This window comes from Agelaius tricolor, unplaced genomic scaffold (genome assembly GCF_023055355.1).
Source record: "Agelaius tricolor isolate 1412-34295 unplaced genomic scaffold, bAgeTri1.0.p SCAF_4, whole genome shotgun sequence".
Classification (NCBI taxonomy): Eukaryota; Metazoa; Chordata; class Aves; order Passeriformes; family Icteridae; genus Agelaius; species Agelaius tricolor.
In genome coordinates this window covers 11,542,507-11,650,913 of record NW_027269264.1, presented here as the reverse complement: position 1 = coordinate 11,650,913, position 108,407 = coordinate 11,542,507, and the positions used below count along the sequence as shown (strand labels likewise).

The following is a 108,407-nucleotide window of genomic DNA, read 5'->3' as shown; positions in this document are numbered from 1 at the left end:
GGACCTTTAGACAATCACTCTGAGAGATGGAACTAGCTAGCTGGAGCTAACAGCAGCAAACAGAGTAATGTGGCTTCTGAGATCTGAGCTAGAGCCTAATCTCAAGAAGTTGTTATACTATTGACCTAAGTGGTTATCTTGTTTCCTCTGACAGATTGAAATGTAATCTCATACATAGCCTCAAACTAGCTGAGTGCTCCTGAAAATGCTGCTTTTATAACTTTTTGAAGGCAGCTACTCCTTCCATAATGTTAACACGTGTCAGGCAGAATTTAAATCCTAATGCAACCTACCAGATTTAAATTTTACAGTGAAACTTACTGAAAATTCTACCACTTTCTCATGATCTTCAATGTGACTCTAAAAGACAGAAAATAGTATTTTGCAATCTCTTTTGACAGGAATCTGCTGGTCTCATAATGCCCACACCATCATGGGAGCAAGTAATTCAGTTTTTCATTATCAATGTGGCTTCCACAATTGAATGCCAAAACAAACATTTATGGAGTTGTATCACTAAATGGAGAGATTACATCTGTAAGATTGTAACCACTCCCAAGTTTGATGGTAGAAATCATTACTAGTGTCTCACATATGCATATCCTATTCTTTGAGGGGTTTTGGGGGTGGGTTTTAAAGCATTGTAGGGGCCTCAGGAGAGCAGAAATACTCACCATAGGAGACTTGTCCTGGCATCGCTGACATTTAGGTAAAGTGTATCCTCTTTCTTAACCTGTAGTCTTAACAAAATCTGAGATCTCCATTCACTGATTGAGGTGTTGCTTTATTCTGAAAAGTTCTTTTGGGACAACATGTTGTTATACAATGTTATATTGGATTCTCCACCGCAGTATGGAAGAAATGTAAGAATACATTCACTGTGGAGTCCATTCCAACAGTACATGTTTGATGAAGGTCTGGTGCATAAAGATCAGCCAGCTTGCTTTTGGGACCTGTTTCAAACAGTGGCCCAGGACTGAAACAAAAGCATGTGTCATTTTAAGACTTTAATAAATAAATTGTTTCAATAGCAGTCAACATCAATCTCAAATATTAGTATGTTGGACATAATTAGGTAAGCATTTTATAAGCCAGAAATTTTTTTTTTTTTTACTCTTGTTTTATAGTACCTGTGAGAATTTATTAGCTAGACTTCACAGATCATTGGAATATGATAGATATAAATGCAGGATGATTGTGGGGAACATAGCTTTTCCTTTTGGAATCATTTTTATTTGTAAATATTGGAAAAATGGGGGTATCTGGTGGCTAGTTCCTTACACAATGTGTCATACCTTTAGAAGCCCAAAGTATCTTTGATTAAGATGCTCATGATTTGTCCTGGTTGCAGTAAATCTGTGAGACCCTTTAGAAAACACTGCAGTCTGACTGCATTCAATGTATTTGTCACCACTGGCCACCAATAATTTAAATATAGATTAAAGGAACCCTTGTCAAGTCTCATATTTCTCATAAATAAGCAGAATTAAAGTATTGAGAATTTTCTTTGGAGAAGAACTTTATTTTCCATTCTTGGAAATAAAAAAATCTTTATTTTCCACTCTTGCTGTAGTAAGTGTTCAGGAACAATTAGAGAAACAAATTCATCATGAGCATTGTTTAACATGTGTAAACTACTTCTGCACATATATGCATGCACATGTGTGTAACAAAGAAACCCCTGGGTTTCTTTCAAATAAATTGTAGAGAAAAGTAGTTTCTTTCATCAATTTGTTTCATAAGAAAGCTGATACAGTATATATCAAATTATCTCAAAAAAAAAAGAGCCAGAAGTATTACATGAAAGCACAAAGACAGCATTAATAGATATTACATGTGCACTTCACATTATCTCAGTAATTACTCATGGTTCCTGGGACACGTTCACTGTTGGCAATAACCTGATTTTTCTGTCTTACCTGATTTTCTTATATTTTTAACCAACCACTAACTCTGATGCTAATCATATATAATGTTTCCTTCATTCATGATAGAGATCCTCTTTTGTCACCCTGGTTTTTAAAGATTTTCTAAGCCTTCTGATGTTGACATTCTTGTAGTGAATTTTCTCACACACTTTCTGTAAATAACTTATTGTTTTGCATTCCTTTATGGAGGAGGAGAGAGTTGATGGACTGTTGGTTTAACCAGTGGCATTGGAGAGGTGCCACTGTCACCCTCCAATCCACTGTCACTTTTGGAAAACTATAAATGTTGGAGTCAGAAAATAAACGGCCCTTTTTTCTCTTTCACCTTGAGAACGGTGTGAGCATGTGTTCTTTTGTGTCCTATAGCGACACTCTTTTAGTTGAAATGAGATTAAATATTCAGGAATGCCTCCTTCTCAGTGTCTTGTCCTTATCTTAAAATCCCACTGTAAACTTTCAATCACTTATATATTTGCTCCATTTTGTCTTGAAAATGTCTCATGATCTCCTTTAATTTGAGATTCAAATGAAAAGTAAACAAAATTTTTTACTATCAGTAGCACTTAAGGTGTGATGGGTTACCAATTAGAGAAAATAAATTAAAATAATTAATTCACAATTTATTGTAATGTATTAACAGCATGCTGTGATAAGCAGATGCTGGGTGTGAGCAAGATCAGGAGCTGAAATAAATAGCTGATGCCTGATACTGAATTTTGAATATTTATTTCTTCATGTATTTCAGGACTTGCAATTTTCTGTATAAAGCAGAAGGTAAGAAAAAGTTGATTTTGTAGTTTTGAAGACCTAGGGACTTGAGTAATGCTACTTTGGTTGCTCTTAGTGTGTTTTCTAGGCATTCCTGCAATTTGGAGAGTCAATGATGCAAGTGGAGATAAAGCCGTGAAAGGCATTTATTGACTGCAATTAATCTCATTAAGAGTGATTCTAAAAGACGTAGGGGGGATCCCTATGGTTCTTCTCACTCTGGCTTTTTTCTACTTTTTCTAAGCAGATGGACAAAGGTCAGACACTATTTCTTTCGAAACTGGGGGTAAAAATCTCTTAACGCTTTTCTCCTTATGCAATCGTAAAGATCCATAAAGAGGTTTGAATAAGCTTTGGGGTGCAGAGTCAAGAAGCAAGGGAAAGGAGTAAAGCAGAGCAGCCTGGAGTTGAAGAGGAGTTTTTCATTCAGCAGCAGATAGAGTGTGTGTCAGAAAGGCAGCTGGCTTCTTCAGTCCTCTCCTTGGAGACCACAAATTAGACTAAATCAGGTCAGGAGTCTAGTTGTGACCTTCTGTGGAATATTTTTTTCTCACTAGCTGCTCATGGGGGTACCAATCAGTTTCCTGTTGTAAACCCACTGTAATGGTGGGTTGAACTAAACTTCACTGGGACTTAGTATGGAATAAATTGGTAGGAGAAGGATTTAACACATGCAGAGTGCAGACTACTTCATTTTGTAATAGGTTCCCACATAGACAAGCTATTACTTGCAGCTCAAAACAGCACATGCAACCAAGTCCTCTAGGTGACTTGATCTGGTGACAGCCTCCATGGTTTATGCTCTCAACAGTGTGGTTCTGCTCTTGCAATCCTCTGCGTGGAGGAATGGAGTTGCCTCATTTTACTATTTTTTCTGCTCTTTGTAGTCAGACCTTTCTGACAGCTAATAAAAAAAGTTCACTGTCTTTCTCCTGGTAATGCTGGACTATTGGACATAATTAGAGGTAATAAGCCAAGTCTTCTATGCTTCTGGGGAATAAGTTTTCCTGTGAATACTTTAAATACATACTCAGTGGTTATTCAAGTATCAGTTGTCTCCACTCTCATTTAGACTCTTCTACAAAATGTGATAATTAGTAGGAAGACCAGATTCTCTATTGCACCTTATTTAAGTCTTCACTTTTGCATTCTGTAGACTGAGTGATACAAAGACTTTGCATTCTGTAGACTGAGTGATACAAAGACACAGATATGCTTTCTTATTATTGAAAGCATGGCATAGTTCTTGCCGTTCCCTGTGTTGCTGCTATTTTTCTTTTATGATGCAGATTTTATTTCTCTTATGGATAACAAATATGATTCAAAGTCTTTTAAATTCTGTTGAAGAACATAATCATTCTTTCATTTATGGGACTGATGAGAAAAGTCTTGTTTAGCCATGATTATTTTAATTAATTAAATTTATGCTTAGAATCTTCTGGAAAAATATTTATTTGCCCATCTGTTGATGTGTTTGCCTTATATAATAATTAACATTTTGCACTTGATAACTGGCTATCAGATTGGGCATTTCCTGCTCTCTAGAGGCAAGCTTATCTGAGATTTAAGGTTACCATTAATATCATATTCCATGGAAGTGTTCTTAAGGATATTATCAAGAATGTCTTAAAGATTTCTGCGTCAGAAAAGCAGAACAAGTCTTGCATTTTTACCCTGTAATTACTTATTCATAGAGTCTTTTGAGCTGGCAATGCATGATAAGAAATATTCTCATTAAAATTATTAAATTATTGTCAGTATATTTTAAGCGTTGTAGCTACCCTTTTAAAGTTATTTTAAACTACTTGAAGGAGGTGGATGATTTTTTACAACCCATGCAACAGTAATGCACTTTCTTACAAATACAAATGATGCAAAAAATGAGCTACTATTGATGCTAGCTCAATCCTTCCTTATCTTTTTTTCCCTGAAAGACCTGTTTCAGTTTGGGTGGCTTGTTATGTCATTCAACTCATCTGTGTGAACGCTTCCAGCTGAAGGCTTCATCTTGAGGAACTTCAATACAGCAGCTTTTATTTGCAGCTCATTTGCTGCCATGTTCAATGAAATTCAACAGATTTCTAAATTAGGATCAGGCCCACAGTTTACTCCAAATATTTTTCTTATAATCTGGCATTTGTGGGTCTTGGTGGAAATGCATACATTTTAACCACTAGCTGAAAAGAAAAATATACTCCACAGAGCTGCAGTCTTGGTTGTTAACAGCTTATTATGTATACCTGCAGAAAGCTTTCATCGCACAGTCCATGAAATAGTTTCCAGAGCTGAAAGATAGTAACTGATTTTTGGATGGATATTGAACACCTTCAATCCTTAGCAATTTTCACAGGACAAAAGAAGGCATAGGACATACAGGATATGCTTAATGTTTTACAAGGCCAAACTGAAAGAAATTAAAATAAAAGAAGTAATCTTACATAAATCATCTTGACATGCGGTAGCTCTTAGACACATTTTTGTCTATTTAATGATTTCCAAGGATGTCAAACAAGTCAACGTTATCCCAGTCAGAATTGAGATCATTGATTCCTCTGTTACTCGTTTCTTTTACTTGTGGCTAGAATTTACCCTCCATGTCAATGATTATTTTGAGTTTTGCAGCGTCAATGCCATATCATATGTATGTCCTGTAGAAATGGCACAAGCCCTACACTGTGAGCAGACATTAATGGATCAATAGTAAGGCTGTCTTTGCTGTTTACTGTAGCTTTTAGTCTCAATAATAATTCTCAGCAGTAAATTCCTTTATGCAGCATCTAACAAAAGGGTAGTGATTTTCTGAATCACTGTAGACAGACATTTTCAAAGCTGGCAAGATACACTTGGGCTGAAAGAAAAAGAGACCATCCAGTGTGGTCTTTTTCATTAAGGGTAGTTTGTCTAAATCATCGAGATTGCCCTGAAAATCATACTAAGTTTGATTCATTTTTGGCTTTTCATAAGTTTAGTCCTTATTTTAGTTGGATGCAGGTTGCTTCTATCTACAACAAAATTCTTTAGCACCTCTCTGAACACAGAAAAGGACCTTATGGTACCTGCAAATTAATATTGTGAAAACTCCCTTTAACTGCGTACTGTGCTTTAACTCCCCTTAATGTGAAAAGCAGAAATGGATTTATAGAGGTCTTGGTGATTACATCTGACAGGTCTTTTATAACAAGTGCCTTTACCAAGTCTTTTAGGCCTTTAAGCTTCAGAGGAAACACAATAGGGAGCAACAGGTTCTCAGTGCTTTTACATTTCTTCTAAAAACAATACTTACTTACTACCTAATAATTAATCTGTACTTCAGGAGTTTTTTTACCACTAGCATGGAGTTGCAACATGTTTTTTCCTCAGAAGGCCTACACCAGATTAGAGGCTGTCTAATCTTCTGAAGAAAGGGCTTCATCTGAGAAATGCTTTTTGAGGAAAAATCCAGTGGGTTTTTTTCCGAAACAGTCTATTAAACCAGTGCTGTCCACTTGGAAAAAAAAAACAATGGAAAGACACTTATCATGTGTGAACCGTGTCTGAGTTTGCAAGGATTTTTGTGCCATCAGAAGTGCCCTTTTTGTGTACAGAAGTGGCATTCTGTAAAAAAGCCAGACTTGCTTTTATGAACATCTTACTGAAAGTATGTTTAAGACACAAAGTCATACAATTTCATGTACTAGATTACCAACACTTATTCCTCTGCTGTCCCAAAACATGGTGTTGTTTTGCTCTAAATGGCTTAGAAGACAAATGTAATATTTTACCATGTATTTTTCAGAAAGTTACTTGAGTGGCCAAATATTTTAAAACCATTTCTTCTTGTGTCAGCAATCTGATTAAAAGCAGTTGTACTGGTGTGAAGCTGCTGAGATTGATCACTGAGTGATAAAATTCTATCAAAATACATCAGTGAAGACACTGCTAACCAGGAGAATCTTCCTCCTAAAGAGGTACACTTCTTTTCTGGTTCCTTCTAATGCTGATCACAGGCTACACCTGAATTATCTTTGTGGAGCCAAGTTAAAATCTAGGATTAAACTGCAGTTTGCATTGTCTGTTGCACAAATGTCATGCTATCTTGAATATTTTTGAAAATTTTCACTGTTTGTACTACTATATAAGGCTCTGGTTTGTTTTTTCATACTCTTATCAGCAGGCCCTGGATTAAGCTATCTGTTGCCTGCAAGTAATCAAACATTTTCTAGTTTTAGCTGTGGAGGAAGCAAGACATCAAGCTGGCTCTCTTGTTTTCCAGCACACTTTGTTAAGATGTCTTTCTGATGAAAGTCCCATCCGGTTTTAACTGTATGGCTGCAAGGCAAAAGTCAACTCCACCTGCTTTTCTTTCTTTTTTGTTTTATTAATTTCCCTCTCATATGCCTTTTTGTGCTAACTAGATAATAATCCTGGTATGGATAATTCTCCTTTCACCCTACAGCAGGAGAAGTACACTTTAGAGGCAGTGATGTACTCAAGGCAGATTTTTCTTCATATTAATACTTTAAGATCCTGACTTTGGCAGAAATTTGGAAAGTACCACATTCTTGGTGGGGCTAGAGGAGACCAGGTGGAGTTTCTTCAGTGGCAAAGTGATTGACACACAGGCTGTGTGAGCAATTACCACAGTGAGTTACCCTAGGGTTGAGCACCTGACCTACTAAACAAAAAAGTGTTCTATAAAGGTCTTCTGCTTGAAGATACGGGTTAGATTGGTCTATTTATCTATTTTAAAAATCTGTATGCTGTAGTGAACATATATTGCTCAGTTCCAGTTTTAAGCTTGCTTTGAGCTGCTAATCATTGTGGCTTTCCATTGCAGATATCTGTTTTGATTTCTACATCTTTCATAAAATTATTGTTATTAATTCACTCAGCTGCCATCTGCTTCTAATATCTGCCTATTCAGTAAGATTAATTTTATTGAGGTGCAAGTGAGGCATCTGCAGGGTGTTTCTAAAAGTGAAGAGTAACAAGGTGTCCCTGTTTCAACTGACTTAACATTTATTGCACTGATGTGCTGTTGTTACATATGTGACTGTCATAAGAAGAATCCCCTTAAGACTAGAGGTGACTGCAGACCATGTGGAGTCACTAAATATATCTTTTATTTAATCTCTACTGGTTTCCTGATTACTGCTATCTGGAGCATAAGAAGTGACCCAACCTGTCTGACATTTCGCTGGTTAAGCCTGACAGATGAGATCAGGTGGCACATTTGTGCATCCACCACAAAAGGCCAAGAAAAGCTTGGATTACATATTCCTAGATCTATTGTGCAGACACTGTACAACCAATTGTACAACCTTGGGCTTAATAAAGGAATGGGATCATCTCCTGAATTTCAAAGCTGAGGTCTACAGCAGTACACTTACTACACTTACCGTAGAATACTTACTAACGTCTAAGATGTTGAATAAAAGTGTTTTTTAAATTACCTGAAGTATTTTGAAAAATACCATTTGCTTAACTGATAAATCAGGGTGCAACTTTTCTCACGTAAAAGTACTGCATTAGCACAGAAAAAACTTTTGCTATTTTACTTACTGAAGATAAAAACAGCTGAGCAACTTCTTTAAATGTTTGCATTCTCTTGTGTTATTTTTGTATAAAAAAATTCATATATTTAGAGTATTTTTTGCTTTTCTATACAAAGGTGTGAAGTTATGCTTTTCAGAGTATGTAGCATACTACAGCATTGTTTTCCTTTGTGAGTACTAAAATGTTTGTTCCAAACTTGGAAGTAAATAATTAATAAAAATACAGCACATTAGCAGTTGTGCAGGTTTTCTTTTCATATTTCTTCTCCTCCAGAAAAGGAATCAACTGCCCGATTGAAAATTTTTGTACTGCATGTGTTGCTTAATGTAGAAAAAATGATTGGCTTCTTTCTGGGTAAATTTTTCATTCTTTAGGTGTTGCAGTTAGTTCCTCCTGGACTGTTGATGTTTGTTTATTTGTAGTTTCATTTAAAACCAAGGGTTTTTTTCCTCTTTTATTAAGCAGACATTGTCCAGACTTCTGCAGGAATTAGCTTTATACATGTGATTACTACAGTTGATAAGGAGCAATGTTCATGCTTAATGTAGAGATTTAATTCTTAGAAAAAGGATTCCAGGAATCCGTAGTGAGTTTAAATGTACAAATTCATGTTATTTGAAACGTAAGTGTCAGAGTAATTTCCAAAGCCAGCAGCAAAATGGTAAAAGACCCTGCTGGTACATATACAAAGTCACATCCATGACACGAGGGCAAATAGAGCTCAAGCTGAATAAGCTTGAAGCACACATCACAACACATACAGTTATCTATTTGCACAAGTGAGATGTTTATATTCAATATGTAAATATGTATTCATATATATTCAGTATTTATTATATTGAATTTAGTAGGATTTGTCAGAGGTGGACAACAGCAGTAAAAAACACCTATTGTCATTTTTAACCAGAATCACATTTTCTCCAAACCATGGAATATCTCTGAAGAAAATGATCTAACTCTGGGGAGTCTTGTGTTAGAAGTAAGATTACAAAGTAACTACAATTAGAATATATCACAAAAGATAATATCCTACCTAAAAAGGGACTATTTTCTATTGTGCATTTTAAACTAAAGTGAGGGTGTGAAATGTGTGAATATTTAATCATTCTGACTTACAAATGTGATGTTTTCTGAATAGCATCCTGGCCTCTGAATGTAAGTGTGATTTAAGCTGTAAAGGGGATAGATCTTATGTCTTACAGTTAGCAAGGATGAGGAAGGCCAGGAAGTTGTTATCGTCCTTTAAAAAAATATTCACAACCAAGGGTATTTGCTATCTGCTCAAACAATATCTGTTTTCACATGAACCTTTTTATTTTTGCAAGTCTCTGGTGTTTAGTTGATGTGTTCAAAGTTTATAAGGACCCACTGGCAAGTAACCTTGGATGTTAAATGAGGATAAAGTGAGAGTGGACTGGTCTTAGTACTGTGTTTTAGAAAAGAACTACCACAAAAGGGATGGAAGGGTAGATAAATGAATGGATATTTAAAAATTAATTCAAAGGTGTGTTTCTCCACATAATAGATAATTTGAAAGAGATACTAGGCTATGTATAAAATTTTCTTATGTAAAAACTAATTTGTCCTAAAATGGCAATAATCTTGGAATGTTTACTAGCACTGCCCTGAATATTTCCATTACCAGACATGTTCACATAAATATAACAGGAATGCCTGCATGCAAATACATATTATATCAATATTAATATTTCAGAATTGCACAGAATGGCCTTCCGTGCTTCACCAAAAAAAAAAAAAAAAAAAGTTGCCCTTACCTTTTAGTGACTGTTGTTGGACTGTCTTTCAATCTGGTGGCATTATAGGTGCTGGCTGTTCCCAAAATTTGCAATATACTTATTCTTCAGCTTTGTTTGTCTTTCATGCTTTCATTTTGGCTGATCAGACAAATATGAACCACACATAGAATTGTTCAGGTGGGTTTGAGATTGAGCAGAATGAGTCCATCCATCCACAAGTGAGAACTTTTGAGCCATGGCCTTTGGAGACACGTAATTATTAGTCAACAAATAGTCTTCTCACTGGTGATTGATGTACTGTGATCCCTCTCACTAATCCTTTCTGTGATTCTTCTAATTAATTGATGAGGGAGATTAGTAGGAGTGTTTATGGACCAAGGGAAAACCCAGCCTTAAGGGAATATATTTCTGCTGTTTTCTGTTACCCTTTCTTTTTTTCCTCTCTTTCATATAATTACTACGTAGGAAGAAAATATTGACTCATTTCCTGGGTTTGCCAGGTACACCTCACTGCTGTGTTTTTTTACACCTACACCTAAATGCAGTCCTAAGAATGACAAATTCTGAGCCTATTGTCCCAGGAAGCAGAGACGTTTTCATGTCAGTGTGCTGCTGGGTCCAGTTGAGGCACAGTCAAACAAGCACAAGGCCAATGACTTTGGAATTACTCGTGAGCCTTTCTTCCTGATCCAAGGTCTTTGGCTGTAATCCTGTTGTCATTCAAATAATCTTGGGCACATAACTTTCTTTTTGTAAAACTGCTACTCAATATAGTGAGCACATCAGCTTTATGTATCATTACTGATATAACATAAAATTAGATATAATAATAGATATAATAATTAGATATAAATTGATATAACATAAAATTAGAATTGTGTGGATTAACCATACTTGATCTTGACTGCAGCCTTTTAAACAAAATTAAAGCTACAAAGTTTTCTGAGCTAATTTGAACAAGCAGAAGTGCTTTATACTACATCAGCACTTTGCCATGTGTGACTACATTATTTTTCAGGTGATAGGAGAAACCCCAAAGACAAACTTATCTCTTTACAAAACCACTGTTTCTTACATGAAATGGTTTTTCTCAGAGAGAATCTTCAGCTTACAAGACACATAATTTATCACAGTACATCTAATGAGCCCATTTCCATGGTCTTTGAACAGTATACACATTTGCTAGAAAAAATTGTGGTTACAGCACCTCTTTTACATCCTGTGAAGGTTCCATGTAATTTCCTATGTTTGTATCTTCTTTCTAATGTTTCTCAATTTGCAAACTATAAATGGAATATTTTTGGAAAAAAATAGCAGAAGATGTAATTTTTAAACTTAATGCCTGGGGAAACAACAACTGGGTAGGGAGAACAAGTAATTTTTTTAATATTAGGTTTCTCTTAAGAAGTAATTTTTTGTGTGTTATAATATCTCAGTGAAGTAGGCCTATTCTACTTAAAGCCAAAGAGGATTTTCTGCATAAGAAAAGCCTTTTCTCCTTTGAAGCACTCTGAGATTTTCTCTTTAGCTTCACATGATTGCATACTAGTTTTCATATTCCAAATTCAGAGTAATATGAACTAGGTGTCCCCAGCAGCTGGTCTGTATTCCCCAAACCAACACAACAGGAACAAATTTTCTTAGAGTAGAATTTACTACTATTTTGGCCTTTGCCTGTGAGAAGAGTGCAGGCAATGGCTGCAACAGTGTGATATTCAACTTGTTTGTGCCACCAAGAATCCCTTCAAAGAGAGTTAGATTTAAGCTTCTGTCTCAAAATAACTGGTTATTGAGCGTGGCCTTGAACCCATTGTTCCCTGCAGAGAATGGGGGCTATATATGGGGTAACCATTGCCACAGCAGAGATGAAGGAAGGAAGTGGCGGAAGGAAGTGGCGGAAGGAAGGAAGTGGCGGAAGGAAGGAAGTGGCGGAAGGAAGTGGCGGAAGTGGCGGAAGGAAGGAAGTGGCGGAAGGAAGTGGCGGAAGTGGCGGAAGTGGCGGAAGTGGCGGAAGTGGCGGAAGTGGCGGAAGTGGCGGAAGGAAGGAAGGAAGGAAGGAAGGAAGGAAGGAAGGAAGGAAGGAAGGAAGGAAGGAAGGAAGGAAGGAAGGAAGGAAGGAAGGAAGGAAGGAAGGAAGTGGCGGAAGGAAGTGGCGGAAGGAAGTGGCGGAAGGAAGTGGCGGAAGGAAGGAAGGAAGGAAGGAAGGAAGGAAGGAAGGAAGGAAGGAAGGAAGGAAGGAAGGAAGGAAGGAAGGAAGGAAGGAAGGAAGGAAGTGGCGGAAGGAAGTGGCGGAAGGAAGGAAGTGGCGGAAGGAAGGAAGTGGCGGAAGGAAGGAAGGAAGTGGCGGAAGGAAGGAAGGAAGTGGCGGAAGGAAGTGGCGGAAGGAAGTGGCGGAAGGAAGTGGCGGAAGGAAGGAAGGAAGTGGCGGAAGGAAGGAAGTGGCGGAAGGAAGGAAGGAAGGAAGGAAGGAAGGAAGGAAGGAAGGAAGGAAGGAAGGAAGGAAGGAAGGAAGGAAGGAAGGAAGGAAGGAAGGAAGGAAGGAAGGAAGGAAGGAAGGAAGGAAGGAAGTGGCGGAAGGAAGGAAGGAAGGAAGGAAGTGGCGGAAGGAAGGAAGTGGCGGAAGGAAGGAAGGAAGGAAGGAAGGAAGGAAGGAAGGAAGGAAGGAAGGAAGGAAGGAAGGAAGGAAGGAAGGAAGGAAGGAAGGAAGGAAGGAAGGAAGGAAGGAAGGAAGGTAGTTTAATGATATGGCTGAGATGAGGCTGTTGAACTTCAGTCTAGGAGGAAGAAGGAGGGAAATATGGTACAAGGACAGAACAAGGCTTCACTTCAAACCCCTTCATTTTGAATGTTGTGGGCCTTTTTTGCTCAAAGCCTTACATTTTAAGCTGTACCAACAGCCCTCTGTACAACTTTTTCCATCTAAGAGGATGCTGAATCATTCATTCTTCTGAATTGATTTTACAAGTTCATATAAGTGTATTATTAAATATAGCCAATATAAATATAAAACTGTCATCTTATGCAAGAGACACAACAAGACTTCTGATTGGAAATATTTCTGCTGCCTTATTATCTATACATTTATTATTTACACTTTTACAAAGACAGCTGTACATATGACCTTGCAAGCAGAAAGATAGATTTGTTCTTGTTGCCATATGGAAAATCCATGTTACCTCAAAATACTTTCAAGCCTAGCAATGCATGGTGAAATTATGGCATTCTAACTCTTTCAGAGTAGATAGGAAAGCAATCAAGCAAAATCTGAGATACCAGGTATTTTTCTGAAAAAAATCAGAGTTCTAAGTGGTATATCCAATAATGGGGAACTGACTGAGAAATTAGAATTTGCATTGTCAATAGGTCTGGTGTTTCTGGCGCATTGGTGTCCTTAGAGCCAGAATCAAAACAGTGACCCTATAATGAGTCTGTCACCCAAATTTCTTGCTCTTTTTGCTGTGAGATAATCTGTATGGCTCTCTTTCTGACAATCTTGATGCTTTTTCTTAGTTGGGATTCAAACTGTATCTGGAAAGAGAGTCCTGGCAATCAACTGAGATACATACAACAAATAGAAACACTGAATTTTCTGGGAAAGCTGAGTTGGAATCAATCTAAATCAGTGGTACTTCATATCAAAGGATACAAAAGGAACAAGAATGCTGCCAAAGGAAGTGATGCAAGGCCAAAAACGCTTGGATTCACTTTGCATACTGAACATTTGTCTTCTCCAGTCAAAGTAATGAATCAACATTATTTTCCCACACCTTTAGATCTCATGGAGTTCCTGGGCAAAGTCTTATCTCCCGTGATTTAGGGTTGTGCAATAAGCTGGCTAACGTGCACTGATACAGGTGATTACCCTCCTATTGTAACTGCCCTTCAGTGTTTGCCTTAAGCCCCTGTTACGTTCAAGCGGAAGCCTATCTCTTTTTACAGGTATTAATCATCCCTTAGTCAGAAGTCCTGGTGTGGGTGCAGGTGAGCTGTGTTAGGAGGCATTGCCGTCAGCAAAGGTGTTGCCTCACAAATGTGCGCAGTTGTGCCACTGCTAGGCCTTAAAGGAGCAATTAAAGATAAGGCTTAAAATATGGCCCTGCCTGGATTAAAGACACTTAGGTTTAACGTAGGGTTGAAATTAGGAAACAAAATATTTAATGGGGGATGATGTCTCTCAGCAGCTAGAGTGGAAATAAAAGTTGTGCTACCTGTACAACATGCAGCTGGGGTCTGTCTCCTGTGGAAGAACCGCTTGTCTTTTAGTTTTGATGTCTTTGTGAACATCTTTGTTTCTGCTCTCAAGATAGAACGTTACACAACTGTAACTTGCAGACTAGTTTTCATTCAAGGATGGCTCTGTGAACAATATTTGTATGTAGCTGTGGCTCCTTGTAAGATACTCTTCATCAGGTATCTGAACTGCGCTCTGGAAGAGACTCTCTGTCCCCATTCACTGTGTGTTAGTAAGCCCTGAAAGACATAAGCAGGTTTTTATTCTTTTTCTGTCCTTGAATGTCTATCATGAAAAATGTGTGAATGTGGTATTTCTGTCCCATTTAGGTTTCTTGGAATATTGATTCAAAGGTAGTTTTTCAGGGAAGTCAGACATGCTTAGCCCTTTGCCCTGATTCCAGTGTACAATTTCCTTATGATTTTCTCAGTGCTCTGCACTAAAAAAATGTTGGTATGCTTTTAGTCTCCCTTTACATCCATCCTTCCTGCTTAGAAAATTAGAGGGGTGGGGGGTTTTTGCATAATGAAGGATCAAGGGAACTTCATCCACATTCATAAGCCCTATTTAAGATATTTTAGATGAAAATAAAAGGGAATGTTTGTATATTTTTGTCCTGTAACATTCTTAAGAGGCTGCATTAACACTGCACATTAGAGTGAGAATTCGCAGTATGGTTTCAGGGTGAAAAGTCTAGTTAAAAGCTTTTCATCAAACCACTACCCTCAGTAACCTGTGGGGAGTGTGCCTTGTGCCAGGGAAATGAACTGGGTTGTGAACAGCCTTCTAAAATATAGAACAGCAACTTCAGCAGCTCAGTCTTAATGTGTTCTTGGTGACTGACTCTCTCTGCATCACAGGAATATTTCTTGGGGGTGAAGTGTGTTTTCTAAGACATTAAAGATCACTGTTACTATTTTTCTTTGTTTGTTTTCTTCTTCTCTTATAATCTTTGTTGTGTATGGATTTTTTGGTCACTTTAATTTCTAAATTAAAGAAACTCAATTTTCTTAAATTAAAAACGGAGTGTTACAGTGTCTGACCTTCTCCAGAAAAATACTTTAATTATTTTTACATTATTTTGATGATTGCTTAGTCTTCATATATACTTAGTTAATATATAAACTAACAAAATGAAAAATCACATCTGTAGATACTTTGTAGGTTGCTCTCCAGACCATCAAAAATAATAAGCAATCTTATAAATCTTACAATCATACAATCATAGCATAAAATCTCACAAACATGGGATCTCATTAATTCATTTACTGTGCTCCCTTCCTTGTGGTCATTTATCAGGGCTAGACAAAATGCCACACAGTAATTATGTAAGTTACAGTCTTTGAAGCACATAATAGTAACTGCAGGACAGGAATAAAGTAATGGAATATGTAAAGGTATGTAAGCTCCTTATCTTGGATTGAAGAAAATCGTTGTAAGTAATAAATGATTTCTAGTTACTTTCAGGATTCCTCCTCCATGTCTTCAAACTCTTTTCCATTAAATTTTTTCACTGCAAATGGCATGAAATCAGGAAAAAAAAAGAATGGTAGCAGAACATGATTGTCACAAAGAGAAAGCAGACAAATTTATCAATGTATGCCATATCTTCTCTATCAGGAGTGGTAGGGAGTGTCTGACAAGCAATACCTGTGTGATAGCTCTTCTGGGAGACCCACAGCAGATACAGCCCGGGCAAAATGAAATCAGGAACTCTCTCTTCTGTAAAACTGCAGACCTATTTCTGTCTAAAAAGAGTTCAACCATCACAGGATAGATGGGTATTCTGTAGGTGATGTTGTTCCTTGGCTTCTTTATGGGAGGGAGGGAATTTGGGGGGTTGCCACCAGATACAGTGACAGCACAATTTTTCCTCTCTGCTCTTGATTTGTTGACTCAATTCACTGCACAATATTCAGAATATCTTCCTTCTATTATGGGACCAAGCCTGAAGCAGAGTTTTCAAAATTGTATTCAGGGAGGGCCAAATAGAGAATGGGACATCATGCTAGGGAGTAGGCAGCAAAATGTGTCTGCTCTGTCATGGTAAAGATTTATAACGTAATTTTCTAAGCTCTTGTTCAAGTTCTGCAGGATATGTTTGAGATTCCCTGCTCTGTGTCACCCTGAAGAAAGCCCACACATTGCAACACTTTTAACTCAAGGACATCTGTGTCAAAGTCATTAAGCAGAAAAAATACTCTTATGAATAGAGACCACAGGATCGAGTAGCATATGTAATATAACTGTCTCTTCTGGGAATTGGAAAAAAATGCTCAAGTTTTAACATTGGATGGGTGTTGTCATTTCTGACAGCAGCAGAGCTCTGGAATTTGTATTAATTGTCAAAAGTGAAATGACTGTACTGTTTTAACAGTTGGGACAAGAAAATCCTCATTGAGAGTGAATGAGTCATAAAAAGAACTAGGTCTTTCACAGTAATTAACTTCTTGTTGTCCTCATGTATGATCTGTTAGCTACTGGCACTAGGCCATCAGATTAGAGGACTCCAAAGTACCTGTTATGACTACTTCTCCTTTTTAGGTGAAAAGAGCAAACATCCTACATATCTTTATGCAAATTTGGAGTGGTTTGTTTTTTAATTAGTTACAAAACCTTTTTTGTATTAGTTACAAAAAACTTAGAAAAATAGTGAAGAGAAGAAATAATTCATTAAGTAGTGAAAAGAGCAGCAGAAGTTCAATGCTGTATGTGTTCAGGAAGTGCGTATGTACAGTGTATGTAGTGTATTTTGTAAATCTTAACCTGTAAGCAAGTCCTGGAGTGTGTGATTATACTGTCTCCCTCCTCACAGAAATTTCATTGGCCTCTGTGAAATATCTCTGTGTGCAAGGAGGTAAAAAATCCTTGCTGGACTGCATGGATAAATTAATGTTTGTGGGATAGACAGTAAAGAATTAGACTTCATTATATTTACAGTTTGTGCTACAGTGTGTGTCTTAGGGCTTGTTTAATTTATATGTAGTACAAATAATTGACTGAATCTCAAGCCTATGAAAGATAATCCACCAAAGAGACATACAATGCCAAAGTTTTAGAAAGTGATCACTTCTTCTGATTGGCTTTCTTTATTTGAATTGTACTTTGGCTTTGAACCTATTTATTTAATGGATATCTTTGGAATTGGTGTAAGCAAAATTTCTCTTCTGACTACATTTTGCAGAACTGAGGTGCTCTATTCGGAAAGACATAGAAAAGGAAAGTATGTGAAATAGGCATGTAGGTTTTAATTTAAGACAACAATATAAATATAAATTTTCTTATGAGTGAAATATTTTATAACTCCTGTTGATTGTTAGCAAATAAAGACAAAATACATAATAACATTAAAATGATGAGAACTTTGTAACTGATATGACTTTGCTGTCAAAAGATGACCTACAAAAGAAAAAATAGGATAAATTAATCTCACATTTAAATTGTAAATATTTGTCTTAAGTTTATGCATAATGCTGCTGTCAAGAGTAGTAATATGTGTGTATGCTAAAACAACTTCTTATTCACACAGTGAATATTTATAGTTTCCTTATACTTTGATAATAAGTTAAATAATGTGCTTCACTTCGTGATTTTTTTTGAAAGCAAAGTCTCATCACTGTACTTTGATCCGTGGCCTGTCAAAACATGCTGGGAAGAGGCAAGTGAGAAAGGCCTGGAAGCATCCACTGGACTTGTAGGGTGTCCTTGCAGCATCACGGGCTTACATGTGACCCAAAGGGGCAGGAATTATGCAAATGTCCATTATCTAATCCTGTGACATCAAATTAGCTCTTCTCAGACCCTTCTGGACAAACTGAGAGTTATATTATGCACTGACTGGGATTGCAGGAGCAATCTGTGACTTTAGGGCTTCTGAGCCTCTCTCTCTGAAGTGGGTGCTGCTGCCAGCAGGCAGTGCAGCAGCAGGAACTCACTTGGGACTGCACACCCCAAAACTGAGCAGTGTTTTCAGAGCAGTGAGTACATTTACTGCTTGGTTGGAAGAAGGCAGAAAGTAGTGTTTTGTACTGCCCTACAATGTTTTGGGGTTTAAAAAGATTCCCTACCAACTTCATAAAAAAATGTTGATTTAGTTTCTATTTGGTCTTTGGGTTTTTTTCTTGACAAAGCACCCTTGTGTCGGAAGATTCTAAAAGGAAGTAAATGCCAGAGTAATTTTCTTTGTCAGTGAGAATCTTCCAGTGTGTGTCTGAAATGTGTTCAGCAAAGTCCTCTGGCATGTTGCTGCATATTGCTGCTGTGATGAGTTGGACTGCTGTTGCCTCTAGGGTTATGCACACATTTAAGTGCTTTGTTCAATCAGGGCCCAATTTTACATAATTTTTGGTTCTTTCAGCTCTTGGTCTATGATATTGATAATGCCATGTCTGAAAATAGCTTTGCTATGATTATGTTCAATGAGCCACACTACAGGCATGAAATTTTTGGAGTAGATGTTATTGTTTTCTAGATGATGGTTTCTATTTTGCCTTGCTCCTTACATGTGTTCTCATTTCCAATCAACATAGGAATAAAATATTGATACTTGGAATGAGTATAGAATTCTCTTCTTCATAAGTTTTCTCTGTATTGATATTTCCCAGAGGAAATATTTTCAAAAGTGTCATAATAACTTTCTGTGTATCTTGTTTCAACCCAGAGGCTAAAATGCCTGACTCCATTTTTTTTCTTTTTATTTTTTCATTTTGCCAAAATATTAATTTTTTAGGAGACTAGTCAATTTTCCCATAAATGTTCAATTTTCTCATAAAGTACCTATTTTTGTTGTTACTCAGACTTGGCCTTTCACCATATTCTGGCATCTAAAAATGCCAAGTTAAAAAAGTATTTGTCTGTTGCAGAAAGCTCTGCTTTTGGAAGGGGTCAAGGTCAGTCTGGATGGGGCTTTGAGCACACTGGTTTAGTGGAAGATGCCTTTGACCACAGCAAGGGAGTTCAACCTGAATGATCTTGAAGGGCCTTTCCAACCAAACGATTGTGTGACCTCTGAATATAGAAGTATGCTGTAGCAACCTCAAACCTCTCTTTCTTTTTTTATTGATCCTCTGTTATGGGGTTTGGAACCCTCCATTTTGTTAGAAACATTTCTTTCTAATTATTAAAAATAATGATGCTGTGCTTAGTTAATTCTCTATGTTTCTTTCAGCTTGAATTTTTATGCACCAGACATCCAATCTAAATTTTTATCTACAGCTTCTGGATCATTGATTTTTATGCATTTGTGGCAGTATTTGCATTGTAAATGCTCTGAGACATTATTTACTTTTAAACTGGATTTTGCTTTAAATCAAGAAAGAGATTTTCACTTGTCCTTGGCACTGTAAAATCTGTATTTATTAGCTGTCAGTTTTATATAAAGTCTCAACCACTTATCCTAGCTAATCGATCACAGATAAAGAAAATTATGATCTATTCTTTTTTATTTTCTGCCTCAAAGGAAAAAAAAAGAATGTAAAGAAAAACAATTTTTAACAAATCAAAAGAGAGAAATCACCACTGAAATGTATGTGAAATACACATAAAAAGCAGAAGTTGATGGAAATTGTAAATAGAATTCTTGTAAGGTACAAATACAATTATAAGGTGAAAGCCAGTATAGACTTTTATATTTGTACTCTAAGTTTAGAGCACATGTAAGAAATTATAATGTCACCAAATGCCAAGTCCATCACCAGCACGGGGAACCCTTATATGTGAATTACTTTCTGGAGTGAAAAACGACTGAGTCATCACAGAGAAAACACAGATTGATTTCTATTCTTCATTTCAAGGATGTGATGAATCTCACTGAAACTAATGTTGTAAAACGACATTAATAATATTTCCTTAGTGTTTAAACTTACACACGCTTTAATCTGTGTGTTATGCAGTACTCTTCTCAAAAAGAAATGCATGTAGGTTTTGGATTTATTTGTGACTTTGTGTAATGCTATTTTATCCATGCCTAATAGCATTAATAACTTGATGACAATAAAGTTATCTTGTGACTGTTCTCTTTGATTAAAAGCAGGTATCCATCATTTGAGAAAAGTTGGTGTCCATCCCAGGATATGCTAAGACTTAAGAAATAGAAATTAGTCATTGCAGCACCTAGAGCAAACTTCTTGTGTTATGCAGACTATAATCTCCTACTGGAAAATTGCTTATTCGGTTTGCAGAATATTCATGTACTTTACTAAATTATAGGCAACAACTTTTTTTTGTTTTTTAATACAAGCAGCCTGCAAGCAGAATAGGTGCTGTCTTGTTGTAATATTATTTCTTCTTGCTGAGTTAAATGGTAGACTGTTATTGTGTAAAATACAAAAGAAAGGAGAGGGTTATACCTTGAGGTAACAATATTAACATGGACTACAGAATTCAACATTTCCTTTGAAGTTTATCCTTGTGTAGAAAAGAAGTTCTTATGTCACCCCACTTTTTGGAGGAGTATATGCAAGTGTAAATATTGCATAAATGAAATTGTGTACCCTGCTCAGGCTTGTATTTTACTCAGAGTTAGTATTTCAGCTCTGGAATTCAATATTAGCTTTTCTCAATTTTTTCCCCCAAGAAAAGATAGCTCAATGCAAAATTAAAAGAGTGCTTAAATTAAATTGTTTTGAAATGCCCCTTTCCACTGAACCCTATCAGAATTTGTTGTTGTACAAAACTAGGTTTTGTACAACAACAGAGAGAAAGATTTTCAATACTGCTCTGGAACATGTTCTTGCCGAACAAATTTATTAGTACTAGCTATTAGTAGTAGCTATTACTACTAGCTATTACCTATTAGTACAAATGTACTGGTTACATGCCTTAGCATAATAGAGATTCCTATTTCCAAATGCTACCTAATCTGCTAAAGGAAAGCTATGGATCTGTGCATTTGACTTCAATTTCCTAGTCCTCTTCAGCCATTTTGTTTTAGTCATAACAGGATTAATACATGTCTGTGAGCTAAATGACAGTATGAAGGAACTTCAAGAGCTGTTAACGTGCTATTTCTTTTTTTTTTTTCCTGTGCTTCTCTACAAGAAGCAAAGTAGAGAGTCCTTCTTTTTTTCAGGTCTGTGTTTAACAGAAAGTGGTTATGTCTAAATACATTGTATTCATAAGATAATCCAGACTCTTGCACAACTATACTATTTTCTGCTCCTTGGAATGTAACTCTTTGAAAGACTCAATTTCATCCTAACTCGTCCCAACCAACAGTAGTTAATTTTAGAACCCTCAGGAATCAACAGAGGGGTGGGTGCCAATTAAAAGCAGGGACATGATGGTTGTCCAGTGTTTTTCATGGGAAAGCCCCATGGATGTTTTCACCTTCACATGGAACAACACCAAGCCTCCTTTGTTAAGGAACTAACAGGAGTGGGTTCTTGGTTATACTAAAAAAGATGCATCACAGCAATGATGGTTTATTTATCTCACTCTGAATCCCAAATTTCCTGGAGATAGAAAGATGAGAAGGTTTTCTGATATTGACAGAAAATGACAAGAACTTTGAAAGTTAGGAAGAACTAAACATCAAGTGACCTATTTGATGCTCTTTTCATTAAATGGTCAACTAATAGGGCTTGAATACAATTGTCAATTAAATTGAAAGCCACCATATACCTCATTTTAGCAGATGAGGAATAGTCAAACTTAAGTGCTCAATAAAATTCAGCTTTGAATTAGGTTCCACAAAGTGAGATGGAGTTATCTCACATTGTCATTCCAAAGCGTGAGAAGGGAATTTGTCTGCTGTTTCTGGTTCACATCCATCTGCCATAGTATTCATACATTTAGCAGGAGAAGCAGGAGGTGATACCTAACAAGAACTCCCACAGATTCTGGCTAAAAGCAGCTTTTCTAACAGCAGAGGAGACAAAGGGGATCTGATTCTTTTCTCTGTTCTGCCTCTCTTTGAGTTCAACTTCCCCAGCTCACACAGCAGGGCCATGCTCAGACAAAGAGTTTTCTTCGTAGCCTCTTGTCTTTTGGCATACAGCCAGTTGCAGTCTGTCCTTCAATAAGGTCCAGGTTTGTTCTGTTCTTTAACTAAGCTATAGATGGATGTGAACAGCGACTTTTCCTCTTGATTGAGGTCATCTCATACCTCTTCGGTTTGTTCATGTCTGTTTATTGGGAACTGGGCAAGTGGTTGTACCATTATAGAGACTGTAAGGTTATAAAACATCAGGACTTTGTGTAATGACTTATAATAGCATTTTTCTCTTCCTTTCTTTTAAGGCAGTAGTGGTCAGACTTGGGCATACATTGTACCAATGAATACCAGGAAAAATTCTACATTTTTTCTGAGTATGTTTTATAAGTTGATTTTCTGGAAACTAATTTTTTTTCAAGTTGTCCTTGGGCTCCTACCTGAAACCTTGAAGTAGGTGTTATCTAATACACTACCTACAGCCAACAGTGAGGGATACAAATCTCTAGGGGATGACTTAGACTTGGAGATCAAAAAATCTGAATTTTCAGATTTCATTTTGACAGTGTCATTGCTTCCCTGCTCTGCCATTCACACATCTCCTAAAACTTTCTTCTTCTCTGTATCAGATAAACTCTTACTTTCAGATTGCTCCCTGCATCAGTCCTTGATGTTCCCCTCCCTTTCCCCTAGGAGGAAATCTGCCTTGTCTCTGACTCACTGCCATGTTTAGCCCCCTGATGCTTGTTTTGTGACTGTACCCAATCTATTCCTCATACTCAACCTCTTGCTCTCTCTCAGACTTTTCTATACCTCTTTGAAGATTACCCATCATGAAAAGTCATAATTAACAAAAATGATAAAATATGCATTAGTGAGAGACAAAACTCTCAAGTGCTGTTTCATACCGGCTGTATCTCAGTTTTCAGGTTTCTCCTGCAAGTCCAAACAAGCAACTCAGTAAGTCAAAGTATTTAATATTGTGTATGTTGTTCTTTGCTTTGGTTTGCATTATTTGACAACCATTTTTCAGGTTCATTTGTAAGAAACTTTCAATAGTACCAAGTTCTCTTGAAAACTCAGTACACTCCACTGAACTATTTTTGGGTATGTGTCTGTGCACATGTGAATATACACATAAAAATATTATATATATACTCGTATAAACGTATTTACCCCTCCATTTATGTTAAGGCTTTTTGTATTTCCTTCTGTAAGGTAACCAGTGCAGATATTCAGGATAAATTGAGCAGTTAATAAAACATGTTGTTTCAGAGTGATTGCTGATATATGTCAAACAGTTTATGTGGTTACTAATGTTTTTAAATTAGTAATTATTACTTAATGAGGATATCTGGTGAGAAATGGCCAGAACTGATCAATATCCATCATGATTTTTAAGACACAGGCTCTTATGTGTTATACTGCTAGAAAAAGCTGCAAACTGGAATACAGCATTCATTACAGAAATTCTTTTCTTTTTTGTTTCCCTCAAGATAACCTTTCCCACTCATTATTTGGGTAAAATTTTCAATACCAGGAGCAAGCAGCTTTGTTTCTTTCTAAAAGGCACAATTGGGTACCTGCTGACAGTGGATCATAGAGCTTTGGGAACTTTTGCACTGTGGGTAGGGTCAGGAAGGACAAAGGAATATGCAAAGTTTGGGCTTCAGTGAGATGTCTGTCCTGCTAGGAATCTCTAAGATGTCCTATGATCTTAAGATTTTTGTGGTACCATGACAATACTATATGCTGTTGTACAGCTTCTGCTACATCACTCAAGGTTCTTGATAGGATGCAAATATGGGTTTGCTAGAAGGTGCTCAAGGTGGCAAAGCAAAACTGCTCTCCTTGTTTCCTTCCCTGTTATAACTCATTCATGCTGCCACAAACTTTTTTACAGAAGCAAGGCCTTTTGCATAGCATCACTTATCTTCAAGAAAACATTTTGTTGAATCATCATCATCATTTTTGTTTTCTGTCTCCTCCTTTCACATTCCTTGGTCAAGTGTTGGCTTACTTAAGCCAGCATGAGTTAAGTGGATTCAGTCGAAACTCAGCTCCTTTTGTATATCGCCTTGCAATTTAAAGAGACTTGTTTTAAAAGAATCAGTCTATTAGTCTTGCATTCAAGAACAGTCTTACCTGCAGGCACAAGGTGAAGTTTGTTTTCTTCCTGTGGTTATTCTCTGGTTCATAATATTTATGTGCTATATTTTGATACAACCTGATAAAAATTGCCAGTGTAAATTAAAGTAGCCGTGAGATAGTGAAATTAACATCCAGAGCCTTTGTCCCTAAGGGACCACCCCAGAAGTGAGACTAGTTGGATGCTGTGAGTGTCTCAAAGCACGTTCACTTTCACTGGCCCTGCCCCTTACACAAAAGCTCAGGGGGGAATGTTTAAAAATTTCCTAATGCCAAAGGCAGAATGTGATGGGTACTGAGGTAGGTTTTGAAATGTGTAACACCACTGGAGCTGGTGGAAAGCATGTGGAACAGACCCAGAATTAGCCCACAGATTTTAATTGCATGATGACTCAGCTAATACTCCTTGCAGATGACGTTTTTCTCCTTCTCCTCCCTCTATCTGCTTAAAAAAATATTGTACTCCATATTTTTATTTATATACCAAAGCTAAATTGGTTGCATTGAGCCATTTCAGGCTCCACTTTATCTGATTTAGATTTTTATTTAATTTTCATTTCTGTTTTTCTAGGCAGGTGTCTAAACAGCATGTTGGTGCTGAGTTAGGGTGGACATGTAATAGTGAAATTAAAAGACTTATGTCTGGCTTCTGTTTTAGAAGATTTCTAGCCTTCACCTTGCAATGACAAAGAAGTTGTATTTGTCTTTGTCCTTTAACAGACGAACCTACCTCACCTCATAATAATTTCTAATCAGAGGATGAGGAGTACACCTTGCAGATGAACTAAGTAGCACTTAACTTTCAAAAAGAAACATATGGGTTGTTTTTACAAATAAACATTGAAAAGCAACAATTATTTATATCATTAGAGGTGTTTTCATAGGACTAGAACTCTCCATCAGGTTTGACAACTTGCACACAAAATATTTTTAAGTTTAAAGAAATTCAGTTTAGTTTTACTTACAATATAGACTTTTCTCCAAATTAAATAATCTTAGGTTCAAACTTTTAAACCAAATGTTCTGGAAAGCTGGGTGAAAACTACATGAAGAGACATATTTTCCTGGCAAATATTTGTCTTTAATGGTCATTTCCTGATGAAACAGAAGTATTTTGAAAAGTTCCCATCTTGATGCTTTCTTGATCAACCTGCCTCACTATTACATGTTACCTGTGTGGTTTTGAAACCATCCCTTAATAACCAGGAACTCCAAATTCCCCTTTATGTAGTCAATAGGCATCAAGCTATTGTATCCATATTATAATACCTCTGCCCTGGAGATATCATCTCATACCTTAACACCTTGTAAGTCTGATACTTTTTATAATTGGGACATTTCTATGGGCCTCCCCTTCTTTTTTAAAAATGCTAGTTTTGCTATCTTAACTTCAACAGTTTTATGGTTTCTTGCAAAACTGTTTTTCCTCACACAGCTGGTCTATCTAACAAAATCAAAAAAACCCATAGATTTTTCAATGTCCCATGGAAGGATTTTAGTAAAATAGAATGTATTTTCCCATGTCAACATTCTGCAGTGCATGTAAAATTCTTGTCTCTTAAACATCCTTTTGCAGGACTCTCAGCCTCCCTTGGTGACACAGTGACTAAGATAATTTGAGGATTTACTTGTTAGATGTTGCATGCCAGGGATTTTCAGGATATGAGTCACCAGGAAATCTCGTAGTTACTGGGTCTGTGATTTGTCAATAAACAGTAGATGGCCTAGGACAAAAGAAGTCTTGAAGATCACCCAGCTCTTTAGAATTAGATTTCAAACTGTGTTCATGGTTACTTTCCCATCTTGGACAAACTTATTTACCTATTTCAAATAACACAGCTGAGAAGCTGTTGTTTCTTCTTTTTATGTAATTTCTGTCTTCAAAGAACACCGACAATTGCACATTGTTCATATGTTATGTGTTGGCAGCCAATATCAGTCCTACCTGTTGAACACCGGTGGTGGAAAGGGGATGAGGTTGTTAACTCTCTGCCATTGAAAAGCAAATCACATCAAGAACATTTGTGACTTTTGGCAGTATTTAACTACCAAGATATACTGGGATGCCATAAGAAGAAAATAGTTCCATTTGGCAATTGTTACCAGATGATAAATTGTCTACACCTGGTGAGCTAATACAATCCCTCTTCTCTAAAACTACTGACCTATGAACTGCACAATACCCATTGTGTAAGAAGGAGAGCTGGAAGTTCTCCAGCCCCAGTGCCCTGCCAACTCAGCCAGGTCAACTGGAACATGGGGGTCTCCAACCACCAGGAACCACCAGAGTGACCCTGAGGACAGAAGAATGCATGTGTAAAGGGGAGGGAGAATATATTAATGATTTTAGGGAAATTATTATCACATATATGTTTGGTCTGGAACAATCAATGAATATGTATGTAGAACACATATAAACAGCAACTTTCGGGTACACAATATGCATGGATTTGGGAGGAGCTATTCCCCCATGCCTCTGGCCAAAAAAATTGAATGACTGCTTCTTAGTGCTACATTGGTGTTAAGGATTTTTTTTTAATTTAACCAAATTTTTGGTAACACAATAAACAAGTTATGTGAGAGCCTAAAGCATGAAACAAAAAGCCTACGATAATAGATGCAATCTTATAGAAAGCCTCACTATCTGCTAAATGTTGTTTGCTAATGAATGTTGATGGAGTGTTTTAAGGGACACTGGAGGCCCATTTCTGGCTTGCTAGGCTTTTTACAAATAGAATTGTATGACTGTCCTGTCTGAGTATCCAAAATATTTACTTCAAAAGAGACTCAGCTGCAAGTAGGAAAGCTAATTTTTTTGCTGTTACAGTACTCTCAGGTGTAGGAGAAATGCCTGGAAATAAGCAAGTTTTTCAGATCTTACACTCCACAGAGTGAATTTGAAGTCAGCCTGTGGGCAGCAAGTCTAAGTGCACCTAATGACTTCCAGACAGCCTAAGTCCATCTGTCACATACCAGACAGACTCAAGGAAAGCAGTCCTTGCCTGGGTTTGGGACTGGCCCTGTGAGTGGCCTTGCAGTACTCTTGAGGAGACAGCCCACAGATATTCACCAAGTCCAAATCAGGATTTGTGGAGCTCCTTCACATCTGGGGAGTTACACAGGGCTGCTTTTGCTACTTCCAACTCAGAAAGAATAGCTTACATGCTCTTAGTGACAGAAGGAACCTCTGATGCTATCACACTGTGAAACACCTACCAACCACCTTTGTGCACTGGTTTGTCTCTTCACATGAGATGTGGGTTCAGGTATGTGGAAGCATCTCCAGAATGGTAGATATGTGCCATGGTGTTCTTTGAGTTGAGCCATGCCCCTTTTGGAGTGGAATCTATCCCAGCTGAGATTTGTGTCCATATATAACACTACATATCCCACATGTATTTCTTTTTAAACAACAGATTATCAGAGAGGCAATTTGCTCTTCAGCTAAGTTAGAAACCTCCAAAAGTAATTTCATACAAAAAATATGCCTCTGAAAATTCCAGCATGTGCAAAATGTCCTCCTAATCTTCTTCCCTGAATGGCTGCTAATCAGATGAGGGGAATAAAAATTAAAATAAAACATAACTGGACTCACCTCCCTGTCATCATTTAGCCATGGCTAGCCCTTATGAAAAAAGCAAAAAAAAAAACCCCAACCAACCAACAATAACAAAAAAATGGGTGCCAGTAACACAATTGCAAAGATTGGACAATTTTGAGGAAAATTAAAAGAAGAGGACAAATGAAACAGATGTTGAGTTTTCTCTTCCACTGGAATGACAAAATTTTTGTCATCTCATCAATAAAAACTTTTTAAGGGAGAAAAGGAAATCATCATGGTACTAAGGACTGAAGGCCATAAGATTCATAAATATGTGAAATAATTATCTATGTGTGGACTTCCTGTCACCAATGATATTTTGCATCTCTATAGGAAAGTAGATATGATGGTATATAGATTAGGAGACAGTACAAGTTGGTAAGTTAGCTCTAGAAAAAGCAGCAGAAAAAATGTGGTTTACTATCTTCTGTAGAATTATGTGGAAGGCTCTGTTGATTCTCCCATGGAAACCTCAGTTGATTCTCACATTGCAGACATTGTAGAATGGAGTCTTAGCCCATGGAGTATATTAAAAATGGAGGGGGGAGAAGATGTGCAAGGATTTATTGATAGAGCATAAATAAAATCCAGCCTTTCTGCCAAGGGCATCTGTTAGGTGTCCTTTCACTATGTACTGGCTTCGCCATCAGTTCCAGGAGCACTTCCAAGCCCCAGTGTACAGCGGTGAAATTTGTTCAAAACAGAGAGGAGCCCAGGGCCTTTCATAATCCACCTACACACAACCATGATAACGAATAAAAACACAATCTAGCTGTAATTGAAACTGGCTTTCAAAGTTCTTGCACAGAACTTGCAAAGTTCTGTGACAAGCTCTTCTTCTTCCAGTTGGGTGTGGTTAGAGCAAACCTCATTACTGAAGAGGGACCAGTGACAGCAAAACTCCATGCTGGGATGCATGAGGATACCTGAGGAATGGATTGGCTGCTCAAAGTAGGCAGCAGGGACCATGGGAGGCTCTTCTCAAGTTACATGCTGCTGTAGGACTGAAGATATCCCCCCATAACCAGTACTTCTGCTCTGTGTGTTTGAATGGAAAGGTCTGTGTTTGGCAGCCCTGCTCTGATGGACTGCCTTGGGGGGACCAAGGAATTGTTATTCCCCACTCACATCCCTTAGGGATGTCCTCCTGATTGATGTCTCTACCTGGGGCCTCTGTGTGTGAAGGTGGATATATTATATAATAAATTATACTATTTCTGTGCAGTTGAGTCTGGGTTCTGCATGTTCAGACTGAAGACCTGCAGCTGGAGATGATGAATGGAAGGTTTTAATTCATGTCTTAACAGATGATTCTACTGGACCTATAATTAAGCTAAAAGGTTACTGATGAGAATGTCAGAGACATTAATAGACCTTGAGCTTAGCTGTAGGTTGAAGTAGGGGAGAGCAAGCATCTGCTTCATCTAAGCAAGATCTAAATTAGAACTGAAAGAAAATAATTTTTTCATGAATGAAAAGTGAACTGGACTATGCCTTAGGGTGGGATCATATTCAGGAGGTGGTACTGTCCATAAGGAGGCTAGGAAAGGAGTCACGACTGTCCAGTGTCCTCAAAAGCAAAAATCCACAGTGGTCTTACCATCCTGCACTTCCACTTGGTACCACAGATTCTCAGAATATCCAGAGTTGAGAAGGACCTACAATGACCATCAAACCCAACTTTTAAGCAAAGGGCTTAACAAGGATTAAACCCACAACTTCGTTTTACTGACACCCTGCTCTAACCAGCTGAGCCATTCTCAGCTGCTCTTCAACATGGTCCAGTCTCCAGCTGTGCTACTCAAGGGAATAGTGCTCCAAAAACTGATTTGAGCTTGTTTCCAAAAAGTCTGCTTTCTTGCCTTAAGTGTGTACATTCTCTTGGAGCAATAAAACATTTGCACTATCTTTTGGCCTGTCCTGTTGAACTTATTTTTCCTTCTGCAAAGTTCTGCGACAAGCTCTTCTTCTTCCATGTTGTCAAGAAGGTTCATGACCTCCTTTTGAAAGTCTGATTTTCCTTATGTGTCATTTTATTCTCTGCACAGTCAGTACTTTTTGTATTCTTCCTTCTTAGAGTCATCTATTGCAAGGTTTTTTGGAAACTGTGACAGTTTGTGTTATGTTTCTCTGTGACTGCTGACTGTTCTAATAATACATTTCTGTGATAAGGACATGTAGCTGCTCAGCATTTTGGCACTACCTTTCCCTTAAAATCTATTACCGGAAGAGCAAACCCAGAATGTATCATTCACATTCTCAGCAGGTCAGAATAGATTAAAATTTTCTTTTTAAACAATTGTTGGTGTACTGGTTACAATTCAGTACCTTGTAATATTTCTTTGTGGTTTTTTAATGCTTCTTAGAGGGACTTGCTGACTGAAAGAAAAGTAATAATATGGTGATTGCAACTATCAGTTGCTTTTAGGACCTTAAGACTTTATTGGATGTTACAAAGTCACAAAATTGCCACTTCACAGCTGAAAGTCTGATATTTGTAAAGGACACAAACATCCTCCCAGTCTGAGTAATATTTGAACATACACAGGCTGAAGTGGGCCAATAAAACAGCCCAGTTCTATACACTTTTAATTTTAGAGGAAAATACACCATGGTGTATTGCTGTAGCACTGGTTCTTCTATTTACTTTGAATTAATTAAATACTTACAATAAAAAGACTATTTCCTTCTGCGATTTTTTTAACATCTGCCTGTAATATGTATCCAAAAGATGTTAAAATCCCTAAAGATCTCTAAGTAATTTTCATATTTAAAGTCAGTTAAAGCAATTTGAGATACACTACAGAAGATAAAGCTATAATACATAAATACATATACAAAATGGGGCAAGTATATGTCGATTTCCTACTTCATTTGCATAGAAGTGTCAAAGTCATCGTCAATTAGACTTTATTTATTTACAGAGAACTTGGAAAGCAAGAAAACTGGATTTACCTGGACTCACCTTTCTGTTGAATTTGTGAAAATCGGAAGTGCCTCAGCTCTGATGTGTAGTTTGTATTACTTGTCAGTTTGTGAAGAAACATCTGTGTTATCTGTGTATTGCAGAAAGCCTGCAGAAACCCTGCACTTCAGCTGCTCATTCTGTCTATCGTAAAAATGCACATAAATATTTTCAATTGGAGCAGTATTGTTTTAAAAAATATAACACTACCATTTCAGTAATTCTGCATTTTTCCCTTTACTTATGGAGATCAAAAAGTACTGTCTGCTGCTAAAATTAAAACTTTCTTTCTTTTGTGTTCAATAGTCTTTAATTTTTAGCAAGGAATTATTAAATAATTTACAGAAGGCATCTACCAAAAGCTCCTGAGCTTTGCTGTTTTAGGTGGCTTCTATTTTATCCCTACCTCCTATTCCACAAAAAGATTCCAGATGAATTTATTTTCCAGCACTTAATTACCACCAGAGATCAGATGTTTGGCTGATTCATAGACAAACTTAGAGCCTTCCTCACGGCTGTGGTTTTTCAAGTAGGAACTAGCTTCCTGATTTCGCCTTCTTCCCTCTTGTGATCTGATTCTCTTTATGAGTAAGGGCTTCACTCTTCATTCTGATATGACTGCAAGATTTTTCACTGTAGGTAAGGCTGAGGTTTACTATTTTATATAAATACATTTATATATCTGTGTGTATATACATATATTTTTATATACACACAGAGAAATTTTTATAAGAATATATTATTAACTTGAGTTCTCCATAGATTTTTTTAATTAGTTTGTGTTTGCTTTTAAGGTGGTGTGGTAAAAAAAATTATAACAATCTTTATAAGTAACTGTGGCAGTATTTTTTTCAGTGAATTCATTTTAGCAAAGAGCACTGCTATCCTTTGCATAGTAACTCTTGAAAGAGCTGACAAGATAAAATTTTATGTAAAAAACCTGCAATTTTTCAACTGTTTCCACTTTTGTCCAGTTTTTAATATTCTTTTCAAATACTGTTCAAAGCTGACATTTTGTTGTTGTGAGAAAAGTAAGTAAGCACCATGTTGTCCCCAAAGGAAATTGGAGATAAAATGGCTTTTGAAAAGATCGGTGCCTGCATTGAAGGGTTGTATAATGTGTCCTTTGATCAGACACCCTGATTATTTATTCTTCAATAATGAGCTTTCAAAATGATAATCTGCAAAGGGTAATTTGATTGGTTGAAAAATATAGTGCTTATAGTAAACTTGTATACACAGTTATGCAGAAAAACAACATATAAACTCTGGAGAATACAGTGAAATTCACAGCAACATACATTTATTCCATTCCACAAGACAAAAAGGGATTGCATCCCTAAACCTCACAGGGTAATCTCTAAACTTTGTTGCTTTAATGGCTATCTTTATACCTTACTTGTTTTCACCTTATTGCTGTCACTCAGAGGTTTCTCTCCTACCTATCAGACATTCAAGATTATTCCTAACAAGCTTCTACAGGATTCCCAACAGTACAGTGCAGATATCAATTTTTTTTAATATAGCTTTGCAGGAGGTTTGTTGGTTGGGGCTTGGATTTTTGGTGTTGGTTTGTTTTTTTTAAAACTGCAACAGACTTCTCAGGCTTCAGCAGAACCACGAGTTAATTACAGTTATTATTGTTGATAAGTGAAATAGAGCATAGTTGGAACGTCTCAGTCTTCTGTAGGCGGTATAAATGTCTTTTGGTCTGGTGAGTTTCATATCCAGAAACTCTCACTTTAAATAAGGGGTGGAGTGCTTTATGGCAGCTTTGCATTTGTTGTAACAAGAAAAAGAAACAAAGCTGTCTCTTCAACACACAGGATAAGCCATTTAAACACTAACGCTTTTCTTCCTTTATTTAAAGCATTTTTTCCTTGTATTTTTCAAATACAAAGTAAAAGAAGAACAATTGTTTGTCCAATTCCCAAGGAGTATCAGAGCTTCTTCCTTGAAGAGGTAGCTTAAACTAGACAAATTTTAAAAAAAATTCACAGTCTTATTCTGGATATAAAAATGTCTGGTATTGTCAGAGATTTATGTTTTTCACTTTATTCAAACCAGCAACTGGCAAACCTCTGTGTGTTTTCTGTTGGCTGTAAAGTTTGGTCCTGCTCTGAATTTGGTGAATGATTAGCTGACACGTCTCCAAATTACACAGATATCCCTGACTCCTGCAGCCTTCCTCTTGTGCTCAACAGTCAAACTCATCATCTCTCCCCTTTTTCTGTCCCTTCACCTTTGTTCCCTCCCACCCAACCCTTTACAGACCTTCTGTGTTGCACTGTCCCTTCCTGCAAGCGTCATCACTTCACACTGTCATTACCTGACTTCCTTGCTTCTTTCAAAATTAAGGCCAGAATTATCTTCCCTCTGCTGTCCATGGAGATTTGTTATAAGAATACCAACGTTTTAGCTAGGAGAATTGTGAGAATTGTGCTTTTTATGGGCTTCATCTGAAACAATGTTTTTCAAGGGTTTCAGAATTTCAGCACAAATATTCAGAAAGAAATCAGAAAGTAGGATGGCAGGGACACATCTTATGGTAGCAGTAACATTTTGCCCTTCCTACATTTTATTTAAACAATTTTCCTCCAGTAAGGTGTTTTTCATAACCAGATAAATTAAATCTTTATGACACAACGGAAGGTTTTATTTTATCTTTGTTGCTTACTGTGTAACTCAGATGAGCTTCCCTCAGTAATATTTCTGATATCTTTCCTCCTCTGTCACTGCTGAAAAAAAACGTCTGTTGATAGGCATCAGTCAAAAAAATTACTTTCTCCAACCTAAAATGGTAACACTTGGACATCTGTGAATTTGTACACCTAGATGTGAAATCCAAATGTTAAATTAATGTATTAACAATGTTTGTAGTTTTATTACCCTGTAATTATATCATACCTTCTGATTGTTTTTCTTTTCATCCCTGTCTATAAAAGGTAGTTGCCTGAACCTGTTGTGAATGTCTGCACTTCTAGTGTTAGTCCCAGTGATGTTTTGCCAGGTTCAGTGGAAGGAAAACCAGTTCTAGAGATGGAATTGTTATACTAGAGGATCTATCAGATGGTGAACTAGAGACAGCTGGAGACTTGATTTGGCCCTGTAGCTATGTTTGGCATTCTTTCTGGCAAAAGTCAACATGGAAGGGGTCATTAAATGCAGTCTTGAACAGTGGTGGCTGGGAAGTTACAGCAAGGCTAAGCTGTGTGGTGTCAGGGAATTAACTGATTGTAATAACACGAGGAGAAGGGAATCATTAGGTTCTCTGAGCACACTGTTTACTGACTTAATGCTGTTATTCCCACTGTTAGATTAATGGAAAAAAAACTCCTTTGTATGCTTCTGTATTTTTTCATCTTCCAATCAAAATAACTCTGCAGAAGTCAGCATATTGGCTAATATTGGCTAACCACTGAAGCCTAAGATGAAACATTTTCACTGTTTGATTGTAGCAAGGGAGTCCTTCTGTTATCTTGGTGACAGCTGAGACTGGGTTTGGCTTTGTTCACACCTGTGGTGCAATTGTTATTTCATTATAAAACTACTTTCATGACATGAAAGATACTTTGTATTAATTATTCCTTATTTGTTAATTTAAAATGACAACATGTATTTTACTTTTATTTTATTAATGGAATTAAATATTTTTAAATATTAAAATATAGGTTTTTCACTAATTACACTGGATAAGAGTCTGAGTTTTGTCTGTTGATTTTGGACAGCAGTTTCTGCAATGAATGTTGCGAAGAGTTTCATGGAAAACAATCCCATTATCCACATAATTTCACAGAGGCAAGGAAGTATTTTGCCATTGCTACATCTATCTGCTTCACCTGTCTGGGGGATTGAAAATTGGAGGGATTTGGCACCCAAACAAACCCATGGTAATTTTTAGGAGTACAAAGCAGTGTTTTCTGCTGAAAATAAATGCAGGATAGTTGGGCCAATGAAATAACAAGGGCGTTCCAAGCTGCAAGATTTCAACGATTATTTGTAAGCAGCACTTTGCTTTTGTATTACGTCAGATGGTCTCTGAAATGTTTATGGGTAAGTTTTCTAACTAGTGCTATATAGTTTATATAAGATTTTCAAAGCATTGTCCCACAAGATACACTCGCCTTCAGGACAACTGCCTCCAAGTGGGTCATTTAACAGAGCTAGAAGGTAAATCTCTGAGTTCTGGTTGAAGAAGTATGACAATCCTGAAGCTGGAAGAAACTTGGCTCTCTAGATTGAATATGATACTATAAATTCAGTAGTGGGAACTATAGAAAAACATGTAAACAGATAAAATTCCTCCTCTTCAGCTTCAGTTCCCTTAAGGTGTTTTCAACACCTTAGTTATTGGTTGTCTTTCTACTAGTGCTCCTGAAACCGCCTGATTATCAGCTGATTTCCATTTTAAGGGAGCCAGTGGCTGAATTTAGTGGAAGATCCTGACTTATTGGAGAACAGGAGAGAGTTTTAGCTAACAACTGGTCAACTGATATATTCCTATAAGCTGGAATTGGTGTTGCTTAACTGAAGGTGCTCCAGCTCATGCTGTCTCTTTTGGCTTATTGTAGGTGAGAGGTCATCTGCACTCTGCTGGTGACAGAACTGTCACCTCCAATTCTTACAGCCAATCAGTGCTTTTTTCCTGCTGCCTTTCAGGAATTACCCACTTGAAATTTAGGAATGGCAGAAATAAAATGTTGAGCATTGGGCAAAACTTCTGTTGAGTAACTTGACTATGGGTGTAGAGGAAGGATTGGTAAGTTGGTGCATAAACTCCATCAAGGGAGGAAGGCCACATTTTTTCATTTTCTTTTACCCTTTGTTCCTCAGACAGTCCATTAGAGTCTCTCTAGTCTCTCCAGGCCAAATGCAGAGAAATATCAAGACACATGTGTAGCTATTTATTGTCTACAGAAGACCCAGCTCTTCACACAAATGGAAGAGCTGCACAGATCTTAAGGGTGGAATTTCCATTGCTACCTGTGGGAATTTTTCCCCAGGAAGGAGAACAGGTCTGGGCCCAACAAGTGAGTCTGGTCTGTGCGTTGGTTCTGTTGACACTGAAGCTCCTAAAGAGAGATAACCATTATGATGGCCAACTGATACTTAACAGTGTACTGTCTGGGCTTGCCTGGATGAGTAATTCGCTTGAAATGCTTTTTACTTTGAGTCAATTGTATGGCTTTTGGCACTGAAATTTTTAGCAGATTAGCTGATTTTGAGATCTTTTGAACATGCAAATAATGCATCAGGTTTTGGGGTCACAAACTTAATCTTGGCTTGCTGTGATGGGGAAAATTTTGCACTGTCCTCTTAGAGATGTTCTTCTTCATCCTTTGACCCTGTGTGTAATGAATTTGAAACCAAACATGATAACTTTAAATGGTGCAGCTCAGGGCTGACCTTCTGGAAGATGCTGCTGCCTTGGCACCTCTACTCCTCCTCTGACAATGCTCCAGTCATCATTCCATTGTGGAACTTCCTCTCTTTCCTTTCCTCCATCTTACAGATTTGATTCTTGGCTTCAGATCCATCCGCACATTTTGCAAGGGAGTTATTGTGTTTGTTCCCATTGGACTACTCATGTATACTTAGGGAAATGTGTGTAATAAGGGTTCTGAGTCCCCAAAATTCTCTTACAAGGATGGCTACATAACCTTAGCGATCAGAACAACTTGAGACTGCCAAACAGGTTGGCTGATGTACCACTATTCAGATTTTCAAAACATTGGATTTAGAGAGGTTTCTTCCTGGAAAATTAAATAGATAAAAAGAATAAACAGATTAAAGAGAATAATGTGGGCAGACTTCACTACACAACTGGGGTATTATGCATTTTGGTTGATCCTTTGATCCACCTTCCAATTGCCATGTTAAATACAATTTATGCTGAACACTAATATGAGAGATTTCCTATTTATTCCTTTGTTATTTCAAAGTTTGGAATGACTGTTCAATTAGTACCTTGGTTTTCAGGACTGTAGTCATAAAATAACTATTGTCAGACAATATATTAAGGACAAGAAATGGATGTGTTCATTAAATAAGAAGTTTATATGTAAAAGGGGGCACAATTCTGGTCTTCTCTATTTTTCAAAACCCAACCCCCAAATTTCATACACATTTATGTATAACAATGAATGGATGAATTAACATGAATGAAATACATATTTATAAGCTAATTTAACACAACTTTATTGCAATCCAATTTTTTAAATGCTGTCAACTGCATCCCAGTTTCTCCATTTAAAAAAATCCTATATAGCATCTTGTAGTACAACCCTCTTTGCAATGTAACAAGCAAGAAATAATCTGCTTTTCTACTCTTATAATCAGAATGTGATTCTAGGTCCTGAACTTTGAATTTATTTGCTCATGAATTTTACTCATGCAAAAGTCTCACTTGAAACTAGTAAATGTTTAGGTGACTAAAGATTGTCCCCATGTGATCAGATTTTCAGGAGTGAAATTTTACTATGTTCCAGGCAAAAACCAAACCAAACCAAAATAAAATAACTGTTAAAAAAAGTGTTTGAGACCAATTTGCTCTGTAGAGAATGACTGGTTAAAATCACTTCTCCATAAATGAAGAGATGCCTCCCTCGTCACTATTTTTTTAAAAAAATATTTGGGGAGAGGTTGAAGAGGGGAATAACCGCTAAACAAAATTCAGTATTAATATCTATTGGGAAATTATTACATACATAGAGCTTAATTTTTGGTGTTTTAATCTTTAGGTGGGAGTACTCAGAATGGAAAAGAATTAGAAATATTTATTTTTTACTTTCTTTGAATTGAATTTGTTTCACTGGCTTGATAAAACTGAGACCATGAATAAGAAGCATTTTTCCCTGTTAGGTGTTGAAATACACAAGCACAGTCTTTTCGTGCATTCAGATCTTGAGTCTAAATTAACTGAAGCCTACATCAAGATTCACATTTTCTTGACTGGATTTTTCTCAGATTTATCGGTAGAGGACATTTTTAGAAGTCTAACAAATTATGCAAATGGAGCCCAAGCTGTGCTGCTGTAGTGATCCTTACTGTGTCCCCAGAATCTCCCCAGACAAGAAGGTTTAAGATGCAGTGACAGAAACATAAAGCTGAAAGTCTTTACAGGAGACTATGTTTCTGTAAATTTCTGCTAAAAGCCTTCTGCTTTCCAAACAGGTCACACATTGCTTTGGAAATCTTGACTGATTTCACACAGATGTTTTTGCTGCTAATGAAGTCAATTTCTTCTTTCCTGGCACAGAGAGCAATTGATCACTTCATTAAGCACTTCTTTACATAATCTCCCATCTCTGTAAGTTTATATCCAAGTTAAACATATCCACTCATCTCACTTTTTATTCTACAGGGCTTATTTTCCCAGTCTGTTACCATTCGTATTTTTGGAGTGCAGTGCAATTAATCTCTCTTTCAAAGTCAGATCCAAGAAAGGATACAGAAAGGATACTGTAGTGAATATTAATTAGCTTCCAAATCTGCTATATACCACTCCTCTGAACAACATCCCAGGACAGGTTCCTTTTTCTTGTTCTTTCTAAGGATTCTATGCTGCGCTCCATCTCATTGTATATGTGCCATTTTTTTCCGAGCAAATTCTTTTTATATAAATTTGTCTATTTCAACCAAATTTGATGGAAGAATACATGAGGATCCATAGTTCTATGAATTTTGTGAAAATCTGTGTCTGAACAGGTAACAGAGTGCTCAGCTACCTTCCTAGATACAGACACTAGACAGGCTGGGTGATTGGCATGTATGCCCTGTCCATTCTGTCACTGAAATCCACATCAAACTTCCTCTTCCTCTGGCACATGAGGCAAAAAAGGGGATTTGAGAGAGAGAGGAATTTGACAAGCATAAGAGTATATTGCAAATATTTTTGAGGGCTGACGTTTAGGAAGAAATAGCTGCAGGTGTTGATCTGGAAGAGGCTAAATGTAAGTTAATATTTCATTAGTTCCACCACTGACAGCAATTTAGAGCAAATTTTTTTGCTTGTTTTATTTTGAATTTGAGTTTGGTCATTTGTTTGCTTGCTGTCCAAAACTTATTCCTTCTGACTAATTTTCAGATTGCCATACACTGTAATCCTTATTTTCTTCAATTATGCTCCTGGATTCCTGGTGTTTTATGCCTTTTTCCCAGGTGCAGTTTGCACTTTGAAGTATATACTCTCAAAAAAAAAAAAATTAGGGGGATTACACAGGTAAGTGAAATAAGCATTTAGATGAACTTGATGGGAAGTTGCTGTACATAATAGGACAGAAAAGAAAAATGTTGCAGAAATCGTCTTTGTATACCCTCACTTTTTCCCAGAGGAAGTCTGGACATCGTTTCAGCAGCCTGAGTTTACTTTCCCCATGCTTTTATAAAGTTTGTACTGAAATATTTAATGCCCAGCATTCCTTGCTTACCCCAAAAGTTAAGGTTACTGCATGAAAACTGTTCTGCAATATGAATATGTTAGATCTTTCTGCTGAAACTTCTCTTGCCCTGAGGAGTGGAACCAGCTGGGCAGAGAGAGAGAGACTGACCATATTCTCACTTCTTTATAATGATCCCCTTTTTGTGCACTTGGCGCTGGTGAAGAGTTTCACTTTGTTGTCTGCAAAGGACAGGTAGTTTGGATAGAGAATTCCAGCCTACAGAGCTCAATATTTCCAAAAGTGATGAGATAATTCAAGTGTTAGCAGCAAAATAGACTATAAATTCAACACTTGCAGTAATATTGCTGTTTAGTTGATTAGCCTTAACATAAATTAACTGCTGCTTCGTGTTACTTATATTCTGCTTCATTTCTCAGTCTTACCAATCTGATGCTGTACTCATAATTCAGACAAACTAGAATACAGTAAATGACAAAAATCTACTAGTTCCAGCTGCAAATATTAACATGTGGCAAAGCTGTGTACAGCTGCAATATTTGCATTTACAGTGCTTATGCGATGTGCCAGAGTAGACAAAAGGTGCACAGGCATTCTATTCATGACTTAATTTTGGAATGATAACAGAACATTTATTTGAGTTTTGGTAATTTTTATTGTAGAAAATGAAATAATTTCCTTAAATATTGGTAGGCAAGACATCAGTTGAAGAGCAAAAGAATTTTTTTTTTTTGGTATGACTTGAAAAATCCACTTTATTATATTAGGTGCTCAGTTTGGTGCAAAAAATAGCTGTACTTTTCACGTTCTTTTTAATGTCAAAGATAAATTCAAAGCATGTTACATTGTTAAAGGTGAAGCTCCTGCTGTTTTTAAAAGAGCAGGCATTAGTCCAAAAATATAACTTTGAAACCGGGCATCATTGCGTGACCTGTCTACCTTGAGAACAAAATTGGGAGGATGTGAATGGCCAACGATATCCATCGCTGAAAACTAGGTCTTCTACATGTGCAGTGTCACAATAATTTACAGGATTTTCTCTTTACTTGTTAATTTTGATGGATAGAAGAACAGCAAAAATATGTGATCATCTAAGACTTATGTAAGTAATCAAAAATCAAAAGACATATTAATGTTTGGTAAGCAGAGTGGGCATGCTGACCCTTGCACCTGGGTCAAATTTCCCCTTAAAAGGGAGTTACATGGATGAGAATGTTACCTCTCCTTTATCTAAGCACATGTACATGTGCATGCACATATATGTATATATGTGTATGGGTATTTCTTTCTAGATACCAATTTAAATGAAAGAACTAAAACTAGACTTATGGTAAGTGGCTTCTTTATAAGCTGTTATATCAGTATTTTTGTGAATGAGGAAAGGAGAGGAAGCCAATATGTTTCTGTGCTGATCTATATGTACCAAATATAGAAATATGCACATGAAAGCATATGTATTTACATATAAGTGTACGTAAAATAGGAAAAAGTAAAGGCTTGACTGTAAAGCTAAACATCTGAAAGCAGATGTGTCTTTTTCTTGAAGTGAGACTTTGTGGGCTGCAAAACTACTTTTTGTCATTTTTGAGCCATCCCATGTCATAATGTTGGAAAGATTAGATTCACTTGTTGTCTTTCCCCTTGGTCCTCAAGTATTACACAGTGCTGAGAGGCAGTTGGCAAAGAAAAGGGCAGCATATAAATTTTCAAAGGCATGGCTAGAATCTGGAGTGGCAAAGTGAACCGTAGCTTGAACAGAGTTATCTTCAGGGGCAGATGGTGGCTGTGTGGGACCCTCCTCAGTAGTGTCTGGTACAGATGTCAGGTACAGCTGTCTGTGTAAAGTTACTGCTCTGCATGTCTCAGAGCCACCAGGGGCTGTTAGGTTTGGACAAGTGGTATTCGAGATAAAATTTCTCTTGCAGGTCTTTGGAAGCCTAGTTCTGCTCCCAGACACTTTCCTGATTCTGGCCCACGTTTTGTGTCCTGAAGAGCTGTAGGATGGAGTCTATGTTTTTTACCCAATAATAGGTTGTGGTGTTTTCTCTGAAGCATCACAGCTTTCCTCTTCTGTTTCCTTCATTTATGCCAATGCTCTTCCAAACTTAATGTATTTGAAGCAGATTATTTTTCTTATCCCAAGTTCAGGACACTGGGTTCTGGAAGAAGTTAGTTTAGATAGTATTTTTGTTGGGTTTCTAGTTACTTAGTTAATTATTGTTTGATTCCTTTTTCTGTATAGACCATTCAGAATCACACACAGCAATGCAGACTTGTGAATGCTCTTATGGGGGAAGTCAAAGGCTTGGCAAAATATAAGTGTATGTTCTTCTTTTCTGACAGACTTGGCATATTTTTTCATTTGCCCTTTAGGTCTTCCTTATTTCTCCATTTTCCAATATAACAAGTGGAATTATTTTACATGCTCTGTTGTAGTGAAAGAGAGTGTTTCTGTGTAGGTCTGATGAAAAATCCCTGGTTATTTTTCAGTTTGATAGATCTCCATAATTGTTTGTAAGGCTATGCAATGCTGCAGTTGAACTTCATATTCCTGCTTTTTATAACATAATGGGACATATTCCTTCAGCTAACAGGTAGAAACACAGTAAACAAGGTAGCAATTTTATTTTAAAAAAATCAAAAGAGATTTTTGCAAAACAATTGCACTGCATCTGTCTACCATCCCTTTGCACTAAAAACAGGTTGCTTGGATGAGTAAGAATGACTCATGAGAGCACAGTGATGCTTAAAAAACCTGACATTACATTTAACCTAATTTATAACAGACATTAACAGACATTTCAGAAATAATTCAAGTTGCTATGGGATCCTTTATAAAAGCAGTCATGGTATGTAATGTCTGGGACTGTATGAGACTGGGTTACACAACTTGCTTAAGCCTTTTTCTTCCCTCCTGTTCATAAATTATTGGTGGGGTGAGATACAAATGTCTCCACAAAATCTCTGGCCTTTCTTGGGGAGCTTGTTCATATTTTTCAGTACCTTGTGTGTGTGAATATACTGTGACCTATCCACATAATCATGTTTACATTGCCCACTCTGGCATTACCAGCTGCTTTCACTTTTTCAGTGAAATTCTGTGGAAGATTGAAAGAAGTGTTCTTTAATATAAATAACTTTTATCATGCATGGTTGTTATCTCACACAGCTTTTGAAAATTTCTTTACAAATGGATAAGTTTCTCTTTCCCAATTATTACATTTTTTATTAGGCATTGAAATAATGTTTATATAGGGAACATGGGTATATTGACTATTGTATTAATGATCTATTTTGGGACAGAACAAAACTAACATGAAGCAAATTTAAAAAAATGAGATGGAAAAATTGTGAACTACATATTTGTATGTCTACTTGGAGAAAAAAATAAAAGGTGGTTTTTATTTAGTCATTCTTTAAACCATAAATCAGGAGGAACATTACAGGAAAGCTGAGTTTTGACATGCTAAGTCTGAGCACCAGAAATTGCACTTTTGTTTTAGGCAATGTAAAAAAAGAACTCTAATTTCTGAAGAAAAACACTTAGAGAATGTATTTTATCTCTGAGTTTCCAAATAACATCCTGCCAGCCAAATCAACTAAGAGATTTTGCAAAACAATGAATAACCTGACATGAAAGCAGGTTTTGTAAGTAGGAGTGCATAACTTTTAAACAATGTTTATTAGTAAGCAGTAAGAGAAGCACAGGCAAATATCAATTCTGTTTGTATTCAGAGAGGTTTATTTCTGATGTTAGTCAATACATAATAAGCTCAGGCCCTTTGTAGCCAGATGCTTTGATGCTGCACAGATCTGGTTTTGAGGCTTTCTACAAACTATAATTAAAATCAGAAAAGCAAACTTCCTCACAATCAGGTAAAATGTACTGTATATACTTGTTCTAAAACAGCAACAAGTGCATTAGAATTCCATAACTATCATGCTATTATGAAAATAAATATATTTGCTATATTCTTACAGATTTTTCCACTGATTTCTGGAAAGAGCAATTTATAGTGTTCATTTGCCCAGACATGCATCCAGAAAGGTGATTTTCAACAAGCCAGAGAATTCTGTCCTCTCCCTTATGAGTGAATATGCTTTGCCCTCACTAGGAAAAGAAAAAATTTCACATACTCTGAAATTTACGACATAAGGCTTTTTCAGGACCGATGACCATCTTTGCAGATTTTCTGCAAACCTCAAAACCTGAAGAAAACAAATCCTTTGCAGAGTTATTAATGTTAAGCATGACTTAAAAGAAAATAAAGATGTGGAGGACTGATTTAATAAAAAAAAAGCAAATATAATCAGCTAAAAAGAGCTTTTTGGTATTATCAAACATGGTTTTACCTAACCGTGCATTCTGGACAATTAAAAAATAGATAGTTCTGCTCTAGGGTGGTGGTGATTGAGAATAAGGGTATTTTTGTTTGTATATTACCCATTTTATTAAATTGATCAAAGACATAAATATATTTACATTATCTATATTTTATATTTAATTTTGATACTTAATAAATCACAATAGCATTGGGGTTAAGATATCAAACACATGTGAGCTGATTTAGGAATCTTGATTTTGGTTCTAGGGATATAATTTGTACATCATACTTCAGTCCACTAAAACATTTAAGCACACCTTTGCTCTAAGCAGAGCTGCCTGCAGCACTTGCCCATTTGTTTGGGTCTGTAGCTTTTACTGCTCTTTCCTTAAAACAATTTGCAGCTGCTCATCACAAAGCATTGCTCTCTAACATGAACAAGAGGCTCTTCCAAGCTTTCTTAAACTCCTCTTGGGTGCACGCTGCCAACAAAAATAAAATTGTTACTGAACATGATTGGAGAAAAACCTAATAATCACTGTAGGTTTTAAAATACTCAATAGTCACTTGGTTCTCATGTAACAACACAGCTACTGGTAAAAATCCTATGAAAAGCTACTCAATAGAAATCCAGAAAATGAAATCCAAAGACAACAATTTATTGTCTAGTTCCCAAGACACTTGCAACAAGTTTTTTAAAACTGCTAGTTAAAAACATAAAATGATGGATTTTTGTCTTTTCTCCCTTTTTCTCTCTCCCTGGTCACAGCCAACTGATGGGCACACAAGATATCCTGTGAGCTTGTCCCTATGGCCTCAGCTGAAGGCGGGGTGAAGCTGTGGAGAGTCTCCAGCACACTTGGCAGCCCAGCTCGGAGATTGCTGTTTGCGAGAGAAGGGAATGTGCCAGCTTTCACAGATCTGTACTTGCAGGAGGAGACCTAGACCTGTGAGGCAGCACCCTGCCATCCGGCTCCTGGCTGGCGCCCAGATGCTGTGAGTAATCCTCCAGTGGGGGAGGCATTCCAGCTGAAGGGAGCCATCTCTCATTCCTCAAGCCCCCAGCAAAAGCCCCAAATGAGCCTCTGCTTCCATAAGATGAATTAGGGGCTCGCCAGGCACGTGGGGCTCCCAAGATCTGTTCTTCAGAGATTTTGAGGAGCACTGGTATCACATATGCTTAGGTAGAATGGGAGGATTTCCTGTTATGTGAAGGAGCCAGGATTGCAGATCTCCTGGCCACTCTTGGTTTTTTGGACCCTCAGCTGATTTCCATCCCCAGCTGGATGTAAAAGGCAGGTACCCACACCTCCTTGGCACTAGGCTGACAGTACAGAAGTGTAGACAGCTATGCTAAGTCCAAGAAGCTGGGAAACCCAGGTTTCTGGTGCTCACCAGCAATGTCACCTTGGTGTTCCATGGGTAAGGATCAGGGCAGGCTCAGCAGTGGTCATGGTGTCTCCACATCACACACAGCCAAGCCCAACACCCCTAAGGCACATGGGGCAAACCTCAGGGCTCTGGGCTCCAAAGGTGAGCAAGCAGTTCAGCTATGCCAGCACTCATCCTTACGCCTGCAAGCAAAACTCTTTTATTCTTTATTCCACTGCCAGTCTTCAGAATCACCATGTCCTTTCCCTGCTTCCCCCTCACTTGTACTCACATCTAGCTTGCTTATGTACTTTAAAAGGTGAAAAAACTGCCAAGTTTTCTGCCTACGGATGTTTTGGGACACTCCTGCCTTTGCCATCTTCATTGGGCAAGGCACACAGTGCAGCAGGAATAAAAACGTGATTTTTTTTTTCTTGATCTTTATGCTAATAATTTCATATTAAACAGAGAAATAATTTCAAAATACCAGGAAAGCAATTAAAAGAAAAAAACAAACTTGACATGTAATAAATAATTTAACACCTCACCCTAACGCAACCTGCAGAGTCTTTCAGTCACGTTATGGATGTACAGTCATCAGTTTTTGTGGTGCTTTGCATAAATTTCATTAGTATGAACACAGTAATATTAAAACACACACATAGACACAATTTTCTGGCTTTTCAGTTCATTATGAAATACTTTACCTCTGGGCAGATGACTAATATGCCTAGAGGTAAAGTATGCTATTAAATTTCTCTATCCTTGAGTTGTGTCATAGCCAAAAAAAGGGTGCAGTCACTCATAATCTTTATTAAATGAGCTGAATACACCCACTCAGGGAAAATGCTGTTGTATGACTTTAATGTGTCCTGCAGCAGCATTAACATGCTTTTAGGTCATTCAGCTCCATATGGTAGAGCTACAATAATAAATCCATGGTGAAAACTGGGGGAAATTCCCTGCCTGTTCTGAGTAATTTGGGTGGCATTACCCAGAAGGTTTAAATTCCTGCTTAGCAGAAGGAAAACTTCACCCCATGTTGTATTGTGAAACTATGGAGTTTATGTATCTGAGCATATAGTGAACTCTAGCAAACTATTTGAGTGGGGCAATAAAATTCTGAAGAAAGTTTTAGTTTCACCTGTTTTGTGAAACACATTCGTATAAAATTGCAATCTTCTTATGGATTCATCTTTAGCAGAATCGACATTAAACTTTAATTGTTTCTTGATTTTATTACTGATTCTGTCTAGAACTAGACATGAAATCCTATGTTTTTTTGCTTTTAAACTGAGGAAAGAAAACACACAACCACTATAAATCATAAATAGGAAATCCCATTTATATAACATAAAAATATATCATGAAATCTTTTGTGAATATAATTTCAGCCAGAACCAGAACTATTTTCAAGGTGGAATAGAAAACACTTTACCAGCCATTAAAAAGTCTCTATAGATTCTAGCTGGATTAAGCTAGTAACTTCAACTGGAAAGGATTTTTCTCTGTAACTTGCAATGAAGAAATTTCCTTGTCACTGTAACTTCTTTTTCTACCCTTAGAACTAGTCCTATTGAATGTTGCATGAATGATTCAAAGGCATTTAGAAAAACGGCACAAATCTATTTGCTCATGCAGGAATTTTGGGATATATTCTGGTAGTAGCTGACAGTGACCATACTGGAAATTAATTCAGCTTATAAACAAACCTGATTCAGTGTCTTGTTATAAATGAAGAATCATCTGGTTTGCTTGTATTTAGGGACATATTTTTGCTTGGGTAAGAAAAGTATTTTTAAGTTTAAAAAGTGGTATTCAGAAAGCTATTTCTAATATTTGTCATTTTTTTCTTTCCAAGCTTGCACTTTTTGAAATTAACTTGGAATATTTTAGACATTTTATTTTGTAATTAAGAGTTTAATTGTTCTCTCATTGGTTCATCTTCTAGAGATAATGTTGTAAATTCTAGGAATTCTAGTAAATCCTAGTTATTCTAGTAACTCCAGTAATATAATATGTAAACTCTAGTGATTCTAAGAAATATTTATTGCAACAAAAGAACAATATGAAAACTAAATTTTAACTCTTTTCAAGAAAGAAAAAGCAAAATTCTTTTAATAACTTCATCAGTAAAAATGCCTTCCTTTACCCCTACTTATTGGTACATTGGATTACACTAGAAGTACCTGAATTGATGAAATAAAGAAACATGAACATGAACAGCATCAACAAAGAAACAACTATCAGCATGGTAATGAATCAAGAGCCTTGTTAAAAATTGCTCTTTAAGATGCACATTTATGGTGAATGTCTTGGCTTTATGACTTTTATCCTAAGCCTTACAGTGATGTGTAATAAATTCTTAATTTTCTATGCAGCAACATTTCTTGTCTCATTTCTTGGACATAAATTGCCTAAGGTTGATCTTTAAAGAACTTTTAAAGTGTCTAAATGCTTAATGGGGAAGAGAAAGAAATATGACTGTGACTAGAATTCTACTGAGATAAAGATAAAATTGACAAAACTACCCTACTAATGAAAGGCAAAACCACCATTTTTATCTTATTATGCTTATCACAACAGTAAAAGTTTATACCACATAACTATTTTAGTTTATTCTTCTGTTTTTCTATAACTTGCAACCTCATTCAAAACAGATGCAATCAAAAACAAAACAAAACAAAAATGCACAAAAACAACAACAACAAAAAAAATCACCCCGAACACTATGAATTAAAGCAAAGTAAATATTTCAAGCCCTTCTTCGTGAAAATCACTTGGTCTTAAGGGTTGTTAATAAACCTAAGTGATTAAAAATTAGGGATGTATGAATAACTGTTATTTCATAATGCAAGGCTAAAGACAAAGACAAGACAGCAATTGTACAATTGTACAGTCCTTATTAAGGTAGCAAACCAGGAACTCATAAGCACATTAGAAAAAATATGAATAATTTAGATGTCAACCTGACACATACTGGACTGGCTTCCTTACCTCTTAAAATTCATAAGTTTATACAGGTCTTATAGTATGATTCAGATCTCATAATTTAATGAAACAAACTTAATCAGAGGCATTCATTAAATAACAATTCTGATAAAGAGATAATTGAGAATGACGAATTGAAGACCTACGTTTTTTCCTCTCTCATTCTGTGAAAAGTTTTACAAAGGTGTAATTTGCTAATTAAATTGTGTGATCTAAATCAATGTTTCAGGCATGTAATTGCATGGAGTTTTGCTCTTCTTGAAGAAATCATGGAAATTTTTTAACTATCTTCTCATTTAAGATATTGATAACATCTTTTTCTGTACTGTCTTAAAAAGGAATGGACTAAAAGCAGGAAAGACTTAGAATTTGGAGTATATAGAGATTGGATGTGCTTAAAGTTGTGTATTTGAGAGCATCTTTCAGGAGTAAGCTGGTCTTTAGTTTAAGAGCAGCAGTGCACTTAACTGCACTCTCATTTTTGTCCCTGTTTGTGGAAGGACAAAAACACATATTCTATGTGACGGGTGTATTTCTGCAATTTTGCACAACTACTTAAATTTTGTTTTCCTCCCCTTTCCTCCTTGCTTTTATGTGCAAAATAATGTCTTAAAAATTAGTGAAGACTCAGTTTAGATGTTTTCGCTGCTTCTTCCTGAAGCAGATAATTTCTGCAACCATGTAAAGAATTAAATATTATTTTGTATTGCATACTGCTGTGAATGGAAGTGATTATTGTCTATCTTTGAGAAGCTCCATTATCAAAAGGTTAGATGATAACTTGATTTGTTAAAAAATACAGCATGTTTAACATCTTTTCATAGATGAATAGAATTCATCCTTCAAAACTGCAAATAAGGCTGAGTGCAGTGCATAATTCTTTATGATAAGGGAAATTACAAACTAGAAATCATCTGTTCTGGAAAAAAAATCCCACAATCCTATTTTTATAATTTTTTAAGGGGATACCTAAAATTTCTGGTTTATTCCAGAAGGTTTTCTAGTTTACTCAATAATAGACCTAGATTTCTTTCTTAAGGAGTACACATTTTCTGTGGTCCATTCATTACTCTTTTCTTTGTCTGGTTAGCTTTGGGGTTTTTTTGTGTTTCTAGCACTATTGTCATTACAGAAATCTGACAGGTCTGATGTGAAATGTCTTTATGACACCACTGGGATACTAAGAATAAGAGGGCGGAAAAATCAATTGGAGTCTCATTTAACTAAAGTTGAATCTTTATTACAGATTTTTTTTAAAAATTACCCAACTGCAAGCCATTTTTCCAGCTGCTGGTTCCTACTATTTGCAGTTGGCAAATGGAAAAGCTAAGAACAAGTGGCACAGAGACTGCAGTTTTTGTACTTTCCCAAAAATGTTCTCTTTGTTTTAGTGCCCTGTATTAATACTTACTTTTTCTGATTTGTGATTGACTACTTGTACACTCTATTATTTTCAGAAATTGCTCAGGTAGCCACAGCTTGAGATTAGCACATCCTTAGAAATGTGACTAGTAATTCAGTGGTAGTTATTTAGCTTCCAATTGGTAACATTGAGTCAACCATTTCCTAGTAGTGGGACTTCTATTCCATGTGGGGAAGGTTCTGTGGATTTTCCAGTTTTCAGAAGTTTTCCAGAGACAATACTGCCATAGGCTGCAGATATTCAGATATTCATGACTGATATTCAGCCTTGCAGCAGTTTGGGTGGCATGCTGATTTTCACATGCTAGCCCGTAACTCAGAGACGTTTAGCACCTACTCATCACAACTTTGACATTCTGACTGTTTTACAGCTTTGCATTCTCTTTGTGTTTCTTAGCTAGATGTAAAGACACAGACAAAAACTCCCTGACTTCATATCTTAATGTCTCCATTATTTTTACAAGAGAGGTGACATGAAGACACAAAAACATATTACCATCATGGATAATCCCAAGAACTTTGAGTCATGACAGAATGATAAGTATACATGGCCTCTGCATAGGATAAACCACTTAAGTATCCATTTGTAAAATTTTCTAATCTGAAACTGCTTAAGCATGGTCCTTTGCCCTGAAAAAAATCTATCCCATCTATGTCTGAAATTTCTGGGGTTAATATGAAGGTGGCAAGATTTACAATATCAAATCATCTCCTGTTTTGTATGAGCAGTGATAAACTCCTAAGTACTACTGGAGCACAACCTTTATTAGACATGACCTGAACAGACTTGTTCTTCTATTGTAGCTCAAGATTAAAGCATTTGTTGCAACATTTTTTAAAGTAATCCTCTCTCTGGCTGACTCATAACAGCTGTAAAGTAATTAGATATTTAGCTCAAGATGAACTGAACCTATAAATTTAAAAGTGATATAATAACCAACACCATTATGCATAGCAAAATGCTTCTGTCATCATTTGAATGCTTCATGCTGATGTCACTATCTGCATTTGATTGAACTGATCTAATACCATAGTTGACAAAAGATGATACCAATGGTGATTATGTATTTTTGATGCATTATGAAGGAGGAAAGACACCAAATAGGAGTCAGAGGCACCATGTGGTGGGAGACAGAAAAGTTGACATAAGGTTCTTGAAATGTCCAAAAGACTGTTCAGAGTTTGTTGCTAAGTGTTTCAATGTCAACACATGCAAAAAGTACACATGCATTGGTTTTCCTTATTTTCTTTACCCACTTTGCCAGTTACCTGGTAGTCTCTCTTTCCTTCCACAGGGCTGGCCATGAAATCATAGTTTTGTTGGTGGTATATTCACCTTTTTTTTTCTGCCCTCTTAGAGGTTCTGATTTGTCAGAAACTTCTTAACAGTAATATTACCTGGTGCTCCTGCAGCTCATTCTTTCTTGACCGTAGTGCCTCAAAATTGTTGACTTTTTCTGATGGGAGAGGTTGACACCTAGAGAAGTAAAATGATTATTTTAGAGCAGATTCAGTCTTTATATTCATAGCCCCCTCCTAACTTACATCACAAGGAGTCTTCAGGCTTTTTTTTCCCTGATGAAGAGAAGACATAATAATAAATAATAAAGGCTTTTATTAAAACAAAACTATGTAAAAACTCAGCCGGGTGAAAAAAAAAGCTTTTCTTTTCTCTTGTTGACAAAAGTAACTTGCTTCCTTTTCACATATACTCTTGTTTCAGTTTGCACTGGTCCTAAGGTCTCCTTTAACCTTCTCAGTAATATTTGAAAATACATCATCTACTGTTGGAATTAACTCTAGGAAGTGAGCGGAGTTTTTTTCTGGTAGCACAGGTTTCAGAAGACTGAAGTAAAATGACAATTATAAAGATGACAGGCACATTCCTGAAACCTTTTAAAAAGACAGTCAGCTTAAGCCTGTGTAAAATGCCTTAGGACTTGAAGGTTAATTATTTGAGTAATGTGTTGTCTCAGTGCAGACCTGAATTCATGAGATAATAATTCATACCCAGAAGTGAAAACGCTCAGTTATGTTCTTCCCACAGTAAACATAGAGCACCAGTGTTTGTGGGCATCAGTGGCTTCAGGACATGTAATTTCCTTCTGTTTTGAGCTACATTTGTGATTGGTATCATTGGGAAGTCGAAGAGTGCTTAGTTATGCTGTACTCTGTGCAAACATGGAATGAAATAACAGCTTTTTTGAGACCTGATAGAGCACAATAAGGCAGTGAAACAGATGCATCTGTCATGTGAGCCAGCTGATAGTAAATCTCATTAATGTAATTTGTTGTTCTCCTCTGAGTGTAGGGTGCAACCAGAGGGAAAGTCCGAAGATGTTCGCCTGAAAATGAGGTGGAGGAAATTCTGGCACTGTGAACTACTCTGCAGTATCAATCACTTTATTGATAAAAGAAAAGTAGAGGTTGGTATGGGAAAAACCTTGACAGTGACAAGAAGTCACCTATATTTGGTAAGGAAGACAGGAAAAAAAAGAAGCAATGTGGTATTACAAAGACTGATGTCATCTAAGCTGCAATATAAGAACATAGTATTTTGCAGCATCAAAGCCAGAATGGAAAAGGCTGGTCTAAACCCCTCCTTACCAGTCACAGATAATAATGTTGTGATGAATGTGTGGCATTTTAAGAGTTGAAGAAATCAAATGTGTTGTTTGGAATAGCCACATCCCTGAGAAAGAGAAAACAGACAATGAGACAATCAATTCAATATTACAGATCGAGTGTCTGTGAGGCACGTAAGCATAAAGAAAGGAAAGTAAGGAAAATCTGCCAAAACAAAGGCTCAAAATCTCCTGAAGAAATATAAGAGAGACAGGACAAGACTTTTTTTTGAGAATAAAATTGGCCTAGAACAGTCTAGGTTGCCTTGTTTCTCTCATGTAGCCTTATCTTTTTGTAACTTTGAGGATTAAACAGGAATATTTCATATAACATTAAAAAAAAATCACAGACCTCTATCAGGTCAAGTGAATTTATATTCCTCTATCAGCTAATCAGACAGAGTAATTTTTTTTACTCATTTGAAGAGTGTGTGAAGTAACCCAATTCAAGAACCCAGTGATGACAAGTGTCAAGTGCTCAGTGATATTTTAACCAGGGGAAAATTAACCTGAATGGTACTGGAATTAAAACCACTTAACAAAAGACATGGTCAAAATGGTAGTGGGAATGGAGAATTACATTCTGTCCTGGTCCCAGGAGGCCATGCCTGCACAGCAGTGGATAGCCTCACAGGGATATGACAGCTCTCTGACCTCTCCTTGCACAGCCTCTTATTTTAGCTACATAGGCACTGCTTCTGTATTCATAGCCTGGTTTCCCTTGGGAAACTGAACTGAAACCATAGTGTTTCAACTGTAACAATGGTGTTAGTTCCTCTCTTTTCCCATTCCTTAATAACCCATTATGAAATCTGAATCAATACAGCCAAGTTCAGAGATGTGTTTCATGCAGGCAGAGGCAGGAGGCTGACAGTGAGGCTGCAGAGAGGGGCACCAGCCATCACTCCCAGTTGTGAACATAATGCTCAGGGGACCTCCTGGCCATGCACTGTCCTCTGCCCAAGCTGAGAGCAACGCTTCCATCAGGGCTAGGGGTTTCCCCTCCTGGAAGAGGATGTGATGTGATGGGAAGGGGCAAAGGGGACATAGCACATTGCACCATGTAAAACTGGCTTTTATTAGCTGTGCTCCTCACACAACAGCAACTGCTCCACAGCTGCAGTTTTACAGCTCAGGCTGAGGATTTCCAGGGGCTCTGCTTCAGGGCTATGAACAGCTCAGTGTCCGTCTGTGGGGTCTGCAGTTAGCTGTCAGAAAAAATAAATAGCCACACAGTATCCAGCACTTCTGGAAGAGGAGGAACAGTTTTCTTACAGTCTTCTCATCTTTCACCCTCTCCCTTTGAACACCTTTATGTTCTGCCAAGTGTTCCCTCTTAAACAGATACACATCTTTGTCCCAGACTTAATTCCTGTCATCAGCTTCGCTTTGCCTGCAATCATCATGATGTTGAAATCACTAGTGAAATGTACAAAAAATGTTTGCAGACATGCATCAGCTTGGCTTACAAACACATGCTTGGAAAGTGGACATTTTCAGCTCTTTAGTGCCTCCCATTTTTGCTCTATGTAGCGACTGTGTGCATGTCATGGTAGCTGGTGGCTTTGGAAGATAGAGTATTTTTAGATTATTGGCACCAGAAACACAGGAGAGACTGGCTCAGAAGTCTAAGCCAAGCTCCATGCTGAACAAAACTTTTGGTTAAGAAAGTGGTGCTTTCTTCTGGCTCCTTCTCTCCCCTCCACCCTCCATCTGGATAATTCAGCTTTTTTACCTCAGGCAAAAAGCCTGGGGAAACTGATACTTTTTTATTTTATTATTTAAACACAACTATTGATCAAATTTACACAGCTTTAAAGGTCAGCCCTGTGTCCAGTCTCCCTCCTCAAAGCCATGCCCCCTTCACACTCACTAAACTACATCTTGTACCTGTTTTTTAATGGACACATACCAATACACAGCTGGTGATGAGAAAGGTAAACAAAGAAAGGCAGAAGTAATGTGAGCCCATGCAAGAGTTTGTAGTAGTTGTTCTTCAGAACAGAAAATCTAATACTTCTCTTTCTTCTTCAGGAAGGACTTTCTCTCAAGAGAGTCCGTAAACACGGGCAAGCAAAAAGGCAGGGAAGGAGTGAGTCACAAGCTGGAGAAGTCAGATGATATCAGTAGAGTTTTTAGTAGACAGTAAAACACAGCACAAGCTGCACGCCTGTAGCATGTGCTGCTTTGAGAAGGGTGTCTAGCCCTTTCTCTGATAAGATAGCGTTAAGAAGAGAGAACAAGAAAAGGAAAGCAATATACTTCAATTCCTGGCTCATGCCTTAGGCTATGCCACAGGTGAGGATGGGTTACTGGGGGACATGTCATTTACAGGAAAAAATACCTGAAGGTGTGTGTTGTGGTTTAATATTGGCCGAACACCAGCCACACATGAAAGCCATTCCCTCACCCTCTTCTGCTACAGTTGTACAGAGGAGAGGGAAAAAAACAACGAAGGGCTCATGAGTTGTGATAAGTACTGTGGGAAAAACACTCTAAGGGCAAAAAAAGGTTCAGATTTAAAGGTATAAGGTAAATATATTACTAACAGAGTCAGATGAGAATAATGAGAAGTAAAAGAGGCCTTTAAAACACCTTTTTTCCCCCCCAGCTCCTCCCTCCTTCCCACCAAGAGTGCAGGGAGACAGGGCATGGGGGTTTTGGTCAGTTCATTATTCAAGATCTTTTTCTATTCGCTCAGGAGAGGAATCTTTCCTCTGCTGTGCCGTGGGGTCTCTTCCACAGGAACAGGACCAAACAGTCATGCCAAAACTGCTGGGCCATGAGTCATTCGTCCACTCGGTTCAGTCTTTCAAGGATAGGCTGCTCTAGTTTGGAAGCAAGGGCCCTGCCTGTATTTCTGGAAGCAGGGGCCCTTCTCTTTCTATTCAGGTCTCCCACTGGATCACAGCTTTCTTGAGCATCCACTTGCTCCAACGTGAGCACTTTTCCTTTGGACTGCGAGTGGATCTCCGCATGAACTTAATGTACTACAGAGGGACAATTTGTTTCTTCATAGTCCTCACTACAGCTGGCAGAGGAATCTCAACTCTGATGCCTGGAGCACCTTCTCCCTCTCTATTTTTTTCCCTCTGGCCTTGGTGTCACCATGTTTTCTCTCACATGTCTTAACTTCCTCCTCTTCTCTGACCAGAAGTAAAACTGCTGCTCATAGGTACCACTGCCAACAAGTTTCACGAATTCAAAGTATTCTGCAGAATCCCGCCAAGCCAAGAGGTCCATCTTGTCTAGGCTCCACCCTGGGGAGGTGCCTGCCACCTTTGCACTGTCAGCCATGTGCCCCTGCTGCCTGCGTGCAGTGGCAGCCAGCATGGCGCTGGCGCTATGTAATGCCTCTCTTCATGCAGGGCGTCGGGAAGGAGAAGCCACTGCCGCCACCCCTGCCCTTCTAGCTGTGGCACTGCTGGCCAGGAGAGGCTAGGCAGGCCAGGCCTGCCACGGGCTGTGCCGAGACAGTGGCAGCCACAGTGGTACATCACCGCAGGCTGCGCCACCATGGTGCTGGCAGTGGCATCTCACCATCCCTGGAAAGAACTGTGCTTGCCCTGTTTTAATTTTCTCCTTAAATACATCAAAACAGAGGTGTTACCAACCTCTCTATTTGGCTAAGAAGCATGTCCATCTTCAGAGCCATCAGGGATTGGCTCTGTCAGACGTGGTGGAAGCTTCCAGCAGCTTCTCACAGAGGGCCTTCTCACAGGCCCTTCCTGGCAATGGAAAACCAGGCTGTGCCAAGTCAAGACAATGTGACATGTATCATATTGCAAACCAACAGATCATGACATGATATTTTTGAACCCATGTGTACAAAGATAATCCCCCAGTTACAGGTGATCCTTTTGGTCTGTATGCATTGACACAAACACATACTCTGATGTGTGCTTACATGTGGCCATCAGGTACTCTTACAAGGGCCATGGGGCAAACTTCCCAAACAAACTGAGGTGTATATTTTTGGGTCTGCTGCAGTTACCAACTCTACTTATGTGTAGTCATCATGCTATTAATTCACTCCAACACAGCCCAAATGCTTCCTCTGAAATGGAAACACAGGTATCTCCAGGGTTAGCAGGATAGAGAATTTTGGTTCATTCCACTTACTACATCTGATCCAGCTGATAATTACAACTAGTGGTGCTTTTAATTTATGATATACAATTGTGTTCAACACAATTGTATATCATAAAAATTATATACAAAAATAAAAGATCTGCAAAAATAAAGATCACAAAAATTCAGATATAAATTGAACACTTGCCAAATGTGAAGTCATGTATTGCATTTTATGTGATGTATGTTTTGTGAAGAGTAGACAGTCTAATAGTTTGAACACTGAAGAGATAAACTCAGTATCAATAACTTGTGGTGTTCTCTGACACAATGGAGAGACTACTTAACTGTTAATAGGACACCTTATATATCCAGGAGAATTGCAAATGAACATTTTCTACATCAAGGCTTTTACATGTTTGTCATGAGATGAACTTTCACAAGCACTAAAAACTGTCAGGAAATTTTGTTCCCCTTTGTTTTTTATCATTGAAGAGGAGAGAGCATCCCCAAACATCCCCTCTTGTAGAGGGGATGAAGGTAGAGAATGTGGGATTTCTCATATTTTCAGCACCTTACTGCTCCATTATCATGATGAAGCCAAAATTTCATGCCAAGGGTCAGAGATTTGGTTGTGGAACAACTCAAAAATTTGCCTTACCCCATGAAACAGTCTGTGGTTAGCTTTCCTCATCCTTCCATCTGATCTGTGTCAGTACTGGAATAGAAATTTCATCCACAGGTCCTTGGGTTTTATTGTCTCTCAGACAAGAGAAAATTCAGTGAAGACCACTTTGTTCCTCGACTAAGAACTGTATATTTGCATTAAAAAGTCTCAGTTTGCCACTCAGTGATCTGTGCTACAAGACCAGTGTGTTTTCCCCCAGACTGCTATGCCAGAAAATAGCTGGGCTAAGAGTCATTTAGTCAAACTGCTGGGGCTGTTGAAACTTCTACTTGACAAGGAGAAAATTTTCCATGTTATTGCAAATTTTTATTGTCTTTGTGCATCAAGTCCTTCTTTATAGACTAGAGAAAATAACACACTAGTCCAGAGAAGAAGCATTTGAATATTGTGTTCATGCCAGTATTTGCAATTCCTCCATCAGAACAGGTTTCTTTAGTTACTTATAAATAATTGCTAAATTTAGTATGCCACAAAACAGACCAGTAGAACCATCACTAGTAATCACAGCACATGTTCTATTACCCTTTTTGCTTCATAATTAAAAAAAAATTACTTCTATTCATTTACATCTCCATTTTTAGGCCACCTGGAGCATTTAAGAGAGGCAGACCTTGCTACAGACTGTTTGACCATTCTAGCATGTTGAATGTCACTGTATGTGCTGACACAGTATTAGAGCTATAATTGACAAGTGCCTCTGGGGATGGGTGGAGGGAGCACAGGCAGAAAGTTTTAGAGAACTCATGCAGAGGTAGCAAGATAAGCTCTGGAGGTGGGGAGGCATGAGCATGAAGAGGTATTGCCCAGAAAAGGAAAAAGGAGCTATTTAATGTGCCAGGTCTATATAATGTTTAATAGCATATGCAATGTGACAGCTTATGCAACTGCAATATATGAATATAATGCAAGCATGACAACAGTGTTTACAGTTATAGTGTAGCCCTGTTCAATTCTAAGATAACTAAGAGATTACTTTGATGATGGCAGTGGGTGTCTACAACAGCCTTTGCAGCATGCAGTCATGGAAGAGTTAGCAGTACCCCGCTACGGTTATGATTGCTGCACCCAAATTCCTGGATTTTTTTTGGTGCTGAAAGGCCTGCTTTTGTTCCTGAGCATCCCTGTTGATTGCTTAAGGCCTCAGGATGTTGCGCGTGGCCAGGGTAATCTGCTAAAAGAACAGCCACCATAGCAGCTGATGCTTACGACCTGATGGTAACAATGCTGGCCCTCCTCTGCTGACCCCACCCTTGTCATCCTTGATTTTTCCGTTTAACTGCTTACACAACATGACCTATGGCTTCATTCACTCAATTTTCTGGACAGATTCATCATTACTGAGTCACTTGCTGACCTGATCCAAAAGTGACAAATCATAATATCTTCCTATTACCATGTCTTCATCTTGAAGCTCTTCTCCGAGGGACACCATTCCCTGAAACCACTCAGAGGTCAGATGGGATCTCTGCTTTCATTAGTCTACACACCCTAAACATGCCATTTTTGCACTTTCTGTCCTAAGTTCTAGTGCTCCAATGGATGACATGAAAGCCTCAGTGGAAAACACTGACCCTCCTGTAGAGGAGGAACCGATTTACCAACCATGGTTTGGCAAGCATTCTGCACCACAAACCCAGTCCTCTTCTTTTTAAACAAAAGCAGGGGGAGATGTTGCAGTGTGATGCAATATCCTGTTTTAGCTATCCCAGTCCTTTCCCAGGTGTGCCAATACCTTCTCCCTTCCCCTCCCCTTGCCTCCTGCTAAGTGCTGTCCATCAATCTTAACATTCCAGCAAGGGTGTCATATGATTGGCGAAGTTCAAAAGATGCCTCTCAGCCCTGGGGACAATTGGGCCATCCAAGTGTCATTTGTCCCCTGAGCCTTCCCCCCTCCTACCTGGTTGGTGGGATCCCTACCCCTTCCCCTCCCCCTCTCCCTGGGCTTAAAAGACACGGGGACCATGCGGTTCAGAGTTCTGTTGGAGCTGTTACAAGATTCAGAGGTCTGTGACCCTGGAATAAAGCTCTGGATTAAACCCTCCAGCAGAATCTGTCTCCTTTTCTCCTTCACCATCGCCTAAAGCCTTTCCACCAGAGGTAAAACTGAGTTCCTTCTTGCCTGGACTTGTTCCAAGTGCCAGCTGCAACATACAGCCAGCCAGAGGTGTCTCTGAAGTGAAAGCCACCTCAGTTGCCACCTCTGGTCCAGCAGCAAGAGTCAGACGAGCCCAGGCACGTTCCACCCGATAATATTGGGATCATATTCCAATATTAAATGAGCAAGAGAATAAATCTTTTCATGACAATATCAGCAGTTTAATTGTTGTCTTACAAATACAGTGATAAGGACAGTAGAACAGAAAAAAATTTTACTCTGACAAGGATAAAACAAAATAGCACAACTTTGGAGAAACAAAGCATGTAACTTAAGCAAACAGAAGTCATTGCAAAACATAACAGGATGCCAGCTAAGCTTTGCAAGGCCAACAAAGCAGAAGTTATGCAAAGTGACCATATTGCTTTGTTGCTCAAAATGATAGCTGAGTAACAGGCACCTAAAAAGGACACTGGACATTGAAGACAAACCCCAAAGAACCATATAAGGACTTCCAAAAAGAGGGTGTGACTATGTAAAATAAAGTAATTCATGTACATCCCAGTAATCAGGGATAGCCAATGAGTATGCCATCAGTGTGTATGATTAAACTCTCAGTTTTGAGCATTTACCCAACGTTCAGGGCACTCAGTTAAAGGAAGGATTCTGCGAGTGGTCAGCACGCTACAGTAAAGAATGCAGCTTTCTAATACTCAAACCTGTGTTAGAAAGATTTTATCTGGCCAATTTCTGTATCAGTGTTAAGGCTTTATGGTTAGGCTGGGACAATGATACATTGGTATACTAGTCTTTCACCACAGGCAATTCTAAATCTGTTTCTTATGTTAACGTAAGTGAAGTTATATTAAGGTTTTATTGTGTGTCAGTGGTACTCTGCCCTGCTGTGAACACAGACCCCTACAGACATTGTGTTTTCTCTTCCATATTTATATAAAGATTTTTTCTTTGTTTGATTCTTCCTGATATCATTTGCAATTTACAAAGTATGTCACCTTATGAGCTATGTGACATAGCATGAAGCATTTAAAGTGGGTGAAGTTTGTTTTTTTTTTGACTAAGTACTGATAGTAAATCTGATCCTGTCTAAGTGGTTGCAGAGCTGGGGCTGAGCATGGCAAAACACCTACAACAGAGTGTATAACTCATCAGGCTGGTTTTGCTAGGACAAGGTTTTGCTATTGTTGAAGGTTCTGAGAAGGAGGACTAGGGATGCAGGACCTGCATCCTTGTCACTCCTAAAGGACGCAGCTGACTGAGTTCACTTGTGCTTTTCCTCTCACCCAACCAGAACCCAATGAGGCCAAGAGCACCTTAAGCCTGATTTCATTTACTTTTAGGTTGTGCTTTGTATGCACTTATTGATATTTTCTAACAAAAACCTTCACCCTTATTTGAATGGAAAATATCTTCCAGATGATCTTACTAGGAGACAATACTTGAGCAACTGTTTCCCTGTATATGACCTTTCAACATTCACATATTCATTTTCTTGTTCTTCCAAGGCTCTGGGAATGAGTAACATTCCAAGCTGTAATGATCCCTCTGTGAAGCTAAATACAATTTCTAGAAGAGCAGTTGCATATCTACTGCCTAGTAAAACATATGCCATATATTATAGCTAACACATTACATTGTATAATACAATCTAATGCACTATATTGTACCATACAATATATTGTACTTACTACAATATATTGTATTGTACAATATATTGCACTTAATACAGTACATGGTATCTTTTTCCAGGTGTGTGTTTATAAAGACATTTGGAATTTCTCTTGCTAGTATTTTTAACAAAACTATAAAATAAAGAATGGTAAATTTTCCCCAAACCTTTTTTTTTCCTTCCCATTTCTGCAGAAATTGAATGTTTAGTCCAGGCAGAATCTGTAATTTAGCTGTTCCATGGCTCCCATCATCTTTGAGTCACATTCCCAGAGGGTACTACAGCTTGCATGATTGACTCCCACCATTGCCTAGTTGTCTTTTAAGTAATGTTATGTCTCATATCCCATATCACAAAAAACTCTTCCTTCCCTGGGAAGCTCTAAAAAAATTTGGTCAAAAAATCATCAGATTAAACTTAAAATTGGTGAAAAAGGTAAGGTATGTTAGAATACAGCAGAGTGGAAAGTTAGGCCTATCCTGAAATATATTCTTGATTAGATTTTAAACTACACATATGCTTCAAACACTTGTTGGCTTAATAAGGTATGTTTGATGGAAGTAGCCATTTTTTCAGTATGAAGATTTTGAACTTTTTTTTTTTTTCCACTTTTCAGTTACAGAGTATTGTGGCCTTACTGTGTTTTAATTACACTTGTGTAGAAATATGTCCCAACAATGATAATTTCATCTTGGGAACACTGGCATTTGCATATTGTTGAGTACATTCATTAAGGTATGTATGTGCCCAATTTTCAGAGAAGACATTAGCAGATCATTAATCATTTGCATTCATTTACTGCTAGGTTGGTGATTGAATTTCTGCCAGCCTTACTAGAATAAGCTGTCACACAGTATTAGTCACTTTTTTTGCATTACGTTTGTGACAGAGGAAGTAGAACTTCTGGGAATTATCCAAAGCTCTTTTAGTGGTGGTGGCAGGCCTACACCTCTTTGAAATACCTCAAGGGATGGTGACTCAACCACTTTCCCTGTTCTAGCCTGCTCAAGACCACCCCTAAGCAGAGAGATTTTTCCTAATATCCAATCTAAACATTCCCAGGTAAAACTTGAGGCCATTTCCTCTCATCCTGTCACTTGTTACTTGCAAGAATAGACCAACCCCCATCTCCCTACAACCTCCTTTCGTGTCATTGTGGAGAGGGATAAGCTGTCCCCTAAGCCTCTTTTTCTCCAGGCTAAACAACTTCAGTTCTCTCAGCTGTTCCTCATAACCCTTGTGCTCTAGACCCTTCAATTCACTGGCTCTTAAATCTGAATTTACAGTTTTGTTTTGGTTGTTGTTTTTTTTTTTTAATTATATCCAGTACTTTATAGTTTACAGGACTCAGTAACCTCAATAACTAAGCTGTCAATAAACTGCATTATACCACTACTGATCCTCTTTTACCAGTTTATAAATAGGTCTCCACCAAGAATTTCAACCCTTAATCACTGAAGTCTTGCTAACAAATCTTGGTAGTAACAACCATACATCCGTGTCATGTAGGAAGACTTCCAGATCCTCCACATTTTCTTGAGCTTTATGCATTAATATGGAGGTAGCTTATATTAATTTAACATTTTGCTTGTAATAATCTTACTATTCAATTATGATTATATTCTTCCTTCACAGTTCTCAAGCTCCATCAATGCAATGAAATATTTTCTGCCTGTAAAAGTCATTCCAGATTTGTATAAAAGTAATTAGAGTATCAACTGGTAATTATGAGGTGAATGTTTTAAGTAAATTTATTGGTTTGTATGGTCTGGTTTTGGTAGCAATGGGGCTACAGAGATGTCTTCTATGAGAAACTGCTGGAAGTTTCTTTCATGTGCCTGGAAAAATCCCTGGTGGCTCAAAAGATGGACATGTTGCTAGGCTACTTAGAAATGATGGTAACATTTCCCTGATAATGTATTTAAGAATTCAAAACCAAAAGGGGTTGCAGAGTTGTAATTTTGACTCAAGAAGAGCAGAGAGAGAACATGTGAGAAGAACAACTCTGCAGACACCAGGGTCAGTGGAGAAGGAGGGGCAGGAGCTGCTCCAGGCACTGGAGCTGAGATTCCCCTGCAGGCCGTGGTGAAGCAGCTGTGCCCCTGCAGCCCATGGGGATTCACAGGGAATGCAGAGATCCACCTGCACCCCATGGAGGTGCCCATGCAGGAGTAGGTGGATGCCTGGAGGAGGCTGTGATCCTTTGGGTGACCCATGGAGAGAGGGGCCCTGGCCCCAGGCTGCAGCAGCCTGTCCTTGATGGACTGCACCCCATGGAAGAGTGACCCACACTGCAGCAGTTTGAGGGGGACTGGTGCCCATGGGATGGACCCACATTACAGCAGTTCACAGAGAGTTGTTGCTCCTGAGATGGAGCCATGTTGGAGAAGTTGATGGAAAACTGTCTCCTATGGGAGAGTGCCCATTGTGCAGCAGGGGAACAACTCCTCTTCCTGAGCAGTGGGAGAATGATGAACTGATGAAAATCAAAATATTTGAGTAAATTTCCTTTTATGGAACAGTTTTCCTTAAAAAAAAGTTTTCCTTAAGAATTGTTTTTCTCCTCATGCACAAAGTGACATTACACACATTTTTGAATAATAATAATGTCTTACATTTTACAATCTTTTATCAGGAAGTACTAATTAATCAACTGAACAGCAACTACTTATTCTGTTTTGCATTATTATGATGTTGGCATGCAGCTGACAGCTAATTTGAGAGATAGACAGAATATTTAAATATCAAATACATTTCTTCAGCCTAGTCAGAAAAATTGCTATGCAATAAGAAGCATTTCCCATGCTGAAATGATTGCCAGGTAAATTTGCTGAAAATTTGTCAGGCAGCAAGTAGTTTATTTGGAGTCAGGATGATCAAATACCTACACAATATTAACACAGAATCATGAAGTCACAGAAACAATACAAATTAAAATTTATTCCAGTGCATAATTTCTTGGAAAAAGCTTGTTGCACAAATGTATTTGCCACACTACTGGAAATAAAGTAAGGCATTGTGCATCAAATTGTTATCAGGAAATCAGGGGGTTTTCCAGTTTTCTTTGGAGTTTATTGATGTTGATATTGTTGTTGTTGTTTTTCCAGAAACTTCAAAATGAATGTGGAAGAATTTACAAGGCAAACTGGAAAGAATAAAATGAGATGAGCAAAACAGAAGACTAAAATAAAGGAAAATGGGAAGTATGGCTTAATGGTGGTAATGTTTGATGGTCATCATAGCATGGTGATGCTATGTTGTTGGTTGGACTTGATCTCAAAGGTCTTTTTCAATCCTAATGATTATATGATTTTGTAAGACAGGAATATATGATCTGAGTTTTACAATGAAAGTGTAGGGGAAAAGTACAAAAAGTAATGAAATGTGCTAATGGAAAACAAAAAAGTAGTGTGGTAAGTCTGTACTCCTGCTGCCCAAGGATACATTTTTCCTCCTTTTAGCTTGTGGGTTAAATCAATAAGAAATTTTTTTCCAGACTTTGCATTTTATTTTATGTTGTCCAGTCATTACATCCTGCAGAGGTGAAAATTATTATCAAGGTACCAGTTGCTGCTTTGGCCAGAATATAACTAACTAAAAGAATCCTGAATACTGGTTTTCAGTACATTTATTTTCTTTAACAATAAAATGACAGTGCTTTAGTCTTCTCCTTTGGAAGAAGTTGTTGGAAAGAATTGTTTATTAACTGTCTCTCCCTATTCTACCCAGCCACATGTTTTCACAGATCTCAAGGGAACCAGTATCTTTGAGACTTCTGTCCACTTGGATTGGAATGGCATTGGACAGTAAAATAGGAGGAGGTGAGAAAGACAGGTGCAGATAAACAAAGAGGTATAATGGTCCACTATGTCCAGTTGTCTCCAGGAAAATCCCCTAAAATAACTATGTGAAGCAATACTTAAATTTTTTCTATCCCCATATGCCTCCTTGCTCTACTTTGTAGAGAAATGTAGAGACCAAAAACTATTGAATAGCTACATTTGTCTGTAAGGATCACAAGACTTTTCTCTCTCTTTACAAAGCGCAAAGAGCCTTTCACATGAAATGAGCACGTGCTCTGTTTCCACATGTCTTGTCATCTTCCTTTATGGTCCAGGACATTCAGAGCACATGCAATGCAGAGCATGAATTCATAGCAAGAACACTTTGCTTCCCTTTCAATTTCTTACTGGCTTAGAGAGATAACTAAGCAGAAGTTTCCCCTAACAAGAATATCAGCTGAAAAAATAAATTAGATAATTAGCTCAAAGTAACTCATCATATTTGCTGTGTATTCTAGTCTGTTGCTTGTTTTGCTTCCCTTCCGTAGCCAATACCTTTTGTCTTATATAACAAGCTATTATTATTAGGCTAACGTCACTCAAAAGTCTGACTCAGCTATTAATAATACTAAAGATAAAGGAGCACTTACTGCTGGCTTTCAGATGGGTTTTAAGTTATTCTGTTCCCACTGAGTCAGGAGCTCTTTGCCAAGAGCTTTTGAAATCTTCCACTTCTGCCATTTGAACTTGTGCCTTTTTCACAATAGTAAGCAGCACATTCAGACCCTCAGTATGTACACCCACACACCATGTCCTGCTCATACATCAATTTACATTTACTTTGTTATTCTGCCAACCTTTCTTAATTCTACCAGTCATCCTTCCTTTCTGCAATTCAAATGAGTCATGGAATCCTTCGACCTGTTGTAGTACAAGAAGTTTTCCTACATTCTTGTTGAAAATTGCTTCCTGAGAGCCTCACTACAAGCAGTGACTTTAAGTACTTTCTAAATAAGGTCATGAGAATTATTTCTGTAAGTACGTATTCATTTAGCAGCTGAAGTACCCTAGCTCCATAATGCGTTCCCCAGCAATATTTTTGGGGAATTATAGCTCCTACCTTAATCAATAAAATCGATAAAATTGATAAAATCCCTGTTTCAGGACTGGAAGGAATGCTCTTCAACTGTGGTCCCTTAGATTGTAAAGCTCTGTATTTGGTCTGGCTGAGATGGAGTTAATTTTCCCACAGCAGTCCTCACAGCGCTGTGCTTTGCATTAGTAGCTGGAAAGGTGTTGATAACATAGCAGTGCCTTGGCTGCTGCTGAGCAGTGCTGGCACAGCACCAGCTTCTCCTTTCACCATTAGGCTGGGATGAGCAAGACCTTGGGAGGGGACAGAGCCAGGACAGCTGACCCAAACTAGCTGAAAGAATATTTCATATCATGTTATGTCTGGTCAGCAATACAGCAATACAAGCTACAATACAGCAATACAAGCTAAGGGAAAGGAGGAGAAAGTGGGGGAGGGGGGGAGAATATTTGTTCTTATGATGTTTATCTTCCAGAGCAATTGCACATACAGAAGCTTTATTTCCCAAGAGGTGGCTGGACATTACCCGCTGATGGGAAGTAGAGAATAAATCTATTGTTTTCCTCTGCTTCCACATGCAGCCATTGTTTTTACTTTATTAAACTGCCTTATTCTTGACTACGTGTTTTTTCCATCTTTCTCCCCTCCTCCAGTCCTCCTGAGGAAGGAAGTAACAAAGTGGCTTGGTAGGCACCTAGCATCCAGCCAGGGTCAACCCACCACAAACTCTTAATTTTGCACAAATTCTAATCACAGGCCTTCTGTGAGCATACCTAAAGGGGTCTGCAACATGTTTCTGCATTGTTTCCTTCTAGAACTCTGCTTTCTCCTCATGACTGGACTAAACACACAAATCTTCTTAACAGCTGCTGAGTTGTACACAGGTAACAGCTATTCAGTTTGCTAAAGCATGCTAAACTCAAATGGTCATTCATTACAGTAACAAGACACATCAATCACCACAGCATAACTCTGCCCCTTTCTATACCTAAAGATTTCAATTAAGTGCTTAGAAAGCAAGTTAAATAAATCTACTCCTATTAAATGAGAAAATAGGAAAAAAGACATTTTTAGAAGCATGGTGGTGATTCCACAGGGCTCAGAATCCTGTTATACAATCCCTCATGGGGGTTTTTAGGCTCCTGTTTCATTCAAGCAGATCAACTCTAGAGATAATCAGTCTTCTCAGTCTTCTGCTGCTTCCTTTCTGCTTTCCAGAGTTGTTTGAGAATTCTCTGAAGAAATTTAAATCTCTCTTATACATTGTCCCAGGGACAGTTAGGGAAGTTTTGGCAAACTTCTCTTAAGAAGGGAGGGGTGCAGATGGTTGAGATGATTGGGGGGGGGGGGGGAGGGGGGTGTAATTAGTGCACAGCAGCATTGGGGTGAATCCTAAATTTAAAATTAGTTCAAAACTAGGATTTGGATGATTACTACTTATCATTGCTTGAAGAAGCTCAGAGTCCACAACTTAGTCTGGCTCAGTGGAAGAAGTATGGGATTAGGAAAGCTGAGACATTGGATTCTGTTTCCACATTTTCATTGCTCAATTATCTTCAATTCCTTCTGTCTCTCCTCCCTGCCCATTTGGATCACCATAAACAGTAAGCTCTTTGAAGCAGAGACCATCTCAACACATTCTGTGCAGTTACAAATCATTGTCTTAAGACTTTTGCTTATCTACACTAAAGATTTTTCCTTTCAAAGATACACTGGTGGCTACAGCAGAGCATACTTTCAGAAGAGAAACATCCTGCACATCAATACTCTTGTTAATCATGTTCAACTCGTTTAGCAGCTAAAAAAACCAGAAAAGGATGTTGATCCCAAGAACCCCAATTTTTACCTTATAGCTGTCTCTTAAATCTTGCTCAAAGACAAAGAGTGAAAATTAGATGGATAGACAAAATTTCATCTGCTGAAAACTATTTCTGTCACATGAGCATCTGATGGGTGTTAAATGTACTCAGTGCAGACAGCTCAGTGTGCAAGCTGTAGTGCAGGCTGCAGACTGAGCTCTGCCAGGACATGGGCCTGAGCCTAAGCAAGACGCAAGAGGCCATGGACTGCCGACCCTTTGCACATCAGAGGGCACAGGGACCTGTGGCTGGCCAAGTGATGGGACACTGAGGCACAGCAGGATCCGAGGGCTCTGGATGAAAAGGGAGACTTTGGTGTGCTTAGACTGTGAAGGTCTAAAAGCCATGGGGTTCCTTTGCTCAGTGTCCCTCCTCAGAGGCACCAGTTTGAGCTATTATCTTGTTATTTAGTTATCACACCAAGATTAAACTATTTTAAAGATCTTGACATGTGAAACTTTGTTTTAGGAAACTTGGGGTTGAGCCAGGGAGGAATGCTGGTCTGACTGTGAGCGGGGAGATGTAGCTGCAAAGGGATCCCAGCTCAGGTGGTGCAAATGTGACTGCCAGAGTGGCTCCTGGGTGGTTGGACAGGGAAGCTTCCTCAGCATGGAGATTTCCTGTTACAGTCAAAGAGTTTTTCCCTTGTGCCCTGAAACTGAATGAAACTCATGCCTGGGCAGTGATGTCTCAGGATGCACCTTAGTGATTGACTGAGAACCAGAGAATTCTCCTGAAAAATGGTCTTGGGAAATTCTTTCCCTTCTGTTTGCAGATGTGCAGACCATGGCAGAACTACTTGGTGTGATACCATGGCTCTCCTGCTCAGGTTTGCCTGACTCACACTGTAACAGGGATGGCATGAAAGTTACTCCTGATGTTTCTCTTGACATTTGGGGCACTTTGATCTCACTACAAAGTGTGCAGCTTTCTCCATTAACTGATCACCTATTCAAAGACATGAGGCTGAGATCTTCAGTATTTTGACACAGTGACCTATTTTTTTTATCAACCCTTTAGCCTATCTATCATAAGTAGTTTTACCGTCTCATTTGGGTGTTGTTAGGAGAGGATATTTTATAATATTGCATATTTCTAAACTACAATAAGATGAATGCCATAGACAATAGATACCAGCAGACATCAACACATTATTCAAAGCATTACCCCTTTACTCAGCTAGAAAGTATATGTTCTCTGATCAGAGGATTTATGTTACTCCTCTTATGACACTAGATCAACTTAGATCAACTAAATTATTAGGTATAAAATTTTAAATACATTTTTAGCTTCCCTCAAAATATTTTACAATAGTTAATGAATTAAATTGTATTTTAAGCTCACACCTTCTCATCTCAAAATTCCTTTATCATTTTGGAAGATGGCAATATAAAGAAGACATAAAAAAGCTTATTTTTTCATTTTACATGCACAAAAGTAATATTTAATTGCTATTTAAACCTGAATGATGAGCCAGAAGTTGGCATACACCACAGTTTAGCTAGCATTGCTACATAGGCTACATTAGCAAAGAAGCCACCCACACAATAAAAAGGAGCTATTCTGCTGCCAGACATAAATCACGTTGCTGAAGGACATAATCTGTACCTACAATGGACACACGTGTAAGAGTGTTGTGGGTTTTATTTGGCACAGAACCACTACATTGGCTAGAAGCACTAGCAAACCTCAGATCTAAGCATTAAATGCTCAGACTCTATTCACCTCCACAAAGGACCTGCTGGACCAGGGAGCTAATGACAGGGAAATGGTACTGCAAGCCCACTAAATGGAAGCAGGCAGAGGCATCAAAAAGGTGAAGATCTGGTCCCATCCAGAGCACAGCTGTGTGGGATGGGCACATAATATTTATTTATTAGGTCAGCAGTGAGTACCCACACGCCCATGGCCAGGAGGAGGTAGGCAAGCAGCCTCTGAGTCACTGTGCCTCCTGGGCCAGGACCTAACTTCTAATCAAGACCATTCAGAAGTGATGCCTGAGCAGAGACAAGGAAGGCACCTGAAGTCAAGATGCAGTCAAAGAGGGATATAGGAAAACAAAATCCAGCTGGGGTTTGAATAACCATATCTCAGCATAAACCAATTAAATACTTAGGCCACCCTTTTTCACTCTTCTCCTTTTAATACCTGTATGGTTGGACCTAAGCTGATATGTAGGCTAGAAAAAATGCTGGAAGTAGAAGCATGTGCTAGAGGAGCAAGTTCCAGCCAAGACACATGGGAAGGCAGCTTTTACTCTAGCTACCTACATTAGTTTTATAAGCACTTCTATGCACAGGTGATATGGATGCACTCATGTTTCATGAAAAAAAAACTAATTAACTCGTATGTGGGCCAAATTAGAGAGAATCACTCACATCTTAACATTAAGCAGACCAATGCAGCTATTAATTAAAATAATGCTTATATTCTGTAACCATTTCCTACATGATCTGAGGTTCCATTTTCTCTGTAGCATCACTGAAGATAATGGGGATTTTGAGTCCTTACATTACAATCAGGAAGAAAAGTATGACCACATAATTGCAGTTTGCATTTTATCTTCTGAACTAGCTTATGTCAGTAATGTCAAAAGTCAAGTTTCTGAACTCCACTATCTTATCTTGTGCATTTGACATACCTGAGCTCACACTGTGTGTTTCTTTGCGTGTACGCTTTCAGAGTTATTATATCAGTAAATTATCTGTAAGATGAAAAATTCTCTTTTGTAAATGCCAGAGTTGCTCTGTCTGTGGACTGTGCAATCTTCATTAAATTAAGGTTATTTAGTGCAAAGAAGCACATCTCAGCTTTGAAGATGATGTGGTCATCTTCTTCATGGTTCCTCCTTGTGAAAAAAGCCATGCTAGAGAGGGAATTTTCTGGTGTTTGTTTTGCTAAAATGGTCACTTCAAGGCACTTCCACTTGTTTCAAATTAGGGAAAACCCAGCTGCTCATTTTACAAATGTATGGACCAATGTAAAGTGTTACAATACCACAGCAGAGTCAGTGTAAAGACAGATGTTTTCAGCTCCTGATAAAGGTCTTTCAAACTTCCTCAGTTAGCCTTTTGCTGGCATGCTTTTGAGGGTTCACAGACCCCTCTGCTCCACATGACATCTGTAGAATCAATAAACTAGCAGTTTCAGTAGTAGATCCCAATAAAGAGTTTGAAACTTTAATTTTCAAATATTCTTGAACCTGACTCAGATGCTTATGTACACTAGTCCTTAAGCTTATTTGTTCTTTAAAAGTTATTTTTCCTAACATGAAACACAGAAATTAATTTTTCTTTGAAGTCAGTTGAAATCATAAATCATTATTTTGAGGACTGGGGCCAGAAAATTGTTTCCAGTATACAGGAGCAAAGATGAAAGCAACATGGAATGTGAAAGAGAAAGCCAGTCTTTCTCTTTCCCAGTAAGAGCAAATGGCAAATACGGGCTTCCTTTTTGGGTCAAATTTTGTCTGACATAGAATATTCTTCTTTTAACGTGTGCAATATTCCATCACTATTTAAAACATTCTGTGAACTTTTAGGGCAGAAACAACAAAGTCAACAAGCAATACAGCATAATGGGAACTCTTGACAGGGAGATAGGCAAGAATGAATGAAGAAGGTAAACTGGACTTGACTGAGGCTTTATTTTCCCTTCTTCCATGCAAATACTGTTTCTTTGAAGTAACATTAGCAAAAGCAATTCAAAGCTCAGCTATGTGTACAAAGCACTGTTATTTCTTTACAGAAACTTTTGTTGTAATAAAAAAAGTAAGACCTTTTACCTTGATACAGAGCTTTTCATCTTCAAAGCATTCTCACAGATACATTTTAGCTAATCTGAACACCCCTTAACACAGTTGATGTTGATTACTATCACAATTCTGACTTCAGGAGGGACAGAGTTTAAATTATGCATATGGACGAAAGTATTTGATGTCTGAAGAGGGATTAAAACTCAAGGGTCACTACATCTTAATGCCCGCAACAGACCTTTTCTCAGCTTTGGTTTGTACTGTGAAGAATTATCTTCCTATACACAAACTGTTTTCTATATTTACCTAAATAATATACTATTTTTGTAATTAAAGTGTTTCTTACACTAACATGTTTCTGTCCATGTGATCAAGGTTTCCAAACTCTGTCAGCCCTACGACCAAAACTGTTAGAATAGTCGTGGAGGACTTAAATTGTCAGGTCTTCCCAGACTTCTAAAGACTTTCAGGGTTTTCAGGTATTGACTACATGTAGAGCTCCACAAAAATTCCCCTTGAGACATAGAAAAATTACTTTATATTTAAGTTTGAAAGGCATTAATCTGATATATTAACTACCTATTTTCATCTAAATGTTCTTTTGTATTTTTTGAATGGTGTAATGGTTAAATTATTTTTACACATTATTTTAACTTCAGCTAAGGAAACACTGCCCATGAGACAAAGCCAACAAAAACACTGCAAAATAAAAGCAGAGAAATTCCAAATAATTGTGCATTTATTTTATTTTTGAAAAAATGAAACATCATATAAATGTTCCTTTTTATTCAGATAAATGGATTTACAGTTCATCATTTAGAATATGAAGTACAAAATGCGATCTCTGGGAAAATACAAACCTATCACTTTATTTTACCGCACTCTTTTCTGCAATGCCATAAATGGAATTGTGAACTGAAATTGCAACATCTCTAGTAATCCTGTAACAAGCTTTTTATAAGCAATTCAGCAGAGGAGAACTGTAGGATTAAACAGAAAGACTTGCCAAGAATTATTCATTAAAAGATTCTGTACACTAAAAGCAGAATATATGCCTTCAACAGAACAAGAAATACATGGCAAATTTCAGTCGTATTGTGGTATTATGGCTACACACTGAAGCCATAAAAGAAGTTAGCTGTAACTTCAACTGAAGAAGTTAAGATGTAGCATCACTCATGTCCTTCTTTCTCTATATGTCACGATTTTCCAAAGTAAATTTGTTACCAGTATGGTCTACATTTTGACTGCAGTAAGAAAGTTTCAGCCTTTGTAACAAACATCCCAGCAGCGAACCGAGATCGCCAGCACACACCGAAGACAGTGTTTAAAAAAAAGAAGCGTTCAAAAGTGTTTAAAGCTGCACAGAGAGCACATTCCAGCTGAAGCGTGAGTTCAGCACTAGCTCCTACTGCCTTAAGTTATTGGGAATATCCATTTCTTTCTGTATACAAGGAGCTACCTCAAGATCGTAGCAGTTAAAATGTAGGACGTATGTCCAGTGACGAATCTGAGCCTGCATTTACTGGCAAACATGTGACAGTTTTTAACAGGCAGGTTAAGTGGCATGTGAGAATAGCATGCCTGGGGGCCAAGGTGTCTCCAGTTGATAAAGTTGCTTCAAAGAAAATATATCAAACACTTTTACAAGCAAGTACTCTCAATTAACAAGATAGTGGCTCTTTTTGAAAGCTATACATTTTATTAAAAATATAGATATAAATTTGTAATACCTATAGAAATAAAATGCATAAATGTATAAAAACTATTGATGTGTCTCAAAATGTAGGATTATGGTACAGTAAAACAAATGTTCCTCCTAAATGTATGGACTGGTAGCAACAAGAAAAATAACACAGATAGGACAATCTTAATTATTAATACACAATAAAATGTCTATCTTTTTCTATCACTTCAAGCTCCGTTTAGCTTGGAGAGCTAAACATCCATGTTTAGCATGCACATCGTTTAGCTTGCGTTTAGCTCGGAGAGCTAAACATGTGTAAACTTTCTATGTGTCTGTACTTCAAAAAGAACTATTTTTCTATTTTGCAAAATGTGCTCCAGTTTGTTCTCAGGCACCTCTTTGGGTACTGAAAAGACAACCCTTAATTCAGAGTACATTAGAACTCTAAATTAATTAGATTTTTTAATTTAAAACAAACATCTTTTACTTAGTTAAAAATATTCTAAATTAGGAATTTTCATGTAGGTTAGAGTTAGAATTTAGCTCTCATTTTGCCGTTTTGGCACTCCAAGGCTAATTAGCACTTTTTCGCTTCGTGTTGCTGGGGTTTTTTTGCTTCGGGCATGTGTGGCTCCACCTCTGTTGGCAAATCCAAGGATTTGAATGGGGGGTGGGGGGGCGCGAAGTCAAATAAATCGCTGTTTTCGGGAATATGGAAAGGCGGTCCGACTGAAATCCGACTGAAATATAGACCCTCTGACAATTACCTTTTCAGAGAGACCGAGCCAGGGCTCGGCAATCTGAGCACACAGTTGCACCTTTAGGTAGACAAGCTATTTCCATCACACCTCCCATAGCACCACTCCGGCTCCACGCAGCGGAGGCTCCCAGAGTCGCCGCGGAGCCTGCAGGTGGGAAGGATTAAGGAGCAAGCACGACGGGCTTGCGGCGTTGGGCACGGCACGGCTCCCGTTCCCCTCACGGCCCGGCGCTCCCGGGCCCGCGGCGCTCCCGGGCCACAGCGCGGGCGGGTGCTGCCCCCTGGCGGCGCGCAGCGCCCTTCCCCGGCGGGCTGAACGCGGCCCCCGCGGCACCGCCCCGCCCTCCCGCCAGCATGGCCGCCGCCGCCGCTGCCGCCTCCGTGCCTGTGAAGGTAAGCGTGCTTCCGGCCAGCGGCGCCTCAGGAGGGAGGGAGTGGCGTCCATCGTCGCCCGCAAACCCTCCCCGCCGCCGTCTCGGGGCGGGTGCGGGAGCCAGATGGCGAAGGCCGTCCCGCTGCCCTCCCACGCTGCCGACCGCGTGCCGAGAGGCGCTGCCTTCTCTGCTTGCTTCCTTCCTTCCTCCTTCTCTCCCTCCTGCCCGCTGCATTTTTCCCGCTTCCCGCCGCCTTCCCACCCTCCTGCTGCGCTGCCTGTCGGGAGCGGGCCCGGGAGCGCGGGGGAGCCGCTGCTCTGGGGGGCGGCGCCCGCCCGAGCGCTTCCTCGCCAAGGCCTGTGCAGGGGCGCCCGCGGCCGTCCCGGAAGGGACAATTTTTTTTTTAATTTTTTTTTTAATTCGGAGAAATCGCCTTTTCCGGTTATCTGACCCATGTGCGGTGTGTTGGGTTTGTCAGTGAGAGGCATCGTGGCGGGCCTGTAGCTCTGGGCTCTTTTTTTAAACGTGCACGGACCTCTAAGCTTTGGTAGAAGTAAGCAATGCAAAACTTCCTCTCTTAAGACTCATTTCTTGTGGGTTTAAAGAGCTGCTTAGAGCGGTGATGGCACCAGGGGTGAGCAAGCCACTACTCAGGCTGAAATTCGAGTTTTCACAAACTGTGCATTATTTTTCTGCCATGAAGTAAAAAATTCCAGTCCTTTTGGATGTAGAAAACAGTTAGAGCCTGTCTCCTAGTGTACGGATTTATTCTCTTAAGTACAACTTATACTCAGCTTGATGTTTGTCTCCTTTTAAGCAAAATTATTTGTAATGCCATCCTTGTCCCTTTCTCAGTATCCCCAAAATGGAAGAGAGGAATACAGAAGGATTTGTGCGTGGTTAGTTGTCAAAAAGACCCATAAATGATAATGATATGTACTAGTTTAAGACCCGCAGATGAACAAGTGTAGGCTGTCACTACAGAGATACCACTATGCTTTTCACTTAAACCTTGGAGAAGTTCACCAAACACCACATGAAGAAAGGCATACACACTTTAGTGTGATTGTTACTTGGACTTTGATGAGAAATGGGTTTGATTTTTGTAGTTACTGTTGTGATAACTTTTTGTTAGGTTTCACTTCTGATGCTCTTCACCCCACTGTTTGAGATTCACTCTATTGTAATGCCATTTTACTTGAGATTTAATTCCAGATTACCTTTGATACAGGCTCCATTAAATTTTACAAGTTATATCCTTTGTGTCCCTTTGTAGGATGCAAAGTCTGAAATGGAGAATACAGTCTTACATCTTTCCATTCTTGAAGTCATTCCTAGGTGTGAGGTCAGTTCTCTGGCTTTTGAGGAAAGGTGAAACTCTTCTTCCTTGGTCACATCCTCTCTGCCTTCCCATGTGTTCAGCTCCTGGGCTGGCAGCTGGGAATAGAAGTCAGCACCCCTGACCGGGGTGTTGTGGTTTAGACATGACGCTCTCCAATTTAGTGTTCCCACTGAAGCCACTCCAAACCACACATCTCCCCATCCCCTGCAGCAGAATGAGAGTTGGAGGCACAAAAGGTGCAGCTCATGGGTTGAGATAAGAACAATTTACTGGAAACAACAAGATAAGAAAAACAGTAATAACAACTATATAATTGAGAGAGGTGAGCAGCTAATATGCAACTGCTCACCACTATGCACAGCCCAAAAATACTCAATTGTAATGCTGCCCTGACCCTGGGCCCTTCCCCTGTCTTTGGAAAATGAGACTAGGTCATGTAGAATAACGTCCAGGTCCTAATCACGGCCCTTGCAGACTACTGCACAAATTAATCCTATCCTGGCTGGAGCCAGGATGTAGGGTATTTTCTCCCACTGAGCCTAGAGCATTTGCATTCATTTTGATAATTCACTAGGAGATTTGGAAAGCAAAACTTAGTATAGAATCAGATTTTTCTGTCTAGTTCCCAGATACAAATAGTATTTCTGGAGATCATGTGAACTGGAGGAAAAATAATTGTCAGGTAAAATTAATTTTAGGATTAGAGCTGCTAGCTTCAAGTTGACCTTACACGGTTGGAGAAGCAGCTACTTCAGAAATCTCTGCTGCCTAACTTTCCTTCCACTGAAGTAGCTCTCCAGTGAATTATAAGTGAGCCCAACATTTCTCTATCCAGGGTTGCCTCAGGTAGCCTGACTGCCACTGTGGTAAGTTTGCAGTGGGTATGAAAGCGCAACAAGCTCAACATAGTCTAGGTTGTCTGTGCTTTGGGTTCTGCGCCCTGGGAGCTGTGGATATTTTGCAAGCTCATTGCAGCCTGCAATTTCTGACAGCAGGGCTATTGGTGTAAAATCCTGGGCAGGAACTGAACAGTGCAGCCAAAGTAGGTATTGATGCCGCTGCAGCCCCTGAGTTATGGAGCCTGAGAGCAAATGTGAGAGCAGCCACATCAGGCCTATGCTGCCACAGGCCAGGTGTGCTGCTTTCTGTAGAGGAACAGTCTGTTACTGTGATGGATCTGTGTGTTTATAATAACCTTAAAGCACTGCAGTTCCAAAGTAACTTTTATGTTGTGCATCTGTAGCTGCTCTCTCCAGCATTGCACATTTTTCCTCAGTCCCAACAATTTTCACTTTGCCAGAGGTAAAAGTTCAGTTCCCTTTTGTATCCCAAGTCATAGGTCACTAGTGTTATACCCAGCTAAAACCAGTACAGTGACTGAAGGAACCTTTTTTTTCCCCTCCTAGATTGAAAAAAATAAGAAAGGCATCATTTTGGTCCTGTCCTCTGGCAATGTAGCAAGTGTTTACTGAATATATGCATGAACATTGTTAAGGATAGTTTTTTCTTGATGTTGATTTTTGTGGTTGTTCCTGTTACAGACCTTTCACAATTCTTAAGGCAATTTGTTATTCATCCTAAAGTGTACATAATTTTCAGGATTTTCACGAGAAATCCACATCAGAACCTTTGTGATAGCTAAGCAACACGAGTAACACGGGAACAGACCCATCAATATTACTGCAAACAGCGGTCTGGGTCTTCCCTTAAGCTTGTGTGTGCATTCCGGGTCGGAGTGTGTGGGTTAGCACTGCTGTTCTCCTTTGCACTTCTTCTCGTGCTCCACAGGGGGGTAGCAGAAGGAAGTGGGAGGCCGGTTGAAACCGTTTCATGTATCAGCGTTTACACCACCGGCTGTAGAAAGCTTTGTTAAAGAGGTATTTGTAACCAAGACCCCAGAGCCTCTCATTGTTGAAAAGAAGTGCTTAATGAGCCAGCTAATACAGTGGTTGAACAGATGGGATCTCTACGAATGTGAAAGTAAGAAAAAGCTGGAGTAAGAGACAGCTCTCTGCGTATTGTGGAAGGAGGGGTTGTATGTTGGAGTCTGGAAGGTTTACTTGGGAAATTTTCAGTCTTTGTGGTAATAAGTTACGTCACAAAGGTTCAGATTTTGAAGCAAATCAGTCATGGTTTCAGATTTTGAAGCAAATCAGTCATGATATGTATTCAGCTTGAAAGTGATACAAACTTTGCAACAACTGATCACAGTGAAGAAAAAAAAAGAGGCACTTTTTTTCTCTATGTGTGATACCTGGTGACATAACTTTTAAGTACCATTACTAAGCTTTCAGTTGTGAAAAGCTTGACAATAACAATTCCGTCCAAAGAGTTACAAGTGTTCTGAATTCCAGAAAAATCTTCATTTGATTGAAAATCTAATTATCCCTTGAGAGACAAAAAACAAGTTACTTTTCAATGACGAACTAGAAACAAGAAAAATCAGATGCATTTTTCTTAGCTGGAATATGCAATCACAGGCAAATAAAAACACAAATGGGATTTTAAATGGGAAAACTCTTAGATTTTGTTGACTCAGCACAAAAAACTAATTTTTATTTTTTCCCCCACAAAGTTTTCTTTCTTTTGGAGGTATAATACCATATAGAAATGCCTGTGTTCTGGTTATGGCTATAGTAAACATTTCCCCTCAGTCGCTGTTCTAGTGCTCTGTTTTGGATTCAGAATAAGATTGGTGTTGATAACACACTGATGTTTTGGGTTTTGCTGAGTCATGTTAATCCTAAATCAAGGACTTCTTTTTTCCCTGTCTCATGCTGTGCCAGGGAGAGAGTGGAGGGAGTACGCAAACAAAACTGGGAAGGAGCATAGCTGGGACAGGTGACCTAAACTGATTGAAGGGATAATCTACACCATGGAATGTCATGCCCACTATATAAACTGAGGGAGTTACCCAGAGGGTGGCCATTCTGGATTTGGGAATAGGATCTGGCATTAGTCAATGGGTGCAGAGCAATTGTGTTGTGCATCGCTAGTTTTTCCCTTTTTTATTATTATTACATCATTTACCCTTGTTATAATGTTTTACTTTATTTTCAGTTATTAAGCTTTTCTTATATCAACATATAAGTTTTACTTTGATTCCACTCCCTGTTCCACCAGAGTGCAGGAGGAAAGAAGGAGGGTTTGAGTAAGTGGCTGTGTGGTGTTTAACTTCCAGCTGGGCTTAAAACTATGACAGCCTGATATTCAGTATGGTGGTTATATGTAAGACTTTTCGTCTATATAAAGAAAACCCCTTCGTTTTAATGGGTTTTCTACATGCATTTCTCACTCATTACAGGCATTCCCAAATAGTCTTAATTTATATATTGGAAATAAATGTTTAATGGCACATCTTTGTGCATTTTTTCATAGCTTTTTTAATGTGGTACTTAAAGAGGAGAATCATGGGGTAAGAAATTGGCAAGCTAAATACAGTTGTTTAAAATCAGGTATTTGAAATTTGCATTCTGGAAAAATGTGGTGAGCATAATATGATTTGTTGATCTGTTGTCTATATTCATCCCGAGAAGAAGATACATTTTGTAGCTTCCTTAGTTTTTCAAGCATACAGTTAAATGTGAATTGCAAGAAGACTAATATGTACTTTCTGTGTAAGATTGGAATTATTGGTGGAACTGGCCTGGATGATCCGGATATCTTAGAAGGAAGAACAGAAAAATATGTTGACACTCCTTATGGCAAGGTCTGTATAATCTATTTATTTATTACTGAAAGTTTTTGCGAATTCTCAAGATGTTTGTATGCTTTAAGAATTTTTAGGGTGGTAAATGAACATATAAAGGAGGTGCTGGCACAACTATTTTTAGTTGCTATGTATTGTGGGATTCTTAGTTTGCAAAAACAAAGTATTATTGCAAAGATTATGTGCAAAGGAGGCTGTACCTCTTCTCATTTGTAGATTGGATGAATTTAGAAACTCACTGCTGAATTTGCAATCAAGGGATAAACCCTCTCTTTCAATTTTGTACTGATGCATGACATGTATTATCTATCAGATTGGTCCAGGAACCTTTCTGAATTGCAGAAAACTCTCCTTTGAGGTATATGAGATACCATTTTCCCCTGTAACTAATGAATTATGTTTTACATGCCAATGTAAGATCATGCTTATACCCACATCATTTGAAAATTATTTGAAAATTAAGCTCTGAAATGGTATTTGTGAGGCTGGTACACCTAAACAATTCTCCTTTACATTGCTTCCGCCCTTTTCTTCAGCAGAAGGGAGTGGTGGCTGGGGCTGTTGCTCTATAAGCAGCGCTGGGTACATTTTGAAGGACAATTCCTGGCACAAGGCATTTATTGTACAACCAGGCAAGACAAAAGATGAGGGAGTTTTATAGGCAGGAAGTCAAGGGGGAAGGATGTTCTAGTTGTCACATGAAGCTCATAGAAGAATTGGATCTTAGGTAATCATGTCATAGGACATGGGGAGTCTGGGTGCTTTATAATTGCCATTGGAATTATATCTTATGCAGTCTATCAGTGTATGCTGGTATACATACAAAAAAATCTGGTATCTGATAGCAAGTGCTATTTTGTTACTGGAAGCTTGCCAGAAAACTCAGTGGTATGGTGTGTGATTGAAAACCAAATCCATGCCTCCACTCAAAAATGCTTTAAAATGGAGAATAAAGAGCAAGAGGAGTTTGTATCCACACCATTAGGAAGGGGAAGTATATTAAAGGAAGTGAAAACATAATCAGAAGAATGCACTTGACTTTTCTATCCTCTTTCAGAATTAGTGAACAAATTGTAGTAGAATGAAGGGAACTTACCTCCTCTGTTTTCTTTACTCTGGCTTCCAAAAGTACCCAGCTTTGGTCTGAAGGAGAATCCACTGGATAAACCAAACCAGTTGCCATTGCATTTCCTGTTTCTTGAGAATCATGGATGTTCATCACAGCATGGATGTGTTTGGAGACTGCTGACAAAGCAGAAGTAATACTATGCTTGTAGCAGATATAAACTGAAGCTTTCCTATCTAGGACAGATGGAACACTTCTCCCTCACAGAGTTCTGTTCAGATCAGAGTTAAGGGCACAGTGGCAGCATGGAATTTGAAGATCTGTTCTGTCACAGCATTGAGGTGTCACAGGATTTGGGGAATGCAAATTCTGCAGTGCAGTAAGTGGCCTACAGTAGGGTTCAGTGTTCCTGGGAAGAGTAGGAATACTTGCAGGATGGCTCCTGCATGAAGGAGTGAGATAGTCTTCATCGGCCATGCAGCTTTGGTCAGTACAGAGGGCTTTTTTACTATTTTCTTTTAACTAATAAGTAGCTTATCTAGTGGTTTGGGGTTTTTTTTCTGTGTTCTTCACAGAATGTAACATAAATAGCAAAAAATTAATGTTGGTGCCTGTTGTGGATTGTGAGAGACCTTGATCAATGGACTGCCTATGTCTGAACCTGCATATTACATATTTAGCATAGGCTGAACTTAAAACATAAGAGCTCGTGAAATTTTTTTCTTTTTGTGAGGGGGATGAGAATAGAACTGAGATACCATGGTATGAATCCAAGCCTGAATTTGAGATAATGTCCTGAGTTGAACTGGGCCTTTTAAACTGACCTAAATGGAGTCAGGACACAGTCAAAGAAAGACAGCACAGCCAAACAGGAAGCTTTTATCCTTTTACCTGTAATGGCCTGTCTTCCTTCTTTCTCTCTATAGATCTGAACTTCTGATAATCAGGCCATTGACCTGATAGTTGTTTAATGTAGATTTCCTCCTGTATAGAATCACATTAACTTCAGCAACTAAATGCAGTTTGCAGTTCAGCTGATGATTCAGACTTACTGTAAGATGTGCAGAGCTTAGTCCACAAGTTACAGTTGCACAAAGTGCAGTGGATTTTGATTGAAGAAAAAAAGCCTCAAATTCAATTAGTATTATTAATTATAAGTAGGTGGATCAATATTCTCTTACTTTGCTGCTGAGACTATTTAGTATTCAGGAACACAACCTACCATTCATTTTAGATCTACATAGTTGAGGAGAACAGCTATTGCTGAATGCAAGAGGGCAGTTTTATTTTTATTTAAGTGCGCCTGGAAAAGTTTAGAAGTTTATAGTTTCCTAAAGGTATGTTTTGTTCTCAATTGTTACTGTTTCAACCAAATTGGGACTTTTCTGCCATAAAGATACTTTTTCATAGAGCTGTGAAATCAGTGGAGACATAATCTGCCTGAAATTTTAAGAAGTAAAGGGCTTAATTTAAATAAACTTCAGAACTTTGTGGTCTTTGATTTCCTGAGAAACAGACATGAAACATCAACCTATTTAGTTCAAGCAAAACTAGGAAGAATGAGAATGAATGAATGAATGAATGTCAAAAGGAAATTGCAAGGCATAGTTACTAGAATGTATGTCTGTTTCCTTCTGTCGTGTAAAAATGCAAAGTATATAATTCCATTTCACTTAAATCTTTAATTTTTAAGTTTCTAGACAAGAAAAGATTTTTGACTGAAAAGCTTTCTGGGGTAGATGTTCCTTGGCACCTTTGACATTTGACAGCAGCAAAATACATTTTTCTTTAATGAAAATTGCTATTTTCTTTTCTTTTAAAAGATTAATAATAGCTTACTTTTTCTTTATAGAGAGTTTTTGAATTGTCTTCTGCTTTGGCCTTCTTGAATCCTAAGAATCATTTAACTACAAAATTTAGCATTAGGGAATGTGGGAAATATGGAAAGGTTTAAAAGAAACTATTATGACAATTTTTTGCTGTTCTCTATGTTGACGTTGGTCCTCTATGATCTATCAAGTTACATTAGTAATAGTGAAAATGCAGAACAAGAGTTTTTAAAAAAAACTAAGTATACTTACTTACAGCTCTTAATATTACTGCTGTCTTTTCTCCTTGGCTTCCTCCATTTTCACTACATCAAAAATTTAGCATTCTATGGGTTATATCTTTGGGATATGGAAAATATCCCAACACCTTTTGAGATTCTATCTCCAGATATGGAAAATATTAGTCTCCTACACGATAATAGAGGCTGTTCCAAGCAATTTTATCCTCATCATTGAATTTTGAAGCTCCTAAAAGCTTTTTTCAGAATATATTTTCAGTTAGATTCTCTTCCTTTCTGGATGACAGATCTTGATTCTGAATCACCTTCCCTGGTGGGCAAGAGATCTTCCCACTCTAGAAAATTGTTGTAGGGGCTCTGTGTTTTTTTCTGGTCATAAATATATCTGGCAAACAAACAGGGGGTAGTTCCACCTTTCAATTGAGTGATTTTTGCTTGCATCAGGAAAACCTGACCATGTAACATAATACTTAAGTTCTTGTTCTACCTCCCCAAAACAATGCACATTGTTTGGTTCCTAAACTAGCTCACAGGTTGAATAGAGGCTTGCAGAACCTCTGAAGTACTTTTTCATCATTAGTGTTCTGTATTCATTCTGTTTTCTGTTCAAACTAGCCTCTGAGAAGGGAGACCAAGGGAAAAATTAATTCTGTAGACAACACATGAACGGTACTTTATGCATATTTACACTATAGACAAAGGGGATTTTTTCCGATTGTTAGTTATTGTAGTAATTTGAGGTTAATTGCCCAGGGTTTTATTCTTTCTTTTCTGTTTTGCAATAATGAGTAATATATATCATACTTATATTTTGTGAAAAGAGGGAAGACATTTATGAATTTTTAATGTTTGAGAACTTTTTATTGGACCTTTTATTAAATCATCCTTTAAAAATACAGTATTAGAGCTTTGATTTCAAATTGTACCATTGAAAATTTTTACTATTTTATCATCACTCCTGGCTATGACCATGATACTAGTAGAGAGGTACAGCACTTGGAAAGAAGTAGTGGGAGAAAGAAAGCAGAATGGAAGTATACATTAGCTATGTTACATGTTTAACATATGGTTTGAAATGTCTGTTTCTGTAACTTTATGCACATATCAACAGTTGGTCCAGCTATTCAATCTCTTTACAAACAACCTGGATGAAGGGATAGAATGACCCCTGAGCCAGTTTGCAGATGATACAAAACTGGGGGGAGTGGCTGAGACACCCAGAGGCTTTTCTGCCACTCAGAGGGACCTTAGTCTGGAGAAGTGGGCATAGAGAAACCTAATGGAATTTAACAAGGACAAGTTTAGAATCCTGAACCTGGGGTTGAATTCTCACCTGGGGTAGGAATAACCCCAAGTACCAGCACAGCTGAGGGCTGACCTGCTGGAAAGCAGCTCTTGGAGAAGAACCTGGGGTGGTGGATGACAAGTTCACCATTGCAGTCAGGAGGGCTAATGCTGTCTTGGGGTTCAGCAGCTAGAGTGTGGCCAGCAGGTCAAGGGCTGTGATTCTCCCTCCACCTGGCCCTGGTGAGGCTACATCTGAGTGCTGGGTTGAGTTCTGGGCTCCTCAGTGAAAGAAATACCAGGAGCTACTGGAAAGGGTCTGGCAGAGCCATAGAGGTGATTCAGGGTCTGGAGCGTCTCTCTTACGGGGAGAGACTGTGGAAGTTGAGCCTTCTTAGTCCAGGGAAGAGAAGACTGAGGGGGATCTTGTCAGCACACACAAATATTTTAAAGGTCAGTGCCCAGCGGATGATACCAGACTCTTGTCAGTGGTGCTTAGTGACAGGATAAGCAGTAATGGCCATAAACTAAAACACAATATGAGTAAGAATTTCTTTACATTGAAGGTGGCAGAGCACTGGAACAGGCTGGCCAATGAGGTCATGGGGCCTTCCTTGCTGGAGACACTCAGACCACCTGGATATATCCCTGTGTAACCTGCTCTAGGCGAGCCTGCCTTGGCAGGGAGGCTGGACTAGCAGACCTCCACGAGTCTTTTCCAACCCTAACAATTCTGTGATTGTGTGATCTTTATTTAACGTTTTTTAATGAGGCATGGTGCAGTATCTGCAATTCTTTGCTTAAACTGTCCACCCATCATTTAACAGTGCTGTCTTTGTTCCAAGTGTTTCTTTTTCTCTTCCATTTTTCTAGAAATCATGTGACAGAAAGATACTCAGTAAATCATGTGGAAAATGTGTGCAGAATGCACTTTGTGGAAATCCATGCAAAGGTGTCAGCCAGACTGTTACACAACCATCCTGAAGCCTTTTGAAGTGCTAGGATATGAGCAGATAGGGAAGGAAACCCTGGCTACAGCAACTAGATTTTGAAGCCTGTGAATTTCAAAGCTGTTATGTTCTTTCTGCATCGTCAATGTATGCCAGAATTTAGGGGAGTTCTGTAATGGGAATGAGTATCAAACTACCCTAAGTCTTTTGAAAATGGGTATAAACTTAAATCTACCTCTTGGAATAAATTTTAATCTGTTACTTATAAAGCAAAGAGCCCAGTGTTCAGTTTGCTGACCTTTTTAATGGGAGGCAAGAACTTTTGCTGGAAATCCTCTTTAGTTTTTAAGAGTATTTTTGTAGTCTTTTGGGGTCTTAAGTTCCCAGTTGTAATAAGTGCTTATTACTTAACACAGCGAATGTGTGTAAACAAAACAAAATCCCAAGTGCTAATTTTTGTGAACCTTCCTTGTTATGGAATGTTGCAATTGTAAGTTGCTGTGGCCAGTAGACAGCAAAGCTTTTGCCCTGTGTGAAATTTCGCTCTTAAAGCCATGTTTGTTTGAGAAGAGTGTATGTAAGGTAAAGATTAAACACTTAAATATCAATAGTTCAATACTAAATGGATACTTGAAAAAAAAATAAGAAGAAGAAGTCAGAATAACTACTGTTCTAAACATAAATTTTCTGGAATATTCAGGTTTTTTTAAAAGAAGTAGTAAGTGTCTGCCAGAATTTCAGCCTTGGTGATTGAGTAAGTTATAGTGCTTTAGAGAGCTTTCAAATGAATAATTACCAAAAAGAGCAGTTCAATAGGAAGTAGAAGATTATGGGATTTTAGAAATGGGTATCTTAAACGTGGGACTCCCATATCACTTCACTGTCAACCTCTGCAAATTTTCAAGTGTATAATAAAATCAACAGCTGTAAAATAAATGCTAATTGAAATCTTGCATCTAGCATTATAATTTTATTTCTTTTCTATCAAATAGCTGGCAGCAGAACATTTGTAAATGCAAATGTGTGAGTCAAGACACTTGCAAACTTGTGATCAGTAAATAAACCGTGGTTTTGTTAGTAGCTGTTTTAACAAAAAGGAAAGCTATGGTATAGTATATATCAGATCCCTGAAGGCCAGGAGCAGAACACAGTCCATAGAGCAGTTAATTTATTGTAATGGTGATTGATGACTTGGAGGCTGCCTCTTGTAGGCACGATGACCCGTCTCCGTGGCAAGGTGCACATTCCAGCTGGACAGCTAAAATCAAAATGTTCAATTGTTCTGGCTGGTTGGTAGTCAGGAAGATTGTATTTTCTTGTTGTATAGCTGTAAGAGAAATCCCTGGGCAGAGCAAATACAGCACTGCTTCTGCCACTTATGTACCAGAATTTCTCTGTTGTATCACATTTCATTTCCCAAAAGCAGGACTCCCAGCAGCTGGGAAGAGCGAGTTTTTCAGGAAGGTGGGGTTGAGTGAGGGATGGGTTGGAGGAATCCAGACCTCTTCACACCCTACTGTGAGCCCAAGTTAGAAAGGGGACAGAGAAGAGAATGGTGAGTGTTATGGAAAAGCACAGATTAAATGGTTTTTATGTTGGAAGAGGGCTTTAGTAGAGAATGGCACCTATTTAGCAAAAAGAAACTGAAGTTTACAGGAAAGAGTGAGTCATGCTAACCAATTTGATGGTAACATGTGCATGCTACTATTTTTGTGTTTGAAATACTCTTTTGATATGTTAGAAAGTATTACAGTTTCAAACCCTAAAGTAAAGAGTTGCAATGTTAATTTTTGTATGAACACAGAAAATTTGTAGTTATACTTCCTGTTTCAAGTTTGATCTTCCTGTTCCAGGCTGTTTTACTAACCAGCCATATCAAAATACAGGGCTGAGCTCAAGAAAACATGAGAGTACAATGGTAACCAGTATTTTCTTCTGTAACTATTGTGGTTATTTTTAGGTGGTAGTAAAGGTTTGTAATGGGATTGTCAGATGGTAACTCATTCTTACGTGTTTGTTTTGCAGCCATCAGATGCTCTGATTTTGGGAAAGATCAAAAATGTGGACTGCGTGCTCTTGGCAAGGTAAATGAGCATTTTAAGTGCATTTGTATTAAACATCTTAAAGTCTTCTCAGAATTTTTTCTTTTCATTAGGTGAACTGAATTTCTATGCTTACATGATCTTACTTTGTATTGTTGCTGGCAAAGTCCAGCACAGATTTAGGTTTTTTCATAAGCAAGTTTGATGCTGCAAGGACTGAGAGTATTAAAAATGCTGTCTAGGTTAGCTAAAAAAATCTAGTGGGAGGTATTACCCTAGTAAGAATGGTGGTCTGCAGGGCCACCTGCTCTGATGGTGGATAGGTGATGCTGATAACCTTACTAATTAGTTCATCTGCTCACTATGTTTGCAGATTTCCTTTGTGAAATAGAGAAAATGTTAGCTTCCAGATGAACTATGGTACCACTGTAAACTCTCCAAATCATTCCCTTAGGTTATTGAGTCCTCTTGCTGTTACTATTATTGCTTAGGTGGCTGCATCCCCTGCAGTTCTCCCTCCTTGTATAATTTTTATTCAGACATTTTTACTATACTTGAAGAGACTCTGGAAGCAGGATCTGCAGATGAGTGTGTGGAAATTTCCCACTGGTGTAACCATGGATGTCTGGGACCAACATGCTATTGGATTAAATGTAAAAATACTAACACAGTTCATGGCACCTGGTCAGAATGGACAGAGCAGGTGCTGATGACAGCATCTCTCAGCAGGCCAAGTCAAGTTAATTAGTCAAGCACAGGATCCATCCAGGGAATCTAGGCAGGAGCCTTAGGAGGTAAGAGACAAGGCTGTAGTGTGTGTCTAAAGCCCATCCTGCTCTGGAGACAAAGTACAGATAGGTCTGAAGGCTGTGCGAGAGATTGGGCTGGGGACTGGCACACTGTGACATAGCTCAGGCCAGGGGTGAAGACTGAGGCCTGAGCTTGGAGGCAGGAGCACCCAGGCTCACAGGCATCAGAAGTTTCTGTGGAGGCCCAGGGTGAGACTGGCCAGGGCACTTAGGACCCAGTGGTGCACTCAGGGCTCTGATTCTTTTCATTCCAGTGTTTTTCCATTAAAGCTGCTGACTGCTAACCATCTCTATGACACTTCTGTCTGTGGTTTTACTTTTCTTATCTTTCATGGACTTTGCTCATGTATTTTATTACACCTGGACAACATTTTTCTCATTTTCTCAAATGAACTGCTAAGTCAAGTTCTGATTGATGTACTGTTTCAAGCTAGACCTTGGATGACAGATGTCTGAACAACTTGGCTGTGGTTTACCTTCTCCCTGGGATTTATGACCATTCATATAGAAACCTCCTGAGTTTACTTTTAGGGCTAAGGTACCTGCAAATTTTTCTTTGTGTTTTGGCTTCTGAATCAGATTGGAAAAGAAAAGGCATATATATTCCATAAGAAGATTATGACAACAACTGCAATAAACAATAGATCTGTGTGCCTAGTAGCTTATCAGAAAGGCTAATGACAGCATGGGAATCCTGACTGACAGTGCTTGATCATGTTATGTGTAGTTCCTGAATGACCAAATTCTTAGGGCTTTTTGGCCTCTGAAAAAAATCAGTTGAGAAATTAAGTTCCTTCTTTTCTCTTACATGGTTGAAAATAGTTTTCTAATGTGTTTCATCATGTAAATTATGTGCTTCTGTAGCAAAGACAGAGATAGCACAAAAGCTTGTGCTTATAAGACCAAGTATTTCCTGTCTTGGTGAAAAAGAATACTGCAGCAGTGTGAAGTCATACTTTTAATTTATGAAAGCTGTCAGATCACTTAAAGATCAAAGAGAAAAATGTGATGATTCTACTGTTTTCTTTGGAAAGATGACAGATTAGAACACAGTGTTCTGTGATGTGCCACTCTTTCTGTAGGAAAATACAAGCAATGCTTCTGGGCAGAAAATTCATGGAGGTGCATATAAATCTTCCTTGTAGTGTTTGGAAAAGGGGTTTCAGAATCTATGGAACTGACTTAGAAGATTCAGAGAAAAATGCTCATTTTATTCTTGAGGCTGCTGAAATATATTTGAATTGTATTTTTAAGGTTATTTTCATTACAGTCTTGAACTTAAAGTTTTGCATTTAAAAAGAAAATGATATCACTGCTTCTTAAATTGAATTCCAGGAGAAGCTCAATACATTTAGGAAAACAAAATATAGCAGAAGTAGCAGAAATGGTCAGTTCCACTTCCAATATTGTTAGGGGAAATACGTTTCCTGAAAGTCTCCTTACTTGGAAGAAGGAAGGCAATTTGAGTCTGATTTATTTTACTCTCTTACTTCATGTATCTTTGCAGACATGGAAGGCATCATACAATTATGCCATCAAACGTCAATTACCGTGCCAATATCTGGGCATTGAAAGAGGAAAATTGTTCCCATGTATTAGTGACTACTGCCTGTGGCTCATTACGAGAGGAAATACAACCTGGTGATCTCGTCATAATTGACCAGTTCATTGACAGGTGAGTAAGAAGGAGGAAAAAGAGGAGAAATGGGGTTACACCATATAATAACATGTTCATCTTAAATTAAGTTTTTGTAAAATAAGATTATAGCCCCAGTTCTTCTGTCAAAAAGCAAGATTCATTCAAGAAAATATGATAGGAAATGGGAATGTGATTATAAGAAGTTCTGTTCTAACAGACACAGAAGTACTAGGCTTTGAAGAATGGCCATAAATGAGCTAAAGTGTAGCTCTGTGGGAAGACTGTTCAGAAGTAAAAGAAATATTCCATTGTCAGATGTGGGAGAGAAACATGAATAAAAGCACAGGCCATTCCAAGCTTTATGAAGAATCTGAAATGAGATGGAGTGGTACAAGAAAGCATAGTAGGAGTCAGCTAGGTAAATATATGTCATAATAGTGAAATCCTGCAGAAGAGAGATAAATGCAGCACAGTAGCAAAAACGAGGAGGTTGTTTTAAAACAAGAGTAGATGCTTACATATCTTATTTGTTAAGAAACATAAGGAAGTAAATTTTTTTCCAAAAGTCTCTGTACACCAGCTGGTCCTATCCTTCTTGATCATTGACTAGAAAAATTCAAGCAAAGCTAGGGGCAAAATAAAACTATATTTAAAGATCATCAGCAACACCAATAATTCAGAGATGTGGTTGCACATTTAAAAGGTAAATTTACTTTTAATACTTGGAGGAGTATTATATCTTGAAGTCTTATTTTGGAATTCCACATAGTTTGAAGTATTTAAAATGGCTTATGCAGCTTCATTGGGCATTTGTGGTGCTGCTGGTAGTATTTAATTGCCAACTGAACATGTAAGCCTAGATTGTTCCCCACTGCAGTGCTATTCAAATTTTGACTTACTAACTTTTTTTTTGCATGTGTAACTGAAATTCCTTTTTTCTTGTAAGAGTTGGTTTTAGGTACAGTGTATCTAAATTACTAAGTACCCTGGAGGGGCAAGCCCCATATAAAATGCTTCCTGTTACTAGAGTGAATTTATGGGTGAATATGAGCTCTATTGCTGACAATACTCTTTTTTTTTTTAGTATTGGTACTGATTTATGTAGGAAAGATGTTAAACAGACTTGGGGACATGGTTTGGATGCTTGTGAGTCAAGCACCAGTTATTTTGACTGCATTATCACCTGGCAGACTCCTGGGGAAGTGACAGGAGCCTCTATCTACCTTTGGTGAACCACACCTGGAGCCCACACTGTATCCAGGTATGGGCTCTACACTGCAATTTGGACATTGTAGAGAGAGCCCAACAGTGGACTATGAAGATGCTAAAGGACTGGAGCATCTCTCCTAAGAGGAGAGTGAAGTGAGGAAGTGGGACTTCCCACTGAGGAAGTGGGACTGTTCAGCCTGGAGAAGACTAGACTCAAGGTGAATATCATTGATGTGCAGAAATACCTGAAGGGAGGGTTCATAGAAGAAGCCAAGCTCTGTCCAGCAGCACCCAGGATCAGAGGCAGTAGGAACAGACTGAAACACAGGAGAGTCACTCTGAGCCTCAGTGAACGCTTTTTACTGAAGGTGACTGAGTACGGGCACAGGTTGCCCAGAGAGGTGGCAGTCTCTGTCCTTGGAGATACTCAAAGCCTCATGGACCTTCAGAGGCTACTTATACCCTCAGCTGTTCCGTTTTCATTTAGAGTTTATTCAGATGGTCACCGGTAGTAATAGTGTAGCCTATTTATGAACAGTGTTTTGTTTGGGCAAGTAAGTTTCTGTTTTGATGTAGGCAAGTGGAAACTTGTTCTGACTTGTTTAATGGCATCAGGAAACCAGAAAGCTTCTCAGAAAAGCATGTGAAAATGTTTCAATGTGGAAAATTATATGTAATATGAAATTTTAAATCATCCCCAACATGCAGTTTAATTCATAAAACTGATACATTGTAGTAGTCTGTCTCTTTTTACAGCTGAATTTCTATGTCAAGTCATTTTCTCATAAAGTTCTGTGCCAGGGAGTGTTAGACTACCAGGTCTTTGGAGATAGGGTCTGCATTTAGCCCTTCACAGCAGTCCAAGAGCGATTGCATTATATAAGTCACTATGCCAACAGTCCTACTGATTGGAAGATATTTTCATGGGACAGAATATTTTAGTTGTCCACCAAAGTCTGAAAATATGGAATTTTTCTGAAATACCTTCTAATGGAAGATCAGGGTCATGCAAACAATGTTAAAAGTCTTGGAAATGTGGTGCTCGTTAAATCTGCAAAAACAGTCAGTTATTTCTCTTAAAAGGTACTCTGGCTTCTATATAGTGGTTAACCCCTGCCAGGCAGTACATAGGAAAGAAGTCATGGTCTAGATGGCAAGGCTTTACTCAGGCCACTATTAAAACAGTGCCTTCTGGTGTCCAGGTACCTTTTAGTATCTGTCTCTCTCTATATATATTCTCAATAGGGAGAATTCCTATTCTCAATTCTCCTTATAGGTGTGAAGCAAAAAGAAGGAATAGTGAATAGAAATTGAAGAAGAGCTAGAACTCAGCAAAAAACTGTTGGCAGCTACTGTAATTTGCTCTCCTTGGGCGTGTGCACCGTGAAATTAATGACAGGATTGCAATATAAGAAGTTGTATAGGACTTCTGCCTAGCACAGATTTGATTTTCAGTATGAAACACTGAATAGGTGTAATTAGAACTGTATAAGATTTCCAAACTTTTGAGAGCCTAATTCTGCAGGTCATTACCTCACCTAGTGTTTGATTCCATATGTAGTCTCTGCTTCCTTTATACTTACTATTTTGTGTATTTAAACAATAAAATATACATTTTATTAAATAAATACAAAAGTACATCTATTGTGTTCTCCTTGCTTCCAAATCCAAAAATAAGCACTTGCTACCATAGGCTGCAAAAGTTGTTCTCTAAAAAGGTATTTTAAAAATATAGGATAATTTTTTTCCACCTTTGACTCCTGTTAGTTAATTGCAGCACTATTAGTCAACTGATGACATCAGCTAATTTAGGGCTTTAGAATAATTTCTGTTTGGTTTGCTGCTGATATCTGGTAGGAAGAGAAGTGCAAGACAGTAACTACTTACTTGAATGACTGAACTCGGGGAGATGCAGAAAAATGCTTCCTGTAACAGCTGTGAGTTTTATTGTTTCAGTTCTCTGTGTCACAAACACAACTACAATTACTGCAACATTGTCACACCTTGTAAGTTTTTTTGTAGAATTTTCTTTCAGTGTCCTTGAAGATGCAGAGCATACTGAGATTGCTTTTTATGCGCTTATGCCAGTCTGAATTCACATTTTGTTCTTTAATTACCAGTAGTTTGATAATTCAACCCTACTGGAAGAAGAATGAAGTTGATGATGGAAATGATAGAGGGCTCTTTGTCACAGATGGAAATGACTGATTTGTTCATTTGTTTGGGTGTATTTTGCTTCCTAGAATCAGTCACAGTCAGAATTGCCAGAAAATCCTGTGTTACTGTGATAAAACCAAAATGAAGGAGCAAAAGCCACCTTATTGTCAGATTAAAAGTGTAACTGTTGCTGCAGGTACAGGGGCATAATGGGGTTTAATTTCCAGGTGGTTTTAAACTACAACAGATGGAGAAGAGAAATTATGTAAGTGGAACACATGTGGTCTATTGATCAAAACATTTATAGGTCTTATTGTTGTTACTTAGTCCCGTGCAGCTTGTAAGAATGATGCTAAACATAGCTGGATTTCTTTATGAAGCCATGTAATGATGTTACTGTTCTCTTCAAAGAACACAGAGTATCTGAAAGTCAAATATTAATATTTCTGCATATGAAATCTTTCCTTGGGATTTTCTGATTGAAAGTGCCTGGCTAACAGCATCTGAAATACCATAATGCAGGAAATGGATTGTGGCTTTTACCATTTCCTCCAACTCTAAATAATTTATTAGCAGACAAAATAGAAAAGTGAGGAAAATTGCATATATTCTATTTGCAGCTTTTCAGTATCTCATAAAGGAAGAATTAATTTTAGTGTTTCAACTGATTTTAACAGCTGTACATTTTCCAGATGTTTTTAATTTGTCCGTTTCCTGTTTTATAATCTCATTCTTAAGAATTGGTGATTGGCAGTACTTTGCATTCTTAACGCATCCTATTGATGCATTTTTGATGCTTTTTTTTTTGTCCAAACCTACTTTTAACATATAAATTGTATTTAAAACCTTCTTTTAAATATTCCCTAGTAAATTTACTGGGGACCTGTAATAAAAAGTATTACCAGCAGATATTTGGCTATTGTCTTTATTTTCTGCTTAAAGCACAGTAGGGAAGAAGGGAGTGTCTGAGAAAATCATTCCAGATGGTTTGCACCATCCAGTTGGGTGGATTAGCTTGAGGCAGTGCTTTTGAGGGTAAAGTGGTAGTGGGTAGCAGTTCCATGTGTTCCAAAATGACATGCTGAATGGTAATTTTAATTTTTGACCATTTCAATCCATTGAAAGAAGAGAGAAAAAGGATTCTTTTACTTGGAAGCTGGCACTGCAGGAGTGTGTAATCTTTCTGAGAGCATGAGGTTCTCAGAACATCCTGTTCCAAGGTTTCTTCTAGTTGAATTCATACTTCCTTCATCCTAGAAGCTGTTTCTGTAAATTCCTATCCTTTGGAATGTAGGAATGCAGTGATACAAACAAGTTCTATTTTGACTGGCCTTGTGGTAGTTGAGATTTTATTTCTTCCTTTCTTAAAGATCACTTATAGGTTTTTCCAGAGGTTACATCCCTGATTAATAAATTAGCTGGTTGTTTTGCAGTAGAATCGCATCACAGTAGGGATGTTTATTAGGAACAAATCAGCGTTACACTGTCTTGGTTAACAAAAGATTTTCATAATGAATTGACAATGGACTAGTGGAGTAACAGTCTTATAGTCTCCAGCTCAATTCTCAAAGGTTTGTACAGAGGCAGAACAGGATCACAGGTGGTCATAATATCATCCTTTTTTTTCCTTCCACTCCTAGGGATGCTGTTTTTTGGTTTGTATCAATTTGTTGCTTTCTCTTTTTGTTTTCTCTAAGCAAGTTTTCTGCTTTTCTAGGACAACTAAAAGACATTGTACTTTATATGATGGCCAGCATTCCACTCTCTCAGGAGTATGTCATATTCCAATGGCTGAGCCTTTCTGCACCAAAACCAGAGAGGTTAGTGAATTTTGTAATAGTATTAAGAAATGTTGGTTTTATGGCACTTATTTGTGATGTATTAGTCTAATTGTGCATTCTTAGAATACAGAGGTAATATGCACCTCTTCATCCTGTTTCTCAGATACATCATGGTATTAAGGATGAATGTAACATTTAGAAAGCATGGGAAGTTAAAGATCTTGTGTCTGTCTTCCTAAGGCAATTGGCAACATATTTTCCTACAATCTTAATTACAGGACAAAAGATCTTTATTTTAATCAAGTAACCAGCCAAGAAAGCAATGAAGTAAACAAAGCAGTTAGAATTAGAAATTAGTTCCATTTTTTTTCTGAATAAAGCTGCACCTATGGTAGAGGCACTCTACATACTCAGATATTTAAACAAGTAGTGCTTTCACATTCACAAAAATAGCAGTATTAGCATTTGCACTTTTGTGTATTGTAGAGGTGGGTGGTGGTGAAGAGTCAAGGCTTAGGATGTTAAGCATTGAAACAAGCCAAATTTTATTTGCCATTTATTCTTAGCTGTTGCTCTCAGTTGCATCACTTTGAGATTTTCAGGCTTCTCGGATTACAGAGTGTGAAACACTTCTCTATTTTTCAGCACCTTATAAGCTTCTGGGAGGTGTGTGTCTGATTAAATGTCACCTTAGTGTATTCCTAAAGTTGAGGGAAAAGGAAGGTGAAGATTGAACTGCATATTTTGTGGTGTTGTGGAATGCTCTGATCAGTAGCTGCAAGGAGGTACATTCTTCAGAGGAACAGGAGTACTTACAGAATCAGTCATAGTCATCTAAGAGACCTGCTGTCTGCAATCAAGACAAAGCTAATTGTGAAGCAGGTGGCACAAATAACCAGAACATGTACAAACATTTGGACTACTGAGCCATTCTGCTTTTGTCACCAATTCACTTCAATGTCCTGTGCTATTTTTGTTAATTGGCCACAGTGGTTTAGACATATCCACATTGGGAATCAAGGTATTTTACAGTGACCTAAAGATATTCTAAGTCTCATGAAGAAACAAACCACTGCGTATTATACATGTGCATGCTTTTGCCCTTCTTTCAATAAGCAGCAAATTATGCAAAATACTTCGCATTTTTCTTGCAAAAAGAGCCTAGCTACATGCTCTTAGCAAAGATTAGTTGGTATTTAGTTGCTTTCTACTGCAAGCGTGATGTCACGTCACAGCAGATGCAAGGAGTTTATTGAGAAATGGATTAAAAAGTGTTATTACTTTGGTGATTGGCAGTACTTCACATTGTCCTTTTTTAAAAAAAAGCAAGCACTCATACATAACACATTTCCTGAGACTGCAGGAAGCAGTTTTCTTTCGGTTGTTAACTAGCTAGAGATGTTATTTGGGTTTTTCATTTTTTGAAAAGCCAGCAGAGAAATGTGCCTTTTCAAACTGAGAAAAAACATTTAGGTACTTCCCAGTCTCACATGTGATCATTATCTCGTTAGTTTGTGCATTCTAATCAGCCTGAGAGATGTTTTAAAGAACGTGTGGGTTTGAGCTCTTTGTGAGACTGAGGAGTATTTTCACTTCATTAGAAAATACCAGATAAAAGTGATTTAAATTTTTTCCTGAAACTGTGTCTGCAAATTGTTGAGATAATTTCAGCCCAGTTTATCCCAGTTCAAAGGAATTTCATAGATAAGTGCAATAATAAAAAAGCCAAAATCATGAATGTAACATATTTAAGGAATTTTGCAACAAAATATCTGAAACCTTCATATGTTGCATTTATGCAAATACAAAAAATTACCTGGTTTAGTTGGTTTATGCACTGTAAGTTAAATGAGAATCTAAATGGAGTTTTATCTTTTTCTCTCAGAAGTTTTGAATAATACAGGGTATCTTGGGTATTGCTGCTTTTAGAAACTGAGGCTCAGCACAACATCCTATAGGCAGTAAAGTTGCAACTTAGTAAAGAGTTTCAGAAAGGTACTGTGGCTCACCTGTGGTTATGTCATGTCAGCTGGTCAGTTGATTTATTAACAATGTAATTAACTGGCATTCTTCTAAACATATATTCAGAATTAATAGCATCAATAAACCTAAATATTAGGTGTGATTATTACTAGATCAACTTACAGCACAGAATGATTTACAGACTATTAAGGGATTGTAAAGGACCTTGAAGATTATCTAGCCCCAGCTACCACTGCCATGTGCAGGGGTACCTTCCGCTAGAACAAGTTGCTCAAGGCCTTATCCAACCACGCCTTGAACATTCCCAGTGTTGTGGCATCCACAGCCTCCTTGGGCAGCCTATCTCAGTGTCTCACCACTCTCACATTAAAAAATGTCTTCCTAAAATCTAACCTGATTTCCCCTCTTTCAACTTGTGGCTGTTACTCCTTGTCTTATCACTACAGTTCCTGACAAGGAGTCCCTCTCCACCTCCCTGTAGAACCCTTCAGATATTGGAAGGTTGCTATGAGGTTTCACTGAAGCCCTCTCTTCTCCAGGCCCAACTTTCTCAGCCTGTCTTCATAGGAAAGGTGTTCCACTGCTCCTACCAATTTCGAGGCCCTTCTCTGGATTTGTTCAAACAGTTCCAAGTCTTTCTTACAGTAAGGACCCCAGAGCTGGATGCAGTGTTCCAGTAGGGTCACCTACTGGAGCAGAGCAGAGGAGCAGAATCCTCTCCATCACCCTGCTGGCTACACTGCTCTTGATGCAACCCAGGATCCTATTGCCTTTCTGGTCTCAGAGTGCTCGTGGCTGGGTCATGTTGAGTTTTTCATCAGCCATCACCCTCAAGTCCTTCTCAGCAGGGCTGCTCTAAATCACTTCATCCAACCTGCAGGTGTGTCAGGTGTTGCCACCCAGGTACAGTGCAGACTTACCTGTTTACACACATCTGCAGTGACAGATGCAGGTGGTCCAGCTTTATTTTGTTGTGCTGCTCCACAAAATCACTGCTCCACACAATCCACTGATCCACATGCCAGGTACAAGGCACCCTACAGGGTCATGTAGCACCTTGAGCTCTTGCTGCTTGTTACATCTGTTTGTGTTGAGTGTAGGCTTCTCACAATGTTTTGCGGGGAAGCAACTCCACAGGGCATAAGTCATGACGCTAAGTTGCATCTAGTGGTGTCAGACTAGGTTTTTCACTGCTGCTGTGTTATGAAGGTCCCTCCTGGCCTACCACAATTTTTGGAAGTGCTTTTGCTTTCTTTTCTATCTTTTATTTTTTTGTTGATGGCCATTTTAAATAGATGGCATCATGGTTCCTTTCACTTTCCTACTCAGGACAGTGATTGGCATCCTAGTCCCATTTATCTAGGCAAGCATCCTCTTATTCCAACTATATCAACTGGCATTATCCAGGCTGATTACCAAGAGAGAAAGTCAGGATTGTTCTGCCATATATGAGGTTCTTGTTAGAACTAAAAAAGCTGATGGGAAGTTGTCTTGGTTTGAAAGACAGATGTCTACTAGGGAAGGCAGGAGCCTCCCTTGGAATGGAGAATGTAAACCCTTTCCCTCTGAATTATTATAATTTTGAAAATAAGGGGCTCTCAGGCAAAAAGAAATGGGAATAGGAATAACAGTTCATTACTGGTGTGTGTGATAAAGCAAACAAACAACAATGACTACAGCATTAACACGAACAGGGCCCAGTCCCGGCCTGCTCAGCCGCGGCGCTTTCCCTCTGCTGCAGTTCCGGGCTCGGCCGGCAGGGGCGCTGCTGCTCCCGGGGGCGGGGCGGGGGCGGTGCCTCCCCCGCGCCTGTAGGGGGCGCTGCGGCGATGGCGGCTCGGCCCGGACGGGCGGGGATGGGGGAGAGGCCTTGATCCACAAACCCCATGGCACCGATCCCGGGGCTCAGCGGGACTCTCGGGAGCATCGAGCCCACAGTAGAAGAAGCAGGACCGAGCTGGGCTCTGGCGGCAGCAGCGAATTGCCTTCCCGAAGCAGCAGTTCGAACCATCCTGCTCTGAAGCCACAGAGCAAAGTCACAGAGCAGGAGAGCTAGCAGCTGCCCCAGCCCTGCTTTACCTGCCCCACTCCCCTGAGCCTGACCAATTCTTTTGTTTTTCTTCAGTACTCTGTTTTTTCCTTAAGTACTCAGTCGTTACAGTTTCCTAGCAAATTATGGGGAAAATTCTGTAAGTAAAAAGGAGGAAAAGGAAGGAAACCTAACCCCCAACAGACTACATGCTATATGTCCAGTACACAGCTCAGCCACTGGAGTTGGAAAACGTGGTAATAATTTCTGTACAGATTCCCAGGGTACTCTTTGAAGTATGTGCTTGTAAAGTCTTACTTTCAAAATATAAATTTCTTACTATTGTTTTCACTGTCTCAGCTCCACCATGTGATAACGTAGTGCTCAGTGGAATGCTTTTACTTGCAGTTCTGCCTGCAATGTAGGCACAATCTAAATGTGCAAAAAATTCTGTTTCCCAGTCTTCTTGGTCTGCATTGAAAGAAGTAATCCAACTGATACTAATAAAATCAGATGAATTCAAGTTCATCCCTGTTGTTAGAGCTATTAATTTTTCTTGTTGGGTGAGTAAAACAAAACTTATCTTTGGTTTTGGACTGCTGTAGTCATATGAAGTATGACTACTCTGTATAAAGCTAACTTCTTTTCTGTGCAAGTTTGTGATGGAATGCAAAGGCAGTGCATGAAGGGAATTATTTCCTGTCTTCAACATTGGCATGTTTTGCAGGTTCTTATTGAGACTGCCAAGAAGCTGGGCCTCCAGTGTCACTCCAAGGGGACAATGATCACAATTGAAGGCCCACGTTTCAGCTCTCGAGCAGAAAGCTGTGTGTTTCGCAGCTGGGGAGCTGATGTTATCAACATGACTACAGTGCCTGAAGTGATTCTTGCAAAGGAAGCTGGAATGAGTTATGCTAGTATTGCCATGGCAACAGATTATGACTGCTGGAAGGAGCATGAAGAAGCTGTGAGTGAAACTTTTTCCCTCTGGTATTGCCCTGAGGAATTTGAATGAGAATGTGTAGGTTTTGATCAGAGATGACATTCTGTACTAAATCTGTTCTTAATTGTGTTAGAATCTCTGAGTTATTCTTGATGAATTATTGTGAAGGTAAAAATAGAGTCAGTTGCTGCTATTACATTCATTTTCATGAACCTGCCTCACTACTAGCAAATCTTTTGTTTCGTATAGTCTGAATCAGGGGATCTGTAAGTATGAAGCTCATGAATTCTGTGTGACTTGTCTTCTTTGTGACTGTGATTGGTCTGGTGATTTTACTTTTGCAGCTCTGTACAAAACAATCTGTATGCTTTAGTTCTCCAATTTGTTTGCAATACACAAGTATAAACCATAAACATACAGAGGAAAAAACATTTGCACTATCTAAAACGACTGATATTCTAAGACTTCACTTTTACATTTCTGAGTTAAATTTATTTGGGTGTTTAAAATGTGTCCCATCAAAATGGAGAGACACCACTCAGTTGTATTGTATTTCTAGGTTTCAGTGGATAAAGTTTTAAAGACGCTGAAAGGGAATGCAAATAAGGCTACAAGCATACTCCTTTCTGCCATACCTCAGATAGGCTCCATGGAATGGACCAGCACCCTGCACACTCTGAAAGTAAGTACACGATCAAGGCTGATGAGTACCAGGGACAGTGTATGTGCGTGCACAGGTGTATGTTACAGCATGTTTTTGTTTAAATCAAAATGTTTCAGAGTAAATGCTTCAAGAAATCAAATTCATTCAAGAAGGGCGGACAGATTCTACATGATTCTTGCAAGTTTTGTTGCCAAGATCTAGCTTCAGTTTTACAAGAAGTTTTGGAAAAGGTTAAAAAAAACAGATAGCTGTATATGGTTGATGAAGTGAGACATCAACCATAAGATATTCATAAGATACAAATAAATGAGATACACAGTAAGATACAAATATATGTGAGTATCCAAATGAAACCCTGATCTTGGATCCCTGCACAAAGAAACATCAACTGGAAGAGACTGAACCAAACCAAAAATACTATGCTCACTTTAATATGTAGAACTGGAAGAGTCTTAAAACATATGGGTAATAACCAATTTGGAATTACTAGAATTGTGTTCTCTGTAGGTTTTAAGTCCAAGGTACATGAAAAAAATACGGAAAAGAAAGAAATATATTTCAAAATATATTGGCAAGGGAGTTCTTAAGGAGAATATTGGCAAGGGAGTTCTTAAGGAGAATTTTTCTTAGACAAGGTTTACTTGTGTTTTTTATCATCTGTATTTCACAGGCATACTCCAGATTCATTTGTGGATATAACAAAGAGGGGGAAAACAATGGTAAAACAGTTGGAATGTCTATCCAGCTTCTCAGCGAGCTTTTTTTTTGGCTGGGTTGAGATAAGGACCAGGAGGGATTGTTCATCAAATACTGTCATGAACAAAACAGGCTCAGCTTAGACATATTAATTGAATATATTACTAAAAAAATCAGAGCAGGATAATTCCACCCCTGGCTTCTATGAATATTTAAGAATTGCTATCAAAATTACACTCAACATATAACACTTAGCTAGAACAAAAAACTACTAAACTAAACAGAAGAAAAAAAATCGCTACACTTAATCTAAGGTACAGTCATTACACAGAACCAAAAAGACAAATTACACAAAAAATCTACCCCTAGATTTTCACTACAATTACAATACAAATTTCCTACTATCATTCTACTTAATTTTGTGATTTAATACTTGTTTTGTCTGTTATTTCTCCCAGTTAATATCCTTATCTCAAAGTCCTCATGTTTGCCTGCATTCTCCACCAAAAATGTTGCGATTTTGACACTGGCCAAATGCCAGTGCACCCATGAAAAACCATTCACTCATGCTTCTCTGCTATAGTTGAGCAGAGGAGGGGGAAAGAAAAAGAAATTAAAAGGCTCGTGGGGTAAGATAAGGATTAGGAATAAACACTCTAAGGGCAAAACAGTCAAAACTTTAAAAGGTATAAAGAAAAATTTATTAACAGAATTAAAAGAGGTTAATGAGAACTAAAACCTTTAGAACACCTTTCTTCCCCTCCCCCAGCCCTTCTTTCCTTCCCACCAACAGCAAAGAGAGACAAAACATGGGGTTTTAGTTTTAGAGTTTGTCACCTCTAAAAATCTTCAGTTTGCTTAGGGAGGGGTCTCTTTTGCCATGCTACCCTGTAGACCCTTGCTATCAAAACCAGGCCATGCAAACCCAGTATGTCATATCAGTGATTCTCATCTCTAGTTTAGTCAATGTCATGAAGGGAAGGCATATTCAATAAAATGCACCTCAGCCACTTCTTAAGCATAAATGACCAGGTCAAGTAGAATTCTAACCCAAATTCTTGAAATTACTCTTGCCAATTCTTTAATGAAAAACCTACTTTTCTTTAGGAGTGCCTGAATTATCTTTATGAATCTTCCTCACCTGGTTATCTGAAACAGTTATTTTAATGTTCCCTCTGTACATATGAGAGAGGTAACTGACATTTTCCTTTACCTTTTGCATTCATTAGGAAGTTGTATCATTGGATGGATAAGGGAGGCACCAAAATCACTATTGCTTCTTCCCTCTAATCCACCAAAAACATTTTCAGAGAATAGGACTGCATTTTTTAATACAGATGCCTAACTATACAACAAACTCAAGAGTTTGAACAAATAATATAAAATGTGCTAGATATTCCTCAGGCACTTTTTTTTCATACTGGCATGAAAGGAAATGGTTTCCGAGTATATTATGCTGCTTAAGTACTGATGAATCTGCCTTGGTTTCTGGCAGGCATACTTCAGTGAGCAGTGTCCTCCTGTGTTCCTTTTCATGATTGTCTTGAATCTTCATTGGGAGTGAAAGAGACCTGGCACTACATTTGCAATATTCCCCTTTAATGAACACCAGCTGTTCTTTCAGTTCATTGTCAAGTACTTCTTCCAGCTCAGTCCCCTAAATACTGGAAGAAGAAAATGTGATGCACCAGAGGAAGGGTCACTTGGTCCTAGTGTTGCTTCTTAACTTTTTTCCTCTTAAATATCTACTTCCTCATATCAATGATGAATAATGAAATAGTTTCACTTACAATTCTTAGGTGTTTTTGTTCTTTGTAGACAGGTTTGAGTGATAGTGTACTGAGAAAGGCTCTGGAAGAGCTGGAAAGAGGCAGTGGGGATTGAAATTTTATATCAAGAAAGTAGGTGCCATGAGGATTTAAGACTTGAAAGAACAAGAACTCTGAAATAGTGAGAAATTCTGAAGCTCCAAAAGCTTTGGAGGCTTCCTTTAATTTTACATAGGAACATCAGGAAAGGCTACAAATGTTCCTGTTTGGGGAATTCAGTTGTGATAAAGCAGAGGAAGGATTGATGTTAACAAATGAGAGAGGCAATTTTGCAGGGAAGCAAAGAGAAAGATACATGTATGTGCCTCTGTACAAGTATGTAATTGAACCATAAAGAGTTTTTAAAATCTATCGTCTTGTATTGTACTTCAGTATATTTTATAGTGTGAGTTTTGAAGGCCAGATGATGGACTATTTCAACTGTTTTGGAGCTTTTTTCCTAGACCTTGAAGGCAGCAGCTCTTGCAGCACTGTGGAAATGTGTTAAAGAACACAGACAAGGAGCCAGCTGAGTAAGACTGCAGCTGGTACACTCCTTTCAGTGACAGAATATAGTCAAGCCATAGCTGTGCATATGAAGTGTGCAAATGTCTGGTTTAGCGTTGGGACGGCTTGTGAAACAGTAAAGCTCTACGTAGACACAGCTTTTCTCCTTCAAGATCTGTAATCTGTCTGCTTTGACAGGAAGAACTTCACCTGGCAGGAGAAAATGTGCTGTCAGTCTCTGCCCACCTTTATTTCTCTGTCTCCTTGTGTGGAAGTGTTAATCCCAGATCAGCACACACGCCAGTGGTGTCACCTCTGAATCTCACTGTAATTTCAAGGAGAGACTTTGGTGTTGAAACAAAATGTCCAAGGGCTGTTTTTTGGAAAAAGGATAGGCTGCTTGCCATCACTTCTCTTTACTGTATCATTTAATCTTTGATATGTCAGTGAGTGTAAGTGTACTTTGAAAGTCTAAGATGAATTTAGGCCAGTGTTTCATGGCTTTCTTGCTGTAAAGAGATACATTTCCAGTGTCAATTTAAACTCCTCACTCTTTCAGAACAGGTTATGTCACCTGCTGTTTATGTCAAGTGTCAGGAAACACAGATGATGCTTTTGATGACGGTGGTGCAAGTGATTTCTGGTTGGTGTCAAGGAAATTTCTGGATAGGCTGGTCAGTCATGGGTGATATACAGCTGGATATGCTGTTAACTGAGAAGAGTTGTTTAGTGAGGTGATAATTACTGACAGTTGTTGCTGTAATCTTCATGAAATTGTGGCATTCCAAATCCTATGACGAGCAAGTAACGCAATTAACAGTACAGGTTCAGGTGAGCAGGGTTGGAGTTCAGGTGACCATACTTGTTTTCTGAAGAGTCAAGGAGCTCCAGAATGTTGGCAGATCTTTAAGGGCAGCATTCTGATCCACAGAAAGACTTTGACTGAACAGGAAACAGCTCTAGTGCAGAAATTCAGCAATCAAGGATTGGCAGCAGAAACAAGCTGCAAAGAGAGAACCCAGATTGTAGTGAAGGTATGTTAGGGATGCTTTCAGGACAATGGGAGCTTGTCTGTGGTTGACAATTGATGTCTGTGGTTGACAAAGAGATGTCAAAGGCAGCAAGGACTGCAGCCAAAGCATTGATAACAAAAACTTATCATGTAAAACATGGGCTCATTGTCCATAAAGTAAGCGAATGGGTGGCAGCAAACAATTTCATTTGTTTCAAGACTTTTTTTTTAATCTTTGCTAAGAAAAGTATGAATTAAAAAAAAAAAAAGTGTCCCGTTGAAAAGAATTTTAGCTCATCATAACTGGGAATTGAGCTCTGTACCTTTATTACATTACAATAAGGATTAACCCCATGAGTGTCTGGAGAGAATCTGTACTATAATGGTAAAAGGAATTTCCTGTTAGAACTGGTTTTTTTTACAGTGTGTCTGTAAGAAGATCAGCTTGTGGTAAGGTGTCAGAGCTTTTGTGAGTGCTCCTTAGGTAAATTTCATTACTCTCTGGGGAAACCTGCTTGTACTACCTGCCTTTTTCTTGAACTTCTGTAGTAGCCTGTGAAAAATGTATTTGTCAGATCTCTGATACAAGGAATAGTGCTCTGTTTTGAGAGTTGTGGTAAGTGAATACTCTAGGATAGTTTAGATTGGGTAAGCTAACTGCAGATGTATTTCAATATACTTCATCAGGGAGTCACTTGGGCATTTATGTGATTTGACAGGTAACAAGTTGAAGGGCGTAAAGCTTAGTATTTTTTTCAGTAATTTTTTCTAGTCTATCTCAAACTGAAATGTACATTCCTAAGTTCTGTATTTAGAACTCTAATCTTGTAAATATCTTTGAGTAATTTTCTTCCTCAAAAAATATTCATCTGTGATACTGGTCAGTGAATGTATATGTGTGATCACAGTATATTGGCACAGGTGATTAAAGTGGTGGAGGAAAATTCATGAAGGCTTCACTTCAACTGTAGTTGCACTGGTCTACATGCAGGGGTACTTGCAGGGCCAAGAACTTCTCACAAAAGCTGAGATTAAAATGTTTCTTAGACCCTGCCCTTGAATGTGGCCCATGTCAAAGTTGCCTGTCCCTACATAACTTGAGTATTTCATTCACTCACAGTCAGTGCCATCTGGCTGGTTTCTGTTCTTGATAGCTGTACTTCAGAATTGATAAAACTCATGTAAAAGTCACAGAAAGCATGCTGCACAATTTTTCATTTGCAGTCTGTAAGCCCAAAGTTCATAAATTAGTGGTTTTGCAATATGGTTGTTCTTCTCCATATCAATAATCCTATCACATAGCTTTGCAAAAGTTGTAACGAAATCTCATTGTGTGTGTATGCCCTCCTTGTAATAATACTGACTTCTGTGGTGTTGGAAAAAGTTGGAGACACTATGCACATGAAAGGATTTACACATGTTTGTACCCAAATGGAAGCTACATAATCTACCTTTACAATGAAAAGTAATTCTCTCTGCATTGGCAAAAGAAGCACTTATCTCCTGTGACTTTGTATTTCAGACGACGGTGCAGTGTTCGGTTATCCTGCCAAAGCAGTAACAACCTGGATGAACCTTGAAGTTTCAGTGCTTTCAAGGAAGAGTGGATCACTTTCAAGCTTTCAGAGGTCATAATATCTTCAAAAATTGCTACAAGCTTAAAAGAATGGACTAAACATTGACCAATGATCATGTGTAAGGCTGCTGTTAAAATCTTTGTCGGTTTGATCACATATAAGATGGTTAAAATTAGATTTTGAGTATGTTTTCAACTATAAATAGCCCTACTGACAAACTGTATCTGACAGAGAAAAAAAGTCAGTATCCTCTATTCAGTGGTACCTTTTAACTGGTGATAGGAAGCAAAGTCTAAGTTATATTGTTGTTGCAGTTTCATAAAATAAGGTGTACGAAAGCAGATTCACAGGCTATTTGTTTTGCTGTTTCTACCTCCATCTTTTCCTTCAACAAGGCACATGATTACAATTCACTTCAGAAACATAACAGAAAAACTGAACAATTTCAAATTAAAATTATACTATTTTTATACATTATCCATATTTTTTATTCCAGTGATTTTTTTAAGCAGCGTATTTGTTTTGTGTGCTAGAAGACCTGTTTTAATAATTATGGTGGTTCTGTCACAGCAGCAGGTGTGTATTAGTGTTGGAGACCAAAGTAATGCCTAAACCAAATTTGTGCCTGAAGATGTACTTACATGACTTACAGAACTGTACAGAAAAGTACTTTGCTGGCAGTGTCCCAAACACACCCATTTTCTGCTTTATTGAACAGCAGTTTTAGTTCCTGTATTAAGTGATGAATGTGCTCGAGTGGTTTGAATGTATGCATTTTAATTTTTAATACAGTTTTATTTTAATAAAATAACCTGCTACTTCTTGTCTAGTAAATAAAACAAATGAAACATATACTTCTCCAAGATGTGTGGAAATCGGGGGGGGGGGGGGGGTATTTGCTTCTAGTCATTATGTATCACAATTATTTTTGCCATTCATTAAACAGGTTGGTGATGATACCTTGTAAACAACACTTTCAGAAAGACACTTTTTAGAAAATACTCTGCTGCTCAGAACTTTAGGTTCTAAGTCCCTGAACAGGGATTGCTGAGGCAGAAGTGGATCAGGGTGTAAGGAAAAGATCAGAAACATGAATGGTAAGGATCCTCATAGTACTGTAAAAAAAATATACTAATCCAAAGGAAAATAGAAGCAAGCAGGTACACAAGCATTTTAGCTTCCTTGTCTTTTTCTGTTAGACACCCGGTCTCCTGCTGTGAAATCCTTTAGATCTGGATGTATTCTTTCTAGCAAAACCAGTAGAGGTGCTTTTCAGGTACCGGGGAAAATAGTTTACCCAATTTTCTATTTCATGGTGTTTTTTTAAAAATTTGGATTGCAGGAGCCAGAGCTGGAACATACATTTCATTACCTTCCACTAAGCCAAATCATATATGTGGCCTTAAGAATGGTTTCCATTTTTATCTTTCTTCCATTGGCACCTCTGGTGGAATGGATCAGATCTATGTGTTCTAAAGAGAAAGTTTTTTTCTGAGTGTTCATTTCCAATCCCCTTGGGTTTCTCTTTTTGCACTTGGTAGTGACATATAATGGTAATTGTTATGCTATTTTTTTTGTTTATATACTGGGTACTTAGTGTCACAGGAGAGTGGCACAGAGCAGGTCCATAGGTAGTGGGTTCTGTTACACATTTCTGTTACGTATTCTTCATATGTGAAGCTGGGTGAGAGCATAGATAAGAATAGCTGCATCCAAAGAGTTACAGTCAATAGCTCAGTGTCCAAGTGGAAACCAGGAACAGGTGGTTTCCTTCGGAGGTCTGGGACCAGCACTGTGTAGTATTTTCATCAATTAAGTAAGAGAGTGAGATTGAGTTTGTGGAAGAAAAAAGCACCAAGCTAAGTGGTGAGTGAAGGAAGGAATGTCATCCAGAGGGACCTTGACAGCTCAAGGAGTGGGGCCCAAGTTCAACAAGGCCGAGCAGAAGGTGCTGCATTTGAGTTGAGGTGAAGGTGGTTGAGATCAGCCTAGTGGAGATGGACTTTGGTGTGCAAGTGGATGAAAAATTGAACATGGGCCAGCAATGTGCACTCACAGTTCAGAAGTCCAGCTGCATCCTGGGCTGCATCAAAAGCAGATTGAGGGAGGTGATTTTGCCCTTTACTCTCATGAGACCCTACCTGGAGTATTGCATCCAGTTTTGGGGTACTTTGTAAGAAAGATGTGTTGGAGCAAGTCCAGCAGAGCGCCACAAAGATGACCAGAGGGATGAAGCACCTCTCCAAAGAGGACAGGCTGGGAGAGTTGGAGTTTTTCAGACTGGAGGGGAAAAGGCTCTAGGGACATCTTAGTGTGGCCTTTCAGAACACAGAGGGGGCTTATGAGGAAGAGGGAGAGAGACATTTCACTGCAGGACAAAGAGCAACAGTTTTAAGTGGGTATTTTTAGATTGGATGTAAAAATAGTTGTTATGATGGGGCTGCTGAGACAATGAAACAAGTTGCTCAGAGAAGTTGTGGATGTCTTTAGAAGTATTCAGAATCAGATAGACAGAGTTCGGCCAAGACTAGTGGAAGGTGTTCCTGCCCATGGTGGGAGGATTGGGCAATATGTCATTGATGGTTTGGGCTGGAAGAGACCTTTCCATCATATTTACTTGCTCTGTCAACATAGGCTTGGTACCTAATGGTCTCTCATGCAGAATTTGTATATAAAGTCTATAAAACTCTGGTAGTGTATAGTGTGTTGTTTGCAAAGTTCAGTGTACATTTTATAGTCTGAAATGTTCTGCAAGTAATTTATCCATAGGACTACAGATAGAGATGGTAATTGGCAAGAAAAGCATAGGATAATGTTTAGTTATGTAAAGAAGGGACCAAATATAAGTGATTTTAATGGTCTTTCTAAACAGTCTTAAGAAATGTATTTACTGTAGGCAGAACTGCAGGTGTAATAGAACAAAGACACAAATTGTATGTATTGCATTACTAAAACCAAGTAAACATTCTAACAAGGAATCATGGCCCTTTCTTGGACTCAGAATATGTCTGGTTTCACAAGAATGAGACAGTGATGGGCAGAGGCTTCACTGATAAAAGTTGCCACACTTCAGTTTGTGTCTCTCCATTACTTTTTTCTTTTTTCTTTCTTTTTTCTTTTTTTTTTTTTTTTTTTTTGCGTTTTTCAGTCCATTTGCTTTGAAGGATTTGGGGTACTGCCTTCTGGTGCAGAGTATTGATGTTGCTCCTATATCATAACATCAGAATCAGTGTTAGCAAGTATCATTTTGAGGCTCTTAGAAAATTGCATCTTGGCTGGTAAATAGC

The 108,407-nt window shown here is 38.3% G+C and overlaps 1 protein-coding gene and 1 long non-coding RNA gene across 2 annotated transcripts; both read left to right on the top strand.

Annotated features, from left to right (window-relative positions):
• Positions 1–31,365: 31,365 nt before the first annotated feature.
• On the top strand, positions 31,366–71,395 carry LOC139588854 (uncharacterized). The gene is made up of 5 exons (XR_011678840.1): positions 31,366–31,502; positions 44,357–44,583; positions 63,644–64,357; positions 66,227–66,295; positions 68,046–71,395. It is a non-coding gene; the product is annotated as an uncharacterized lncRNA (long non-coding RNA).
• A 2,264-nt stretch (positions 71,396–73,659) lies between these two features.
• On the top strand, positions 73,660–105,972 carry MTAP (methylthioadenosine phosphorylase). Its single transcript, XM_071424579.1, has 8 exons — positions 73,660–73,864; positions 78,810–78,896; positions 86,290–86,348; positions 88,623–88,790; positions 93,838–93,940; positions 98,641–98,880; positions 99,416–99,538; positions 105,066–105,972. The coding sequence occupies exons 1-8, from the start codon at positions 73,826–73,828 to the stop codon at positions 105,102–105,104; spliced, it is 858 nt and encodes a 285-aa protein (XP_071280680.1). The 5' UTR covers positions 73,660–73,825; the 3' UTR covers positions 105,105–105,972.
• The last annotated feature ends 2,435 nt before the right edge of the window (positions 105,973–108,407 follow it).

Bases quoted from the DNA above. Each gene is read 5' to 3' on its own strand.
- MTAP (XM_071424579.1), top strand. From the start codon at position 73,826: ATGGCCGCCGCCGCCGCTGCCGCCTCCGTGCCTGTGAAG. The intron at 86,349-88,622 runs GTAAATGAGCAT...GTATCTTTGCAG, and splicing joins GACTGCGTGCTCTTGGCAAG to ACATGGAAGGCATCATACAA. The intron at 99,539-105,065 runs GTAAGTACACGA...TTTGTATTTCAG, and splicing joins GCACCCTGCACACTCTGAAA to ACGACGGTGCAGTGTTCGGT.